The sequence below is a fragment of the Stylophora pistillata genome, chromosome 11 (genome assembly GCF_964205215.1).
Source record: "Stylophora pistillata chromosome 11, jaStyPist1.2, whole genome shotgun sequence".
NCBI classification, from domain to species: Eukaryota; Metazoa; Cnidaria; class Anthozoa; order Scleractinia; family Pocilloporidae; genus Stylophora; species Stylophora pistillata.
In genome coordinates this window covers 8,195,289-8,326,916 of record NC_142529.1, presented here as the reverse complement: position 1 = coordinate 8,326,916, position 131,628 = coordinate 8,195,289, and the positions used below count along the sequence as shown (strand labels likewise).

Genomic DNA, 131,628 nt, shown 5'->3' with positions numbered 1-131,628 from the left:
AGTTCTGTCCACTCCATCTACGAGTAAAACGTAAACTATATTTGAAAGATATCCCGACGATTTAAGCCTTATACCATTAAAGCTTATCTAATAATAGACACATCGCTCTTGAAATTATTATTGTGAAAAATTGCAAACTATGGAGCTTATATGAGTAATGTGAAAGCGATCAATTGCAATCGATTGTATACCCATTATTTTTGTCAGCTATTTTGATTCAAGTGTCGGAAAAAATACATGTTGCGAAGAACACAGTCATCTCGTGTGTACCAGGAGCGAGTATTTGTGGGCTTGTAAACTTTCTGATTTACACACTAAATAAAAAAATAATTTGAGTGGATTAAAAAAGTTTCTGTATTAAATGGAAGACCAAGAGGAAGGAACTAAAAGATGACTTAAATTTTAATTCAAGCTATAAAAATCTACCGCTTATAGACCTTATTCATAAATGGCCACCGCGAGAAAACGGCTTGGTTGCGAATACATGAAAGCGAGGCTTGGTAGGCCAATGTTCACAGATCAAAACAAAACCACAATGGCGTCTCACAGATCTTCTGATGGAACTTTGCGCGTGATACTCACAGAAGACGATATTCCTTAGCTGAAAAACGACGAGCTAAAGTTTTGGTTAAGATGTCGGGGCGATTTACTCAAGGGTCTTAAGACGAAAGCACAGCTCGTAAAACGGTGAGAGCTAAGTTCGTGAGTGATATCACGTACAGTTTAGAGTTTAAGTAAACGTGCAGTTGAGAATTATTGCTTTATTATTTTGCAGGGTCCAAGACTACGTTGAAAATGGAAGGCATAAATTGCTGATTGACCCTGATGCATATGAAATTTACACGAAAAGGAAGGCAAGGTTTTCGAGTTTACTACCAAATAATTATGTCTCTCCCGTCACCTCAAGTGTGAAATACCTGAGCGGTGGATGGGGAAAGTCGCTTGAAACGATGCCGTGTTTCACAAGAGCCGAAATAATCCAGCACGTGGCAAATTCTGGAAAGCGAGTCGCAAATGCCGAGCACCACTCAATTCCAACTAATTTAAAGAAGGCAAAAAAATTTCTGAAGGACGAATACCTAAAGGAAATCGAAGCGAACAGTGACCAAGGGTATTTTTATTTGAAAGCGAATTGCTATCACAGTTTCAGGAAAAGTGAAGCTCTACATGATCTTTGTTTTGCCATGTGCATTGTCTCAGGTCAAGTCATACATGCCAACTGTTCACGCAAAGCTGGCAAAGTGGGATATTGTAACCACTTTCTTGCTTTAATGTTTAAAGCGTGCAGGTTTAGTTTATTTGACAGCAAGAGCACAGAAGATTTGTGCCAGGAGGATGATGAACAACCAGATCTCGCCAGTACATCCCAGCTTCAAAGATGGCACAAGAAGGGTCGTGGGGACAAAATATCTGCTAAACCCGTGATGGAAGGTACCATTTCAAAAACACAGTTGGATGATACCAAAAGGAGAGAAGGATTGAAGTGCTTACTGTATGATGCAAGGTCAAACCCTGTGCATGACGTCCAAGCAGAAATTAACCTGAAAAAAGCCCTTCAAAATATAAATCCACAAATGGGTTTAGCAGTTCTGGCAAAAGATGATTCCACTCCCAAAAGTTGTGTTATGACCAAATTTGGTGAAAGCCAAATTGGCTAACTTTGCAGCTACCACTTGACTCCTACTGAAGCAAACTTTGTGGCTACATTTGACATTTCTTCTATTCCGAGAGCTGACATGGATGAAGCAGAGTTAACCTATCCCAGGTTCCCGTTAAACTCAGGCAGTGATTTTGTCAGGCCTGACAACCTGTGTCATTCTGAAGAGACACTTGCTACTTCCCTTGTTGTTGATGAAAACATGATGAACAAGATTGGAGGAGCCACAAGAGGTCAAACATTGTCAGAACAGTGGAAGAAAGAACGAAAGCTTAGGTTCACTGCTTCAAAGTTTGACCTCATTTCGAAAAGACAAAGGAATCATGATAAGTTTGCAATGGATTTCATCAATCCGAAAGCATTTACTTCAAGGTATGTGGAGCATGGTCTAAAATATGAACCGGTTGCTCTCCAGGAATATGAGAAAATCATGTTTGCACGAAAGACACCTGTTAAGGTTCTCAAGAGTGGTTTTGTTGTTTCCCTGGATAGGCCTTTTCTAGGGTGCTCATCAGATGGCAGGGTTGTAGATTTTGGATGCCATAATCATTTTGGACTTGCTGAAGTGAAGTGTCCTGAAACAAAATTTCAAGTCACTCCACTAGAAGCCTGTCAAGACCCCAAATTCTTTTGTGCAGCTGTCGATGGACAATGTAAACTGAAAAAGAATCATGCTTACTATACTCAAATGCAAGGCCAAATGGGTGTGAGTGGGGCAAGATGGTGTGACTTAATTGTGTACACGAAAAAGGGAACTTCAGTGGAAAGAATTCCCTTTGATGCTGCTTACTGGGAAACTCTGAAGCAAAAGCTGCACACATATTACTTTACCCATTTTATTAAAATTGCAGCAAGTGAGTTTGCAAGATGCTAAACTACCACTTATACCTCTTTCAGTGCTGTATATATAATGTAAATAGTTGGTTGCAATGGAAAGTTGAATAATTATGTCTTGATGTATTTCACATACACCTGACTTTGATACAATTTTTTCGGTGGAAGAATCGACAGCCTCCCTAACTTCAAGCGCTTTTTTTTTGTCACTGTTGTAGCCGTAAAGCGGGGTGTCGGTGGTGCTCGTTTACGAGGCGAACCTGGCTTTCATACGAATTGACTCGGCACAACTCCTGGTCTGGGGCTAACTTTTCCACTAAGACTTCTTTGCAAATCTTCTTTCCTGAAATGCCTGCAACAAACTCTAGTTCCCCCGTTTAAGGAAAAATTCGCTCCGATTCCGATGTCTCTTTTTGTAGCATGAAGCCATCACTTTTTTAGGTTTTCCTCCTCTGGAAAACGGAAAAAAAATTTAATTCACCCGTCTCCTTCTCCCGCTTGTCCTTCTTCGTACAGAGCGGGACAGGGACACAGCTATTTGTCGGCATCTCTAAGGCTCTTCACGCGGAAATCTTTCTTTAACTTAGGGATATCCCGTTTAGTGACTAAGAAATCTTTTTCCTGCCAATATCCTCAAAAGCTTTAGACTACTTGAACAATATTATTTACGTAATTATAGTCACAAATGTGCTCTCCAAGAATTTTTTGGCCTACCAAGTCTCGCTTTCATGCATTCGAAACCAGGCCGTTTCCGAGCGGCGGCCATTTATGAATAAGGTCTATACATTGAGAAAATCGGAAAAGACAACTAAGTATTCCGTTGAATGAAAGCAACCTCTTCCCTGGAAGGTAGTTCGGCATACGAAAACAGTTTTAAAATAAAAGAGCCTAATAATACTTGAAGAACATTATTTGAATCATAAAATCAGTCATTATGTAATTTTACCCAATTTCCAAATTGAATTAGTCGGAAAGTAAGCATAAAGGGATCAAGACAACGGAGTAAGTACTCACGTTCTCGTCACGACGTGAAACCCCACGTTCTCGCGTGCTCGACTTCGGGACAACGGCAAGGCACAACGTGTTGTACATGCGCAATGAGGACTCCAAAGAACTTTCACGTTTCCGTTTACCGTCCTGAGGCTGGCAACGTCTGTTGCTTAAGGTGCCTATTAATAGTTGGTAGAGGGGGACTAACTACGGTAGAAGCTTCTCGATGATATGATGTCAAACTAATTTTAACCGCGGCTGCAGCTGGTTTGTGAAAACTTTGTCTTCTTGTTTAAGAGTTGTTTCCGTAATTTTAGCCGGTGCCATATCCTAGAATTACATAATTTGAGACCAAATTCCATTCACCCGACCGGATCAAGCTGCAGAGAAGATCACGTTTTCATCATTGTGATCACTATCAATTACGATAGAAGGTTTTGTTATTCAGCTGTTGCTTACAAAAAGTCTTCTTACTACCGACTACATAACAGACCGCTCAACCCTAGTAGGTACTCAAACTAGAGAAAAGCACGGTTATTTAGCTCATGAAACACCAGTTCTTCCGAAACTAGTATGTACGATTTACAAACAAACGTAAAAATACATACGCAAACATTTGCAAACATTTCTCAAGAGGCGACAATGCCTTCTCTGACAAAACTAAGGGCGCGTGTCTCTGTTTCGGTGCTAAAATAGGTTAAAATAGGTTAAAATAGTAGATTTTTTTCAAGAATAAAACTTTGACTCTTCTTAAATTACTATTTTGCGCAATGAATAAAAATCCTTCGTATTAATTAACGATAACTCCAAAATCTTTGTGAAAGTTATCTTAACCTTATAAGAAAATATATCGGCATTATCCCTTTAGCCTGAGTTTTGTTTTGTCTTGCCTGGTTTTGTTTCGTTTCGCAAAAAAAAGTTTCAGCCGAAGAAAGTCCCTTGACGAACTTAATCCTCGTGGGGCTGAGTCTTTGTCATAACAGCCAATTTGTGGCATGATTTACGCCAGGCGGACTCACGCTATCGATTGCAGAACTAACCGCTATTTATTAAAAACTGGATCATAGGATAATGCAATTCAAGAGTTTTTATTGGCTTAGCCAGTATGGTATATGAGCCAATATACCATAATCTAGAGCAGGGATGGCGCAGTGGTGAGAGCACTTGCCTCCCACCACTGTGGCCCGGGTTCGATTCCCGGACCTGGCGTCTCATGTGGGTTGAGTTTGTTGTTGGTTCTCGTCCTTGCTCCGAGGGTTTTTCCCCGGGTCCTCCGGTTTTCCTCCCTCCGCAAAAGCCAACATTCCAAATTCCAATTCGATCTGGAACAGTGGACAAGAATAGCCACCCAGTGGATGTCCATTGCTAAATCATTATTTATTTATTTATTTATTATTATTACTATCTGTACATTGTAACCTCCGGTTTCTTCTTACAAAATAAGTCGAGAAGATTTGTCTGATATCTTGGGGGCGTTTTTTTTTAATAAAACAATTATTCCCCTCGCGCTTGTTGGATATGAGATGATTATAGCCAACTCGGCGCTACGCGCCTCGTTGGCTATCTATCATGTCATATCCAACGCGCGCTCGTGGAATAATTGTTAATTAGATATTCACACGGGAAAAAGGCACGGTTATTTAGCTCAGGAAACATCAGTTCTCAGAAAAAAGAGGACAATAAGTTTATCTCGTTTCTGTTGCGGTGGAAGTAAATGAGATTTTCTTCGATCAAAATATAGGCGAAAAGCTTGAGGAAGAGAAACAAATACTGATGTAGCGGCCGACACAAGCGAAGCCGGCAAAATTTCGACAACAACTATGAGTTTCGCAAATGAAGACACACTATGAAGCGAGGATATATTTTACGGACAAGCCTTGAATCGTTTTATTTAACGTAGTCGTGGTATCCAAGTACTTATCGTAAACTGGAATATGAATTTATAAGGAAGAAGCTAAGCTAAATGCGAATAGGCAAACCAACATTCCAAACATTCCGATATAAAGGCAAGATGCAAAGCTAGCTAAAAACTCAAACAAACTTACAAACGAACTATATATAAGCTCAAGGAAAGGAACATTAGCACTTACATAACAGTCCCGCTTGTAAGAATTGAACCAAAACGAACTTCAATATATATAAGGTAGGTATTTGGAAGCGAAACGGGAAATACAAACAGACACTTACTCTAACACAGAAAACTGTAGTCTTACGGCAAACGACAACAACCAAACGATAAACTAAAAAACTTCAACTACTCTTCTCTAAAAGTCGCACACGTCAACATTAAAAAGGATCCGCGTGATTTGCTTACGAGATTATTTCGTAAACTCAAAGCACGCGAGTCGCGCGCGCACAAGTTTGCTGTAAATCAAGCCAGGTGTGTACTTCAACTCACAAATTATTCAATATACAATAGCGTTGTTATTCTTTTTAACGTCTTCTTAAGGAGGCTCGAAAGGGTTTTTTTGACCGCGGGGAGAATGGATTCCAAGATACACGCAAGCTTATTACTCGCGAGAGAAATAAGCGATGGCGCGCGCGATCAGATCCGCGGGCGGGTTGTAAACAAACATGGCCGCCATGAGCGTTTCAAATCTGCCGGGTACCTCTAGCTCTATTGTTTCCAGCGGAAGTGGTTATTTGAGAAACAAAAATGGAAAGTTTACTTCTTGAAAGCAGGTAGTAAAATGTTCGGATGGCAGGGTTCTTGCCGAAAGTGGTCAAAAAAATTTTAATTAACAAGCTAAAGGAGGATGGTGAAGTCGACACCCCATCAATAAAGTCGTGTCGAGTGCATTCGGTAGGTCTTACTTTGTTCCACGAGAAATTTAAGTGGATACCTCTGAGTGCTACGATTTGTTTCGCATTGTATTTGACTCCTAATAAAATGAAATGACCGAGAACTTTCCTAAACAACTCACTGGAAGATGAAAAGGAAAATGAAATCATTGTTGGATCCAGGATTGTAAACATTGGAAAGTTTTATGAACAGAAATGGAGAAGTGTAAATGTTGCTATAAAAATAAACATAATTTTCAGTAAACAAGGGATCGTAAAAATGTAGATGAGACTTTAAATTAATTCTAATTCAACAACAGACGGTAAAATTAAAATAAAATATTCATCTTAAACTTGTGAGAAAGATTGTTGATATTTCCCTCGATACACTGTCAATTACAACTACGAAAAGGCAAACTCGCATTTGTTAAGAAAGGATTGCAAATTTTTTTTTTGTTTTCCATTTAAAACGGAATAATGAAAGTTCACGGTTATGGCAGTGGCAAAGAGAAAAAAAAAGAAAAATTAAGCCAAGTCTTGTTCATACCTCTAGTACCTCGAAAATTAAAGAAATTCGCGAAATCTGCGACGACCAACAAATTACTGACGTATACGAAACCCTAATTTCCACTGAGTTTGACGCTCGTGACAATCTGGAAGACGTTAATGCCAATTCTTTTCACTAGAAATTATTTTCACTCCTCCACTTCAAATTGCACATAAGCAATAATTATATCGGTCAATCATGGTAAATGCATGTGCATCGCTGAGTGAGGCCTTCGATCAAGCCATCTTCTCGGAACAACGACAAGATACCATCCAGACGTTCGATGGAAAGCTTCATCTTTCAACAAACATGGTCCAGAAGCTGGCAGATGCTGGTTTGTCTCATGTTACACTACAATCTGTGTACGAGAAACTCAACATTACCGGCCTCAATGGAGTACTGGCATTGGCGCCATCTGCAAAATCAACTTGTCATGATATATCGAATTCCGCTAGAGAATTCTCTCCGGAGTTCATTTCCAACTGTCGTAACTGTAAGCAGTCTGAGTCTCAAATGATGACTTATTTTTCAGGAAGGTGTAAAACTACAAAACAATGTGAATCCATCTTCAGGATGAACGATTTTTTCCGCTCTGAGGGCATCCATCGATTAATCGCGCGGACACGAACTCGTCCTCGCGAAAATGAGCCTGTGAGTCAGCGGTATAGTTAAAAACGCGTGACCGGATATAAAAGTGTAAGCTAGAATTGCAAAAACCGGAAATAAACCTTGTTAAGTTGATGAACTAATATCTCGAAAATTAGTTCGGTGACCTACCCTGATTTTTTGTATACAAATTATTTACATCATTACGCATTCCTGAAGAAAATTAAAAAAAAATTTATCGAGTGGAAATTTTGTTACATTTTAAAACAGCATTTTCCTAAATAATTCAAGTTCTACTAAGTAGTTTTTTTTTTATATCACGTATACAGGTAGAGAATGTGATGACGTTTAAGGAATTTGAAAAAAAAAACTAGGTCACCGACTTGGTTTTTGAGATATCTTTCAAAAACTGAGTTTTAGAGGGTCTTTTAGCACTACTGTATTGTTGCCATGGCAACAGATAATGCCTGACGAACCCCCTTAAAAAATTGCCCTAACATAGTGTTATGCATATGTCGAGTTATTATCCTGATGATAAGTTTGACAGTCCTGATATCTTTTACTGATTGGCGCTTGCTGTTAATTGTTGAAAACCCTTTCGAGCCTCCAGTAGGCAAAAGGCGTGGCAGCCGTTACATCTGACTTAGCCATAACGCATGTTCTAACGCCAACAAAGCCACGATTGTAACCTATTGACGGATTAGTCAACCATGGTTACTTGAGTATTCGCCCCACCTTTCAGACTAATCATGTATTAACCAGGTAAAAACCGTCCTCATATAAAGCTCTTTCGTACTCCGGACATAAGTTCGCGAAAGACTTGCAATCGCCCGCCCCACCCCACCCGAAAGAATTTAACAGATTGAGATTCTCTCTGCGGGGAAGGAGTTACATGTTCTCCATCAATTATTTTATTTCATTATTTTTTTTATTCCCCATCATTTCTGGCTATTTTACGAATGGTTTATTATGTGCTACAAGCCTAAAGAATGAGGCGGATATTATATAACGACCTATATAAACGAACTGAAATAGCTAGAACAGATTTTATTTTTAATACCTAATCGTAAAGTCAGTTAAATTCTTCCTGTCTGTCTGAAAACGAGAGTGTTTGCTGAATTAAGCAATCAATTTTGGTAGGGAAGGCAATGTAATGATTTTATGTAATGTAGCGCAGCTTTTAGGATTTATGGAAGTTTTTTTCCCATATCTGTCCAGTTGAATCGTACTGATTGGATTAGGCTAAACATAGGCATGTTACGCATGCAGGAGTTATTTTTTTCGGATACGTAGGTTGAAATGGGACACTATATAACTGCTGCTGGTGTCTGAATAATTGTTGGCAAAAATAAACTGCATTGGTACAACGCTCCCTGCAGTCCCCTCCACAGCCTTAATTTGAACTATTCACGCAACGCGCTCTCTCTCTCTCCAACATTGCATGACGAGACCAAACAACGACCTACTCGTAGGTTAAAATTGTGCCTATTGCCGTTCCTTCGTCAGAGACAAAGTCCTAGTTATTATTCTGACCATTAAGGGCGAGAATCAGAAATTCCGTTTGGTTTTTCCTGTGCAAGAAAATGCACAATAGCACGCAGTTTTTAATTGGCGTAAAGCAATGTGATGGACATACCCTGGGAACGAGGTTGAGTTTTGGCATCGAGTGTCAGTCAGATTTGAAGTACTGGCCGCGCATCAACGATAAGCTTGTCACAGTTTATACTCATCTTTCGAGTGAACTTAAATATATTTATTTAAAGTACAAATCTAATACCGTGAATCACTTCTATTGCTAACGTACTGATGAAAACAACAACCCTTGGGAACAGTAAAAGTTCTGGCTGATTGTTTAAATTCGATTAATTAATACAATCATCTTATGTAAACACAAGTTGGCGATTGAATCCATCCGTAAATTAATATTGCGGACAATATTTAATGAGTGATACCGCATTTCCTCTGGCGATTTTAGTATTTCCAAATTGTCATGGATGGCACCAACTTGTTCCGAAGTCTCAGTCTCCATAACTCTTCATGTTAACAAACCATGAAAAGCACTCGACAGCGATTTTGCTAAAACAACAAAGCCCTCAATTAGAACCAATTTAATTCAATCCGCTGATCCACAAATCCGGCCCAAACATAGGCTCCGTGTAGCCTCTTGCTCATTAACAGATGGTTGCCTCAAAAGATTCTTCCATATAATTTTGCAGTGTAAAGCTCTATTTCATCTCTTACGGCCTCTGGACAAATATATTTTCCGGCCTCTGTTTTTCGAACAAGTGAAAATGGATTGAACGAAGAGAAAGTATCATTTTTCAAAGCATAACAATGTGGGCTTCTTGATTGGTTGTTGCCTATCTGGACTTTGCCCTGTGCGTGCGAAATACGTGATAAAATGCTGGTTGTTGACAGGAAATTGACACGCAATTGGGGAAAATCCAGGTTAGCTAAAAGGGAATTTTATTGGCAGTGTTGTGGGGTTTTACCACTCGCTTGGCGAATTAACAAGAGGTACTAAGACTCTATACTATTCTTCTTTTATTCTCTTCTCTTCTATCGTTGCTACTACCTTCTACAACCACAGCTATTTCTCTTCTCCTTCTCTTCTGACTTCAGCGTGGAGTGCCCTCTCATTTAGTGTAAAAATCACAGACATGTTTGGGTTAGCTGACTGTGGGAATTTCCAAAACAGGACATTCAGTGTGGGTAAAACTCAAGGTCAGTTTTACCAACCCAAACATGACCACCTAGCAAACTAGTTATCCTCAACCATAACAAGCGATTAAAATGTCTAGCACGGTAAGAACTGAGCCAAGTTCAAGCACGCACTAAAAATAAATGATCAAAACTATAGATTCATCAAAATAACAACGTAAACGCAAAAAGGCGAGACTTAATAAAACAAAAGGTAAACCTAAAAATACTGGAAATATCAATCCTTGAAAATGCTCAACAACAGCAGAAAACGTCTAAGCACGTGAGAGCTGCGTACAAAATTAACCGACTGTACCATTCTGTCCCTTGGAAACTATTTTTCATTGAGGTAGATTTATACCATAAAATGTACGTTTTTAACTGGAAAATGGCATTTCATCTAAGAAAGCTTAATCCATACTGGTGAATAAAAAGTAAACACGCAATTGTAACGGGAAAGTATCGTTTACACAATATTTACTTCATGGAGAACTTTTAGAAACAAAGAAACGGATATGTAACGTGGCAGTCGACACAAAGTAAATGTAACTTGGTGGTCGTTTCAACCGTTGCTAAAAGAGCAACCATATGGCAAAAAAACAAAGATTATCAATCAAATATGATTTATGCAAATGTCTTGCGAAAGTTTTACCAGAGTCAGCAAAAGTAGCCCTTCCAAAACAACACGCTATAGCGCTAAATTCGTGTTAGGTCTTTGGCTGACGGTGTGTGCGTCGTAAGTGAAGGAGCGGTACACAAAACATGCACGTTTTAACTCGCTAATCGGTAGAAAAAGTTCCCTGACGACCTTTCAGATCCAGACAGATCATAACGATAAAATCCTCACGAAGGACATGAGCCATTACATTGAATAGATGATCTTACAACTCTTGTAGATGTCTTCTTACCTTGTTCCTTGAGCGAAATTCAAAATTGGAATCGCTGATTAACTCATATATAGCAATAAAATATCCTGAAGTTGCTCCTATCAACATCTGAAGTAATATTTTATTCAAAATTTTTCTCATGTTCCACTCAGTCTTCTTCAGAAGCGAGAATAAGCATAGTTGTACAACGATCATAACTCCACCGCTTTCCCAACACGACTGATACATTTCCTTAATTCGCGGACCGCTCTCTCTAACTCACGCGTTGATTCGCTGAAATTTGAAGACCTGTCAAACCATAAATTAGCAAGAATGCTCTGATTGGTGCGACATAGGAAAATACTACAATCTGATTGGTTTGTGATACACCAAAAAATTGGGCCAATCACATTGCGTTGAGATACACCAAAAAAAAGGTGCACCAATCAGATTGCTTAGAGATAAACTAAATTGCGCTGATCAGATTACACTACACTACAATACGCTAATCTATACGCTAACATATAGTTATTTTTTTTAAAAAAAAATAACTCAACAAAGGGTTGCACAATCTCCAGAGGTACTCCCAGGCCCTCACTGAAGCGGAAGATTTTAAAAACCTGACAGCAAGCGTGCTAAAAGGAACTTAAAAGAGATTTCTCTCCTTGCAACAAGTGGCGATTTCGTCAAAGATGGTTGTGTTTCAGCCAAGTGGTAAACACGTTCTCCATTCTTTAAAACCATGCGATCTCTCGTCTTGTACCAAGAGGTAATCTTTTTTCAAGTTTTCGTTTCGATCGATTATCCTTTATTATGCAACACGATCTTGTGCGCGGCAAAAGTTAAGTTTGGTTGCCGTTTTTGATGTCTTGTAGAGAGATCAAAGAATACTTCGAAAACACCTATGACCTGTACGAGACATTATTTACGAGTCTAAAAGGTAAGCAGTAGCCTGTGTTACTTGTAAAATGTTCGGTTTCTCTTTCCGACCACAGCAAGCAGATGGCGCGCGCCCTGCTTGAGTGCAGACGATGTCGGCAAGAGTACCATATAATCCCATACATTAATTATTTCAGACTAGTAGACTTTGTCTTTAAAGTTTTGTTGTGAAAGACAAAGAAGTGGAATGCATAATTAATGTATAGGGTTGTATGGTACTCTTTCCAACATTTTAAAATGCCATTTCCCATGTTTATAATTTTATCTACTTGTATTTATTTCAGCGTGATACAAATTTAGTTTGTTTGACTCGGGTATTCACAGAAAAGAATTAAATAATAACACGTGTGCTTTATGCAAATCTTGCAACCATTAATCCCCCTCAGGGAGACAGATAATGTTTTAAAATTTGTTCTCTGCGCTGCTAAAATGAATTGTAAGCGTCCAAGTTGGGTTTGGTCTCTGTCAGTTCTTGGAGGCTTCGTGAGACACATCCTCACCAAGCAGAAAATGTGGACAAAATTGAAGGTTGATGTTTTCGTACCCATCAGAGCAATATAGCACACTTCACTTTTTTTTAACATCCCTCTCGGCTTGTAGTTTTGACACGTACACAAGCAGATGTTCAATATTCAATTTGCAATTTTGTTTTTTTCAGTCTTTTCTGTATCACTGAGTTTACCATACAATGAAATGATCAAAAGATTTCATTTGTTTCTGTTGTCTCAAGTGCTTTCTTAAAGGCATTATCAAAGAGATTTTTAGTTATATTTAGTTCTTATTAACCGAGCAGGAGGTCTGTATGGGAGAATCTTGACCGAGGTCGCCAGTACAGACTGAACGGAGTGAGGTCTGTACTAGTGTCTGTAACCTAGCGCGGTTAATAAGATGTTTATTATATGGCTTAGTCTTATATGCCAATATTTTATATTCTTTGTACCTTTTTTTTCTAGACCGGTCTAGATGCTGGTCCAGATGGGAAAATCTAGACCGCTTTCAATATTGATTTCTGCCAATCAAATTCGTGAATTCGGTAGTTCCCAGTCCTTGTGAGACAGCCATATAATAAACATGCATATAGTTGTATCTCATCAGAGAGTTAGTGGGAACATGAAAGAGTTTTGAACATTTTTTGTGATGTCTGAAAAGGTCAAGCATTTTAACGTGACCGAGTTTTGCAAAGGGGTATAGGGGACCCTCACTTCTGACAACCGTTTCATGATGTTAGGTTGCTAAAAGGCAACTGTAAAATATTGAGCCTGAAACCTAATTAACAGAACTTAGTAACCAAACAACATTTACCATTTCTGATTAAAAGATTGCCAAAGGCATCAAAATTAAGCTGGTCAGTGCAGTAGTTAGAAATGTCCAATCTGTGCTCTAGATAAAGTGAAAATTTAAAGTTTATATCTGACCATTTGTACCAAACTGGCCAGCAGCATATATGCAATAACACTGTTGCTGTCCAAGTAACACTGCAATGGGAATTTTAACATTTCTCTTGGTTTTGTATTCTGTTTTAGATGAGTCAGCATTTTACAAATACCCAGATCGTCTACGTCTTCCTTTGCTATTTTACTTTGGCCATACAGCAGCTTTTTATGTCAATAAACTTGTGCTTTCAGGCCTTCTGAAGGTATGCATGTCACATTGTATTGAAATTAGATGTTAACTGTATATAAACCATGATTGTTAATTATTTTTAAAGACCAAGTATTAAATTTACAGATTTGGGGCAAATTCATCGACAAGCAAAGTTTCCAGTGGGTACCGTATTTGCCTGTGTATAATACATACTTTTTTTTCTACAAAAATAACCATGAAAATCGCGATGCGTTTTATACACGGATTCCATTGTTTGTCACGCACATCCTAATTTGCATACGTTAAATACACAACAAAAAAGGAAAACATTTAAAGCTTTGATTGAATAATTTATTTTCAATGAAAAATTATAGGACTGGCGCATATTAAGTTTTTACTCTAAAATCAAGAGGAAAGGCAAAAATTGCTAAATATTTTCACAAGTGTGGATCAGATTTCAAAGGGAAATCTGATCCACAAATTGCAAATCTGGCTGCATGTGAAGAGATCTCAGTTACATAGAATTTTTCAATGAGAAGCAAGAAGAAAGCAAGTGAGAAATATTTCAGGACAAAAGCTTTATTTAAAGCAGTTCTTGATTTGCTGTTGTAAACGAAAAACGTGCGAATTTCTTATGTGTACAAAGTGCATGCATTGGAATTCATTGTGGTTATATTGTTGTTTACTTGACTTTATGGCCAAAAAATTGCATAGCATTAGTTTGAAAATTTTAAAAATACGACGATATAACACAAAATCCTCAATATACTTTTCGGAGATATTGTTGCTCACTCATAATATTTACCGGGTCATGGAATTGTCAAATTAGGCCTCGCTTGAAGTCCTAAAGTTTGATTTCAATAATGTCATTTATAACTAAGTAGCAAAAGATATTGATGTTAACGATATACTAAATTTCTTATTCTTGTTGTCTTCATAAATAATTGTATGACTATTTAACCTGTCTTTTTTGCTGTGAAAAACTTTTTTTCTGATGAATTAGGTTAAAAACAAGGGTGTGCATTATACATGAATGCGTATTATACATGGGTAAATACTGGTAACTAAGTGGAGTGCAATTTGGGCTGAAATCATACGCGTGATTTCAAAATCGAACGAGCGTGCAGCATAATTTCGGTTTGAAATCACAAGTATGATTTCAGACCAAAATTGCACGACACGAGGTTCAATTACCACTTTATTACATCCATTTTGAAATTGCCCAAATACAGGACTTGGTCAATTCAAATATTTTACTGATGCAGTACTGAGCTGGTTTTTAGATAAAAAGGGGAACCGGAAACGCTTTTACATCTTATTTTGTATGCAAAACAGAAAGACTAACGCCATGTGTGAAAAACTCAGTCAAGCATAAAATGATGCGATTTATAAATCGTACCAATTAGAACCATTCAGATTACAGGGACCACCAGCGATTTCAAAATGGATGTAATAAATACGGTAATTTCACACTTTTTTGGGAGTGCATGGTTTTAATACGATTTTTTTCGCAGGGTGTTTTTTCATACTACTGTAATTTCCGGCTGATTACCCGCGGGTAATCTGTTGATTTTGCATGAAACACGCGCCACTGCAGGTGATAGGGAGGTGCGGGTTATGTGACAGTTTTAAAATCTGCTTGTTGTTGAATTGAAAAAAAATTCTAGTCTACCTGCGTTTCCACCTCTCAAATTAATTTCATTGTACTAAGAGTGCCACAAACCAGCATGAAAACATGACGCCGACTCGAGTTTATTTCACGCATAATTAGTTGCGTGTGAACAAATTTTTATCGGCACGCGTGTAAACAAAACCTTCACGGTGACAAGAATAATTCAAGAATTTCCGGCACATCAGTAATAAATTTCCATTTAACACCAGCTTGAGTTAAAGAGAATTTTTCCGTTTTAAGGGACTCTTTAGGCCCAGTAGAACCAGAGATATCGAGTTTTTTAAGAAATCACTGACAGTAGTTTGAAAGCCCTCATGCATCAATAGAATACTGAAAATAATGGGTTTGAAACTCAACTAATTTCATGGTGCTGAACGATCGCTCACACAAAATGTTAGTGTTTTTACTGTATCATTTTAAAAATAAAGTACATGCTAATATAGACACAGAATTGAACATGCGTCTGAATTTCTTTGGCCTTTAAACTTTCTTTCAACAAGTCAACATGGCGCTGAAACAAGGTGTGGGTTATCCACCGGTGCGGGTAATCTGTTGACTTTTTTTTTCGCCGCATGCAACAGTTGGCCGGTACTGGTAATCTGCCGTGCGGGTAATCGGCCGGAAATTAGGGTATATTTTAAACAATTATTGGATGAGGCTTTTGTGATATCCGGAATAATCAGGGTCGAGGTAAGTGTTATCAGCCGAAGCCGAAGGCTGAGACTGATAACATTAACGGAGACCTTGATCATTCTGGATATCACAAAATCTGAATCCAATAATTGTTTTATTATACATTGTGTTAAAGAAGATAACGCCAAATGCATTATCGCAGCGAATATAGTTTATTTTTGGACACTTAAAAATGTACAACTGTGTCGTAAACAAACTTTCACCACTTTTATAAAACAACCAGGTGCAGTAAGGTTAAATGCATTTCTAAAGTATTTTCCGTATTTTTATCTTCAAGTCATTTCTCAATTTCTCGCTAGGTCGATGAAGCGAATCAAGAAGCCATTCTTACTTCGCTGTCCGTGAACTTGACATTGCTCCACCAGAAATCATGCATTGCACACGCAACCTACAGACTATTCACTAATCTGTAGTATAGGTACAGATTAGCGAATAATCTGTAGGCTGCACTGTTTCCCAGAATTAACTGTGGGCGTTTAGCCAATGAGAAGACAGATGGGACTACAATGTATAATAATCTCAATTATTTGTAGTGTGATAAGATTTCTACAAGAATCACACTCAGCCACAATTTTAAGTGTGATTGCAAGTGTGATTGCAAGTGTGATTGCAAGTGTGATCACACTTTTACTGTGTGAAAAAGTGTGATTTCAAGAATCACACTTGATTCACACCTGCCAAATGTGATCATACATTTATTTTTCCATCGAAACTGATTGAATTTTGCTCTCCATTCTAGTTCCTTTTACATTTTCTTGTGAATGAGCCAAGAAGATTTATAGCTGTAGAGTTTATTCTCACCCTCCTTGACCAAACTATTCAACCAGGCATTTACCTGTAACCTTTTAACCCCCATAAGTACTTAATTAACTTGTTACATCTATTTACACTATTGATATATTATTCAGCAAACAGGTAATGAGATTAAAAAAACTTATAAGGTACAAGTTTCTATCTCACTTCAACACCAAATTCATGTTACTAATTTACAAGGTTAGGGAATGGATAGCAGCTTGATGGGAGACGTAGTAAAATTCAGATACAATGGAACCTTGACTTAACGAAGTGCCAAGGGACTGGGGAAATTGGTTCGTTATATTGAGGGTTCATTATGTTGAGGTTCTGTGGCATACATTTTGCTGAAACTGAAGTATCGTTTGTTATACCGAGGACTTCGTTCTATAGAAGTTCGTTGAATCGAGGTTCCACTGTATTGAGGATTAAAGGGTTGTAATGTCAAATAAAGGGCTAATGAAAAGAAGAAATGGTTTGAAGTCTTTGTTAATCGCAACTGGATAGGTTTGTGTTTGACTCATTTGCTTTATATATATTGATATATAAATTATATATATACCTGTATATTTTTTTTTTATTTCAGGAGAGGGTGGATTTTTATTTAGAAACACTCTTTGAGACTGGTGTAGATGAAATGTCATGGGATGACACGGTAAGAAAATATTTTTGATAGATTTTTTTTATGCATTGATGTGTATTTTTCACATTTATTTGTAAATGAAATAGCCTCTATGCTGCATATGCATGGATTTCCACCTCACAAAAAATTACAGATTTCCATTTCGCAAATTACAGATTTTTGTTTTGTTTTGTTTCTTTTTGCAAATTTCAGTACACTGATGGAAGATTATATTAAAATTAAACATACTCACCTAATCAAGTTTTCAAAGTTAAGTCCCATATTTATGGAATAACCACACTTGATTGAAGGATTCTTCACTGATATGTTTTATTGATAGCTATACTTCAAAGTCAGCTATGAGTGGTTCCAGCTAAAATAATTTTTCAGTAACAGTTCGATTTAAGGCAGAATTGGTTAAAAATTGTAAGATAAACCCAAAAGAACTGGTGGAATGGTTGATATGACAGGTGGACATTTAATTGCTGTCATCCACAGTTCATAATCATTGATATTGTAGTTGGGTTTAATTCAATAACGCAAAACATAACACGACAGAACAACAAGTTCTGGTTCTTCACATCGAGCACGAGTTCCATCTGTAATCCATGCGAAAGTAACGAAATGTCAATCACTCAACTAATAGAACAATTGAGTTAACTTCATTATTAATGTGAATCGTTAAGGTTTATAGTTTGCAAGATAGAGAATGTTAAGTGAATTTAAGGCTAAATGTATATTAGTTTACTTCTATCCAGAACCCTTTCTATCCCATCATCAGTATGCATATTCTCCACACTGTTCTCTATACATTCCCAAGATGCTGACAAGGAGAATTTGATTAAAAATCTTTAGTTAGTGATCATGTCCTTTATTCTTGTTAGTGATCTCAAATGTTTGATTAGGGGGTGTATTTGCAGGGAGAAATTAGTCAATGGTAACTCTGAGGGGTCAAAAAGTTAATGCAAAATTCATGATGAGAGATGGTTATATTATTCTCAGGAGAACTATAGGATGGGAGGCAGCTTTAAATGGCCAACAGTTTCTGAAGTGGCAGAATTCCGTATGAAAGCACGCCAAGTCATGTTGGATATCATTGAGAACACACCACTGGAACTGCCTGTTACTCAGGACAGCCAATGGGTAAAACTATCTCAGGGTCTTGTTTTAACCCTCTCACTTCTGCCGATCTAAATATTGCTTCATTCTTCTCACTGTCTTCCTATTTAAGCCCTGAGAATTTGGTATTTGATCTTCTTTGGTATTTGATTTTTTCCCGTCATCACATTTCTGTTTGACAATGTATTATTATTTTAACCCTTTACACCCTGACATCAGTATTCATATTCTCCTTACTGTTCTCTACACATTTCCTAAGGTGCTGACAAGGAGATCATTTGGTGATCATTTGATCATTGGTGATCATTTCCCTACCGTATTTACCCATGTATAATGTGCACTTTTTTTCTACAAAAATAACCATCAAAATCGCGGTGCGTATTATACACGGATTCCATTGTTTGTCACGTACATCTTAATTTACATATGTTAAAAACACAACAAAAAAAGTAACACATTCAAAGCTTTGATTAAATAACTTATTTTCAATGAAAAATTGTAGGTAAATTAAGTTTTTACTCTGAAATCAAGAGGAAGGACAAAAATCGTTAAATATTTTAGCAAGTGTGCAAATAGGCACATGGATCACATTTCAGAGTGAATATGCAAATTTGGCCGCATGTGAAGAGATCTAATGTTACATCGAATTTTTCAGTGAGAAGCAAGAATAAAGCAAGCGAGAAATATTTCAGGACAAAAGCTTTATTTAAAGCAGTTCTTGATTTGCTGTTAGTAGTTACAAGCGAAAAATGCACGAATTTCTTGTCTGTACAAAGCGCACGCAGTGGAATTCATCGAGGTTATATTGTTGTTTACTTGACTTTTATGGCCAGAAAATTGCATAGCGTTAGTTTGAAAATTCTAAAAATTGACACAATTAAAATCTTCAATACTTTTCAGACATATTGTTGCTCACTCATAATATTTTTCGGGCCATGGAATCGTCAAATAAGCTAGGCCTCGCTTGAAGTCCTAAAGTTTGATTTCAATAATGTCATAAATAACTAAGTAGCAAAAGATATTGATGTTAATGATATAGTAAATTTGTTATATATTCTTGTTGTCTTAATAGATAATTGTACGAGTGTTTAACTTGTCTTTTTTGCCTTGAAAAACTTTTTATTCCGATAAATTAGGTTAAAAACAAGGGTGTGCATTATACATAGGCGCGCGTATTATAATACGGGTAAATACGGTAATTATTGTGTTGTTTAAATGAGGGCTTATACTATTTTGCGAAACGAAACGAAACGAAATTGTACTATTTTGCGAAACGAAACGAAATGAAACGAAATTTTGCGAAATGGCTTTTTTTCGCCTTTATTTAGCAAATATATCCTCTTCGTCCGAAACAAAATGTGTCCACTAGTAAAATGATCAATATTTGTAAGAGCCTACTCACCTCTCATTTTATTAACCATAATAGTACTCGTTTCTCAAAGTAGTAATTTTGGCAGAATTACTATTTTTCGAAATGGCGTTTTTCGCCTTTATTTAGCAAATATGTCCTCTTCGTCCGAAACAAAATGTTTCCACTAATAAAATGATCAATATTTCTAAGAGCCTGGTCACCTCTCATTTTATTGACCATAGTAGAATTCGTTTCGCAAAGTAGTAATTTTGATAGAATTACTATTTTTGCGAAATGGCGTTTTTTCGCCTTTATTTTGCAAATATGTCCTATTCGTCCGAAACAAAATGTTTCCACCAATAAAATGATCAATATTTCTAAGAGCCTGGTCACCTCTCATTTTATTGACCATAGTAAAATTCGTTTCGCAAAGTAGTGGTTTTGACAGAATTACTATTTTGCGAAATGGCGTTTTTTCGCCTTTATTTAGCAAATATGTCCTCTTCGTCCGAAACAAAATGTTTCCACTAATAAAATGATCAATATTTCTAAGAGCCTGGTCACCTCTCATTTTATTGACCATAGTAGAATTCGTTTCGCAAAGTAGTAATTTTGATAGAATTACTATTTTTGCGAAATGGCGTTTTTTCGCCTTTATTTTGCAAATATGTCCTATTCGTCCGAAACAAAATGTTTCCACCAATAAAATGATCAATATTTCTAAGAGCCTGGTCACCTCTCATTTTATTGACCATAGTAAAATTCGTTTCGCAAAGTAGTGATTTTGACAGAATTACTATTTTGCGAAATGGCGTTTTTTCGCCTTTATTTAGCAAATATGTCCTCTTCGTCCGAAACAAAATGTGTCCACTAATAAAATGATCAGTCTTTCTAAGAGCCTGGTCACCCCTCAATTTATTGACCATAATAGAACTCGTTTCGCAAAGTAGTAATTTTTACAGAATTACTATTTTGCGAAATGGCGTTTTTTCACCTTTATTTAGCAAATATGTCCTCTTTGCCCGAAACAAAATGAAAGACAACTACTTGTTTTTGTTCTCGATTGCTCTTTATTGGCTCGGAGTTTACTCTTCATTGTTGTTATAATTCTGTTTTCTATTCTGCTCTGTATTCCTTGTAGTTTGTTCTGTTCTATTTATGGTTGCCGCAACTCGATTTTATAGCTGACCAACAAGCCACATGCGTGACTGGCAATTCCAGCCGAACTCAATTAACGCTCGATGTTTAGTCAAACTGCTAGGAAAATACGTTATAAGGTGACCAGAGGTGACCAGGCTCTTAGAAATATTGATCATTTTATTGGTAGAAACATTTTGTTTCGGACGAAGAGGACATATTTGCTAAATAAAGGTGAAAAAACGCCATTTCGCAAAATAGTAATTCTGTCAAAATTACTACTTTGCGAAACGAGTTCTATTATGGTCAATAATTTGACAGGTCACCATGCTCTTTGAAATATTGATCATTTTATTAGTGGAAACACTTTGTTTCGGACGAAGAGGACATATTTACAAAATAAAGGCGAAAAAACGCCATTTCGCAAAATAGTAATTCTGTCAAAACCACTACTTTGCGAAACGAATTTTACTATGGTCAATAAAATGAGAGGTGACCAGGCTCTTAGAAATATTGATCATTTTATTGGTGGAAACATTTTGTTTCGGACGAATAGGACATATTTGCTAAATAAAGGCGAAAAAACGCCATTTCGCAAAATTTCGTTTCATTTCGTTTCGTTTCGCAAAATAGTACAATTTCGTTTCGTTTCGTTTCGTTTCGCAAAACAGTATAAGCCTTAAATGAGTAATTCAGGGGTGATATTGTTGGGAACAATTAGATGTTAGTCACTCTTAGGGGTTAATTAGAGTTGAGAAGTTGTATATTGGTCATACCTGGTAAGGAAAGACCTTAGTTTTTATCACACCTTTGAATTTATGATTAAACGATTGTGTGCTGATCATATTATGTTTGGCAAAGGTGGTCTAATGGTGGGTGTCTTATCTTTATTTTAGTGGGCAGTTTTCATGGGATTTGAACATGAAAGGTGTGGCACTTAAGATTAAAGATGTATTTTTTATAGCATTTGCTCTGTTGATTTTGCAATATGCTAATTAACCTCTAATACCTGAAATTATTATAAGATGTATATTCCACCAGCTCCCTTTGAAAGAAGGAGAGCAAGCAACTAGGAAAGATCTTTAATACAATTGAATTTAACTGCCTGTATTCATTAAACTGACTGTAGAACGATAACGTACTCCTTCAGTCACAAGTTTTTAGACCTCCGTTGACTCCTCACCCTTTTACTTCCCACAAAACTATATTATACATGTATGTAAGAAGGCCATTTCACAGTTGTGTACTTAGCTGCCAAGCCTTTTATTTGGAGTGAATGTTTAATATCATAGCAAGGTCACCATTGGCCCCACTCCTGTTCAAAGGCTTGAAAATTAACCAAGCTAAGCAAGCTACCATAAAATGGAATAATTGCAGTTAACAATGTATAGTTGCTGTTAAGATAAATTACTTAATTTGGCCACTTTTGGGATTAAAAATTTAATTTTTTACTCCTGTAGAATTATATTTGCCTGCATGTATTTTGATAATACATGGATATTTATTGAAGTTTGCTTGCTATATATTAATTAATGATATGTTATATAACAATAAACATATTTTTGTTGCTTTTTGCAAGGATCCACTTTGAGACCTCCTCAGTGTTGATTCGTCAGATGCCACTGGATCTTGTCAAGAAGCCCAAGGGATGGAAAAATGGACCATTGACTGCAGGTAAAAATCATAGCTTGTACATAATTGTAAAATCATGTAAGGCATTCATATTTTTGCTAACTACGTATGATTACTAGAAAGGCAGACATCGTATTGTGGGAGGAAAAAAATATATGGGATAGTTTTATTTAGCCAGGCAGTGTGTATGGTTGTTAGGAAAGAGTTAGATTCAGTTTTCAGGTAGCCAAGGTTGCGTATTTTAGCATAGATTTAGTAGCAGAATACTGAAGAACTATTTGTGTATAATTAAGTTAGAAGTAAAGAATTAGAGGGTTACACTGGCATTTTTAATATATGTACAACTCATGATATTAGCTATTCCAATATAACAGTCACTTGATATACGTAAAATGTATTGCACCTTCTTGAGAGGATTGGATTACTTTAAACTTTATGTCATGAAAATGATAAGCTTTGTAAAATCTACTGCAAGATCGTAAATTGCTTCCAAAGCAGTTATTGTTTATGTGTTAGCAACTAAGTTGTCTGCTTAGTTGAAAACTTCACTGTGAACAAATTCATCTAAAACTGTTACAAATAAAAAGTATTATCTATACATTGCACTTAAATGAAAATTTTCTCCAAAATGATTTATGGCAGCTACAGAGTTTGTATGTTAATACAGGCCATTAACATTAAAAAGGTTTTTTTTATTATGGTTTCAATGCTTGGAAAATGACTGTTATATTGGAATAGTATGCAAACCCATAAGGTGTTCCTATAAAATATGAAACTCTATCAGTCTGTGGTGGGGCAAGGTAAGGGCCCCTTCATATCTGAACTGCAACCCTGTGGGCCCTAAAATGTGTTCATCTCTGATTCCCATGAAAATGGCCCGACCTTAGCCTTCTGTTATCCTGGAAACTGGTTTCGTAACAAGGTGCCTACAGATTTGTGCCCATGCATAGCTGGAACAGAACACTTACTTTGTCTCGACTACCAGTTGACTGTCTCACGGAATGAAATCCATCCTTCGTGAGGTATTTGTATCACAATGGTGGAATGACTCAAACATTCTCATCAAACGTAAAATGTTACACAAGTGCACAACTATAGCAAATACATACCACAACCCAAAGAGATTAGAGCTTGTAACTCAACTCTCACCGAAATTGTCCATTGTTCTTTTAGGATTATGCAAAATGCACCAAAAGCGTCCACGAGGAATATTATCACTCCAAGAAATTAGTGACCTTAAAACATCTAGGTGTAAATTAGGTGCTAATTTATTCTGAGCAAAAATTGAAAACAGACTGACTAATTTTAAATGGAGACTAAAACTTAACAATTGGAGCAAACAAGTTAGAATGATTGCTTTGTGACACAACTAAATACTCAAATTCAATTGGCCCTTAATTACTTTTCGAGTTTGACACATACTGATCATTGCTGCTAATGTAAACAAATGCCTGTCACAGCAAAATACATTGCACATGCATTCCTTGTTTTGAAATCTATTTCCATAAGGAAGTGACAACTGGCTGCTGCTTCAAATGTTTTTTGCAGTCATCACTGTTTTCATCGTTTGAAACTGAATGCTTAAAGAAAATCTTACTGGATTGTCTACCAAAAAACTGGTTGTAAAATGCACCCAAAGTTTTTGACAAAACAATAATAGATCGTCTAAAATGCAGAATTTACAAAACACCAGAGATTCTTGCCAGGGTTTTTTTTTCAAATTTGGGTGTGGGGAAAAATTAATAAACACAAAATTGATTGTGTGTAAAGTGGGTTGAATTGAAGGAATGGTTTGCAGAAAAAGTGGGATTTAAAGTGAGAAAAATCAATTTGAAAGAGTGGAATGTATGAGATAGCAGAAACAAGAGGGGAAGGGTGGGAGGAATTGGCTGGGAGGGGGATGAAGGGGATATCATGTGTACTGTACAAAGAGGAGAGCAGAGAGGAATGGTTGAGTGACTTAGAGGAGATTTATTGTCAAGGATAATTTATGTCCATCCCTTTACCTGTTTCATTGGATTTTAAGGTGGGTCCCGAGTATCTTAAACCTTCCTATGTCTCCATTTTAATATTTTTTGAAAACCTGGCAAGAATTTAAAAATTCAATAGGAAAAGATTTGTGGGTTTCATTTACCAAGAGGATCTTGAGCTCCATCTTCTCTCCCATGGGAATTCCACATTTCCGGTGTGTTATAAACGAAATAGTGTTTTGTAAAATCCTGTATGATACCAATTATCAGGCGATCCTGTGTCGTCCAATCCACTGATTGAAATAACAGAGCGGGCTGTAAGCATGGGCAAACCAGAAAACTTTCCATCATATGGCTGGGACAACGAATATGGCGAATGGAATGTCAAGTGAGTTAGCAGGGTCTGAGAAACGGTGTATGATCTGTTAGAATTGGCAGTCAAAGAGTGATCTTTCCACCTTTATTTCACTATCACAGTAACACCATGACAAAACTGACCCATCAGTTGTCTCTGACTGATCAGTTTTCATGAACCAGACTGAAAACACCCAAAGGACAGACAATTCCTCTCTTTACCTGAACTCCTTATGACAGCTAGTTATCCTATTGTAAGTCCTTCCTATGGACAAAAGTCCATTTCAGGACTTTTCTCACTCAAACAATCAGACTCGCGAACTAGACATCCGACAACTGACATCTGTACAGACAATTCTTGACTTGATTCTGCTGATGATAATAAGGTTATCCTTAAATATCATGCAGTCCTAATGCTATCGACAACAGTGTATCTCAGGACTTTGCTCACTTAGACAATCAGACTACAAGACCAAAAATTTGACTGCCCTCAAGTTGTTACTCTGGTAGAACTCGGTGACAGTTGAATAAATATCACAAACTACAGCTTTGAAAGAATTAACTTATTACGTGGAAGTTGATTATAAATATGTCTGTCCCATTAGCTGTGGATTAGTGAGTTTGAATCTTTGTTAAACAACACTTAATTGTCTGATGTTTTAAAATCCATTGTTGTGCTGTTTTTGTTGCTGTCCATTGTTTGTTTGTTGTCTGTGTTGCTATTGTGTGCACCAAGGTTGATTAAGCTGCAGCACATTTTAATAATTGCAAATATAAAATAATTTAATGGTAAGCTACTTTTTATCCCTAATTACAATGTTTCTTAATTTGTAATTGTAGGCACTGTCAGTAAACTTTGTTTTAATTGCCTTGCTATAATGATTAATTTAAACATATTTACTACTAAAATGAATGTAGTTAAAATTTTTAAGCCTGAAAATCATCAAAATTACCGTACAGCACCATCTTGCAAATCAGTTCCGTATGATCATTCATAGTAATTGGGCACTCAAAGTTTTTTTGATTGAAAACTACTTAAAAAATTAATCATGGAAAATACCATTGTTTAAGAGCGGTATTCAATACATATATAAAGCAGTTTCTGAGTTTACTGTATCAAAATTGTGAGTAAAATACTATTATAGCTAAACATAATCAAAGTTATTAATTCTAAGAAAAAGGTGCATGAGTGGATGCTTTTTCTTTCAAGTATGAAATATGTTTGGTTACCAGTTTGTTACTTTGGATGTCGATTGATAAGTCATAGATTTTATTTACCTTATTAATAATTATTTATTAGAAAAACTATCAGCCAAGTGTTAAAATATTGTAAATATTATTGGTAATTTGTGAACGTTTTCAATGGCAGTAACTTTGGTCGATTACTGTATATGATACTCAACGGTCAAAGTTTGGTTGTTCAAAAGGGGTTAATGTTAACCCAGGATTAGAAGTTAACCTTGGGTTTAATTTCCTATGTAAAAGAGTGCTTATAAGAGCGAAGGCTTTGTTCGTTCTTCTCTCGATATGACTTGAAACTATTAGGACAAAATACAAAAGAAAAATCCCTTTACAGAGCTATAAAACTAACTTAAAAGTAAAAATTCACACTAACCCTGGGTTAAGTCAACCGTGTTTTGAACAACTCGGCCCAGTATTTTACATGCTTTATATAATGATTATGCATATTTTAAATAACTATCTAATTTTTGGTAGCTTTTCAATATTGATGTGGAAGAGATGAAAAAGAATATAAAATCTAGGGGAATTTTATAAACATCTTGTTGTAAACATTATGTGTTTTGTGTTGGTGTCAATTAAATGACAACGTAATTACTATTTCTAATTTCTAAAAAAATTGTTCCATGCATGCGGCAAACTGACATCTATCATTCTTTCCCTAGGATTCCGCCTTTCAGCGCTTTCAAGTATCTAATCACCAACTGGGAGTATTTGGAGTTTGTGAATGATGGGGGCTATGAAGATTCCAAGTACTGGACTGACGAAGGTTGGAATTGTTTATTAGCTGTCTCATCAAGCCCTCTTTGTTCAATTGTAGACATATAACTTTGAAATGACATTCGCCTTTGATTTCCTCGATAATGACAGCTTGATTTCTGAGTAAATTTGTTGTCCTTTTAAGAGGAATAAAACCGTTGGATTTATCCCAAGATGGGAAGAAAAAATGTCAGAATTAAACATCTTAGTTTGAACTCAATTGTAGATTTAAAACAGACCTTTCTGTATGTGGCTTAATCCACAAAATTTGTGCTGTTTGAATCAAAATTGCTCATGTTTCGGTGTTTAACACCTACAACTCCCAAATCATAACTATTTAACCATTGAGAGGGAAGATCAGGATCCAATTTCCCTCAAAATATCACTTTTGAGTCAAATATTGAGGTCACAAAAATAATGAAAATGATCACCTTGGAAAAAAAGATCTTAACTTAATTCTTCTGAATGTAGATACAAGATATTTAGCGGAACAGAATGGATAATATACATATTTATTAAATGGCTGTGTCTCACAAGGACTGGGAACTACTGAATTCACGAATTTGATTGGCTGGAATCAATATTGAAAGCGGTCTAGATTTTCCCATATCTAGACCAGCATCTAGACTGGTCTAGAAAAAAAAGGTACAAAGAATATAAAAAATTGGCATATAAGACACAGCCCTATAATAAACATCTTATTAACCGAGCTAGGTCGGTCTGTATGGGAGAATCTTGACTCGGTCGGCTGGTACAGACCTCACTGCGTTCGGTCTGTACTGGCGATCTCGGTCAAGATTCTCCCATACAGACCTCCCGCTTGGTGAATAAGAACTAATGACGTTAGGATGTAAAGGGTTAATATTGTGGAATATGGTTGCGGCTGTTCATTGTATTGAACTCACTCGTGGTGAAGAAAACAAATACTTAAGACAGACACCGTGGTGTCTAAGGTGAACATTTTCCAGTACCTAGAGTTACATGTAACATTCAGATGGAGAGATCAATGAATTTCTTACTTTGTTTCAGGCTGGAAGTGGAAACAGTTCCGCAAATTGCAGCATCCTACTTTTTGGGTTTGTGGACAGAAGTGCAAATCTGGTTGTGGTGGAGAACTAGCAACTTACTCTCACTGTAACTTAGAAAGTGATGTCAATCATAACATGAAGGGGCATCATAATGGTGTTGCCAATGGTTTTGCCATTGGTGTTGCCAATGGTGTTGCCAATGGTGTTGCCAATGGACTTGCTAATGGTGTTGCTAATGGTGCCATTAAAGAGTTTACCAATGGTGTCTTGAATGGTGATCATCAGAACAACTTGACACATGCAAATGGTGGCTCAGAGGAGATGGAAAGTCCTTACAAGTGAGTCAGAGAAGTTTTGATGTGAGAATATTTGACGTCTCTGACTCACACCAACTGTTTCAGGATGCTACTTCTTGTTTTGTGGGAAGCTAGGGACACCTGTTGTACCCAACAGGTGTCAAACTTTGTCCTCTCTTCACTCTTTGCAGCTATCATGCTGTGTTTATTTGGTGAATACCTGGCAGAAGCCAAAGTTCATTTTTTATATGATTTAGGTGAATGCACTGTAACCTTTGACAAGAACCCTTACACGTAAAGCTGATCAGTCTCCTTTTTTAGTGGCTTTAAAAATAATTATGTCTTCTTTTGTATCTTTTTGCTCGAACAAACAGGTACCGTGCAATGTTCGAGGTGATGGACATGCCCATGGACTGGCCTGCAGAAGTGAACTACCATGAAGCTAAAGCGTTCTGTGCTTGGAAGGGTCCAGACTACCGTCTGCCCACAGAAGCTGAACATCATGCCATGCGTGGACCCCAGGTTAGGCTGTGCCAGTCTTGTCAGCAAAACTCAGTTTCAAAGTCGCTGTTCCTTTGCACCAACGCTGTTGCGTTCATAGTCCAGGGATTTAGTTGTCCTACACTGAAATTAAAAAAAATCCTTTTTTATTTTCCAGAAATCTCCCTCAGAGGGTACTACTTGCGACATTATCTACCAAGATAATATTAAAGCCAACATCAATATGGCTTTTGGCTCATCCACCGTAAGTCTTTTTGATTATTACGTTCGACTAATTCCGTGACATTTGTAATGGAAGTACAGTCGATTACATAAGTTATTTGAAGATAGATTGTTTATTCCCTTTACTTCGTCTAACTTATATGATATATACACCTTATTATAGGAAATTAACAATGCACTTTATTAACGCGATTTTACAAAATTCGCGTTAATTTAAGGTATCTTAATTAATGAATAAAGGCTGATAGTTTCGAAAGAAACTGTTTGGGGCTGCGTCGGTGGGAGTAACGAAATAATTTGGATATATCAACAAAGTTGAAATGGTAAATTGGCCACCGTAATGATTACAAAAGCTGACGTTTCGAGCGTTAGCCCTTCGTCGGAGCAAAACTTAGTTAGCTCCGACGAAGGGCTAACGCTCGAAACGTCAGCTTTTGTAATCATTACGGTGGCCAATTTACCATTTCAACTTTGTTGATATATCCAAATTATCTTAATTAATGTCGTTGTAAATTTAATGCACGCTATTTTATAACATTGTTATTTTAAAGCACCTTTATCTGCTAAAAAACTAACTACTGTAAATGCTTCATTTTCTCCATGAGACATGTGTATGTTGAGATTTTGCCAGTGCAACAAGTTTGTGATACTGCATCAGACTGCGGTTTGGTTTCCGTCAATCAAACGAGTGAGCAGCTCTTGGTGATTTCACGGAGGCTTTGAAAGATCTTTTGAATTGATAGGGTCTAGTTAAGCTTCAAAACCAAATTTTCGGCTTTAACGAAAACTTGGAAGCATCCGTGGACTTGTCTTGGAAGGTTTTATCGACAGAGGCCAAAAAGCAGTTTGGCGTTCAGAAATGTAAAGTGCAAGTTTGCAGAATTATGAAAATTGCAGTAAATAAAGCAAGATGCTTATCAAAAGATTCGCGTTAATTTAGTGTAACGTTAATTTTCTTCGCATTGTCAACGTGCATTGTTAATTTACTATAATAAGGTATATATTATATATACTCTTTTATTTTTTTTGGTTTAAGCCTGTTAACATGTTCCCGCCTTCCAAAGCTGGATTTTGCGATGTCTCTGGAAATGTATGGGAGTGGTGTGAAGACCATTTTAACGGACTAAAAGATTTCAAGCCTCACATACTTTATGATGACTTTTCCACGCCATGTTTTGATGGAAGACACAACATGATCATGGTAAGTAACGTTTCGCCACATCCCACCTCCGTGCCTTCTAAGGACCAATAGAATGATCGGGGAATTCAATCCCAAGAGACTCCAATTTCCCTCCTCCCCTTTTTTCAGTTCGGTTTGTTAGTTTAAACACTTGACTTAAACGCTTCCTTTGATGTGCTGTTTTTTAGACTTTCGAATTTTTTTTCCGTCAGGGTGGCAGCTGGGCTACCACGGGAGGTGAGGCATCACGATTTTCTCGCAACGCTTTCCGCCGTCATTTCTTCCAACATCTTGGTTTCAGACTTGTGCAGTCCATTGGGGATAGTCCACCAGTACGTTTGGTCGGGACTCCTGTGTTTGTGCTTGGAGTTGGTGTAGAAGGTGGGTATAAAGTGGTTGTAATACTATTCTCCCTCACTGGTACTCGGACCTATGTCAGGACCAGTGCAACTACGTACTTACCCCTCCCCTAACCCAACGATACTTAACTGATAATATGTTAGAGCTGATGATGGTTTAGTGGAGGGGTGAGTGCGCAGTTTGTCATATATTAACAGTGACCATGCTACTGTGCAAACCCCTAGCTATGCTATTAGTGGTACTCGATTTTAAAACTAAAGCAAGGACGCAGTGGATCCACGTGAAGATGAGTGGGTTGGGATGGCTGTGGCCATATAATCGAAGATATCCACCACAAAAGGATTGCATCTCGTCAGAAGAACTTTTGAAAAATTTTGCTCTTTGATCTGACTGTTTGTTGAATTTTCCTTACATTTGTAATACGATGTCAAGCTTTTAGGTGATGAAGAATGAGAAAATGATATGAAAGGTGATGTTATCCTGATACAACATGAAATTCTCATAAGCAACCAAAATGAAGGCTAAAGTTCAGAATACCCGGCCACTCAGAATACCGTCTATGGTGTTATGCATCGTTCTACAAAGCCTCCCGACACATGTAAATGAGGTGGACGGGTATTCTGAAGTTGCTCCAAAATGGAAATTTTCGGGCTCCGGCTAGGAAAGTTAGCTGTTTTTTCTTCGCAGCTTGGGTTAGCATATAAGAAGTTCGTTCAGTTATAATATTCAGGGATTTAAACCTTTATACCCTGACATCGGAACGCATATTCTACATACTGTTCTCGATATAAATTCCCTGTGAGACTAACAAGAAGAATTAGTTTAACAATCGAGAGCCTCTTTACATTCTTGTGACCCTCATGTTTCATTCGGGGTGGTACTGTGGGGAGAAATTGGATGCTATTCGCTCTTTTGGATGTAAGGGTTAAATTTTCTTGCACTGTCCAGGAACACTCTGGGCCACTGAGTGCATGGAGGTATCCATTTTCCAAGGTTGTCTTTTTTGTTCATTCGCATCTTCTGTAATTCACCTCAGACAATCCTTCGACTGTGCCTGGCATTGACAGCAGTGCGTATTACTGCACCACCAATCCACAATACCATGATGATGCGGAAGAGTTTCTGCTGAGCGAGATCTCGTCACACTATGGGGATCTTTTGGTGAGTCCTACATACATGACACGTGCACTATGTTCTCAGGCCAATATAAAATGGTTTCCAGGCTTCACAAGACTCGTTGGTCTGTGCCTAAAATCAAGAATATTTAGCAAACCATGATCAACGATGGCATACCCCAGGGGAAGGAGCGGAGAGAGACAGCCCGTGTTCTCTCTCTTTGAGAGATAAACAACAACAGACACGTTCAGCAACATACAAGCCATAAAATTCAGGTGGTAAAACGCGCGAACGCATAGAAATGCATTGCAAAAAAACCTTTCTTTAGTGCTATCTGATCATTCGCCGATCTTTTCTTCAGTGAAACAAGCCGCTTCACTTTGGATGTGTGGAAATTCGTAACCATTTCCCCCTCCTTTTAAAGATCCTATGTCTCGGACATGTACTTCAATTCTCCATGCAGTGTAAATACCGCACCAAACAGGCGTAACTGAAAAGTAAATAACAAATACTGTACACGACAAAATTCAAGACTTTCCCTCCCTTCTTTGGAGTCGTTTGCAATTCCTCGGTATTCGAGTATGATGTCTGCTTGCGTTTCGGCCTAGTTGTGTGTCCTCAGATGGCTTACAAGGCCAATCCGCGAACGGCATATCTTCTGGCAGTGAGGACAAATGTGTTGAGTAGCAGCGTCTGTTGTGTTGTCCGTAGTGCTTTGACCAGCTTTCCGGGCTGCTCTTTTCTCGTCACGTTTGTTTCTTTTCTGTTCTTCAAACAGATTGACTCCCCGGTGAATAGCCCCCCATTCTCCAGCTGTTCCTGTCCTTAGCTTGGTGTTCCCAGTTGTTAGTCCCAATGTTGCACTTTTTGAGGCTGTTACGCAGTGTCTTTATAGCGCTTCTTCTGTCCACCCTGACTGCGTTTGCCATCCTCTATCTCTGAGTACATGATCTGCTTTGGCAACCTATCGTCTTCCATTCGGACAACATGCCCTACCCACCTCAGCTGGTTCTTTATTATCATTGCCTCCATGCTGGTGGTGCTGGCTTCATCAAAGACGCTGTTTGTAGTTCGCAGGTCTTGCCACTTGATACCAAGGATCCTTCTGACGCTCCGGTCATGGAATTTTTCGAAAGCCTTCAGGTTGTGGGAGTAGGTAACCTAGGTTTCAGAGCCGTAGAGGAGAGTTGGTAGGACAACAGCTTTATACACCCTCATTTTGGTATTCTTGAAGATGTCTTTGTAGTTAAAGACGCAAGTCACAAGCTTTCCAATAGCGGTTCCGGCTGCTTGTATTCTTCGGGTGATTTCAGCATCAATATTGGCTTTGGATGACAGCCTACTTCCCGGGTAGTTGAAAGCCTCCACGTTTTCCAAAGTCTGTCCATTGACCTTCCTGGAGGCGTCTGGTTTCTGGTTGAGTTGGGCCAGAGGTTGTTGCTGATAGAGGACTTGTGTTTTCTTGGCATTGAGCTTAAGGCCTAGTGCAGTGTAGGCACTGTTAAATGCATTCATTGCGTGTTGAAGATCTTCTTCCGTGTGGGCTACAATGGCGTTATCGTCTGCGTACTGCAGTTCACACACTGATGTGACGGAAGTCTTGGTTTTGGCTTTAAGTCGATGCAGGTTGAAGATGTCACCAAACCTGTACTTGAGTCTTATTCCCGCTGGCATATCCTCCCTGGCAAAGTGTAAGACTGCAGTAAGAAAGACCGAGAACAAGGTAGGTGCCAAGACACATCCTTTTTTGACTCCAGTTTTCACCTCAAAGTCTTGTGTGTATTCTCCATCAACTAGTACAGAGGCTCTCATGCCGTCATGAAGGATACGCACTATGTTGATGATCTTCTCTGGGCACCCCACCTTGCGCAGGACATTCCACAGAGTTGGTCTGTGTACGGTGTCGAAAGCCTTCGTAGGTCAATGAATGCCATGTAGAGGTCTCTATGTTGTTCTTGGCATTTTTCTTGGATTTGTCGTGCAGCAAGGATCATATCTACTGTTCCACGACTTGGCCTAAACCCATACTGAGTCTGTGGTAGACATCCCTCTGTCAGTGAACTCAATCGGTAGCTTACTATCCTGGCTAGTAATTTCCCAGCTATGGAGAGCAGAGATATCCCCCGATAGTTTCCACACTCAGCCTTGTTCCCCTTCTTAAAGATGGTAACGATGTTAGCATCTCTGAGATCAGCAGGGAGTGTTTCGCTCTCCCATATCTCTTGGAATAGATCCAGAAGTTTTTGAGTTAGTTCATCTCCCCCGTGTTTGAAAATCTCAGCAGGTATTCCATCACGGCCAGCCACCTTCCCTTGCTTGGCCGCCTTAATTGCTCTCCAAAGTTCATCTATGGTTGGTGGTAAAGCTAGACTTTCATTTGTCTGGAGTTGGGGAATTTTATCCAGAACATTTTCATTAACTGGGGTTTCTTGGTTGAGTAGTTCGCAGAGGTGCTCACACCATCTGGCTTTTATCTGTTCCTTTTCCTTACAGATGGTGCCATCTTTTGCAGCTATGGGTCGTGCTCCGCTGGAAGAAGTTCCATGTAGCTTCCGAGTGGCAGCAAAGAATTCTCGGGTACAGTTCTTGTCAGCCAGGGTTTGGATCTCCTCTGATTTCCTGACCCACCAGTCATTCTTCAGTTTCCTGACCTCGCTCTGGACTTTAGATCTGATATCATGGTATTGACTTCTTTTCTGTTTGTTTCTGTAGTCAGACTGCCAAACTCTGAAAGCTGAGCGCTTTGCATCCATCAGGGCTCTTATCTCTTCATCGTTATCATCGAACCAATTATCGCTGTGTCTTGCCAGCTTGCCTAGCTCGGTGCTGCACGTCTCGGTTATGGCCTCTCGAAGTTCAGTACAGCTGTTATCCACAGATTCACTATTAATGTGCCTGATCTCCTCTGCAATCTCCTTCTGGAATTTCTCCTTTACTTCAGTTTGGCTCAGTCGACTAGTGTTATATCTGGTTGGTTTTTTCTCACATGTATTACGGTGTTTCCTTTGTATGTTGAAGTTCATCAGGGACAAGATTAGTCGGTGGTCGGTCCAGCAAGCATCCGATGATTCCATACCGCGGGTGAGGCACACGTCTACGGCATCCGCTTGTCTTACAATAATGAAGTCTATGAGGTGCCAGTGGCCAGATCTTGGATGTCTCCATGACGTCTTCAGACGCTCTTTCTGTCTAAACAGGGTGTTCGTGACGGTCAGATTGTGCTCGGCACATTTTGTTAGAAACATCTCACCGTTACTGTTTGCCTTTCCAGTCCCATCCTTGTCGATAACTTTTTTCCATACAAGGTGTGCTTTTCCAACGAGGGCGTTGAAGTCCCCTAGCAGCACGAGTTTATTCCTCTGAGGGACTCGTGAGAGAAGAACGTCCAGGTCGGAATAACATACTTCCTTGTCATGCTGGTCAGAAAGGAGGGTAGGAGCATATGCAGAGATGAGAGTCGCTTTCCTGTTGTCACCTAGGTTCAGCTGCAAAGTCATTAAGCGCTCATTTACGCCAACCGGTAGATGGTCTTGATGGCAAATCCCACACCATATGCATACATCCTTTTCGATGCAGTAGGTAGACCTTTCCAGAAGAAGGTATATCCTTCTCCGACTTCTGTGAGTTGTCCTTCGTCCGGGAGTCGTGTCTCTTGAAGCGCCGCTATATCAATGTCATGTCCTCGGAGTTCGCGAGCTATGAAGGCTGTGCGTCTCTCCGGTCTGTCAGATTTATCATTGTCCATCATCGTTCTTAAATTCCAAGTTGCAATTTTCATTAGTGTTTTCCTACCGCCTATTAGGTGAACCCGCTGGACGCAGCCTTCCAGCCAGGTTGGATTGGAGACAGACTATGTTTGGAGCACCTTTTCTAGCCCCTTCCTCAATAGAGGTAAGCAGAGTGGATCCTAAATAGGCCTGCTTAGTCATGGAGGCAACTACCGAACAACTTTACTGTCTCCGGTCCTAAGTTGAGCGACTGATAAAACCTCCACCGCCTACGTACTGGTTTGTGACTAGGAACTTCCAGGCTTCACTTCCCTGTTCCCGACGCCAACCTCCAGTCGCCGCAGGGCTTTCTTGTAGTGATGCAAGCAGAAGCTGTGCGTGATGATGAGAAAAGTCGCACAAACAGAGCTCCGTAGTCTTCACCAGGTCTGTCTTAGTCCGATGGCAAGGGGACCTCGACGACCGGAGGCACACCTAGTTGCAGTGAACAGCCGTTGATCCTGTAGGATTCGTTCGCCTTTCCAGTTTCCTGACGGGTGTCCACGTCCCGCTGCGTTTGAGTCAGGGTCGACTCCTTTAGCCTTTATGTCAAGACATTGTCCACAAAGCAGTGGATTGTGTTTGGTAGATGGATATAAGACCCCAGTACGGGTACATGTATCCCTGTAGACAGGTCTTTTGTGTATCCTATCAGGGTGTCTACCAACTCCCCTCACTGACCTATAATGGCAGTGGGGTTACCAGTTTATTCGCCGGTGACACGACCATGGAACAGGTAGTACTAGTTTACATGTTACCAGTAGCAGGCCTCAAAACAGACCTGGCCTGACTATGGCATGTGTCGTGGACCCGGCTTTATTAAAATCATTTTATGTTTGATCCACAATTTGTATGTTTGTTTTCAGGGAATGGAAAACAACGTCCAAGAGCGCGAGGAGCTTGTGCAGATGTGCGTGGAAGCCATACAAAAGTGCGATTACCCCGTGAAGAACGCTCTAGAAATCATGTGCTCTGTAGGGCGACTCTCGTATGAACTGAGCAGGCACTTTGATCAGGTGAGTCTAGAATTTTCGATTTAGCTAGTATAGAGCAATTTCCAATTCAGCATCGAAAGAAATCTGAGAGTGCTTTGGTTTTGATTTACTTCGCTCTGTAATTGGTCCAGAAAACTCGTGCCACTCTCTCAACCAATCAGATGCCCGCGTTTTCCTGCGCTTAAGACAGTTTCGTTGTTTTTACTTTGACTAGTTATTGGCTCCCAAGGGTATATTTGTTTCTTCTGACTGGGCGTTACGAACACTTTAGTTTGGGTTTTACGACACTCAGTCGAGAAGCGCTTTAAGACATTAACCTGCTTTTAAACTTGCGCTCAAAAGGGTTTTAGGATCAAGGGTTGTAAAACCAAAGGACTACTACTACTCAGAACAAAGAGAAATATCCGAAGGAAACAATGAAATCTCACAGTTAACACACCGAACCGAAGCCGGTAAATAACTCCTTTATTTTATTTTCGATAAAAGGGGAATAAAAACTTACGAAAGCGTTACTGTGAGGTAGAATCCCCGCTGTACTGTGAACCAAACTGACTGCAGGACGGGCTTACGCCTGAAACGGCAGCTTTGGAAACTCCACAGTGACCAATTTAGACTGTCGACTCAGTTGATAAAACCAAGTTATCTTGTAAAACTCCCCAGCGACGCAGCACCACAGTTTCTTTAGAAACTTAGCTCCCTTATTCATTTGAGTCGAGGGATGTCTTTACTATTCCCTCTCGGAAGAAAGTAATTGTTTTTCATCCCTTGCAGGTGATTGCCATCGATCATAGTGGGCGTCTGCTCGATGCAGCCCTTAAGATTCAGCAAGGTAAATCGTTGGAGATCACCAGCGCCCTGGACAAACATTTATCCGGTATTCCTCTGAACAAGATCGTAGCTAATACTGAGAAAGTGATGTTCCAACAGGTTAGCAGTACTTAATTGCAAGACCTCCGCGGCTCTGTTTGTTAGAATTTGTGCAGATGTTACTCTGGTGATATTGCGTGACGTATTTTTTATTCGGATGCTACGGAGGTGATGGTCTCTTGCGCAGTCGTTTGAACTTGTCAGAAAAGAGCAGACTGTGTGACGTGACCAAACAAAGGCTGCAAAGGAGATTATTGAAGTAAAAGTCGTCCTTTCTTTTAACCTGGAAAACGGCTGAAAGCCATTTCCGAGTTGGTGTTCGTTGTTACTTTGAGTCACTAAAGGAAAGTACGTTCTGGTAAGATAATGTATTGTTCGTTTGTTTGTTTTATTTGTTTGTTTAATTTCAAATTCAAATATTTTCGTCCATAGTTCACCTGGCTGCCAAATGAGATTGGAACTTATGACGTCATTGTCATGTCTTGTCTTCACCGTCTGGCGAATGTTAAAGGTAAATGAACCTTATCCTGGCAGAATAAATCTTAATGTCTGCGAATTTAGCAGTTACTGGGATTCAACTTGACATACCTTTTTTAGTTTTTAAACTCTTTAACTCCCAGAAGTGATTAAAATCCAAGTTTTCCCTTTGATATTCATACAATATCCAGTAAAGAGAATATACGAACTTATCAGGTAGAAATTGTCATCTTGATCTAACACCAAATTCTCGTAACTAGGTTATAAGGAAATGTGTAGCTAGCAGAGGGGAGAATTAACAATCAGATCTTGGAAGTAAAAGGTTAAGAGTCTCTATACAGATATAAACCATTTTCGCAAAATATATCTGCGCTGAATTCTGGAACTGTATTCTGCATCACGTATAGTTCCAAAGCGGTTTTTTTTAATCGCGATATGCTTTTACCAAGGATCAACAAAAACCGGGCCAGTCAAATCAGCCAATCACAATTAAAAGCGCTCCAAGCTTGGTCATGAAACTCCTGCCATGCTCCCAACCAATCGGATGCAAGACTTAAACCAATCGCCACTTGGCCACTCGCGCTTTTCCCGCGCTTCAGGACTGTTATATAACATAACGTATTTATTCAAGATGAAGAAACAAAAGTTATTAAAGGAAAACTGGAATAAAAGATAAAAACAGGCATAAGCTATGTACAATATAAAACATTTAAGAACTATTTACAATTTGCATATTTGTTTGGTTCATTTTGATTTCGCAATGCCTTTCTGAGACTTTTACCTTACTTCTGATTTGCTGTCATGAAAATGTCAGTTTTAGTGTTGTTACATTGGGTTGAAAAGGGTTCTAACGATAAGTGTATTTTTTCTGTGTTTACGTAGCGTGGTTGATCCGCCTTTGGGACATCATTAGTCCAAAAGGTCTTTTGATCATCAAGACTAACATCACATGGGATCTTGAATCACTGAAAGCTGTGCTCGGAAACAAGTAATGGCTGTCTTAATTGTTTATCCGATGTCCTCCTATTAGTGTTACATTGTAGCGTTAATTTTTCATTGGGGGAGGGGGGTGGAGATGAGGAGGGCTAACGCTCGTGCGGCAATTTTTTCGGCCCCCTCTTTGTTCTTATCCGCCACGAAGTTTGTACTTAATCAGCTTACACGTATCTGCTTGTAGCGCTCCAATCTCGCTCGCGAAAAAATTTTTATGAATGTCACCAGGCTTCTCCTAGTGGAAAGCAATTACCTAATTGCATTGCATGAACGTGGAAGACTTTACTTATCGCTCTTCCCTTCTTACCCTCAGATTTTCTCTTTTGGAGCTGCGCCTGGTGAAAAGCAAGCGAGAAGGACTGTGCAAGTCTGACATGTGCCACTCAAGTGTCACCATCTGGAGGAACAAGTAGTAAATTCCGGATGTTAAACGTTGTGGAGAACAAATGCATTGTTACGTTGAGAAGACACTGAAAAAATCACTTATGTATTGCCAATAACCCGGTTTTTTCCTCTTCAATGGTTCTTTCGGTTGGCTGCTTTTGTACGATTCAGTATGGAGTTAGACTTTATTGGTGATTTTGAATCCTGTTTAATCAACCTTCAATCCTAGAGTCACTTTTTTCTCGTTGTCAGATAGGCACCTAGCAGTTTTTGTTTTTTGTGGCATGCAGCTTAAATGAATAATTCTTCGGAAATTTCGTCTGTTTTTCACAGCAACAGTAATTTTTTTTTTTCTATGAGGTTATTTTCTTGTTAGTGTTGTCTCCGTGAAATAGCATTATTCCCATAACGGGTGTTAGAGTCTCACACACTCCATCCAGTCATAACTGCAAATATTAAGATGGGTTTTAGTATTTTAGCAATTTAAAGTACCAGTGAGTTTTTTGATTTATAATCCTTCGATTTAAACGTGTGGTTTTGAACTATAGATAAAAACCATATACAGAAGAAATGCGTAACTTTCGTTCAATTTTGAACTTTTACTAGGCTAGAGGGCTTTTTGTTTTGAGTGTCGTAAAACCAAAACCAAAGTAATCACAATGGCCAATCAAAAGAAAGGAAATATCTTTGAGAGCCAATCAGAACTCAAAGTAAAACAGACCAAACTGCCGAAAGTCGTAATTGGTTTTAGATTTGCATCTGATTGGTTGAAAGATTGGCGCGAGTTTTCTGGACCAATCACAGAGCTTCGTCTAGCAAAAACAAAGCAAGTCCGGATTACTTTGGACGCTCAAATGAAAATTTCTCTTTATAACTGCTTTGCTACTAAGTAGGTTAAAACAATGTTTATTGCCATCAGTAAGTTGTGTTTATCTCTGTTTTGTGGAGTTAAAAGACTGACTTGTATTCTGTTAACGAAGTTATCCGTGAAACCAAATTTCCGAGGTAGTAGGTCGACTATTTAACAAATGGTAAACACCACAGCGTACACTACTGTGTTATGGATGCACGCGGGAGGTTGCTAAGCACGAAAAAAGCGTAAGACTCTAGCTTCTTGAGTGCTTAGCAAACCTCCCAAGTGCATCCATAACTCAATAGTGTAAGCTGTGGTGTTTACCATTTGTTTTATAACATAACATTCTTTGATACATTGTAGCTAAAGAGTTACCGTTTATTTAACAAATCTTACGGGACCAGAAAAAACAAGCGTGCGCAGAAAAATAGTCTTCGCATTTGCTCACGTCAGCAGCGTACACCCATGGGCAAATGGGGGACGCTAAATTGACCAATCAGAGCGTGCGCTTTCCTTTGGTTCTGTTATAAAACTAATTATACTTTGCCCCGGCGAAAATAGAAAATTTATCTTTAAGAATCAATCTAGTTTGCACGAAATAGTTTACATATTGTGTTTTCAAAGTTATCCTATGGTGCTATGTAGTTCAGCTTTCATTGCTGAAGTTAAGCCCAATATTTTGATGTTCGTATTAATGACTCGAGAAGATGAAGCTTCACGAAACAGAAATAAATTGCGTTTACTATAATTGAAATCTATTGTTCTTCTTGAATGAATCGCTGGATCCCCAGTTTACCACCTAAACCTTTAAGGGTGACTAGCATCCAATTTCTCCTTACGGAATCACCCCTGAATCAAACATTAAGGCGATCAGAATAAAGCAAATGATTTCCAACTTAAGAAGCTCTTGATTGTTAAACAAATTCTCCTTGTTAGCACCTTAGGAAATGTATAGAGAACAATTAGGAGAAAATGCAAACTGATGTAAGGGTGTAAAAAGCTGAGTCTATCCTCATTGTATGCGTTACAGGACACGCATTTTTCGCTCCCTGTGAAGATTTAAGACGAATCGGTGAGATATTTCGTCGGGGATCTGGCAATAGCCCTCTTACAGACTCCGCTGGCGTTGCTTAAGGTCTTATTATTTCCCGCCTCGTGCCAAGTGCCAAAAATGGGGACCTGCGTCTCCGCGTACAGAAACTTAAAGCACGGATCGGAGTTGACCAGTCACGGCTGAAGAACACTACTTGACTTTGAAGCCAAAACGATCAAACTAACCAATGCGCTTTCAATGACTCAGAATCAAACCATTTCATTGACTCTGGTCTCTGCTTGTATGATGATGGTTTTCACTTACATTGTCGAAACCCTCTTGAGAGTTTGGCGGCCATATTGCCAAGTAAACCCGCGCGTGCGCCGTCGCGATGTTGGGAATTCCTGGCCATGTTCCCAAACTCAGTATGTGGTTGTTGTTTATCTTTATGTGATTTTTGAGAAATTTGAGTAGTTTCTTTCCTTCAGGGTAGTATGTTTGTAAATACTAACATACGAAAAGTGTACCAGGGCTACACCCGTTTCCCAAAAATTGAGCGAAACAGAGGAAACATTTAAAATTTGCGAGATGAAGAACGAGTTTCTGAACCATATGTTACTAATTACTTAGTGAATTCTGTAATGAAGAGGTAACGTTGGGTCGTCCGATCCATGTTTGAGAAATATTGTTAGAACACAACGGAGAGGCTATTTGTCTATAAAATTGCCCACTCCAGTTCAGCGCGCGCACAAGGATTGCAAAAAACAAACACGCCGTCAAAAGATCTTCGCGAAATTCTGATTGCCGTAGCTAAGAAAGTATTACTCACCATTATATTGAAAAGCCTTTTCCGGGAAAACCTCATAAACACTTACTTTCCACGCACATAAACATCAGCTTACTACAAAACTAGTTTCGTCTACAGACCTCTTCAGTTGTATGCGATGTATCACATCGTCCCGGGTTCAAGTCCTCCACCCTGCCACTCACTGGATTTGTTCTCGGTTGCCCCTAGTTCAACTCCTCGGCTGCGCTCTGTAAATAGCCCACTGGTCTGCCTCCTGTCAGTGGGGATTTTTAAGCTCTTAGTTAGTCTACCTCGTGGCTGAAAAGCCCCTAAGGGGGAGCTTCAATTAACGTCTATTATATATTATTATTATTTATTATCGCATAAAGCCACCTGGCTTTGGGCATTGAGTGACTACCAAAAAAATCGGTCGTCGAATCAGTATTCTACAGGATTCAGATCTTCTCACCTTGTCACTCTCTTTGCATGTGGGGCATGACGCTGCTGTCATTTCCTTATTGAATTTTGTTTCTTGAAGTCCTTTTATGTTACCTTGCCCAATGCATCAAACGTGACCGCAATCTTACGTGACGTTGTTGTGTAAACATATGGACCTCTTTCCTCGAGCCTTAAAATAATGAGAAAATAATTCTCTTCCTCAAATGCGACACTGTTGTAAAGCGGACAGGTAGGAGGGTAATTGTCTCTCTGCCCTACGTTTTTAACCAAGTCATCTCACTCTTTCACCCCTTCCCTAACTCTTAAAGAATAAAAATATTCTTTAAAACGAGGAAAAGAATTCCTCCATCACCTCTCTTGCCCCCAACATCTCTACCTACCCACGTACATCTTTGCCTCAATTTCTCACTGCTGCCTAACTTTTTTGGGCCTTTCTTCTTATGCTTTTCCGTGCTTTACCCCTTTTAGAGAGAGGGTCTCTCCAAGTAACTTTATTACGGGAGACATTAAGGGAACCATTCTTTCCGTTGGCGTAATGCATATTCAAGAAGAAAATGAGAAATTGCCTCTACCCATATGCATCGTAATTTCAGGAAATCAAGTCAGTGACGTTAGTAGAAACCACGATAACCAGTAATACCATTTTCAGGCCATATAGGGACTTCTCCTGACATGGGTTGTAACTTTTCATTTAGCTGCAATTTTTCATGTAATTTATTCATTTCCCACAAGGATGCAGTGTTGTCGAGTGGTTGGGGTTCTGGGCTTGTAATCTGGTGGTCTTGGGATCACGCCCTCCATCATGCTACTCACTGGATTGATTCTTGATTGCCCCGACTTCAACTGCTTGGCTGAGCTTTGTGAAAAGCCAACTGGTATACCTCCTTCCAGTTCATGTTTTTATACACCACGTTTATTCACAATGTTTCAATTTGTTCCTATTGGGCCTGAAAAGCCCCGTTGGGGGAGAGGTCCATTAAGTATACATGCATACACACACATTCTTTGATTAATGATATTTAAGTGGGAGAATGATAATTTGGAGTTGTGAAGAGTCAAAAATTCTTGTTATACTGAACCTCGGGTATTTCTCGGCGACATAGAAACCCTTCCTTGTTCTTGATGTGCCAGTAGTGGATTTTGTGGTAGCCTTCGAGATGTTGATCTGTGATTTGATGAAAACAATTGATTTATATCTTTAGTTTTCTTTTTAATTCAATTTTGAACTACGCTTGGACAGTGTGCTTATGTCAAGCAAGTCAGTGATCGAGAGATGTCAAATGAATGATAAGCTTTGAGTTAAATGCACTGAGTCAACTTTGTGCAAATTATCCGATTACCACCCCTCCAAACTCGCCGAAGTTAAATATACCTAAAGCTAAGACTGTTACGTTTCAGAATAGTTTCTACTCTAGAGCCTCAAGAACATTTAACACACTTCCAGAATACTTGAGGGTCAATACGCAATCTATTAATGTTTTTAAAACTAATTTGAAAAAATATTACTTGGATCTAACTTCAACTGTGTATGATCCTGCATTTCCACAAACTTTCAAAAGTGTCTGCATAAAATGTCATATGAGCAAACCACTAACAGCATTACTAGCCAAACTCTGTTGCTAATTAACTATTTCTAATCACATAATTCCTACCACTCGATTGTAATTTGTAATTGTAATTTGTAATTGTTTTTTTTGTTTTGTTTTTTTTTGTTTTATTGTGTAGGAGTCTCGTTAATGGAACGTTAGCTCTGTGAGATCTCTCCTGCCAAATTGTTTTTTGGCGAAGCTTATAAATAAAAAATAAATAAAGTTCACAAAGACGAAGTTAGGATTCTTACAATATTCTTTGCACCGGCTAGTGAGAACTGACCATGTTTCTCCGAAATCGTCAGTATTAGTGTTATCAGCCGTAGTTTTTCGTTAAATGAGCTTCCGGCCATTTCTGATATCTGGGATGTTTTGCAGTGCCAATGCACAGATCTTCCAATAGTTTGGCCTGTAAAGTACGTGGTACGGAACTGTGAAACATCAGTCCAAGCGCCAAGACAATTAGGCTCACCAGGACCAACACGATTCCAATTACACGCTTGTTTCTCCAAGGCATGATTGTCTCTGTTTAAATAGAAAACAGCTATACAGAAGAATCATGATTTATTACAGCAATTTCTTGGTGTACCATTACTGACTTAATGTTTTCGTTCACTTTCCTTTTAATTCATTTTCATATCAAACTTTGAAATGTTTGATGGAGAAAAGAAAAACTAAAACACTTAATTTCATGTTCAGCGAGACAAAGCTGCTGATAAGTTCAAGTAATTGGACTGCGCTGCTTTACATTTGAACCGTTGAAAAACAAAATAACTTGATCCTTTTTTTGACATAGATTACATAAAATTCCAATATATTGAACCAAAGAGGACACGATCAATGACATGGGTGTGAATCGTTTGCTGTTATTATCCTTTCAGAGTACTAAATATTTCCTCGCAAGTTTATTCTGCGACCTCTTCAGCAGTATTTTTCTCATAGTAGCATCTGCTTCTCAATACATGTATTTAGAAAGGTGAAATGTAGGATCTCTCGAATTTAAGATTGAAACTCCTACGAGCTTAGTATCAATCTACCTTTCTCGTTCCTGAGTTTTTAGACTTAAGATTTGTTTTTCGAGGTAATTTGATATTTAGTGATCAGAACTGATGCCAGCATAATTATCTCTTTAACCTCTGCTAACGAGTGCAAGAAACCCTTATGCAGCTGCACTAAATCTAAGTTAAAAGATCTGCTTTTGTAAAGAAGTGTTAAGAAACCATCTCTTCCCGGAAAAGTTATTCAAACTTAACACAATAAGAGTATTTTTCAAGTCTAATATTGTGTTGAGGGGTTTTACCACTCGCTTGGCAAATTAACAAGAAGTACTGAGACTCTGTAATTTTCTTCTTTATTCTCTCTCTTGTTCCACTGCTTATTTCTACTACTTTCAGCAAGGAGTGCTCCAGTATTAAATACAAAAATCACTGACATGTTTGGGTTAGCTAACCGTGGGAACTTCCAAACAGGATGTTTCAGTGTGGGTAAAACTCAAGGTCAGTTTTACCAACTCAAACATGACCACCTAGCAAACTAGTTATCTTCAACCATAACAAGGGATTAAAATGTCTAGCACGGTAAGTGCTGAGCCAAGTTCAAGCACACACTAAAAATAAATGATCAAAACTATAGATTCATCAAAATAGCACGTAGGGGCGAAAAGGCGAGACTTAATAAAACAAAAGGTAAACCTAAAAATGCTTGAAATATCGAGCCTTGAAAACGCTCTACAACACAATAAGAGTATTTTTCAAGTCTAATATTGTAGAGAAATGTTTTTGACAAAGCTACATTGCAGAAAGTAAGTCTGTTTTGGTGAGAATATGTCCAGACCATCTATTTTGTGGAATATATTTCGTCCAAGACAAAAGGGAAAACGAATACGAAAAAGAAGGGGTGCCGGTAAATTGATTTGACAAAGCGAAAAAGAGTCTAATAATTGAACTCATGGAAATATTTAATCTTGGATAGAAAAACTGCACAAATCTTTGTATTCCACGGAAGACATTTCTTTCCCCTCGAAATATGTTATTCAATTTTGCCTCTTTCATTAACGAATTTTGGCATCTGTTGGTGTTATGGAAATTTCTTAATATTTAACTTTTCTGGGAAAAGATGACCAAACATCAATCTCACATGATAAGATGAGAGACCTGTCTCTTGTTCACTTTGGCCAAATATTATTCATTTACTTTGAGCTTTGTTGAAACCAGATAGGGATAGCTACTTTTGATCCCAATCTCCTATAACGGATCTCCCCTAGACACTATCATTAGAAATATTCACCTTTTGAATAGAAAACTTTTGAACAGAAGTTCTGCAAAATGGTTCTTTTCATCCAGTTTTTTTCAAACACGAACAGCAACTGATAGCATGTGTAAAAAAAAAAAAAACAATCGAGATTTCCCAAATCCATTTTTCGCACAGCATATTGCAGAAACAGGTTATTTAGTTTCTATGATATTTTCTCGTTTACGCTGAAATTTACTTGCTTTTCGATACATCCCAACGTAGAGAGCATGCTTATTTTTTATAACTCATTCGCTATAGAAACGGTTTTATTACATTGAAGAAAGCAATAAGCAGGGAAATATACTCCCACGGCATTCAAGGCAGTTCGGGTTTGGGAACTTGATTGGGAGTGAAGTACCTTATGAAGTGATAAGAAGAAGAAGTAAATTTCAGCGTAAACGAGAAAATATCATAGAAACTAAATAACCTGTTTCTGCAATATGCCGTGCGAAAAATGGATTTGGGAAATCTCGATTGTTTTTTTTTTTTACACATGCTATCAGTTGCAGTTCGTGTTTGAAAAAAACTGGATGAAAAGAACCATTTTGCAGAACTTCTGTTCAAAAGTTTTCTATTCAAAAGGTGAATATTTCTAATGATAGTGTCTAGGGGAGATCCGTTATAGGAGATTGTAAAAAGTATTTAAATAGTTATCACTCCAAGGGGTTGATGGGTTAAGAAATATGTCAAAGACTCCCTTTGAAGTGAAAGAAGAACTGAACCTAATGCTTGCTGACTTCTCTCGCTCTTCTTGTACTTTTGAAGTATGTTCAACATATTGTAAGCTTTAAACGTTTTGCCAACTCTTCCCAGACGATGCACAGTATAAGTCGTGTTTACGGTTCAATTACAATGAGGCATCTATAGTCTTCGATAATTTATGCGGTAAAATTATTTCAAGATGTGTAACTAGGAATCATGAAGATCAATTTAGCGGTTGGTAATGCCATTAAAAATCAGTCCAGTTTTTAAAGACTACTAAATCTCAGTAAATGGGCGTATAATTGTGGAAAAATATAATTAAAAAGAGTATGACACTTCCTTCAAATTACAAATAGACAATTTTTCTGGTACTACTCTTTACTCTCGCACTGCACAGAGTCACAAGTTCCCTTACCTATATCACACTTTTACTCTTCTTCTAAAGGCAAAAAAATCACTGTTTTAGGTGATGGTCTTAAATTTTAACCACCAGTCATAAAAATATTTAACGATAAACATTTTTCTGTTAAACACAACTCAAAGAAGTTACATAACTGTGAGCCGTCACCCCTTTGAGCCCCTCTTAATCGGGGGATAACCGTGGAAAGATACAATCTAAAGAAAGACCACAACACTCGCTGCGAGATACAAATAAGACAATTTTTTTTAGTATTCTCTACTCACGCACTGTGGTGAATCTTAAATATCCTTAACTATATTTCTCGTTTAACTTTCTTCTAAAGGCAAAATTTTCTGCCTTAATGGAATAGTTGCATATTTATACAAAAACAAGAACTCTCTGGTAGCAGTTGTTCAAACAAAGTATGTATGATATGGTGACAAAGTATCCCAAATATCTATCCAACTTTTAAGCTGCCATCCTCGAAATTACATTGAAATCAAATTTCCTTGTACTTTAGCTGTTAAACCGAAAAAAATTAAAGAGCGAAACGCATTCGAAAGAAGACGGAGCTCTTTGATACCTACCAGTTTTAAGTTTCTCTGTAGAGTGGCTCTGCTAATATTTGATTTTACTGAGCTTCGACGGGCAAATAAATATAAAAATGCTGGACGCTATAAGGAAAAAAGCTCAGAAGTACAGCTGTTTGAGAGGAGGTTTCTTTTTTTTTTTTCAAAACAATTGCGTACGACCATTTTCGATCAATCTGCTCGGTTTGTTATGGTTGCTTGGAAACGTGTAACACCATCTTAGTTTGTCATTGTTATTTTGCATTGATACTTTTCTAACGAGAATATTTGGAAGCTCATTATTTATCCCTTCTTTTGTCCAGGATTTCTTTTGCTAGCCGCCTTTATTAGACCTGTACTCACCAGTAAATTTGATTGGCTACTGCGTCGTGAAATATCCCCTTAAAGTGAGAAGTGGTGTGCGCTTTCGATTCATAATGTGGAGAAAATCATTAACTGTTCAGTTAACATGGATGTCTGGTATGACGTGTATTAAATACGAGATTCCTAATCAGTTTCTTTGCGCATATACAGGGACATTGTAACACGACAAAATCTCGTGATTTCAGTCTGGCGATTGAATGGGCTAAGAATCCTAAGTTAGTCAATCTTATCTTCAGCTAAAATCAAATCTCATTAGTACACTCTAACATCAGTTTACATATTCTCCATAATGTTCTCTATACATTTCCTAAGATGCTGACCAGGAGAACTTGTTTAACTATTAATAATAATAATAATTATAATAGTTAGTTAGCTTAGAACTCTCGCACATGCCCGCCAGCCAGCTACTTAAGGACTCATATAGGTTTTTATGATGTTTAATTTATTTAGATTATTTATTTTATGTGACTTTTCCTTTTGTAGTAGATTAGCAATTTCATGTAATTTTAGTATGTAAATAAGACTTAGGCTAGCCACGGTCAACGCCTTGCCTGAGTGAGTAGGATTGGCACCCAGATGTGTATATACTGCCATAATAGCAATAAAAATAATAATTTATCTACTTATATTGCGCGTGTTACATATGCAGATGCTTACACGTGCATTACAGCGTAATAAACTTACAGTACAGTCTTTACAATCATTACAATCTTTACAATCCCGATTATTGAAAGTATAGTATTTACAATCTTAACAATCTTTCTGATCATTAAAATCTCAACAAACATGATCTTATTATAACTATGGTATTTATAATCATTATAATCTTTATAATTATTAAAATCTTAACTACCATGATATTATTGGACCAATGGTCTTTAAAGCAGACAGGCTTTCCTAAACAGGTGAGTTTTGAGAACATTTTAAGAACTTTTTAAGTTTTTGATCATTTCCTTTATTCTCGTGACCGTAATTGTGATCCGAGAGTAATATTGTAAGGAGAAATTAGATGCTGATCACTCCTAGGGGTCAAAGGTTCAAAGGCTCTGTCCACACTTATCAATTCAGGCGTGTAATATTTCCTTTCATGCGAGTTTTGAGGTGGCTTACAGATCGTTTATCAGACAAAAATCGAGAACGAGTTGTGTTACCGTAATGGATATGGAATAATTAACCGACTGCTGCAAACCAAGTGCTGATTTTTTAAAAACAATCACCTGAACAGTTTTTCTGTCCTAAATATAACATGTGGTAATTATACAACCTACCCTGACCCGTCGTTGCTTTCCATCTGCTTAAGTGGTACCGCTTAATTTCAGAATCCGCTTTACCGCTTGTCGTATGTCAGATTGACGCCAAAAATACATGAAGGGGTTGAGGGTAGAATTGAGAAAAACAATTGTACTAGGGACTGAGTAATACTTAGCGAAGCCTTTACGTATGAAAAGACCAGCGACAACTGTCGCAAAATAGGGAAGGTAACAAACTAGTAAAAGACAATAGAAATAAAATGTGTTCAAGGCAGATCTTCTGAGTTGTTTGAAGCGCATCCCGTTGTCTGCATTGACTGACACGGCTTGCATCTGGGAGTGAATTTGTGCCTGATGTCGAATAACTATTTTATAAACTTCAAAGTACGCATAGAAGTTGGAAAAAAGACAAAAAATAATGGTAAAAGCAAGGTATGGATACAGAACTGTGTCTTGCCACACTTTCGTACTGGAGAAGATGCCAGACACCATCCATATCACAGCAATTGCAAGGGCTGTTTTGTTCATCGTGACAAGACTGTAGTACCGTAGGTGAAATTTGAGAGCAATCATTCTATCCAGGCTAATGAATGTGACGGTGAAGAAGGACACACCACATAGACAGTAGCCTACGACGTTGTATAAAGGCATAGTAATGGGATAGAATCTATCAAAGGTAACCACCAGCTTCCTTAAGGCGTGGAACATGTACAGGGGCTGGATCAGTAATCCAACTGCTAAGTCGGAGATAGCGAGGTTGCACAATAGCATGGAGGAAGGAGTATGCAAAGAGGTTGTTTTCCAGATGGCGATTAAAACCACGCTATTTGTAACAACTGTCAGAAGACTGAGAGGAGCGTTTAGTACAATCAATGCAATGTTCCAGGCGGGAATGCTGTTATCACTCGGTTGGTCCGTATGATTGGACCTTAAACTTGTATTCATGTTCTTTCCCACACGCTCATAAAGTAGCGAAACTCAAGCGCTCATCGCCACGCCGCGAGGATCGTTTTAATAATGCGACCTTAGGACTTTGGACTGAGTACTTTATAGAATTGTTTCTCAAAGTGCTGCTGAATATTAGTCAAGAGATTAATCTTATTGTTCTCTCTGCAATCAGTTTTAATTAAACCGGAAACTTCTTAGGTGGTTTATATTTGACATTGTGATTGGGACAAATTGTAACAAATTGTAATATCAAAATTGTAATATCCAAAACGGAAATGCTGTTGTCTTTTGATCAGTCCGTAAAATTGTACCGGCTTAGGCTTGCATTCCTGTCCATAATGTTGTTCTTCACGCTCATAAAGTGACGAAACTCAAGCACTTATCGCCACGCCGCGAGGGTCGCTTTAATAATGCGACTTTTAGAACTTTGGACTAAGCACTTGATGGGATTTTCTCTTAAATGTGATATCAGTCGAGACATTGATCATGTTGCTCCCCTTGTAATAAGTTTTAATTAAACCTGAAAATCCTCTGGCGGTTCACTTGAAATTATTATTGGGACTCTTATTATAAAAAATAGTAATAACAAGATCTCCTGGGGTTACTCTAAACAACGGACTGCACATAGAGGATCTGCAGTGCTGGGATAGATTTTTTCAGACCGGCATTATTTCAAAGAGAGGGGATTTCTCTAGTCGATTTAGATACATGTAGGTTAAGAAAACTGTCTTTCAGATGTTAAAGATAGGGGAAGTTTATAAACAAGTGAATCTCTGGTTTAGCGTCTTTTTCATAAGTCCCTGTCTGTAAGATTAGTAACATGCGTTCAGATATGAAATTTGTTTGCGTTCTTCCTGCTCCACTTTCCGCAGAAAGCTATTTATTATTAACAATTCGTCGCATGGACCGAAATAATATGTTGTGACTATCAGAACTGTACTAGTTCCGAAGTTGAAGAGGGTTATTTCTTAAAGAAACTTTAATACTGCGTCGTTGGGGGTTATTACGAGGTAATTTTATTGGTTTTATCAACTGAGAGTGATGATGTAAATTGACCATTGCAGCGCCGGAGTTTCAAAAGCTGAAGTTTCGAGCATTACTCTTTCGTCAGACCGAAAGATTCCACCGATTCTACTAATTCTATCAAGCGATACACTTCGACTAAGGTGTTGTGTTGAACAACAGATTTAAGTCCAATGAATGATTCATAGAATCGAATCATACAAAAAAACCTAAAGGGAAGACCTCCAGCAGAGCTTACTAATTGGTAAGAATCGAAACAAACAAAAACCCAAAGTGAAAACCTCCTGCAGAGCTTACTTATTTGCTATGATCATTCTTAGCTTTTCGGGAAAATACTTGAAAGGTTACCGTACCTGTCACAGTTCTAAGTTAAATGAAAATACATTTTTATTCTTAAGAATTTGAAAGAAAAGCGTTAGTTGTTCCGAAACGATGTCGATTTGAAGGCACCTGCCTTCTCTTCTGTGTACGACAGCGGATTCTTTATTGTATGTCCCATTGAAAACAGGGAGAACCAGTCGCATAGATAGGATGGTTCTATTTGATAACCTCTCATTTCTTGAAGAATGATTTCAACGTTATCATTTTTGCATTTAAAGCTCCTGCTGAAACAGAAACATGTCCAATCCAAAGAAAATTGGTGTCTTTCAAGTATCGGGAGATGAGTTTATAGCAAATGGAAGAACTACACTGAGAAAAAACTAAGGGCTAAAACCAATTATTAGTCAAAACTATTACTTATAATTATATGTATTTATTTTAGTTTCTCAACGGAATTAAATAGGCAAAAAGGAAAGTATTTCCATGTTAGATGTTAATGCTGGAGAAGAGAAAAACAGTCATAGTAATAATGAAAATAATAATGTTGAAAATATTGATAATAATGATTGTAAAAACTTCTTTTTTAAGAACGATCTCCGACTAAAACGATTCAAAAATTACGAGCTTTCCACCGCCTGAACTGCAGTCTTCGAAGGGTGAAATATCGAAGACTGCAGATCGTTTCAGCCAGATATCGTTGAACTTCTTAGATAATTTTTTTTACCAAGTTTTTATCCTTGCTGCGGCACTCAATACTTTCAAAGATAATAAAAATAATATCGTGATGATAAATATGGTAAACGATATATATATTTTGGCCAGCTGGCTCATTGATGAGTACAGAGTACAGTAATGATTTTGCTCTTGCAACATAATAGGAAAGTACGATATCGATTGATTAATCTGACCTTGGGTCTTGAGCAAATTTATCAAAGAAGCCTAAAGAATAAGTCTCCTTGAAATTATTGGTTTTCGACTAAGTAAGAGCGGTAAAACACTGAGATTTCATCTTGTTTGGTCCAAAGGTTCGGTGTTCCATACCTCTTAGTGGTAAATAATAATTCATTCAGCATCATTATAAATTTATTCTAGGATAACTTTTGAGCTACCACGTTTTATTATAATCTTTTATGTAAAATTATGGGAACTTCTGCTGGGAAATCTTCGCCAAATCTCTTCCGGACAACTCGTAACTTCACGATTCTCTTCGTAGCCACTGTTTGGGCCGACTAGCGGCCGAATAAACGAATTGCGAACTGGTAGTGATTAGGTCATGTGGCTCAGTAGCACATGGTTGTGGTTTAAGAGTATTTTCGTGTCAGGGACCGTAAATGCTATGCTTGCTGCAGTTTTTGTTTTTTCCCTACCGTTAATTGCACAGAAAATGTAAGTAATAATAATTAATAATAATTAATAATTTATTTACTTATATAGCGCCCTTTAATATTATCGGATGATCAAGTATCAGGTTTATAATTTCCTTCTACACCGATCAGTTCTTAATTCAAGTTTTTCCTTCGTTCAGCTTTTACCTTATGCGTAGATAATTCAAAACAACACAAAATGTCACAAATGGTGGAAATGTTTGTCCTTGGAGGTCGTCGGGCCCGAGGTTGACTCTAAAGCGGTGACCACTACGTTTTCCCAATTCATTTGATTCTGGGCCTTTATTTTCTGGTCTGTTTAAACAATGCAGGGCCATTGAATCGTTGTAAATTGGACTGCGACTAGGATATCGCCTATTTTGGTTGACCCTCTTCCTCTCATGATCTCCTTTGGACGCTCCGCTGTTCCCATCATGTACTTGAGCTTGGCCTGATCCGTTGCCAAATGTCCTAGTTATCTGGTCTTGAGATGCAACTGCGTCTGTGTCCTCATCCACAACGATTAAATCCTGTTGGGAGGCTGAAAACGGACCAACACAAGGGCTTACTTTTGGAAGAATAGGAGACACTAGGTGAAAATTTTCATCCTCATGTTCACCTTTTGTCTGTCTCATTAAGGCCAGGGTTGAACCTATCAGCCATTTTTACATTCGACTGTTGTGTGAAGCATCAGGAAAATCTCCTGAGACGAAGTTCTTTTATATTTTCCAGGTTTAAAATCTTCTCCTGTGTAGGAGACATGACTGGATCCACCCCTTCTCAATCCTAGTCCAAAAGCACTTGTTGCTTGAAGGAAAGATAACCCACAATGTATATTTTATTGGGAATGACGACTAATTTTTTGGTTGCTGAAGGCATCTCCTCGTCTGTAAATAATCGTAAATTATTTTTCAATATATCCTCACGCAATGTTTCCTCGTATTTTTTGTAATTGTCGTGTGGCAATGCATAGAATCATGAAGGACCCCGCCCCTTCTATTCCTCTGGACGTTTTAAGAACCATTTCCGTAAGCGATCTCACGCAATCAACGGAGCCGGGTAATTCTGGTGAAAAACATGAGCACATATGCAGAATATGACCGTTTTAACACAACCGATAAGGATGGAAGTATTTAAAGGGGTTTATCTTCAAAAACCAGGAAGGAATTCAAAGGCCATTGTTTACCTGTGTCATGCAGTGAAGATTATTCACAATCTCTCCACGCCAATGCTTTCCTTTCGGTCATCATAGGGACAAAAAATAACGTTGTTCACTCGACGACTTAAGCGAAAAAAGCGTTATCTAAGTTTAGTTGGAAACAAAAACGACACTGGTGTACGACACTGGACACTGATGTACGTGTCCAAAGGGTTAGAATGTAGACCACTAAATAAACGTCTTGAAGTGGTTAACTGTCAGCTGTGAAACGAAACTGCATAAAAATTTAGGCGTAGAGGCTGGCAAATTTAAATCGGAAGCTGTGAAAAAGTAAGCCGTGAAAATATTTCCTATCCTCGATGTGTCATTGAAAGTGTCAAAATCTTAAATTAGTATGTGCCTTGTCTTTTAGCCACTGTGGGAAAACAGAAGAATATTCTGTATAAACTCATCAGCAGCTTGATCTGGAATGACCCTCCTTGCTTGACTTTTACTGTAGAGGCGAGTGAGTAAATATGTTTTAGAACACAAAACTTTAATTAGTTCCTTTTTCAAATGATTGAAATTAATTTTTTAACATCTCTGTCAACCGTAATAGAAAGAAACTAACCGTTACCGGTAAAATGGCCAAAATTTTTTAACCGTTAACCGTAAAAGCAATCATCTTTCTAAATTTGCGACATCGAAATTTGAATGTTAAATGGGTGAGTCAACTTCCGTTTTAACTATTAGACTGGGCGCAGCCTCCAAGGCTTCAGTGATTTCTTAATGTCTTGCACATGATGTGATTCTATGTTTCCCTATTAAAATGTTAAATGGGTGCACTAACTTCCGGTATGGCGACAGTAATTTCTCCGTTTGTTTTCCATAAGGTGATTCTTAGATTCATTATTTGTAGATCCAGTCGATATGCTGACCCAGCGCTATGTTTTTTTAAGGTACAGGTGTGCGGAATGATGCGTATTGCGAACACTCAGAGAGATTTCGATCAGAAATCAAGCATATGACTCGGACCAGGTTGCGCTCCACTCACTTTAATTACAACTCCATAAGATCTATGATGAATTCCTTAAATTCTCAGGATTTTAGTCAGTTGATTTATGTTCATTTTATTCAGTGGTCGGTTTGTCTTAAAAATAGAACTGGAAAAAGAGATAAAACCACAGCAACTTCAGCTTACAATTATGTACAAAGACTGATGATCACTTCACCGAATTCGTCATGAATAATTTTATGAACCTCGACGGCTGGACTCTTACTTGACAGTAAGTTGCACCCTCTACCCCTTTGAAAAGAGAGACTCTCTGAGAGTATTCCTGAACAATACAACAGAATGATCCAGCCATGACTCGGGCCAGGACATTTCGGAGTAATGGAGTCAAGCTTGTCAATCATTAATTCACTTTGTCTCACACACAGTTTGGTATAACATGGCAAAACTACAAGGCAGTGATTTAGGGTTTCCCTGAGTCCTTCTTTATCTTAGTGTGCCACGCAAGGGGAGTGCGTAAGGTCTTTTTCAAAGATGTACGTCTTTGGAGAAGACAAACTAGAGAAACTGTAGAACACTTAGATCAAAGCATAATCACAGCTATATTTTTATTGACAATCAAAAATCAGCGACATTAAGAAAAAACTGGAAATAATGATAACAAAAGTGCGATAGACTCAGTTTTCATCGATCAACAAAATCCCTAGTGAGTGTTTATAGACAGCCCAAACAAAGCGTAAAATCCTACACCGAAATTAGATGGAATGCATTTGTTTTCTGCTAACATAATTGCATAAACAATGAGAAGAAATTCTTGTAAGTTTTGTCTTCTTCGTCGTAGCATCTATACCCAGTATTCTTAGTGTTTTCTGTTCAACGAGTAATTGTTTTCACTTGGGAAGGTATCACGATCTTCAAAACTAGTGCTGGTGCATTTTCGCCATCGCAACCAGTTATACGTAACGTGCAAAGAATCCGGATAAGGCGCCGTTACACCAGCCTCGCTCACCCTCTAAAATCTAACGGAAGAGAAATAACTAGGGTTAGTAGGTGGAGCAAAAGAAACCCCAATGTTTTCGGTAGAGCAGCTATGTCAGCTATAGGCTGTAAAGGCTTCACATCGCTATAGCTTCACCATTTCAAAATAAACGTCTAAACTAGATTTAAAAATCATATTGCCGGGTATGCAAATGACTTAAGTAATTTGCGATTACAAAAATTCTTTCTCAGAGGGTAAGCCTAGGTAAAGCTAGTTTATGAGCTAAGAAGCGCATTCGTTGGAACTTGTTCCGACTTCCTGACAACCCCTTCCACCTCCTTCCTCCCTTGAGGCATTTGGTTGGTTCACCGGTACCCATTTTCATTATTTAACTGTGCTTCGCAAAGTACAAATAACGCCTAAGACGAGTACAAATATCACGCAATATTTGTACTCTAGAAGTATCCGCGAAATTCGCCTGCACTGAATTAACAATTTGGCGTGTTGGATAATAAATTTCTTATTAGACAATTTGTTGTTTAGTATCCCTGAGCATTTTTACTTGTTATTTGTATTCTGACTCGCCCTTCGGCCTCGTCAAAATACGGCGCAACTCGTAAAAATACTCAGCGATATTACACAAAAAAGCGTTTAATAAGATGTATATACTCCTGGGTTGAAGAGGCACCGTGAAAGAAGTGTTCTCACCAAGAACACAATGCAGTGACCTGGCCCATTTGGCCCTTTTGATCTTAAAGTCCAGCTCGTCAACCATGAGGCCATCTCGCCTCCAATCGTGTCAAAAGGAACCACACAATCATTGTAGTGTCAAAACTGACATTTAGCATAATTATGCACCCTTAGTCAAAAAACGCTGAGTAGTAGCTTTGTTTCTTTTGCCTCCTAACCCTCTGACATAGAGTAACTAGACATAAACATGCTTGGCCCCGCTTTTAGTTGTACGATGATCAGCTACAACAGATTTGACGCTAATGCTGCCTTACCACATGTTGTAGAACATATTCGACTTACCTAGCGCTGTAGCTTCTATCACGATGCCTTCTCGACATCTGGCTCTGCTAGTGTTACTAATCGAATTCACCGAATGGTGAATCATCATTCCTCATATCCAACGCAGGTTTGTGTCTCAGCCAGTCGGTTTTCATGGAGTAAAAAGGGTTAAAACTCCTGGTAAGATGGGGAGAAGCAGCCCTGAACATTTAAGCCTTGCATCACCACGAACCTCCATGTTCGATTTATGGCAGCCCAAAGACATCATTCTGTATCACTCAGTTCCATCCTGAATGAAAGATATTCCGAAGAAAGTAGTGAGATTATTATTGAGAATGTAACTGGGTTAAGTTGTTCGGTAAGGACGGTAAACCCAAGATCTCTTAGCCTTCAAATCATATTACGAAGCACTGTTCTGAAATATTCCATCATAGTCTACTATTATGACCGTGAAACTGTGAAGATGGGCTATACTGAAATGTGTGGCGATAGCATACGCGTTCTTTAACGCTTTAGGGAAACTAAAATGAACTAAAAGCTAACCACTAAATGTATGAACCTGATTTTTGTTTGTAAACTTGTACAGAGAGTCTTTTAATTTTCCAAATGGGAGGATGAGCTTTCTTCATAAAATCTTTGAAATAGTTTGTTAATCCGTTGGACCATTGATCAAAAAGTTAGGGCTCCACAGCCCTGGCAGAGTCATTATGTTTCGTCTTTGGGCGAGACGCAACATTCTCACAGTGCCCTCTTCACTCAGCATGATAAAGGAGTACCCGCAAACCTTCAGGTAAACCTGACAAAATTCTTGGGTTAACCTTAAATGGACTGGCTTTTTATCCAGGGGAAGCGGCAGTACTGCTAGCTGTTTCATTTTACTAAAACCAGGATAAACTCTAACAGGATAGGCCCTTTGCTCCATTGTTAACTTTACCTTTACCATTTCCTAGAGACTAACTAGTTACCTTGGTCACGAGTTCCCCCTGCTGAATGGTAGCGCTTGGAAACAGTTAACAGGTAGATTGCTGTTTAGACGTACGCTTCTGCTTCACATTCCTCTCCTTCCGCTTACCCTTTGTCCTCTTCCTCTCTAAACTTTGTTGTTCTTCGTCTCTTGCTGTTGTTGTTTTTGTTTCCCATTTTCGCATTATTTTCTTTCTGGTGGTTGTCTTCCTCTTCTCCTTCCTCTTCTTTTTCCATTTCTTCTCCTTCCTCTTCTTCTTCTTCTTCTTCTTCTTGTTCTTGTTCTCGTTCTTCTATCCCCCTCTTCTTTCCCTTCTCTTCACTTACGTTGTTCTTGATCTTGGTCTCGTTATTTTTCTTGTTTTCGTTCTTCTTTTTCTTCGTTTTCTTGTCGTTGTTGTTGTACTTCTCCTTCTTACCTCTTTTCTTTTTCGCACTCTTACTATTCTTCTAGTTTTGCTTCTTCTTTCTTTTTTCTCCCTCTTTTTATAATACTCCTTATTCTTCATTTTTTGGCTCTACGTCTTTATTATCTTCTATTATTTTTTCTTCTTCTTCTTGTTCTTCTTCTTCTTGCCTTCGTTATTCTTGGTCTCGAACTTATTTTCGTCCTTTCTTTTCTTCGTGTTCTCCTCTTGCTTCTTACTCTTTTTTTTTTCTTTACTCTTCTTCATCCTCTTTTTCTTAGTGATCTACTGCAAGCCTCCTCTTTTTTTCCGACTTTCTCTCCATCATCTTCATTTTGCCTTCTTGTTTTTCCCCCTCATCTTCTTTCGTTGACACTCTTCTTTATCCTCTTTTTCCTTTTTCCCTCTTCCCCTTCTTCTTCTTCTACCCTATTCTTGTTATTTAATTTTTCTTATTATCACTTTCATTAATTCCATTATTAGGATAATTTAGTATAGTCTAAATGGTCTCATTCTTAAAACTGCTTAAAACCTAAGCCTCGTGTGATCTATAGACCACTTTCATAAATGGCTGCCGGATTAAAATTCTTTTGTTTACATCAAGAGCCATTATGGCTCTTGTTTACATATAAATTTGCCTGGGTGGTCTCGTTCTCCAGTACAAAATTCAAAAGAATGCATTATCTCAAGCAAAGCCACTCGGGAAAATTTAAATTTAAACAAAAGAATATTAATCCGGCAGCCATTTATGAAAGTGGTCTATTACAAACGTAACGCGGAAGTGAAATTTCTAGAATACTTCTTGAATAATGCTACTAGTAATGATATGCATATGGCCTCCCAAAGAAACTGGATCAACCGTCTGAGTTGTCCTATCTGGATTCTAAAGTTCTTAAACGCCGTCTTGAGCTTGTCAGATATGTATTTTTAACGTGAGCAATATGTTGACTCGCGAAATTCTTAACTCAGACACCCTAAAGCTTCTGATTCATTAACACCCGTAAAACACAGGCACTATGCTACTAAGCACCAACGGTGGGCTGGTGATACTTATAAGGTAATTGAAAAAAATTGGACTCCCTAGGTGCTCAATGGGTCACACTTACTAAAATTTAATTCACTGTTGACCAAATGAAAAAAATTAAAAAGAAATTCCGAAATATTTGCTATTAGAACTCGCGCTACTTAACTGAACCAGAGCTATTAAATTTTTTTTTTTTAATTAACTGCAAAATTTGTCATCCTCTTACTTTATACTTTCAAACGGTTACGTTTTTTGATACTCTGTGTTATGATATAAACTCTGGTCACAAAACATCTTAATATAGTCTAATATATAGAATAATCCAGCAACTTGTTGTCTAACAGAAAGGCTACTCCAGCGTATTTAGATTGGGTTTCTTCTTTTGTTACATACATTAGTTAGTTTTTTTAAAAAACAATTCTCTGTGAACCACTAAATTTATTTTGTAGGATCTATTGTGTTTCTTCTTAGAGTGCTCAAAATTACAACTTTCCTAAGTTCGTAATAAGAGTTAATCACTCTTAACTTTATTTACCTAGTAATTTCTATGAAAACTGGTCAATGTGCGTAACTATGTGAAAATGTGTCGAATAATTTGAACCTTTTAGACTTTCAAACCTTACACTGTGAACTAATGACTATTAAGACCAACTTCAAGTAAGAGTATAACACGACCATTCCTCAGAATTGCCAGTGCGTTTGAAATTTTACCCTTCCTAGACTACTACTACTGCTACTCAAGGACACACCTTTAAAATATAAACGTTGATTTTACCTGTACTATTACACAGCAAGGCAAAGTGGAACATTCCAGCCACAGGAAGAAAAGTGTACCCAACTTAGCACTCAGTAGATAAAATAAGACAGACTTTCAAAGTAAACTTTGATGATAACCACACTTAGTCCGGTGAAAAAAGACTCAAGCAGTCGGTGCAACAGAGGTGGCATTAGCTATACGTATTTCTACTTAATTCATGTTCAAATCACAGATTGCAACTTATTTTACATTAAAGCACATCCCAAATCACTTTTTTTAGATATTGCCTTCGCCTCCTTTTGCTTTTCTTCCAGCGGAATAAGCTCATCTAGTAACTTTGGAATTTCTTGTTCTTCCTTTATTTTGGTGAACATTTGAGCTTTCTTCTTGAAATCTTCGAAGGCTTTCACCCGATCTCTCCAGCCAGGTCGTGCTTCTCTCTTCTCGTTCTTGATCAGAAGTTCAATGTACTGTACTTCTGTGAGAGGATTAGGTTTTAACGCAATTTCATCTAAGCGTTTGAGGGACATCCTTACTTTGTACATGTCGGATAGCACGTCGATCCTTAATTGTTGCAGACACCTTTCCAATTGGATGAGCATGCCTTCTACTTTGGACTTCCCTGAAACGGCTTTGTCGTACTTTTCCTTCAAGTCGCGAGACGTTCTTTTCTCTTTGACCGTATGGTATTTAATCAAGTATGGCACATTCTTATGCTTTACCCAGCTACACTTTCCAGAGCATACTCTACAGTTCCCACTCAAGTTCATAGCGACACACTGTGCCTTCCTCTCATTGTCTGCAATTTTGCAATCTTCGTGGCAGGTAGTATTGCATGTCAGGCAGGTAGAGGTGTGTCTTCCAGTATCTTTGAGGGGGATTTCTTCTGCTTTCAGGACTGGAACATAAAACTCAAACTCCTTGCTATGTTCAATTTCTGCTTCATGTTGCTGCAAAAATAGCTTCTCTTGTCTCATTGTTTCAATTTTTCCGAGTCCCTGCTTTATTTGGGGGTTGAGACCTTCTATAAGGACCTCCAAACGTTCTCTTTCTTTCAAAACCTCATTTGTAAGCTGGAGACTGACGCTTTCGGCCTTCGCGAACTTTTCAAAGAAATTCTTGAATGATTCACGACCCATTTCCCAGAACATTTCGTCGAAGTTGTTTGCATTTGTATTCTTGGCGAAGAGAGCTGAATTATTGAATTTAAAGTAGCCCTGATAGGATATCTTAGCTTCTCTGATAGCATCTAAAACAGGAGGGCTTTTTCCATCTGCAAAAGTGCACATCATGAAAAAATTGTTTTGAACATCCTTTCCAAAGATGGACAGAATAGAATCAAAAATGTATTTCTGTGTTGGAGTAAGGCGCGCTTGCGAAGCCTGTGTAACGAACCCAATCCCATCTAGATGATCAATTCCATTAGGAGGCTTCAAAGAAAAAAATTCTCGGACTTGGTTAGTGATGCTTACATCTCGGTTCAATCCTCTGGTGTCGCCAAAACCAGGAGTGTCGATGATTGTAAAAGTGTAAGGGATGTTAGAACCTTCTAATGGATGGATAGTGTAGGCAGTAATTTCTTTTGTTACACTTTCATGTTGAGAAGTAACCTTCTCGGTTATTAACTTGAATCGAAAGTCGTCCTTCCATTGAACTCCCATGATGAAGTTGATCATGCCATTGATTAGAGTGCTCTTCCCAGCTCCAGTAGCTCCCATCACCAAAAGTACTTTTTCTCGTCGGTCCTTCAGAGTATACATTGATTCACAGTCCTGATCGTCTTTAAGGCATTTTCGGACAATCATTTCCTTGTCTAGCCTCAAAGTCTCGTCCATTGAAAGCTTGTACACAGGAACAAATTCGTCCTTTTCAAGAGCGATCTCTTCACAATGATGTCGCATTTTCTGTGCTAATGTAAGAGCAGGTAATTTGGGCAGTTCCTCTTGATCTTTAGATTGATCTTCAATCGAACGCATTGCATTGCTTGACTGATTATCAGAAGAAACATTTTTGATCGAAGTTAGATCCTTGTGCCTCTCGCGACAAAACCCATCTTTCGCAAAAGAATGATATCCAGCGGAGTGAGCCGCGAGTTTTTGTGAAGAGATAGACTGATCTTCACTTCCTGCCTCATATGCGATAAATCGAATTGATTCATGCGGCCCAGATGGTATTTGTTTCACTTTGGTTCTGACGTTTCTCCTCTCATTGTTGGTTCTTGCAAATACCCCTTGATTTGTTTCTTGTAAGTTTAGATTCAGTTGCCTCGCTGGGGAAAGCGCATCTGTATCTGTGTATGAGCCACCACACCTTGTATCATCAAATTGGGTACTGCTGTTCTGCTTGGATGTCGTTATTTTTGGGCGGATAGACTCAGCACTATCACTTAGTGTTAATGTGTGCAGTAGGATAGTCTCAGGCTTGAATTCGACTTCTTGACCGTCCTGAAACATCTTGATAACTGCAATCTTGTCATCTTTTCCTTGACTACTGATGTTAGTTACTACAAAGTTAGTACTGCTGTCACTTTTTGAGGACTTTGCAAGGCTACTGAAAGTTCTGGCTTGGGTCTTGAGCTCTTTTAGTGACTCGCCAATTTCAAACCAGCTTTTTTGACCAAGAGGCTTCTTGTTCCACTTACCAGTGCGAAGGTAAGTTCCCATCTCTTGAATTTGTTCGTCTTGAAAGTCGTCTATCATAAACGAGAAGCACACAACTCTATCATAATCAAGGGAATTGACGACACTATCGAGCTGGTCTGGTTCGAAGGCAAATTTAAAATCTTTGAAACTCTCAAGGTACATTGTTAGCAAGTTAAGCTCTCTCTTGGTTTTATCAACCCATGAAGACAGATAGACTTCATTAAATGGCGTTGCAACTGTTTTCTCTAACATCGCTGTAATCTGTTTCATCTCGGCATCTCCGCTTCTGACATTAAGGAGTAAATTAGAGAGATCCTTCTTGAGTGCACTCGTGTATTGAGATACCATTGCATGGAACTTTGAAATCTTCTTTTGGATGCTTGAAAATTGTGAAAATGCTTTATTCGTGGTAAAGCCATTGACTCGACCGTTGATGTCTGCAAAGTTCTCCAAAATCTCTTGCACTTGAGAAAGTATTCCTGATTCAGTTTCTGTTACATGTCGTGCAGCTTCAATATCTACAGCACTCAGTGGGAGTAAGCATGCCTCGATGGGTACCACGGACTCATGGTGCTTTCTTAGTTTCTTTAAGTGCATGAAGGCTTCTCCAAGACTAATAGGGCTTTCTTGAAGGAAGGTATCGCCATACATCGTACAAGTAAGCTTTTCAGCTTCTTCTTTATCCATTTCTGGTATTTCGTCCAAGTTTGGCAAAGATTCAATGAATTCCTGCATATCTCTCATCACATAACCATAATTCTCGTAACGTTTTACCTCCCGATCGAAAATGAAGAAGTCTTTAGAGCCATATAGAAGTCTCGAAACAAAGTGTGTGGCATTGTTTACTTCATCGCCATTCTTTAGGGGAACGCTTTTTAAAAGTTCAGTATCAACTTCTTCGACCTTAGATGTTTTCTCGCATATCAGTGTTATTCTTGCTATACCTTGCTGCTCTTTTGGTAATATATTTTCAAAAAAACTGGCGGCGTAGTTTGAAATATTGGCGAGGCCTGTAAGAACACTTAATTTGAAATTACCTTCAGCTTTCATCATTTCCATTTTAACATGAAGGCTCCCCCCTTTGAAAACTTTATATCGAGATCCTGATTGATCACGGCAGATCAGGGCGTTGGTTAGAATGTCTGAATCCAACATGGTTGTGTCTGGAATAAGGCAGTCACGTCTACAGTCGTAGAACATAGCAAGTTGGAATGGCCGTCCAAGACAAGGTATTTCCAGAACCCCATTTGTACCCATGTTTCTATGTATAAAGTTAACATATATTTTAGCAATGAATCACTAAAAATACTTTCCGATGAGGCCTTCAACATTGACAAACTACCCCAGGATTGAAGATTCTTTAGATCTTGAAAAGCACAAAAAAAATTCTCAGGTGACATTAATATGGTTACGTAGTCAGAACGGCATCCGGCCCTTCCGTTGAGTTATATGATATTACAGGGCAACGTACAAAGATATATACTACCATGTTGAAGATCTCCCTCATTCAATTTAGGTCCGTAAATGATAAGATTTGGGTCAATCAGAGCGCCTCTCGGCTTTCCATTTTTTGTTTGTATATTTTTGTTTATGTTTGCTAAATTTTGTGCTTGTCTTTTGCTTTTGTTGATGCTGCTCTGTTTTGTTATAAGTATGAACCAAGCTTATACCATTGCTTCTCCTTATGGATGGAAAAAGAAAACCCGCCAAACCAATTATTGCTTACAGCTTTGAGGCGATTCATTTTTTAATTTGACTGGTGGGGCAAATTAAATGCGTAGTGATGGAATAATACTATTATGATACTAATATGATGCTTATTGAAACCTTTTGCAGAGAGCTGAATTACAGGTTTGTTACAATAAGATGTTGTTAAGGTTGAGAACAGACGTCGGCATTTTCTCAGGCGCTTCTGGCTGCCGCTTCAGTCCATATCGATCTCACCTTCCCACCCATCCCACGCCAGGGGAGGACATCCATCACACAGTAATCTCATGTGTGGGAAATTAACGTCTCCTACCCCAACCCTATCCGAGAAGACTAGAATATCTAACCATTTCTTGATGTTATAGAAAGGTAGTAAATTCTTCTCAATTATTTTAAGACCTTGAGTGTTGGTCCGGCCGGGACTCGAACCCTCGACCTCCCGCACAACAGTCCAGCGCACTATCCATTGATCTAACTGGGCGGCGGTTTGATAATAAGCGCGAGTTATTTTTTCAAAGGCAAACGAAATTACAGGAGTCCTTAGGACAACTATTCATCAAAGTAATACACATGTACATGATTTAGTTTTAAGCTGAAATACCCCGGATATGGATCAGTTGGCCAAAAATAATGTTATTCACCGTAATTCAAGCTGACTTAAGCTTAATTAAGCTCAATTGGCCTTCGTAACGATTACAAAAGCTGACGTTTCGAGCGTTCGCCCTTCGTCGGAGCGAATGGAGGAATTGTGGGTTGCGTGTGCTTTTAAAGGCAGAAAATGGAGCGACTTACTTTTCTTTAGAAAGTAGAGACGTAAGAGAGTCGCTCCTCTGTGATATCCGCGTCAGATGTCCAACCTGACATGAACAAAGAAATGAAAGAGTCATTGGAGTCAATGACAATAACATAAATTAAATCAGATAATCTTCGTTGATGGATAGCACACCAAAATAAACAATTTACCGGTACATACACGACATCAACTCCCAGCGGTGTCATGAAAAGTGAATATCAGCGAGTCACGATCATTAAACTGTAACGTTCGTGATTTGAATCCTTAGTATTTCAAAAAGTGTCGTGAAGATACTGAAAAAATTATAATTGCAATATACAAAATAATATAAATTTTTTTTGGATAGGAGTCATGAAAAATTTGCGCACCTTTAAATCTCCTTGTTCATGTTATTGAAAACTGTGAACCTTCCAAACATTAGCGACAGGACTGAGTGTTATATCTAGATTACAATTACAAGTTAATTGGTGAAATGAGCTTCAAATCACTCAAAAAGATAAGAAAATATATTTTGCAGCTCTCTGCTCACAAAGTTTAATCATCTGATCCTGTTCAATGACACAACAAGATCAACTTTCTTAAAGTTATAATCTTCAGTAACTATACTAATAAATTATCAGCTGGTCAATCTCTGTAAACAGTATATAGCTTGTTTCGTCATTTCAAGTCTGCTAAAGATCAGCAAAAATCAGTTAACGTGAACGGAAGAAAATACAACGTTGACGTAATGGAATTTGCGATGCGCACTGGCCGTATCAGTTTGAAACAAACTGATTTTAGGTTAACAATTTAGGGCGCTGTTATTTGTTGTTGGTTAGCTTTAATAACCTTTTGTAAATACTTTTAACGGGTTATGCACAAAGATTTCAGAATTTGCGTTCATTCTTGCATAATATTGATACGTTTTCTCTCTTTAGGTATTCAGTTTTAAATTTTGGCTCATTATAAAGGATAAAGGAGGTTCGGCTGCCCTTTTTTTACAGATCCACTCCCAGTAACACGACCTCTTCTACGAGATTTGAGCAATGTGTTTGTTATACGCCTAGAAATTTGTCATCTGGTGTTAAACTTTGTTGTGACGCGAGTTATTCCCAGAAATTTGGCTAAGCGTGACAGCTGTCAACATTTCTCGGAAACTGAATTTTTTTCATTCTCGTTTCTCGAATTCCTTTTATCGTTTTTGATTGCAAACACCGTATCAATATTCATCTTTTCGGAAACTTTCTTTCGAAAGAGTATGTTCCAAGTCATCTTAATGTTATTCGCGGTTTCTTGTTAACACAAGAGAATGCACAGAACAGAGCACAATCAAGGCTTCCTTGACTTATCGACGCTTTCATTTTCAACACATCCATGTAAAGCGGGCGTCCATGATTATCAGTACCCTCTCAAAAAAAAAAAAAAAAAAAAGACAGAAAAATTAATCACAAATTAAATTTTGACTAACGAGTCAGCAGTTGCCAATCGCATAATGAACTTCAGGGAAACTTACGGTTTCGATCCAAGAACGATTGCTCAAAAAAGTTTTTTGTTTTAGAATTGCGGAATTAAGTTCTCATATTCAGTGCAATCCGCCCTAGTTGCGTGTCGACAAAACGCTTACTTTTCTAACCTTTTCGCACTGACTATACAAGGAAATCAAAGCTTGCTGATGAAAGAGCGATGCGTCGGATTCAATTTGAAAGGAACAACAGTTTTATTGATTTATCTGACCACTGCTATTGGAACTCTACAGAGCTCTACCCACCGTATAAACTGCTATCTAACAATTGAAGTGTTGCCGCGAAGTAACACGCATTCCAGCGCAGAGAAATTGACCCGCTTTAAAAATATATCTGCCTTTCGAACCTAGAGGACCTGGTTGGTCCAAGAATTTTTACCCTGACGAATTATTTCTGATCATGAGTGTTGAGAACCTCGAACCAACATGAAAAATGATCGCTGACGAAGATTATTTGCGATGGATGAATCAAGTTCACCGATGATCCCTCGAATTTGTTTTTCAAATGAAAATCTTCCGTCTAACTTTCAAGTCTTTCAAATACAACTCTTGCTTTCTCTTTTAAGTTCATGTCTGTCTATGATTAACTGAGCCCCAACTTCTTCATCTAGCTTATCTAAATGTTTTTTTCTCCGCATCAAACCCTTGTTGCTTAAGCTCGTTCCACTTGGTTAAATGGAATCGGAAAAGATTGCTACGGAGGCTACTGGAATTGCTTTAGTATGTGTGCGTTGGCAATGAAAGCTGGTTCGACGATTCAATTCGAACACATAATTATGAATCAGTTTTAACTTGAAATATTCAGCATATCGATTAGACGGGCAAACAAAATATCATTAACCGTAATTCAAGCTGACCAGCTGAAGACTTACCTTTTAATTGTAAAGCAAAGAATTAAGAAAGTTGTTCATCAGCTATATCCGCGTCAGATGTTCAACTTGAAATGAAAAAAAACATTGGAATCAACTTAAGTGAGTAAATTCAATCAAAAGAGTTCTCTTTGATGTATTTCACTGACAGAAACTAGGTGGATTCCAAACGGCCTGAAGGAGAAGAAAATGTAAGCGAGTCACCTTCATTAAATGTGTGATGTTCGTGATTTGAATGCTGAACATTACAATATGTTTTGCGAACTCTACATTTAAGGTACTGAAACAACTATAATAGGGACTTAAAGCAGTCAGGACGGCAACGCCACGGAAGACGTCGATTAAAAATTGAGTTTCTACTTTTAGTTAGAATTTCGAAAATGGCTGCATGTGTTTACCGTCTCATAGTGCGCCGGATCTCAAACTCAACATAACGCATAAAAGTAGCATTGAGTTCCAAATAAAAATTAAAATAATTTGCCGCCGCGGTTTCGGTTCGTAGACGACACGAAATTGGGTGATTTGACGTTGTAGTTTTGCAAAGGACGGCTAAGAAATGTACAAAGTTTTAAAACGCACATGTTGGGCTATTGTTCTGTCAATTAGATCTATTGTTTTTCCACGTTCTCGTTGCCGTAGCCTTAGTGGTTTGCTTAAAGTCCCTAATATCAATGACCCTCAGCAAGTCAACCACATCATGTTAAATTTGCGTACCTTCAAATCGCCTTGTTCATGTTATCGAAAAATACCAACCGTCCAAACATCAGCGGCAGAGAAAAGCAAGCTTCTTTAATGTACCCACGCCTGCGATTAGTATCATGTGCCAAACGGCTGACCTTATTGGACTTTCGACTAACCAATCAAGGCATATAGTCTTTACAACAGAACTGACACAAAAAAGAGTATGAAGGAGCATGGACTGGCTTAACACAGACTACCTCGCACTTTTATTTGTCTAAGTCAGGCAGTAACCTATTTCAAGCTACCGGACTAAAGATCAGCGCAAATCATTACAAATACCATTTTCGGTAACATAACCTCCACTTTGGGAAATTGCATGGAGTTTTGTTAATAAATACTTATTGTGACGCGAGCTATTCCGAGAAATTTGAACGAGCGTGTTCTCAGAAACCGAGTGTTTTGACAATTTTCCGTCGCTCGAGTTCGTTGACTCCCTCTCATTTTTCGGATTGCAACCACCATATCATTATTTACCTTTACATAAAGTTTACTGTGAAGTTTGTTCTTAGTTATCTTAAGATATCACAGAAGGAAAATTTTCGTTTTCATTCAAACTGAGATAGCGTGAATACAAGGTATATCGATTTGTGATCAGATGCAAGCAGGAGAAAAGCTTGTAAACAAAGATCATCGCGTAGCAATTCAAATATTTATTGAGCAACTGTGAGGCGAAACGTGACAAAGGAATGGGAAATAAGGGAATTTAGCTCGCGTAGGCAAAGAAAGATTTGAATGGTAGCGTCTTTAAATTCCATGAAATTTGCAAACGGAAATTTGATAAACGCAGGATATCATTTTGCACTGTTTATGTAGATCGCCTGAGGTATGCGTTTATTGTACTGCGGATTTGGATGGTTTCCATCATTCTAGATTTATCCGTGGAAGCTTTTGAGTAAAGTCACGAAGTGAGACTGAAAGAAAATCGAGACTCTAGGAGTTCTATCATTCACCTCAATCGGCTTAACAACGCAAGTTTTTGATAAAAATAATTGATCTTGTCCTATATGTCTTAAAAGATTTTGAGTCCCTAGGAACCGACTAACTGACCTAAATTTTGGTTTATCTTGTTAAAAACACGGCCGATTGACCCCAAGCCCTTTCAAAGGACTTATGGTCAATAATTGGGCTAAAGATTCAATACTAATAGCACTCCTCCGACGTCTCCTTTGAAGAAAGAAGATTGTATCTCTTTTGGTTGTGATACAAGCTAGCTACTTCCCGACATGTATGTTCCCTAGAACGCAGAAGAGTCCATAAACTTAATCATTTTTGAAATCTCCTCACGTGTGTGATTTTGATATATGCGCAACAAATCATTGGCCTTACGAGATTAGAGCCACCTTGCATTGCGTTCTGTTCAATTACGCCAGTGCTTTTCCTTCGCTTTTACCTAATTAAACGGGTGTTTAATCCTCGCTTTGTTTTCTATTCAAGAACTGCAACTCAAGTCAAAATTGCATTTGACGAAATCAGACCTTTTCCTGGGGAACACTTGCAAGTCAGGACGATTCATAATTTGTAATAATCTTTGGGACAACAACTCGCAGAGAAATTGATTCCTTTATAGGTTTTATTTCCAGGACTATACCCAGATTACAGTCAAGATGTAATCAGTACTAATAAAGATATAACCCCCCAAAAAATAAGACTGAAGCTTGTTCTAAAATATCAGTTGATTACGTTCTAAAATAACAATTTCCAATAAGAAGAGTTAGGTTTTTTTACCAAGGCTACACCTGGATTACATTCAAGATCTAACCAATACTATAAAAGATATAACCCCAAAAAATTTTAAAAAAGCACTTGCACTAATCAAGACCCAAGGTACTGAAGCGGAGGAGATTACATCATACTCGAGGAAGTCGTGATTATACGATACAGCAATTATTTCTATATAACATACTATCGGATAAATAAGACTGAAGCTTGTTTTAAAATATCAGTTGATTGCGTTCTACAATAACAATTTCCAATTAGAAGAGTTAGGTTTTTTACCAAGACTACACCTGGATTACATTCAAGATGTAACCAATACGATAAAAGATATAACCCCAAAAAATTTTTAAAAAAGCGCTTGCACTAATTAAGATCTGAGCTTCTGACGCGGAGCAGATTACATCATACTTAAGGAAGTCGTGATTACACGATACAACAACTATTTCTAACATACTATCGGATAAATAAGACTGAAGCTTGTTCTAAAACATCAGTTGATTACGTTCAAAAATATTAATTTCCAGTAAGGAGGGTTACAACGTTGATGCACATCAGTTTGAAGTGGTGATGGTGCAAAATTGTTTACATCTCAAGGAAAAACGTATCTTGGTCTTCTTCGGGAGCTTTTTCCTCTGGTTTTTTGCCTTCTTCGCCTTCTTCTTTGTTTTCATCTCTGTCATCGTCTTGTTCTTCAATGTCGTTCATTTTGTCTTCGTCATCTTCAAACTCTCCTCCTCCTGAGTGTTCGTTTTCCTCTTCACCTGTTTTTAAGGGAGAAAATATTTTCACACTAACCATTGACCACTTTCAAAAATGGCTGCCGGATTGATATTCTTTTGTTTAAATTTAAATTAGCCTTTCTGGCCTCGTTCTCCAGTTCAAAATTCAAAAGAATGGATTATCTCAAGCGAGGCTAGTGAGGCTAATATGAATTTAAACAAAAGAATATCATATGTATGATGCACGATCCTCGCAGAATATCAATCCGGCAGCCATTTATGAAAGTGGTGTATGCCTCTTTTAACTATTTTAAATGTATGCTGCATTCCCAGAAAGCCTTGCGAGCCGTACATAAGGGAAGGCGGCAGTTAGCGTCTTAAGGTTGATGTTAACTTTTTTTGTCATTGGAGCAACATAAGGAAACTACACTTAGATACTGTCCATTTTCGACAGTGCCTGTCTTGACTGTTTTTAATGTATGTTGCATTCGCAAACATAAATAGTTGGAACAGAACGACACTTTCATGTAATCTATCAGAAAGCATTGAGAGCCAGGAAATAAGGCAGTAAGTGTCTCAACAAATGTTTCTGGGAATGCGAATCCTCGGGTGATATTACTAATAAGAAGTTTCAAACTAAGAGCTTGTTAAGTAATGGGCTCGTAAAGTTGTGGGTATTGAACCATATATCAATCAAAGATGATCATCTTTTAAACTTTCTTTCAGTCTATTTTAAAGTTTTCATCGAAATGTTATATATACCTTGACAACGGTTGCAACTCTTTCGGCAGTTCTTAGACATGTAGTTAGCATACTTTCCGCGGCAATAACCAGCTGATGCCCATTGTTTACAACTATTGTTGCCATCCTGGCAATCTAAAAAAGAAGAAGAAAGAATTGCAAACACAGGCTGTTTAGATCTCAATTTATTGGATCTTTGTAACTCCAGACCTGTTTAGGAAAAATCTATTTGAGTTAAAAAAAAAGACCTTTTTTACCTTGTTCTCCTCCTCCTTCTGTTTCTTCTCCACCTGTTTCAAGTAGAAGAAAAAGATTATTGCATTAGAATTGCCCAGGGATAACACACTTTGAATTATTGATTTTGCGTTTTGAAAGGGAACTTGTGACCTGGTGACTTAGTTTTATTCTTTAAGTTTCATGATGACAATAACTTTTTCAGAGATTCTCAGAGCATGTTAATAGAGGCATATATTTAATGAACATCCACTTAAGAACTATTTGATTGATTAAGAGTGTGTATAAAAAGTTTTCTACTGCCAGACCGCAGTACCAAGTATGAGTAAGGTGGGTCCTGGAGTGGAGTCCCCCCTTGGCAGAAATATTTTACCCTTTAACTGAAAGCCTGTGATGAGCTCTGCGAGATGAGGTATGTGGTCACGGCGCCTAACCTTCGTTTACAAATTTACGCTTTTTGTACATTCTTTTCCGTTTTCAGTTGTTCCGTGTATATTTGTTATTTTATCAAGTTCGCCAGTCATTTTTGGTCACGTCACATTTCATATTTTCGGCGTGTTCATTTTATGCATTTTTTTTATTGTTTGGCATGGCTTCTTCTACTGTAGTTTTCTTGTCGCCGTTGTCACTGTGTTTTAGTCGTCGTAGTCGCCACATAATCTTGCAAGTATCGTGATTTTGTCCGTCATTTTGCCTGTTTTATTTGTATTTCGTTTTGCTCTCCTGTTCTGTATATTTAACTCATTTACGTACATTTGCCTTTAGCGAATCGCTAGTAAAGGTTCGAATATCTTGGTTTGTGGATTTCGACTACAAGGTATCCTTTATGGATAATGAAAATGCTAGAGAAGCATGATGGTAGCCAAGATTGCAGTAATCAAAGATGAATCATATTTTTTAACTTTCCTTCAGTCTATTTTAAAGTTTTCATTGAAATGTTATATATATACCTTGACAACGGTTGCAGCTCTTTCGGCAGTTCTTAGACATGTAGTTAGCATACTTTCCGCGGCAATAACCAGCTGATGCCCATTGTTTACAACTATTGTTTTCATCCTGGCAATCTAAAAAAAGAAGAAGAGAGAATTGCAAACACAGGCTGTTTAGATCTCAATTTATTGGATCTTTGTAACTCCAGACCTGTTAAGGAAAAATCTTTTTGAGTTAAAAAAAAAGACCTTTTTTACCTTGTTCTCCTCCTCCTTCTGTTTCTTCTCCACCTGTTTCAAGTAGAAGAAAAAGATTATTGCATTAGAATTGCCCAGGGATAACACACTTTGAATTGTTGATTTTGCGTTTTGAAAGGGAACTTGTGACCTGGTGACTTAGTTTTATTCTTTAAGTTTCATGATGACAATAACTTTTTCAGAGATTCTCAGAGCATGTTAATAGAGGCATATATTTAATGAACATCCCCTTAAGAACTATTTGATTGATTAAGAGTGTGTATAAAAAGTTTTCTACTGCTAGACCGCAGTACCAAGTATGAGTAAGGTGGGTCCTGGAGTGGAGTCCTCCCTTGGCAGAAATATTTTACCCTTTAACCGAAAGCCTGTGATAAGCTCTGCGAGATGAGATTTGTGGTCACGGCGCCTCACCTTCGTTTACAAATTTACGCTTTTTGTACATTCTTTTCCGTTTTCAGTTGTTCCGTGTATATTTGTTATTTAATCAGGTTCGCCAGTCATTTTTGGTCACGTCACATTTCATATTTTCTGCGTGTTCATTTTTATGCATTGTTTTTATTGTTTGGCATGGCTTCTTCTACCGTAGTTTTCTTGTCGCCGTTGTCACTGTGTTTTAGTCGTCGTATTCGCCACATAATCTTGCAAGTATCGTTTTTTTGTCCGTCATTTTGCCTGTTTTATTTGTATTTCGTTTTGCTTTCCTGTTTTGTATATTTAACTCATTTACGTACATTTTCCTTTAGCGAATCGCTAGTAAAGGTGCGAATATCTTGGTTTGTGGATTTCGACTACAAGGTATCCGTTATGGATAATGAAAATGCTAGAGAAGCATGATGGAAGCCAAGATTGCAGCAATCAAAGATGAATCATATTTTTTAACTTTCCTTCAGTCTATTTTAAAGTTTTCATTGAAATGTCATATATACCTTGACAACGGTTGCAACTCTTTCGGCAGTTCTTAGACATGTAGTTAGCATACTTTCCGCGGCAATAACCAGCTGATGCCCATTGTTTACAATCATTGTTGCCATCCTGACAATCTAGAAAAGATGAAAAAAGAATTGCAAACACAGGTTGTTTAGAGCTCAATTTATTGGATGTTTTTTAAATTATCCAGTCCTGTATAGGAAAAATATTCTTGAGTTAAAAAAGGCCTTTTTTACCTTGTTCTCCTCCTCCTTCTGTTTCTTCTCCACCTGTTTCAAATAGGAGGAAGAAATTATGGCATTAGAGTTGCCTAGTGATAACACACTTTTAGGTATTGATCTTGCTTTCCTTGTTGCTCCACCATGAGGCAGCAATCAGGTACATCGAAATTCAAAGAAATAATCTTTACGTTTTGGCTACGCACAGAGAACTATGAAGAAGGTCTCGATGGGGTGATGTCTTTCATGGCGACTTATTAGGGACCTTAAGCAGTCAGGACGTCAACGCCAAGGAAGACTCTGATTAAAAAATGAATTTATACGTTTAGTTAGAATTTCAAACATGGCTGCAGGAGCTTACTGTCTCATATGGCGCCACAGCTCAACTTCAGCATGACGTATAAAGGTATCGTTGAGTTCCAAATGGAAATTAAAACAATTTGCCGTCGCGGATTCGGTTCGCAGACGACGCAAATTTTGGCGATTTCACGTTGTTGTTTTGCATAGGACGGCTAAGAAATGTACAAAGTTTCAAAACGCACGTGCAGGGCTATTGTTCTGCCAATTAAATCTCTTGTTTTTCCACCTCCTCGTTGCCATTACCGTCGTGGTTGCTTTAGGTCCCTATTAAAACTTTTGGCCATTTTACGAGAAACGGTTATTTCCGTTACTATTAACAAAATAATTTATAAGGCTAATATTTTTTACGACTTATTGTCAACATTTGTCAATTTCTACGCCTAACGGCTTATATTCTATTGCCATTTCACGGCTAACGGTTCACTCCATTTGGACCCTCCATGAATGGAAACTGCTCATCAATGCTGTTGAGATATCTTTTTTTTTCGATATGTGCAAAACTTTTGAGTTTCTGATTTGTTTAAATAAAATACATTCTTCACTCTTAATTTTTTAAGTTTGCTTAGGGGGTCACAAGTAATTACGAATCAAATGCAACAAATTCTTACAGCCTCAAAGGACTACGACTATTGTAGCGATCAAAGAGGATCAGATTTTTTGAACTTTCTTCTATTCTATTTTAAAGTTTTCATTGAAGGATTATACATACCTTGACAACGGTTGCAACTTTTTCGGCAGTTCTTAGACATGTAGTTAGCATACTTTCCGCTGCAATAACCAACTGATGACCAGTATTGACAATTATCGTTGCCATCCTGACAATCTGAAAAAACGAAGGAAGAATTGCAAACACAGGCTGTTTAAAACTTAATTTATTGGATGTCTCTAAATTATCCAGTCCTGTAAAGGGCAAATTTTTTATAGTTAAAAAAAGACCCTTTTACCTTGTTCTCCTCCCTCTTCTGTTTCTTCTCCACCTGTTTCAAATAGGAGGAAGAAATTATTGCATTAGAATTGCGTAGTGACAACGCACTTTTAGGTATTGATTTTGCCTTCCTTGTTGGTCCACCATCAGGCAGCATACATGTACATCGAACTTCAAACAAATGTTTTTTACCTTTGGACTACGTACAGAGAACTATGAAGAAGGTCTCAATGGGATGATGTCTCATTTTTATGGCGACTTGTTAAAATTTTTGTCAATTTCTACGCCTAACGGCTTATCTTTTTTTTGCCATTTCACGGCTAACGGCTCGCTACTCAGGAAACTACTCATCGATGTTATTAAGCTATTTTTTTCGATTTGTGTAAAACTATTCAGTTTCTGATTTGTTTAAAGGAAAAATATATTTTAGTTGAAAAAAGACCCTTTTTTACCTTGTTCTCCTCCTCCTCCTTCCGTTTCTTCTCCACCTGTTTCAAATATGAGGAAGAAATTATTTCATTATAATTAGAATTCCCTAGTGATAACACACTCTGAAGTATTGATTTTGCCTTCTTTCCCTTTTTTTTATTGATTAATTAGTTTTATTAGTTGTAGGTATTGAACCATATATCGATCAAATACTGCAGCAATCAAAGATGATCATATTTTTTACACTTTCCTTTAGTCTACTTTAAAGTTTTCATTGAAGAGTTATATATACCCTGACAACGGTTGCAACTCTTTCGGCAGTTCTTAGACATGTAGTTAGCATACTTTCCGCTGCAATAACCAACTGATGCCCAATATTTAATGGATAGTTACTGAGGCATATGGCATTATGAGAAATATTGCAGCCAGCTGAGGCCTACGGCCTCAGCTGGCTGCAATATTTCTCATAATGCCATGTGCCGAAGTAATTATCTATTATAATCATTGATCCCCATGAAATCCTATTGTTCTGTGTCTGTGTTGGATCTTCGGTTTTAGTCGCACCTATTTGTGATAATTGTGATGCTCATTGCTATTGTTCTTTGTTGTGATGAATATATCTTAGATTTTAATTGTGCCGAGGGTTGTTATTGTAGCTCGTTGTTATAGTTGTTCAAAACAGTTCTAATGATGGAATTAATTCGTGCAAGGCGTGTGACACTGCTATTTTTCATACTCTATAAGCCAGAGAATTCAGTCATTTTACTCAGTGCGAACGTGGGTTTAGAAAGAGGATGGATTCGTCGGAAGACGAAGGATTATTTATTACACAGTGCTCTACGGGGAAAATTATACTGCACGAGAAGTTAAAGTAGTAAGTCCGGAAAAATGTGATCAAGAGGGTAGTAATCAGTCAGTAGTTGTTAGCACTAATTCCACAGAATTGTTATTTCCTATAAATAAACTGATGAATATAATACTTCTTAATGCAATAGATTGTGTTCCATACTATCAGTCTCCTTGATTGTATTTACTTTCAGTGTTTGAAAGTTTTAGTTGATTGAAGTAGCACTTCGAAACAAAAAATTAAGTTGCAATGAACGAGAGTTAAACGCAAACGGTAATGTTGACAATGGGATAAGCTATCAGTTTTGGTGCGCTTTATACATTAAATTTCCTAAAACAAGCTGAATATTTTTAATAATTGTAACCTGCACACTGCAATACTTTTAATATTGCAGCCTGGACACTGCAATATTTTTAATATTGCAGCATGCTTATTTAGCGCGTTTAATTATATTACCCCTGATAATTTCCCTGCTAACAAAAAGGACCGCCTCCGTTTTCCTCATACAGTTATGTTTTGTCATCTTAAAGACTACAATCGTTGATTTAATGAAGAGAGAGAACAATAGAATTTCATGGGGATCGGTAATTATTTACAATTATCGTTGTCATCCTGACAATTTAAAAAAGGAGAAGGAAGAATTGCAAACACAGACTGTTTAATTTTAGAGCTCAATTTATTGGATGTTTATAAATTATCCAGTCCTATATAGGAAAATCTTTTTGTGTTTACCTTCTTCTCCTCCTTCTTCTGTTTCTTCTCCTCCTTCTGTTTCTTCTCCACCTGTTTCAACTACGAGATAGAAATTATTGCATTAGAATTGCCTAATGGCAGTTCTTAGACTTTCTTGCGATGACCAACTGATGCCCAATATTTGGAATGCTCAGTGGTTGCCATCCAGACAATCTTAAGTCAAAAGAAATGAAGTGTAACAAAGTCTTATTCTGGCTCAATTTTTTGTACGTTTGTAAATGCTCCATTCCTGTTTAAAAAGTACATTTTTGAGTTAGTTCACCTTAGAGCATTAATAATTTCAGTTTCAGGGTTGCCTTCTGAATTATCTGCAGACTGCATTCGTTCAGTTTGTCAAATCCCGAAAATAAATTGTTATTATCTTTTTAGGAAACTCTTGGATTGGTCACCTTGATATACTGTTTCTGGCTTGACATACTGGTCTCTATTGCTGTATTATTCGCCCTTGGACAGTCTACCGAATTTTAGTGGCTGCACGCAAATGATTACAAATTTAATCAATCCTTTTATTTCCAGAAGTGATTGAAATTAAATGTAATTTCTTCCCATAATATCTATACATTATCCAGCCGACATGTAATGAGAATACTCAAACTTATCAGGTAGAAATGGGTAGTCTTGATCTAACTCCGAAATCTCGTGACTTATTTACAAGGAAATGTCTAGAAGCTAGAAGGGAGAATTAACAATCAGATCTTGGGAGTTAGAGGGTTAACAAAACTCCTATAAGGATCACGACTCTATAATTGGTTATAAACTAGCCTCAAAGATAGCGATTCGCTCAGTGGGATTTTGGGAATAGCGATGCTTGATGACATTCATGTTTGGAAACGTCGCGTTTTTTTCTGTAGTTTCGCTCGTTCACTGGTATGTTGACATTATTAACAATGACAAATTACTTTTCTTCCATCTGCTCTACGCTCTATCTGAGATCTGGGTCACATAAATGAAACCGGAAGCGACTTTCTGACCACTGGAAGAATGGATTCCAAATTACGCACGAGAAGATCACGCAAGTGTAATGCCCGATTTCGCGCGCGACGGAAAATATAGGCGAGTTAAGATCAGACTTTTCGATTTTCTATGAAGCTCAGAATGATTCAAAATAATGTGAAGTAGCTTCTTTTACTGGGTTTCGGTCAATTCAACACAGGAAGTTACACCCAGACATACCTGAGACAGAAAAAGAACGTTTTGTGGGTCCCTCTCTTAACCAGTACCATATATAGGATGGCTGACGCTCCATACGGTCACCACTGATCCAAGGTGCTGGATGGAAGTTCTTATCATCGCCTAAGAAGATGAATGATTCAAAGATAATTCAAAGATAATCACTGCATGATCAACGTCTGGAATGGATCAAGCAAGGCACTTAAATCACTGGAAGACATAAACAACGCTATTCGCAGATGACAGCGAAAGGAAAAATAGGAATAGTGACTGCTTTTTTTCAACCCTGAATCAACTATTATATGGTTATTCATGACGACAAGTCTCCAGTCGTTTGGTTCAAGATTACTGTAATTAGAAGGCCAACGAGGGATGATGTAAAAATATTTTAAAGGAGAGATTTAAGGATGGATCCTGAAAATAGAAGAAGAGATATTTTACACTAAGGCAGAATTGTGTAATCTATAAGCTTTCTGTTTAAGAAAATTGTGACAAGTTTTTTTCTGTCCTTTTTTTTCTTTGCAAAGTCGAGAAAATAAGTGTCACAAAACATGACATGAAAATTAGAATATGATAGACGTAAGTTACAAGATTTCTTGAATTCGTTCGAGGCCTAACCATACACATTTTGCAGTAAATGGTTTGAACCCGGGGGTAACATGTGAAGGTGTAGTCTGATCGTACGGGTGAGTGTAGTCCTGAGAAGGACTGTTGTCGGTGGCAGTGACTGACGTTTCGACAACCTGTGCGGAAGTCATCATCAGAGTCAAGTGAGTGATTGTTGTCAGTAGAATGTTCTTATTCCAGTTCGTGTGAAATGATCGGTTGGTTTTGCCGTGATGTTATTGGCTGTAAGACTCAAGTGACGTAAGTCGTTCGTGATTGGTCTGTTTCGGTCTGTCGGTAAAGCTAGGTTGTTCTTTTTCGGTCGTTTGTGATGTTTATGTCGTGAATGAGTCGTTTGTATGGGGCGGGTAGTTGTTGACATCTGTTTAGGGGAGTCTGTTCTAAGTTAGTAAACCAGCTTTCCAGAGTCAGTCGTTGAAAATAGTCAGTGCTGTAGGTTAGGCATTGCGCAGAGTCCCAGTCAATGTTGTGGTTGGTAAGTCGATGGTGTTCAGCAATGTGATTGCTGACATCACCTTTCCTCGTCGCCCGTCTGTGTTCAGTCAGTCTTGTTGTGAGGTTTCTGCCAGTCTCACCGATGTAGGAGGCTTGGCAGTCGGAACAATTGATCTTATAAATCGTTCCCTGTCTGTTCCTCGGTTCGTCTTTGTCTTTAACGTTGGTTAGTAACTGACGTAGTGTGGTGATGGGTTTGTGGGCGACGCGGATATTGAAGGGTAGTAAGATGCGCGAGATGTTTTCAGACATACCTTTTATGTACGGTATGGTTGCTGTAGTCGTAGGGGTTACGGTGTCGTTTGTTTCGGTAGTGGTAGTGGGTCGGTGAGTGTTTCGTCGGATGAAGTCGTTGTTGTAGTTGTTCTTCGTAAAAACACGGTGAAGGTATTTGTTCTCGTCGGATAAGCTGTCTGTCGAGTCACATACTAGTTGTGCGCGTCGTGTTAGAGTTCTGATAGTTGTGGCTTTGTGTGATGTAGGGTTGTAGGATGACTCGTCTAGTAATCTGTCGGTGTGTGTCGGTTTCCTGTAAACTGTCGTTCGTAATGAGTTGTCGTTGTGGCTTACCAGGCAGTCTAGAAAAGGAAGTTTGCCATTTTCTTCGACTTCTCTGGTAAACTGTATGTCAGTGTTTTGTTCGTTAAGGTGGTTGTGGAATGCGTCAATTTCGTCGTGTCGAACGGCGGTGAATGTGTCGTCAACGTAACGTAACCAAAGCGGTATCGTTTGTCGGCAAGTCGAAAGGGCGCGTTCCTCGATGTTCTGCATCACAATTTCTGCCATAACAACAGAAACTGGAGACCCCATGGCAGTGCCGTGTAACTGTTTGTAGTGTTTACCGTTGTACTGAAAGTAAGTAGACGTTAGGCAAATGTTTAGCAAGTCCATGATGTCGTCTGTCGGTAGCGGTAGTGGTTCGGTAGATTTTCGGATTGCAGTCTCAGTGCATTGTAATGCTAATTGAAGTGGAATACTTGTGAACAGTGATTTCACATCAAATGACACTAGTTTGTAGTCGTCAGGTATCTGAATAGTCTGTAGTTTGTAGTCGTCAGGTATCTGAAGGTGATGTCAGCAATCACATTGCTGAACACCATCGACTTACCAACCACAACATTGACTGGGACTCCGCGCAATGCCTAACCTACAGCACTGACTATTTTCAACGACTGACTCTGGAAAGCTGGTTTACTAACTTAGAACAGACTCCCCTAAACAGATGTCAACAACTACCCGCCCCATACAAACGACTCATTCACGACATAAACATCACAAACGACCGAAAAAGAACAACCTAGCTTTACCGACAGACCGAAACAGACCAATCACGAACGACTTACGTCACTTGAGTCTTACAGCCAATAACATCACGGCAAAACCAACCGATCATTTCACACGAACTGGAATAAGAACATTCTACTGACAACAATCACTCACTTGACTCTGATGATGACTTCCGCACAGGTTGTCGAAACGTCAGTCACTGCCACCGACAACAGTCCTTCTCAGGACTACACTCACCCGGACGATCAGACTACACCTTCACACATACACATTTTATTCCGTGCTATTTTCCTCCAAGTTTTTTTTCATTTTCTGTGACTTCCGCGCCGCGATGTCTTAAAGCCGGCGCGCACTTGAAAGAAATTTTTCTAGAGGGCATCTAAATATTTGGTATAAACTGACTGCCTCCTAGCAAAGATGTTTACTTGTTATTGTCCCCCACGGATCCCGACGAGCATCACCGGAAGTGGTTAACCTGGCTCCAGAAATCCATGGCATTCTTTGTTCAATGCCCCAGTTTGAATATTTCCAATTGTCAAACCTCTTGATCAGTTCAACTTTCGTTTGTTTGTTGTTGTTTGCTGTAAAAGTGTATCCCTTTGGAGCCTTCCAAATGCCTCCCCAGCGCCCTGCAAAAACAACATAGCACACCCTTCTTTTGAAAAGAAACTTTCGACCTGGTAACTAAGTTTTTTTCTCTGAATTTCATGATGATAAAAGTTTTTCAGAGATTCTCAGAGCATGTAAATAGAGGCATATATTTATTGAATATCCTCATAAGAATGATTTGATTCATTAAGAGTATGTAAAGAAAGTTTTCCGCTGCCAGACTACAATACCAAGTATAAGAAAGGTGGGTCCTGGAATGGATTTCCATCTCGGCAGAAATATTCTACCCTTTGACTGAAAGTCTGTGATGAGCTCTGCAAGTTGAGGTATTCATCATGGATAATGGAAATGTTACAGAGGCATGACCATGGTAGCCAAGATGACCGCTCTCAATATGTGGGCAATAATAGTGTAGCAATGATTCCTAATGCAAATATTAACTACTTGTGTCAACGTCCTTCTTCTTCTTCTTCTTCTTCTTCTTCTTCTTCTTCTTCTTCTTTTTCTTCTTCTTCTTCTTCTTCTTCTTCAATTTTATATTCCAAACGTCGTGTTGGGACGTTAAGGTGAAGATAGCTTGAGCAAACTCGCTGAACAAAAGGTACCAGGAGTGTTGGATCACAAAAGCTTCTTCTCTAGCATACCTCTACCTTGCTGTTACAACGTTTACTAACTGTTATCCACCCCCCCTCCCCTCCCTCAGATAAACTTTATTACCTCTGCTTTGTGCTTCTAGGCGATACTCAAACGTAGCTCCGGTCACTTCGTTATTATTCTTGATCCTGTCCGCGTACTGCAGGATAGAGAAGTCATCAGTCAACTTTGGGTCGTTTGTGTTTCTGGATTTAACATTATATGCCTTCCAGGTGTTAGTATGGCTAGTAACCAACAGCGTCCATCCTCCACCGTCACGTGTCATATCGCAGTATGTCTTGACCGACTGGGACCTTGTGGGGTAAATCTCGTAGACTCCATCAGGGTAGAAAAGTTTATTTTCTCTGGCGAGTCGTTGCAAGTGACGGCACGAAATCGCCCCTGAAACACACAGCACAAAGACAAACATATAATGAGATTAAGGGACCAAACACTATTTGGCGTTAGGGGGGGGGGGAGGTGGAGGATTTTCGGGGGAATCACATGATTTTCAGGGGGAACAGTCGTCGCCAACAGAATACAAAGGGTTAACTGCCAATGAAAGGGGGGTGAGGGAGTGAAATGACCATTCGAACGAATAATGGACAGTGAGAAAGACACTTGGTTTTTTCGAAACTGTTTCTTAAATCAAAGCTTTTCAGTCATTACTACTGGGATCATTTGATCATTTCAAAGCTCAAGCTGTTTTTCATTTCGCAGCTGTCTTCACCACTTCTCATATACCCTTCAAATTGCGTCCCAAATTTCCAGTAAAATAGAGCACCCTCATTCTTTTAAAGTTTTCGTCAGTAAACACACTGATCAATCGAACAAGAGCTGTTTCTTGGTATAAATCTTTCACTCACTTGGGCATTTCCGTGTGTTACAACTCCTCGTCTGAAGCCGGTTTCCAGAGCAGTCAGCTCCTCCATGCATAGGGAAAGGTTTATTACAGAACCGATGTCTTCTTTTTTTCCCGCCACCACAGCCTTTGTCACACTTTGTCCATGAGGACCATGCACCCCATTTTCCGTCACGCGGCCACAATTCTGCATAGGGAAGTTCGAAGTGTAAAGGATGTTAGCAGATAGCTCTCACAGAGAGAAGACAATCTGAATATCAAAGAAAAAAACTTTGGCTCTTACTTGACTTGCAACCGTCTTTGGGATTAAATGCTCCCTCGCAATGGCAAACCTTCTTATTGGTGCAGACCTAGAAACAGTTTGGAATTATTAAAATTTAAGTGGAAATTCTCAAAACTTCAGTGAGTTCTCGTGATTCAAGTCACGCATCCTACCCTTAAATAAACATTGCACTTCTTTCCCCTCAATTGCATTGAGCTCACCTCCCAAAGAGACGCCTGAGTATCTTATGTCAAAAGCTGAACTAAGCAAGCTCTTAATTACAGAGTTTTATCGCTGATTTCCAAAGCCAGAAGCAACTGAAAAAAATTCTGCCATTGATACCCGAGCAAGCAAATACCGGCTCGCTGAGAATCGAATTTGCAACACCAGATATACTTTGAACAGTGTGGCAATTTGAGTTAAAAAAAAATGGATCACTGGCCGTTTTTATCACATTAGTAGAATTATCTTTTCTGAAAGCTGTTTACTCCTTACAATTTACATACAGTTAACTGCGAAAAAAGGGGTTTCGCTGGTATGACGGTGAAACACTTTGACTGCATAGTATTTCCCAGAAAAACCTGGACATTTCTATTTGTTTTATCGAGTTTACTACTCCATAGAACTCATTGTTAAGAATTACTTACCCCTCTTCCTGCGCACTCTTTGTTACCGTACACTGGACACTTGCCAACCAGGTTAAGATAACTGAGTGACTGGCACTTGTTATTGACGCACATCTTAACATAAGCATAAGACATAAGCAAGGTTGATAAACCCTTGGACCAAGGTAAACGTGTTCACTCGGAGAGAGGGTTCACAGTATATATATATATATATATTGAAACAGGGCGTACCGTGGAGAAGCGGAATTGTGTAGAGACTGGATGGACACGAGAGAACAGACTCCTATTTGTTCTTAGAAGGACACCGAAAGCACTCTATTAACCCAGAGCTTTTATTTCTAAAACTGTTTTCTCCATGTTCAAAGCAATTCTTTCAACATCAGTAGAACTCTTGTAACCCAATGGTCGCTGTTCTTCCATACTTTTTTAACGATAAACTGATTTTATAGAAAAATGTTTCCTCCTGTGTGATAAAGCGGGGCAAACACAGAGTATGAAAGGGGTCGGCTTTTTTCCCAAACGGCTTTATAAATATGAAACAGGAACTTTGTTAGTGTTTGAGATTGTGTTTGGATATCAGTAGCCTGGGTGACAGGCTGGACTAGTCCGGAAAGGCCTAAAAAAGCGGGAAAGGTTATCATACCTTATGGGGTCCACATTTGGTTCCATCTCTTACCATTCCCCGTCCAACACTGTCACCATGTTTCAGCTTTACAGCACTGTGGGAAGTAAAAAAATTGCGCTTGACTGCGTGTTTTTGCATTTCTTTAAGAAAATGCGACCCAATAGTGATAAAACTTTTTTTTTATCGTTAGTTTTAACAGTTACGTTAAAGATAGGAGAGGAAATTTAATAGAAGGCATCCAAAAGTAAGTTTTAATACGGATTTATACAAAGAAAGACATTCCTCAAAGTCAATACAAAGATAAAGTCAAGGCCCACGAGTCTTATGTTCAGAAACTCGTCCTCGTTAGCTAGCTTACGGTAGGCATTTTTCATGTTGACCCCCTTTTTCTCAGAGGAACAAAAAGAAAATAATTCTAACCTGCATTTTTTCTTACTCCCGCGGTACAATTCTATCTTGGTGTATACCTGTCCATAGTCAACAACCGGTTTTTTTCTGCTGTTGTCTTCACATTGAAGCTGGCCGCATAAAACATCCCTTAGAGAAAATATCTTATAAGTTGTTCCCAAGCTAACACTGAACGTTAGACACCTCCTTACACACAACACAAGAAACTTGATCAACTAAATGAAAGGACTTCACCAAAATCAAATCTTACAAAGGTCAAGTTTGAAGACTCTTAATGGTTAAATCAGACATTTTATTTTCTTATCACTTTTTTAAATTGTTTTACTTGTTCTCTAAGTGTAACATAAGCGTCTTTTTTCTCTTAGAACGAAATCGCTTTTTTATTAATACATTCAAAAGTTTTAGTATGTACAACAAAGAGTTACGTCACCTACTTTTGGTTGTTTATCGAGAGCTCTTTTGGTAGTAAGTAGAGTAAACTTGATAAGTTGATATATTTCCTTAAGTATGGTACTCCGCTCGCCAACTGAAGGGAATGTCATTTACCTTGCAGCACATCTTTTCATGGTGTTTGCATCACATGTACCGTATCCTTGAGCCCCAGTGTTCAGTTTGTCGTAGCATCCTTTTTCAGCGTTTACAGCGGCTAAAATAGGTTAAGTTAGTATCAAATGAATAATGGAATTATTTTCTAGAGACACTGTGATGCTGCGTCAGAGGGAGGTATGACAAGATAATATTCTTTTATCTTCTAAGTTGATAATGTAAATTGGCCATCGTAAAGAGTTTTTAAAGCTGACGTCAATTAATTCCAATAGAACCGAGAGGCTTTTAGCATCCAAAGAGTCTAACTGGAGGGTTTTAGATCATATTCCTGTCGGGTGAACTCGTAATATCGTCTATTTTAGTATTCTACCAGGAAAAAAACATCATGTTCGAAATAATTCATGAAACTTGTGGAAGTAAGACACCTTTATTTAGGAAAAAAAGACATCTAAAAAGGACTGTAGATAACATGCAAATCTTAAGAAAGAAGCAAAAAAATGGCCACATTTACTTACTGGCTCCCCATAAGTCCTTGCACTGAGTGTTATGAGTTTCGGTGCACTTTCCAAGGTAACAATAGGACTGACAAAAGAGAGAAAACGAGAAAGGTTCTTAGGAATAGACAACTGACTGTGAGTAATTAAAATATCCTCTGCTTACATCAGAGTTTTGGTCGTCACCGCTCTCTGCGTAAGTTTTCCACCGCTGACCATCGTCACTGTAGTGTAAGAAGAAGCCAGTAACCCAGTCGTACCAGTTTCCACGTCCTTGTATCAGGATCTTACTAACAGTTTTAACCTAAAATTGCAAAAGGATGAAAATGGCAATAGAGAAAAGTGCATATATTAGGGTAACAACTAAGTTGAACTGCATGAAGATGGTCAGTTACGTGTGGCTCTGTTGGCGAAAGATATATTCGTTCGTAAGACATAACTCTGAAACAATCATGTCTCAAATATAATGACTCCATCATATGACCCATTACAACTGTCATAGCATTGCGTGCATCTTTTTTTTTTCGGATGATTAACTGGGTTGACGACAGACAACACTGTAAAACTTTCGGCTTTCGATTCTACTTAGTAGCGCTTGAATGACGCTTGACCTTTCCGGATAAGTCGAGGAATAGGGATTCATTCCAAAGCATTCTATCATTCTCTCTGCTTTACCTTAACCTATCTTGCAAGTAGGAGTGAAACAGTTTGGTTAGGTGGTGACATTTAGACCTTTTTCATGCTGTTCACAATTCTTTGGTCGCTGTTCTTTCACCCTCACACCTTTGCATTTGTCCGCGTACTTTGTATAAGAAACCAGGGTGCTTTTTTATTGTTCACAAACCATTCGACTATTCTAGTTTACAATGAAAACCTACCTTTCCAAGGTCAACTTGAAGATATTCCGTTTTGCTTTTGGTTCTGGCACACCAGAATTTCTTGCCGTGGAGCCTTGCATAATGAGGGAGTTCCTGACCTCTTACTGAGGAAGCAGTAATCTGGCGATCTTTGATTTGACCGTTCTGCATTCCAAGTGGCTCCAGACAATCTATAAGTATACATTTCATTACTATGCAGTGTATTGAAAAGAATATATGCACAAATTTTCTCGGAATGGATTTAAGTCCATCTCTGGGTACTTACTTCCCGCTCCACACAAATCCTCATCGCACGCATTTGGTAAATTTTCACCGAAAGGTTGTGGCTACTTAACATATCGACAGTGATTTAGCATGGTCTGTCTTTTTTATCGACAGCGATATTCGTCATCACAGTGGTCAAAATGTTGTGGACTAACGAGGTGCAGCCGAGAGAGTCCGCAAATGAAAAGATTCTTTCAATGCGTGACACGTTGTGTGACACGTTGACGCGTGAAACGTCGTCGGTACTCTTATCGACCATGGCAGATTGGCCAATCAGATTGCAACATTACTGCCGATTGTGTTTGGATATTTTACACTCCTGGTTAGGAATAGGCGCAAGAAAGGAACAGTGTCTCAAGCACATAGCAAAATTGAGCCCGCTCAGGGCTTGAAAAGGATCTTTTTCATGTGGGAACCATCGCGTAAACCCCGAGGCCATCGCTTTTCCTACAACTTATCGTTTAAAAGTGTAATATCTGGTAAAGGGTGTACCTTGTTTCCCAAACCACAGCTGTAGCCTTTGCTGATCGCATCCAGACCATAATACTACATGTCGTCCGTTGCCTGGCCAGTATCCTGTAGGGTGAACACATCTTCCAGACTTGACGTGCTTTAAAGATCGCCCTATTAAACAAACACAAAAACAAAAAATAGCCACCAAAAATCAAAAATGGAATACAATTAACTAGAAATGTCTCTGAGTTCTGTAACTCTATATTAGAGAACTCTTCGTAGAACTGTTTGAAAACTTTTTTGTAAAAAAACTGGCACCCGATAAAACTTTTCGTTGGGAGTCCCCTGCCCCCCTCCCCTCCAAGAGACACGATCATAGAGGTTTTGCACAGCAGCCATGTTGGATGGCAGGAACAATAGATTATTTTACCCACGGGAAAAATTTTTCTTCCTTATGCAAAATATTTTCATTGTTCCTGCCATCCAACATGGCTGCTGTGCAAAACCTCTATTGACGGAAACCACGTTACCTTACAGAACAAATATCTCTTTTGAAATTAGCTAACAAGGTGAATATATGTACCCCTCTGTTGTATATCTCAGTTTAAGAGGTGACTACTACTATGCATTTCTTTAGACCTACCGTTGGTTCGCACAAATTTCGAGTCTGCAACTTTACAATTCCTGCTAACAACAATTTTTGCGCCATTATGTGTTCCGCCATTTTCGGGACAGACCAATTTCCCACTGCAAGCGTGGCGTAACAATCCGTCTCTACCATGTGTGAATTGAAATTGTCTCTCTGAGCAAATGGTACCGGATGCAAATATGATGAGGTCATTGTCACGTGGGGAACAACTCTTGCTAGATGGAGTCAGACACAAGTCAAAGTTCATTGACTTCAGTGGTGTCGGGGCAGTTGGACTTACTATCAAAACGAATATAGAAAAAACATGTTAAAACAGAATGGTTATTTGACGTTCGGGCCCACTTTTCTGTATCTTCAGTATTCCTCTTTCAACTCACAATACATTGCACTGTTGATCCTAACGCTTTGAAGAACACGTTATGGCACAATGACTCAATTGTCTAGTATATATACGACAACTATGGATAGCATTGTAGCATGCCATTACCTTCATGCGCAGAACATCCCATAAAGTCAGTTCTTAGACAGGGCCAGCCATGCCAGTATTGAGGATTGATACGAAGATATCGAGCGTTGATTTTAGGGTTCAAGTCCCTTGCGACCACACTGTTGAAATTAGTGTTTCCCTGTACAACCTTCAATACATTACAAAAAATTAAATATTGGCAAAAGAAATAAAGTATAACTTTCAATTCATCAAAAAATAGTTTTTAAATGACTATATTGACCTTCAGAAACCCTATTGTTGGAAGGGATCAACAGATTTATAGTGCTTTCCAGCCTTCAGTGACGCGAGTTAGATGTAAACGGATTAAGATAAAAATTGCGTGTAGAACGTGTGATTATTTTTTTTCTCAGTTCGTGAGCTTGCGTATGATATAAATCTTGCGATCTGAATCGCTCCGAGGGCGACTGTATTCTTCCATCCGGCCCCCTCTCAGCGGGCGATGTCTGTTTCGTGTTAAGTCGCTTTGTGGAACATGTCTAGCCACAGGCAGCCCAAGCTCACTACTAGAAAAGCAGTTTAGCAGTTCAGTTGAACACCAACATAGCGCTAACTCGCCGAAAACGCTTCAAAATGGCCTGAGACGTTAGGAATCAACAAAGAAAACAACAAGGCAATAAGGTAAGCCCATTTTATTTCAAAACAAGACATCTTTTTCTCTCTTTTAAGGCAAACCGATAACATCCCATACAAACCTTTATAAATATAAAACGTTACGCAACACGGTAAGAGTCGCTTCCGCTTTTCTAGCAGTGAGCTTGGGCTGCCTGTGGTCTACCTTCATTGCAATTTTTCATAAAAATAAAACTTGTTTTTCCGGCTGGGCAGCATTTTCAGTAAAGACACGACCTTGAGCCGATAACTAATGCTAACTATCTCTCTTCTCTCTCTCTTAAATCCCTTTGGTTTTTCAGCAAAAACTGATTTCTAAATAAATTCTGTTCTGTTAAATTTGCTTGGAAGCCTTTAAGTTACCTTTACCAGTACGTAATTAAAAATATTTCGGTGAATAACATCTGTTTTCTTTATTAGCTACTTGCTAGCTTGGTGGTACTACAGTAGAAGTCAAATAGCGTTTTCAGCTAACTGAGAAACATACCGTTTTTGCCTGGCTGCATGGATATCCATTGATGATGTAGCTATCTGTAGGACACTGAAAAAAATCAGAGAGATCAGCAGCTTATAAAGATTAGCATACTATAGGTTTCTCTCGGATAATTCGAAGTAACAATTTCCGTTAGAGCCCTTTTTCGATTGGGTATCGTGCTACCAACTGAAATCCAAAGTAATTGCAGCGGCCAATCAGAAGAAAGGAAAAGAACCTGCAGAGAGAGTGAGAACTTAAAGTGTTAACGAGCAAACCACCTCAAAGCTCGAGAGTGGTGCGAGTTTCTCAAGACAAATCACACAACAAAGTTAACCAAATTCAATGCAATCCTAGACTACATACAACACTCAATTGAAAAAGGCTCTATCAAGATTTAAACCCAAATTGTGCTAGACATGAGTGATTCGCTAAGACACTGACCCCTACACAGCATGTATTGTGATTTACAAAATTTATACATATGACTAGTGGCAACGTAGGCAGTGAATTGATAGATTAATACACATAAATATCGCAGCTGATATTCGGACCATTCCTGGCGGCGCTGCTTGCTCATTTAAGTTGGTTCAAACAGATTGTATACAGTAAAAAAGCAACTATAGATTCAAACTAACCCACGCTCTCACACGATGGTTGTCAATGATTACACCATAATTTCCGAGTTGGATTCTTAACGTTACTTACGTCTCTTGAACCACCAGTGCAGTATTCTGGAACATCACAATCAGTTCTGACCCCACGACATAACGTTCCTTGTTTCTTAAACTAAACAAGAATAAATCGCAATGATAATAAGTAAAGCACCAGAAACAATCAGTTTCAACAACCAAACATCCTAAAAGTTCTGTTTCATTTTATTTCGAATCACAACCTTCGCATTTCATTTGATAAAATTTACCTATTAGCCAGCAAAAAATATTTATTTATTCATATGTGATGCCTTTTTTCTACTTTTGCAGGAAAATATACCTTAAAATTCAGATAATTTTAATGAATGAATGCATAAAAAATGCTGAACCTGTTGACACCTTTAAACGCTTATTGAAAACTTATCTTTTCAAAAATTAAGCCACCAGATTTTTTTATATCGTACGTTGTCAAATATATGTATAACACGTAATACTTAGTTTAGATAGAGTAGCGATAATTGCATGTATAGGACTTTTTTTGAAATTTTGTTAATTGTAATTGTAAAGCGCATAGAGTTCAATTTGAATGCGCTATATAAGAACTTATTAGTAAATTGAATTAAATCGAAAATATTTTTTTCTATCTGGCTGTACATTTTTGCCTGTGTTTTCGTGTTCTACATTTACGATCACATAGAAGAAACGTTCTAGAGTTTTGATTAATTATCAAGTAAAAAAAGAGAGCCCTAAAGGCGAGTTGCATGGAAAAAGGAGAGAAAGTAGCACCGAAAAATTAAGGTCAATATTTTATTTTTAATGAGAACTTTCTTACATTGCTGGTGGAATCAGTTAAACTTCTATAATTCCTGATAAAAATCGGTCTATTCTTTAATCAACACTTCTATCATGATATTAGAGCTCTGTTACCACGCAGTTCTTGCAGCAGGAGTGATGTAGGTCACTGCACTGTGCTTCCATTTTAAGAACACATTTGCTGGGTTCACAGCAAGGATCTTTGGCCTGACACATCTGAGGAGATTAAAACCTTTTTCATTATTCCTGATCGTATCAGAAAAATGAATGCTGTCATAAGTAATCAGTTATTTTAAGTGTTAGACAACCAAAACTGGTCTTTCAAAGTTGACAGAGCCATCATGACAAATTACATTTAAAGCTGATTAAACAAACACAAATTAATTTATCGTAAATGTTTTCATGATAAAATTCTAAACCCTGAAATTTCTAAAAATGAATGTTTCACCACTAAAGTGGGTTATGGCGCCAGATTGTACAGTTTTCAGTAAAGCACTAATCCTTTTAAAACAATTCGTGATAAAGTATATAACTAGGGTATTGTTGCTATGGTGAATAGATATAGTATCTTGATATGAAACCTTTAGCTATTTTAATAGCTAAATGTTGAAACATTTAGAAAAAAAGGCCCTCCTGTTCTTGTGACATTGGTGTCACTGTGGTATCCTTGATAAAGATCACTACTACTGCTTACCTCAGGAGTACCACAGTCGCATTCCTCCCCTTCCTCGCGTATTCCATTTCCACAATAGCTGTTGTAGGACTGAAGGAAAATCAAAAGAACCAACAGTCTCAAGATGTTATTCTCGCTGCTGGGGCGCACGTTTTGACCGAAATCAAAACCGAAGCGGTGTTCAAAAATTAAAATGTTGGGATTTTCAATTGTCAGGCATCACCTGAACGCTGTCCAAATTTTAACTGGAAAGTGAGCTCGTTGTAGGCAAGCACTCCGTTACATAGGGAATACCTTCATTTTGGCGAGATTTTAAGGGCTGCTCAATAATCAAAATTGCAGCACTGTTTTTGAGAGTTTCCTAGTGTACTTTATAAATTTCCAGGGCTATTTTACAAAGTTCCTCAAAGGTGTTCCTTTTTAAGGAACCCCATAAAAGCGGGATAATCCTTATACAAATGATCACGTGAAATATTCCCCCTTTTTACGGTTACCTTGTAGGTTGGTACGTTGTACATGCATGCATCATTGACCTTTTGAAGCGACTTAAGGCTGCAATCCGAAAATCCTGGAAGTCTAGTCCTGAAATTGATATTGGCAAAATTTCTCGTCAGATTTTATATAATGCAAAGATAGAAGATATGTACACATCACCCACTCAGGAAAAATCCTCCAGGAACATATAACTGCGATGCATTTTGTCTTGCTTTTTTAATGCTGCTCTGTTTTTGTCCAAATTTTTTGTCTTCAATATTGTCTGCGTTTCTATATAATGTTTTGTTGAATAGCTCAACATTGGAAAGCCATGAACGAAAGAGTGGTTTACCTTAACTCGGATAAAAATACTCCAAAAAAAAACAGATCACAAAATAAAGAAGGAGGTTAGCTCAATGGATAGAGCGCTGGACTGTTGTGCGGGAGGTCAAGGGTTCGAGCCCCGGCCGGACCAACACTCAAGGTCTTAAAATAATTGAGAAGAATTTGCTGCCTTTCTATAACATCAAGAAATGGTTAGATACTCTAGTCTTCTCAGATAGGGACGAATAAATGGAGGTCCCGTCTCCTGCAGGGTAGGGGCAGGAGACGTTAATTTCCCACGCACGAGATTACTGTGTGATGGATATCCTCCCCTGGGGTGGGATGGTTGGGAGGGTGGACTAGCACGAATGGAAATGGACTAAATTAAAATAAATTAAAGTGTAACTGAGTAGTGTCGGTGTATCTCATTGTCAAGTGTTTTGAGAATTACTTACTTGTGACCTCCCATGATGCAGCCTCGTGGAGTTAAGCACTTGCAGGCCGCTTTATGGAGACGAAGATTTCAGTAAGAAAAATGAGAGAAACAAAAATGGTTAGGATGCACACTTTAACAAAATTAGAAGTTTAAAATTGTGAAATAACTTTAAAAAACTCTAAGACTAGGTTTACACTAGAGGAGAGTTTTTCGGATTCGTAAATGTTTCCGGATTCATCAATTTTGGAGTATTCGGATTCGTAGGCGTTTACACTGAAAGGATATTCGGATTCCTGACCGTTTACACACAACGACAACTCCGGGAACATTCCAAATGGAATGGTTACCAAGACCAGTGTTGTTTCGTCGTTCGATCGACAAAGTGAAAATGCCTCCCCCAAAAAAGGCTAGAGTAGATCCAGATGCCACTGAGGCAAATTTGAGTTGGACAGATGCCAAGCAGTCTACGTCGTCGGCGATTAAGTGTGGCTAACGTTAAACTTCCTTGCAATAATAATTTGCGTTTCTTCAGAAATACTGCGGTACACATGATAAAATTTATCGCCTGAACCTGCCACAAGATTAGGCAACCGGAGACCGCCAGCAATGTTAGCACCAGATCCATTTTGGTTTCACCGCAAACTCAAAAGATTGCAGGTGGAAATAATATCCGGATTCGAGAAAAAAAGCGGTTACACGACAAAAATTTCCGGATTCAAAAGTTATCGGATTCAAAGTTCCCACTTTAAATTCCGGATTCAAAATCTCCGGAGACACGGCCAAACCGGGAAGTTTTTATTTCGAATTCGTCCACTTTCGTGTAAACGGCAGAATGAATCCCGTCTGTGTGTCTGTGTGTCTTTATTGTTCAAAAGATAAAATTACATATCTTATGTTACTTCTAATACAGGAAGTACACTTTCACAAAGCTACATTATACTTAAAAACAATTCTATTAAAAAATGTATTCTTAAAACGGTTTGTGCGAATAGCGGGCATGACAGGGGATTTATTTCTCAAATTATACTTCGTGATCTTGGTCTCAGGGAAGTAGGCTCTAAGAGGATGGCTCAGGATAGTTGAAACCTTGCGACAAATTTTGTGATCTTGCGTTTTAAGTAAGTCACCTATCACTAATTTCTTAGATATGTATTTACGTTTAAAACAACGATCTAAAAACTGCTGGGCTATAGTTAGCTCTGACTCAGAGGCCCCATGCACAGATAGAGCATAAGTGATATTAGGTAGGACAATGGAATTAAATAAAACATCTACTTCTGCTTGGCTACATCCTTCCTTGCGGAGGCATCTGATAACGTATAACCCTTTATTAGCTTTACCTAACTTTTCTTTTAGGTGAGTACTGAGTACTGAGTACTCAGTACTCACCTAAAAGTACTCCCGTACTAAAACGTACTCCAGTACTCCCGTACTAAAACGTTTCGGATTCATCATGAATCCGGAACAATTTCCTCTAGTGTAAACCTAGTCTAAGACTTCTGAGTCAAAATTTATTTCGATAATGGGAGAATAATAATTAATTAATAATAATTATAAAAATAATTATGAAATATTAATTAATACGTTCGGTCTTATTAGATTTGTGTAATAATTATGAATTCAAGCAAATTTTAAGCTAAAGTTTCAAAGTTATGTTTCTGCATCCTCATCTATGTGATCAAACCTTGTAGGTATCGTGTGCATTTTCATGTTGTCCTAATATTTATCTTACGTAACTCTTAGCCAAGATCATCTCTACAATTATTTTACAATCAGAAAAAGCTTTCTGTTGTCATGACACCGATAAAACATGACTTTGATTTAGAAATTTTCACTATTCTTACCTGAATCGTGACCGAACGCAAAGTTGTGACCTAGTTCATGAGCTACAACTACATAAGGGCCAATGATACTGCCGTAATCCCACTACAAAAAAAAAAAATACATAAATAATAATGATACAGGCGATGTTTTTCTTCCCTAGTGTATGGACATCATCTCCCCTAATATTTTTAAGGAAAATTCACTATTAACTATGCGTCGACTATTAAATTCTAGAAAGAGAAAGAAATTTCCCAGTAGTAGGAGCGAGAATGCGCCCACCAGCTTCATTTCGGCGGATTAAAATGCAAAAGCCCACGCCACATAAGAAAGTATTTCGATTGAGAGCCGTAAATCCAAACAGAGGTAATTACAACAGCCAATCAGAAGGGCACAGGATACAGTAAAGCAAAAACATTGCAATTCTGGGCCGGGTTGTTCAAAAGTGAGTTGAATTAGCCCAGGGTTAATGTGAAATTTGATTTCGGATCTGAAAGCTTTGAAAGAAAATTCAGCTTAAATCCATTATTCTACAATTCGATGATTAAATTAATTGGGAAAATTATCCCAAAACGGCTTTTGGTCAGAGAAATATAGAAACCTGGATTAAAATTTGGCCCTGGGTTAGCGCTAATCGGCTTCCGAACAACTGGGCGCTGGATTACGTTCGATAGGCAATGGAGGCCTCCTCTATCGCGAGTTTTGGCTAAGATGGTTTAGTGGCAGAGATACGTGACCCTCGTATGTCAGAAATTTCACCAATTTCCATCTGGTAAGGACTCAATTACCTCGAATGAAAATAGACGAACAAGAATTTATCGAGTAGTTTATGTTAACTGAGCCTACATCGTTTACTTGCCTACCTGCGGAAGTTCCTCAATAAGTCAAAAAGAAATCCGATTACTGGTGGTAAGCGGACACTTCTTCAGTTTTAAAGTTACTTCTTCGAATAACTTACGGCGTTAATAGATGCTGAATTGCCTCCACACATTGCATTGACCCATGCTAGACCTGCAGTAAAATATTTCCCTCCTTTGTCCCATGCTCTGTGACTGAAAAAAAAAATGGAGCAAGATAAATATGGAAAACATATATTTTCCTCGACGACCAAGGTTTAAAACCAAATCCACGAGACCAGCTAACGACAAAAAACGAACGTTTGTTGTCTACTGTCGACCAGTTTCCCCAATAAGTCGTCCTAATTCAGTACGCCTGGATATTTTGCGGGTTTCACGGCTTTTTTCTGTAAGCTACGTAGAGAAGTATAGTATGTGCATAGTATTTACATCGATCTCCGATGAGTCTCATCACAAATGAATGATCTAACACACAGCTGGTAAGACACGGAATTTTTTGGTCCTTTTGGCAACCAAGCGAGATTGGATGATAGAGGGTTACCGGAGAAGAGTACATTTTTTTTTTGCCGCAAAGGACACTATGTTCTAGATTATATGTTGAACTCTAAATGCTCCTCATCGATCTTTTAAGAAGATTTTACCCTCATGAAAAGAGTTCTTCTACAATCGGAAAACGTAATCGAGCTAAGAGGTGTGAAAAAATATTTCATTCAAATGAAAAATTCTACCTTAGTAAAAAAGCGTTGTCATGAGGGAACCTTGTCACCAAACGATTATTTCGATAGGCCCTGAAATTGCCTAATTCAGGTCCTGACTTTGGCCCTCTCCGGAAAGGATCTCCTTTTGTCCAGATTTCCAAGTACTTTAGAACTATCCTGATATTGATTCGCTGATAGATCTAAACAAGAGACGGAAAGAATCAAAGAGGAATAATTTATGAATTCTTCATTAACTGCTGCTATGCTGAGCAATAAGAAGAACTGCGTAATGATTGTATACTTATTGACAGCAAAATCAAGTCAGATCAAGTCACCAGAGCCTTTTTCCGTTTTGGGAAATTTCTGGGATTGAAAGAAGTAACCTATACAAAAAGGGGCGAACCTAGGGGAGGGGTGCAGGGGGAACGCAGCCCCCTTTCCCTGACCCCTGAGATGACTTGTGGCTTTCTAATATAAGTTCACGGTTATACAAAATCTGCTTCATCGTTTGCTTTGTATTCTCAGTGCTTCAGATTACGTTGTTGCCTAATCATAAGCTTTCCTCTTTGCTGTTCGCTTTAAAATTTGTACACGTAACTCGTAAGTCATGTAATTCATTGGCAAAGCGCCCCCTTCTAAGAAGAATCGTGGATGCGCCCCTGCAAAGATCTATTGGATGAAAAAACGACCTCCCTCCCCCCCCCAAAAAAAAGGACACCTTCAATGTACGATTTGAGCCGGTGATATCATCACCCGAGTAATAATCATGATCCTATCGCAATGTAAATGTTTGAGACATTTTGATAATTCCAATACAGGGTATTCAGAGTCCCCATTCGGTACACCATTAGTATAAATTGTTTTAGGTGAGAGAGATGATCGTAGGATGTCCAACAATAGCTGGACCTCTCAGCTCTTGAATTCTCAGAAGTGAAAAAGACAGAATTTCTCCTTACAATATCAATACAATATCAAGCAGACAAGTGATGAGAATAAAGAAAAATATCAATGACGAGATAATTAATTAATCCAACACTAATCCAATACCAATCCAATGCATCATAAGCATTGTACAGCAGACTGGGAAGGGAATTACTGATGCGATATTGGGAGGGAGACGTTAAGCACCAGTCTTTATTCTCGTCATTGAAACCGTTGTAATCTGTTTTAAGCTCGGTGTAACACCTTTCAAAAAATTATACTTTGATTTCAGTGCCAACACTATTCTCTAATGTGATAATTTACGTGTCTTTGTAGACATTTTTTAATAAGTAGTTTTTTAGAAAAGCTTTTCAAGATAAAAATTAGTGATATTAATTTTCAACGACGTTTCGACCTCGCTGAGGTCATTTTCAAGCTTATGAAAAGGAAAATTTTTACATATATGTACTAAAATTCAAGACGTGGGAATGATAAAGGCGATAAAATATGGAAATATGTAAACGCTAGGCGTAAAATGGGAGTGATAACATTACAAAGGAGACGATACGAATAAATTAATATGAGAGCTGACGAAAGTAAAACTATAAATTATACGAAGATACCGTAAATTATTATAAAAATAGCTTTGCGCGGATTGAGTCTGACTGTTTGTTCAAGCTTGACTTAATTTCTTTTATAAAAGCATCTCGTAAATTAGGCAGTCCAGTTTACTTTTGCATTTCTTCAGGATTTTGAAACTGTGAGCAATAAGTAGACACTTCTTCATAAAAATCTTATTTTTTGACTGAAGTACGCATTTTGTGTAAAACATCGAGCACCCATCTAAATAAAATATTCCATTGACGTTCAAACAATTAATATACTTATTTTTCTTATATTTTAATCGAACCTAGTTCACAACCTTTTTTCTTTTTATTTTAGTGAAAGACAAATGTGTGAACAATATGAGGGAAGGAAAGCTAGATAGGGTAAAGCTGTAAATATAACTTACCGCATCAACAGCGTTTACTAATGTTATGACTCTATCTTGGACGACATTTTTATCCCTGTTATATTTCTGGTACTGTTGAAAGCATACAGCATGATTATTTTGGTGAAATTCAAGAATAAGGAAAATTTTCAAAACATTTCAAAGGTTAGCCAGATCTCAGGAATAATCCTTTGGTGATAAAAACTGTCAGCCTGGCCATTGTGCGTTTTTAAGATGAACTTAAAGAATAACATTAGAAAATTACCTCCTTAATCCCACCCCACTCCTCCCTAAACCCCCCCCCCACCCCCCATATAGGAACATAAGAAATTAATGCGACTTTAACGAGAGAAACAAAGCCAGTAGTGGAAGCAGGGGATGAGGCATTTAATCCAAGTTTTAATGCTTAGCGGGTGAGTGAGTGAGTAGTTGAATTTTGGCTTCTAGCTAAACCTCATAGTATTATTGATGTTATGCCATGAAGTAAAAGTGAAGGTAAATGCACTTGTTCTGATAATCACCTTGGGAAGCAAAGCATTTATCTTTTGAGTACTCACCATTTCATAGTCAACACAAACAAAAACCTCGAGGTATCGCGTCTCATCTGTTGTCAGATATTTCTTGTAGAACTCATCAATATGGCCGGATATGCCTCGACTCTCCTAAATGGAAAACAAAACGATCAAACATGTTTGTTCAGAATACAAACGTGAGTCTTGCCTATTTATCCACTTATTTGTCTTTTTGTTTCTTTACATATATATCTCTCTAAAAATTAAGCACCTACCCTAACAATTGGCCCAAAAGTTTCGTCCAAGGAAGGGGAGTCTGCTTGAGTTTCTTTGACTCCTGAAGAAAGAAGAATGTTGATCAATATTATTACTGAAACATACCAACCGCTATGTACGCGACATCATGAATAAGCACTAGAATTTAAGGCAATTTCCCCGTGGGGGTAAATTTCTTCAAATGCCAACAGCAACAATTCAAAACATAAAGGCTGAAAGTTTGGCGCAGCTCCGCTTTCTACATATAAAATAACATACAACCCACAATTCCTCCATTCGCTCTGACGAAGGGCTAACGCTCGAAACGTCAGCTTTTTTATTCGTTACGGTGGCCAATTTACTATTTCAACTTAGTTGATATAACCAACTACAACTCAAAACAGTTTTAAATTTTTTGAAGAAAAGTAAAAAGACAAACGGATTAAAAGTTATGTTTTCGCAAAGTAGTTTAAACTTTTCAGTGACTTACCACACTTAGGGAGAATGTCTCGAGAATCGTCTTGGGCTCTTCTGACACTGTGAGTTTCATTTTCCTGCAATTTGAAACAATAGTTGTTTTTAATAAGCAAAAAAAATACAGAAGCAAATTTTGAGCTTAAAGTATTATATGACGAAAACCTAGCTACCACAAAAGTCAGGAGTGAAGAGTAAATTTAAACAACGGCCTCAAATAATATACATGAAAAAGCAAATTTTGAAATATTCTGTATAGCAAAGTTCAGACAAGAAATGTTTCTTATAGTTCGTCGTAGTTATACCATGTAATTACAATTCTTTCGGTCAGAAACACTTGCCTCATGTCCAGTAACTGGTACGATGTAAAAGCTTTCATGACCATCACCTATTAACCCTCTAAGAACAAAAAGTGAAATTTCTTATTTACATATCAAGACACGTTCAATGATACGCAAGCAATCTAGCATTTTCTTTAATTTCCTTTTCTAAACTGTGCGATTAGTACAGAAAACCAGCACCCACTAACCAGTCAATCAAGTGGAGATCTTCAATCAATTACGATTGGATCAGTCACATTTTCCCGCGCCTAAAACAGTTTACTCATTTGAACTTTGTATTTTCGTTGGGTCACTGTAATATTAACTTTTATCGTCGTTGTGCTCTACTGACTCTGTGAGTTCCTTTTTCCTACAATTTCCTACAATAGTGGTTTTAAATCAAACAAAGAACAACAGAAGCAAATTTTGACACTTGCCTAGTGTCTGTTGACCTCTTTCGTCGCCGGGTTCCACTGACTCTGTGCGTTCCATCTCCCTGCAATTTGAAACAATAGTGGTTTTGGATGAAACAAAGAAAAATAGAAGCAAACATTGAGCTGAAAGTTTTATATGACTAAGAACTACCTACCGTAGAGGTCAATAGTGCAGAATAAAATTGAAAAGTTGTTTCAAATAATATATATAAAAAGCAAATATTGAAAATATTGTGTTTTGGAAAGTTTAGGCATGAAATTTCTTTTTTCAATACTTAATTTCGTCGTAATTCTACGATGTAAGTACACTTGTTTCAGTTAAACACTTGCCTCATGTCCAGTCTCTGGTAGAATGTAAAAGGTTTCATCGCCATCATCCATTAAGCCTCTAAAAACAAAAATTGACATTTGTTATTTATATATCTAGACACTTTTAATAGATACGGAAGCAATCCAGCATTTTCTTGAATTCCCTTCTTTATGCTGTGCGATTGGTAAAGAAAACCAGCACCAACTAACCAATCAACCAATTAAATGGAGAAATTTAATCTAGAACGATTGGTTCGCTCACGTTTTCCCGCAACTAAAACAGTTTACTTATTTGTACTTTGGATTCTTTATGGGTTACTGTAATATTGACCTTTTTCGTTGTTGGTCTCTACTGACTCTGTGAGTTCCATTTTCCTGCAATTTAATACAATGGCAGTTTTGAATAAATCAAAGAAAAATGGAAGCAAAGTTTGAGCGTAAAATTTTATATGGCTAAAAACTAGCGACTATAGAGGTGAATCGTGAAAAGTAACATTTAACAATGGCGTTAAATAATATATATAAAAGCAAATATTGAAAATATTGTGCATAGGAAGGTTCAGGCATGAATATTTTTTGTGTGCTCGTCGTAATTCTATGATGTAATTACACTTATTTCAGGTAAACACTTGCCTCCTGTCCCGTCTCTGGTACAATGTGAAAGGTTTCATTGCCATCATCTATTAACCCTCTAAGAGCAAAAATTGATATTTGTCATTTACATTTCAAGACAATTTAAATATATACGGAAGCAATCCAGCATTTTCTTGAATTTCCTTTTCTACAATGTACCGCCGATTGGTACAGAAAACCGTCACCAACTAACCAGTCAACCAATCAAATGGAGAACTAAAATCAATTACGATTGGTCTACTCACGTTTTCCCGCTGCTAAAACAGTTTACGTATTTCTACTTAGGGTTCTCGTTGGCCTACTTTGATGTTGACTTTTTTTAGCTGTTCTAATTGCCTTGGTGTTGGTTTTTAAGACATGCAATTGAAAAGTTCCTTGTGTATTAATTCAGAAGAAACATGAAAACGTCAAACCTTTGCTTCTATCTGCAAGCCATAAACAAAACAAATATCAAGATGCAAAGACATGCGTATTCTGTACCCTTCTAATAAAACATAAATGCTATGTAAATATCCTGGTTATCATAACGAGCTCTTTTTCTTCACATGTGTAAGATGTAAATAGCATCTAATTTACCGAGTGCAGATGTAAATTTTGAAACACTAAATACAGTTATACACCAGCAGGGTTATCTTACCTCAACCCTGAACAGGTATTCAGGACAACGCGAGAATCCTTCATGCCTCGTATGATTCCTTGATAGTGACAATGATCGTAAACACCCTGAGAGAGAAGTGCATTGGATGAGCATGATGTTGGAGGACCTTGGTTCTCCCCCCTTCTCTTCCCTTTATCATTCAAACTTTGCAGAAATTTGCATTTTTCCAAAAATACTAATTTGTTTCATATACTAAGAAATACTCACCTTTAAGTTTACAGAACACTATTGTAAGTTAAGTAAATTTGCAAATGTAGATATAACTCGATGTTATCGATTTTATCAATTGTAGCGATAGTATGAATCGATCGATATTTTCAGATGTTCAACCATCAATGAAGACAAAGACGCAAATCTTTATAGGAAGGGTCGTCACAAGAAATGTATTTTTGTATTTTTCTTGGTAGTAAAAGCTTTCGTCCATGAAAGCTTCTGGTACGAGTCGCGCTTGGAAGCAAATGTTTACGACTGCATGATCAACCTTGTGTTTTCTAATATGTTCTATAACTTATATCTACCTTTTTTATGACCTCCGATCCATCATCTTCAAACGTACGAACGGTAAACGATGAAGGAATTAGCTCTCTAAAGGAGAAGCAAGTTAGATATATTTGAAATAAAGCAGAGAGGACAAGTGTCAAGTCCACACGTAGAAACATATTAGACAGTAAATGAATGAAAAGAGAGAAGAAATGAATAAATAGATTCGATAAAATAAAAAATTATCAAAATAACGAGTCAAAGGATGACATAAGGAAGGAAGGAGGAGAGGAGCAAAGTAAAGTGACAGTGAATGAACAAGTACACGAATAATCGTATGAATTTTAGAGATCTTGAAATCAGAGATCATGTCGGTAGAAATAATAAGCCAAAGAATGACATAGGGAATGAATTGAAGGACAACGGAAAGTAACAAATTACAAACAAATACACGAATAATCGCATAAATTTTAACGATCTCGTAATCAGAGATCTTGTTGGCAGAATACACGATGAAATAAAACAATCAATGACTAATCGTCTCCTTCTCATTAATTCTTTTCAAGATTCTGAGTCAGCAACAACGATTTAACACATGTTGGTCAACAAACTTACTTGTTCCGTTTTACATCTAGGGTCCAGTCCTTGTCAAAAGCAGTCAGTCGAAAAGAGGCATCAGCCACGTGACCGTGACCTCCCTTGTACAACGTAACAGGGAATTATTACTCATCAATATACCTCAATAAAGATCATTTGTCCAATGTTATTGCCATGGTAATGCAAAGCAAAAAATTGTTTGTTGAAATAGTGCTTAAACCATCACTTGGATCACAATTACAAGTGCATCCAGATTATAAGGACCAAGCCAAAGAAATAACGTAAAATTAAACGAAAGTAACCTTTTTCGAAGTTGAGAGATCTTGTTTTTTCCGTTTAGCACCTAAACGTTCAGGGCGGGTGAGGTGATGGTTTATATCCTTTGCCCCACCTGAAAATGAAAGCAATATCTGTTACGAGTTGAGATTTAAAAGTACTAAAGGCCGAAAGAAAATTCAAATTTCACATTTATGTCTTCAATAGTGTACATAAAGCGTATTTTGATCGAAAGTCACAGCGCCAAACCCAAATCGGTGAATCACCGGAAAGGAAAATATCACGGGGATCTACTGGGAATTCAAAGTGAAGACACACAAACTAACTGAAGCAGGAAAATGAGAGATGCCAAGTAACGACTGCTTTAAGTATTGGATAAATCACACAGTAAAACAAGCAAAACCAGTGAAATCCACGATTACACGTTTAAACTTGCTCTAGACCTTAAAGAGAGGCCTACCTGCTTGCAATACGCTGGCGTTATGTAATAACAGCCACAACGCCCAAGCGAATAGTGATCCAGCCACCGTCTGTTTGAACATACTCTCTTCTTGTCTTTCTATGGAAAAAAATAGTGACAAGTTATCCAGAGTGTAAGATGAATGCCTAGCATTAGCGCAAAGCTTTTAGTTAAACCGAAAGATGAGAACTTCAAACAGGTTGCATAACAAGAGGAATGACGAAACTTCGTACGTACCTCTATCGCGGCGAAAATCTCAAAAATCGAAGGAAAATCGTGTTATACCCCACAGCGGGTATCTCCTTCAGTGGTAAATTCCCTTTTGAAATAAAGAAAACCACATTAAGTAATTTAAAGACACAGGATTAACTAACAGATGGTGTCACAATAACTGAGTAAAATTTAACGCGTTTCATGAATGGGGATGTTCAGGCTTTCCTTGCCATTCCAAAATTCACTTCCTTTGCTGCAGGTTCAGCTTGCCAAAACTAAACAGATCCATCCATTCAGGCTGAACTTCCAAAGAGAGAAATAAAATACGTGTTGCATAAGTCGTGTAATATCTGCGTACCTTAAAATTTACTTGATCCCACAATCAAGCTTAAGCTGTGAACCTTTCGAGATCAGCGCAAGGGAGAAATGACCTTCACCAAGGAACCTCCGCCCAGAAAACCCCCTTTCGGATCACGTGACTAAGTGGGCTGCTGAGACTTCTAACAGATAGTGACGCATTCCACAGCCCAGCGAGAGGTCAAATTAATATATTCAATCAGCTGTCTGTAGAACTTGAAAAATCAGTATCATGGTATTTTATAGTGGATCACAGAGAAAGGATTGTTTATATCATTAAAAGGGAGGGGTAAGTCTATCAGTGCTTATTGAGAGCGTCAAGCGGCCATTACCAGAAACATTCGAGTTCTCGAGTTATGGTAATTCTATTGTTCTGATTCGTAACAAAGGTATTGTATTATCGTCAATTGAATTAACTCGAGTAAATGTGATCAATAGATCAATAGTTCTATTTGAGTGCTTAATGAAGTTGCTTTTTAATTTGAAACAGAAAAATGAAAAGTAAAAACTGAACCTCGTGCAATGATATAGGCGTATGTGCAATATTTTCCACGAGGAGCAGTTTGTAACGAGTTGAAACTGCTTACTTTTGCCATTTTAGGGGGGTTTAAAAAGGGTAATTATACACTGATTTGATACGGTCCAAGGAATTTGTTTATCAACGGTTTTATTCTGGAGACAATCCTTTAGACTCGCTAACTCCCACACAAAGACGATTGTGACAAAGTTAGAACTGGACCCACGTCACTTTAGACATAATTCCTTTCATATTTGAACCAAAATAGATCAGTATGATATCCAATGGATTTCTTTCGCTTTGCATAACGATAAAGGAACAATTAACAAACGAATGTTGTTCTATCATCTGTGATTTAAGCATCGGTGGGGCATCAATCCAACAACGATAAAAAAGGCTTATTTCTGTCAGTCCTTGGGTTTTAAAGTATCAATTATGAGTGTAATTAAGATTGAAGTCAAAATTTTTCGAAAGAAGAAACGAGCGGATGTGACACGGTTGGGAGAGTTTGTTTATTAAAACTGACACCCCCAGGCTATTTAGGTGGGAAGAGGTTATTCTCGAAGCCTTTCGCGAAAAATACTGACTCCCACTCATCTATATGTCGCATTAGACTTACAAAAAATTTACGTCATTTGTACTGAACTACTTTTATTTTTGATAACCACTAAAAGAAAGCAATTTGGATGACAAATAAAATGATTTTGAACTCAATGCAGGGAAAAATTAACAAAAAGGCTTATTAAATTTAATCAATTCGTGTCTACGCGCAATTACATGGATGACGTTACACTTTTACCCGTTGACGTATGAGTCAAGATTCGGCGTTTTGTGTAAGAAAAAGTTGTTGAGAACGCTTTTAGTTAGTTACGACTTATACAGCGCACGAGGCGACTTCTATAAGCGGCACCAAAGTTCTGTTTGTGGCTCAAGAAAGAAGCAAATTCGCAGTGCAGGAAAGCAAGTGTCACCTATTGCGCGGGGTCCTCGCGCGCGTGTTCGTGCAGGCTCGCAAAAAAATTGGATTTCGTAGGAAAAGAGAAAGTTGCCAATCTTCAAACTCTGGAGAAGGAATTTTCTACGGAGAAAAAATCGTCAAAACCCTAGATAATTTAAGGAAGAAACTGAGCAAGGATTCTTAGATTTTCAAGAGGAAAACAGGAGTTGAAGACAAGCAGCTATAATCGCAGATACAAGCGAATGCGTATTTCATCAGCCGAGCTCGTAGAAATGGTACAGTTCGCATCTGATGTAAGTTACGGATTTTTTTTCCTCCTATGAATTGCATCAGTACTTGAATTTCTGTAAAATTTTCCATTTCTTGAGCTATTATTCGTTAAGTGCCTTAAATTGACGTTACCCTGGAGCATGTATTCTTCCGCGTTGCGTCAAGGTGTTTCTTCGCGCTTGAGAAAATTCGAATCCTTGACCAAATCAAGTCTCTTTAAACTTAAGTTGAAGCCTTCGGAATACTTGCGACCTTGTTACAACTAAGGTAAAACAAAAATTGAAAGACAAACCTAAGCAAATCCCTAATAAAAGTTTTTACCAACTAAGTAAGACGGTTCTCGTGATTTGCTTGCCATCACTGCTAGCGCAAAGTTTTTCTTCAGGAAAAACTGTACCCTAAAAACTCATCTTATAATTAAGGCAAGCTAACAAAAACGGTTGAAAAGGAATACTGTCTCTCTTTGAGATCAATGCAGCAAGTTTCGACTCGCTTCAAAAGAAAGAAGTTTTAAAATATTTTTTCTACAACTGGTCTGTACAACGATATTTCTCAGTGTTAAAATCGGATCAGAATTTTGAGAATAAGGGTAGAATGATGATTCGTTCCCATCGGTAACACATAATGGATATTTCATTAGTGCTTGTAATTTCACAGTTAATTTCTGCAGACGATATGCATTTGGCTTGGAGTTCTGCTAACCCAAGGTTCCAAGACAAAAGCCATAACAGTTAGAGTCAGTTTTTACGATTTACAGGCTAAATAACGGTTACTCTTCGTCACAGTTCTAAACTCGGAAACATAAACTTAAGTTCGAGATGAAAAGCTCTTTGAGACACCCCGGGTTTCAGCTGTAGGTAGGTTGTTGATTAGAGTCATACAGTTTATAAGATTTACGGACTTTTTACTTGGCTACCGCTTTTTGTTTTAACTGATACATGGGTACGATCTCATCTTAGCAAAGGTAAACAAATGATGACCAGTTTCCTTAGAAGCTACATCAAAACGTCAAGAAAATAGTGTTCAAGGAGTTGTATTAGTCAAGTCACCGGCAGAAAAAAATTGCAAAAAGGAAGAGGTCCATATTGCAATTTCACGACACCGTTTTTATAGCTTAGGCTTCCCTAGCCATCTCGACCTATAGCTCGCCACAACTATAACTAAATAATTTGGAAAAAATACTCCTCATTCCTAATCTCTGAAAGTGAAATTGGAAGGGAGAAAGCACTTAAAAAAATTGCGAAAAGGTAAATGCCAAGGGCAAATGTTTTCCATGTCAATCTGTTTAAAATATTCCTGTAAGGCTGCAGCGAGAGAAACCGTAATTACGATACCAATTTGGAAAACAATTCTAAGAGGTGAAAGGATTCTCTGAATTCTTCCTACCACGTATGCCCGCTCTGGTTAGTGATCAATCACGCCCTGATCATTTTTCTGTGTTCAAGAAATGAAACTAAGCTATTTCCCCAAAGAGTTCCTTCTTGAGAGAATCTATGATGACCGAACTCAAGAGAACAGTGGAAATTCGGCTATGCTTAAGCAAAAAGCCCTTGAAAGGTGATCTTGCATTTTTTTCGATTGTTTATTTTCACTGCGTTCACTTCGTGAGGTAGAAAAAAAAAAAGAATCGGATTATGCTTAAGCAAAAAAATCCTTTAAACGTGATCTTGCATCTCTTTTTAGATTGCTTATTTTCACTGCGTTTACTTCGTGACGTAGAAAAGATAAAGTTAACACATTGTTCATGATAAACAATCGAAGCCTCATAATCACGAATCGTTGGTTGGCAAGTACTCTCTAAAAATTACCTCCTTTCTTCCTGTTATGATATCATAACATCTTTATGTGGTGTTTACTCATGTTTCTGTAGAGCCAGACACAAAATCACTGCAAATTGCTAGCATCTATAACTTCGAAAGAAAAAAAAAACTCAACACTCCGTGGCGATTTCATTCTCGGCGTTATTTCAGTCTGTTCGATAAGTCCAGACGGTCTAGTTTTTATACTTGATTGGATCCCTGGTGTATCTCCAAGTGAATGTTGCGTGGTTGAGATTTTACAAGTCAGAAAGGATTCGATATTTTGGTATCTTCTTCGCGTCATTCTATCGGGTCAATTATTCCAAAAGGTCTAATGTTTCCAATGTGGTACTTGATTGGATCTCTGGTGTATCTCCACGTGAATGTTGCGTGGTTGAGAGTTTACAAGTCAGAAAGAATTTATATCTTTTATTTTTTATGGCCAATCCGATTTCCAAATAATGAAACGTTGTCTTTCTGTTAATGGTGGCTTAAAGTATTCGGGAGTCGGTATTCCAGGTGTGTTTTTCCTATCTCCCTCACCTGAAGGAGAAAAGAGAAACGTTTTGAATTGGTATTTTTAAAGGACTCTTGTCAAGTTCAAGATAGCCAACCTTCATCCGGGAAATCTGAGATTTTCAGGTCAGAGCAAAACTTTTCGATGCTCAGTTTATCCAAAACTTGAATTGATCGTTGAATGTAGTAAAATCATTCTCTTCCCCTTTTTACTGAACAAAGCTGTTGGTATCGGAGCGAATTCTCTATAGATTGTATCTCTTAGCACAAAACATAATAAAAGACTTAATGGCTGACGATTAAAGTGAAAGGAAAGGGTAGTTGCTTTTAATGAGCGGAACTGTGTATTTTCCATAGACCATTTTCATAAATGGCTGCCGGATTAATATTCTTTTGTTTAAATTTAAGTTAGCCCTACTGGCCTCGTTCTCCAGTACAAAATTCAAAATAATACATTATCTCCAGCGAGGCCAGAAGGGCTACTGAAATTTAAACAAAAGAATATTTATATGGCAGCCATTTATAAAACTGGTCCATAAGCTCGTCCTTTCAAGACATTTAAACACTTATTTGAAACTATTGACCGTTTTGAGGCATCACAATACAGTAACGAAACTTTTAATAGTTACCGCGAGTATACGGCAAAATGATAAGTTTTTCAAGTGTGAGGATTGCTTAAGGGTATCGGTCATTTGCTCATTAAATTTTTAGATGCAAAAAAATAGAACTGGATGATGTATCGTGACCATGGTCAACTAACGCCCTTGTTGCCCAAAATATTTCAAAGGGCTACGCGAAGGTTTCGATAATAGCTATTTACAGGCGGTCCCAAACCAAGAAACCGTAAATGAGGTTAATTTCAATATCGTTTGAAACACTTGACTGAAGAGCAACAGGACATCTTCATTTGCGATGTTTACGCCATCGAGTGCAATTTACAATTTCTCAGAAACAGGAAAAGGTTAAACTTGATATTGTATTTACGATTGTTCAACTACATCGTGAATTTCCACAAACTCAAGTTATTTGAACGTTCTCCTCATACCCGGAAAGGGCACAAAGTGTGGTAATTTATTGGATGGCTTAGATCTTTAGTGCATTTTACAAGCCAGCTTCACGTAATTGTAGTTTAACGCTTCCGCTTATGACCTCAAAATCAGTCGAAATATTCATTTGAGAAAGACAAATTTTCGATGCGAGTCTTACGAACTCAGTTAAAACCCGTTACTAAAAAATTCAAACTAATAGCAAATCGTCTAACATGCTTAGCACCATAAATTTCAGGGGTCCTTGCTCCTCATTCTTTATTTTCGCCGTCGTGTCAAGCAGGGCAAACAGACCTTTGAGGATATCCAGCACTCTATCCAATGAGCTAACCGCCTCCCGGTTAGCTCAATGGATAGAGTGCTGGACTGTTGTGCGGGAGGTCGAGGGTTCGAGCCCCGGCCGGACCAACAACACTCAGGGTCTTAAAATAATTGAGAAGAATATGCTCCCTTTCTATAACATCAAGAAATGGTTAGATATTCTATTCTTCTCGGATAGGGACGAATAAATGGAGATCCCGTCTCCTGCAGGGTTAGGGGCAGGAGACGTTAATTTCCCACGCACGAGATTACTGTGTGATGGATGTCCTCCCCTGGGCTGGGATGGGTGGTTAACAGGACCCCCGTTGATACCAGTGTTTACTACACTGAAGGGGCTATCCTGTATAAATATAGATGTCTACTAGATATCAAGGACCATTTCTTCTATAAAGTGAATCCAAGATACTCGGGTAAAAAGACAAAGGTTTGTGACAAAAGCTATGAACCTTACAACCACTTGTACTGTTAGCGCCAATCGGTGAAGGCGTAGACGGTGCAGTCACATATAATCGATTCCTAACCTTTTACAATAAGAAAGCCCTCTTCTCAACATTACTTAGATGATAAACTACCCTCCACAAAACATATTGAAAGCACTTGCAGCGGGCGATAGATTTAAAAAAAGAAAGCAAAGTTCCTCTTTGAGATCAGAGCTGTGCACTGTTGATATATACAAAAGTTAAATGCATAGTGATTTCGAAAATACACTTGCTCTGTTTTATGAACTTTTATTGTGGACGATGAAAGGAATTAAAAGAATTTTATCATCCTTTCATTAGAAAATAATTCATGGACTGCAAACCTTTTGAGTCAACTCCTATTTCAATATTCTTACACTGCAAGCATTAATGAAGTCAAAGCTGCTTCAGTTGTTGCTCCTCGAAAATAAATGTGCATTGTTTTTGCAACATTTACGTGCAACTAGGTAAATGCCTTACACCGAAAATTATAACCATCTAATTATAACTATCCGATCAGTGCAGGCCATGCTAGGGCTCTCAATATTCTACTTGGTCTTGTCAAGATTTAAATCTTGGCTTTCATAAAGATTGAGGTTGGTGCTTAATTCCCAATAAAGTGTAGCAGATCTTAGAGCCAATGTCTATCAAGGACCATAAAATGAAATTGATTTCAAGACTCTAAACATCAGTAAAACGTTAGAAAACTTTAATGACGAGGTCATGTGGTGCGAATGTACAATTTCTCAGAAATACCGGAAGCTTAAACATGAATTGTCTTGCTTAAGTAGATCTTGCACTTCAAGAAACATGATGGATTTGGATTTTCGGCGTATGCCTGACTTGGTCGAGGAATGCAGAACTTGTTTTCTCAAAATACACCTAGTCTTCGGTAATATTACAAGAATTTTGATATTAGACAGTGGAGGATAAATTTCAAACGTCGTATTAGTTAACTTTACAAAATCAGCTTATGAATTGTGAATGTGTGCACCAAATTGGTATTTTACAGTACTTTAAACAAAGACATTCAAACCTACATCTAGCATTTCTGTACTTTTTTCTTCCAAATTGAAACAATGCAGTTTCTAATTTAAAACCATCGAAGGAACTGATTATTCTCCAGCCAATAAAAGTTGTCTGAAAATAAACCGGATTGTGAGACGTTGTGTCAAAAATATATGATGGCTGATTACTTCGAGAACTGAAAGACAATGAACTGATAGTTGATGAAGGTCATTTTAAAAGAATGTTAGAAACCACTGAAGATGTTATATCGCGAGAATGCATCATTTCCTAGAAATACAGGAGGCTAAAACTTGAAATGTCATTGCACAAGTACATCTCATATTTTAAATATTTTAAATAATCCGAATAGTCAGCGCATGTCTGACTTGGTTGTTGTGGACCCTGACCTGGTGCCCACTGATTGGATGGTTATTATTTCCGTTGTAATTCAGTTATCAGCTTCACGTGAATATTGCATGCTCTGACAGCCGTCCTTGGGACTATCACGAGGATCCATATTATGGTCAGACGGTAAATATAGCTTTTTTGTGACCAATCAGATTTCAAAAGTCAAGCTCTGTCGTCACTGATAGGCGGATATTTTTAACTTCACTTATTGATATTTTGCTTTTCTTGCCTTTTCAAGTACACACACTATTGACGAGTCCGGGCAAGTGGTTATCCATCTAGGAAAAGCACAGATATTGAGGTAGGAAAGATCCATTGTTTGAAAAGAAAGCATTTTACAACTTTGCTCAGTTTGGGTTCGTATAAAGTCCTCAACAGTGCAGTCAAACCGACAAAAACTGCAGAATAGCTTTCAGTATTCGTAAATGAAAACCCTTGCTGCTTTTGATCAGTTTATACGCTCCTAGAACTCTCTGCACGCAATCTCTTGTTGGCATTAAGTGATGGTGGTTTGTTTAATAAGGAAGAGGAGCTGAGTTTTGCAAGTGGAAGCGATATTTTAAGACCTTAAGCAAACTTTCGGTCACGAGCATCAAGCAGTCAAACATATTCTGCCACGCAAAACGAAGGTTTATTTTTGATATTGAAATCATAAGCTCTACGTTTTAAAAAATACAAAACCTGATATCCTATTATCCATCTGCCCTGCTGCAATATTCCAAGTCTTACACAGTTCAGATAAAGCGAAGGATAAATTCCAAACTTTCATCTTCGTTTACTTTAACATTAGCCTCTGAACTGTAAATGCGTAATGAAAGATGTGTTCTAAAAAATATATCACTGTTGGTTACTGTAAGAGCTGAAGTTGGTGAAGGTCACTTATAGGGAAAGTGAAAAAAATGACAATGTTTTATCGCTAGAATGCATGATTTCTGAGAAATACATGGAGTTTACACTTGAAATATCATTGTTCAAGTGTATCTCTTATTCCAAAAATTATAATTAACCTGGTTAAACCACGTATGCGTGACTTGATCGTTGTGGACCCTGACCTGGTGCCCACTGATTGGATGGTTATTATTTCCGGTGTATTTTAGTTGTCAGTCTCACGTGAATATTACGTGCTCTGAGAGCTGTCCTTATGACTGTCACGGGGATCCATATTGTGGTCAGATGATAAATATAGCTTTTTTACGACCAATCAGGTTTCAAAAGTCAAGCTCTGTCGTCTCTGATTGGCGGATAATTTTAACTTCGCCTAGTGATATTTCGCTTCTTTTACCATTTCAAGGACACACCCATGCTGACGAGTCCGGACAAATGGTTATCCATCCAGGAAAGTCAGAGATATTCAGGTAAGAAATATTCATGTTTGATGAGAGAGAAAGCATTTTATAGCTTGTTTCTGTTTAGGTTCGTGTAAAGTCCTCGACGGTGCGGTCAAATTGATTCTTTATCTTTTAGTACTGCAGAGTAGCTTTCAGCGTTCTGAATTGAGGACCCTTACATCCTTTAATGAGTTTACGTGTTACTAGATCTCTCTGCACACAACTTTTCTCGGCATTAAGGGATGGTATTTTGCTTGAAAAAGTAGAGAAGCCGAGTTTTGCAAATGGACTAGCAGTCGAACAAATTCCACCACGCAAAACAATAGTTTATTCTTGAGAGTGAAAACGCGAGTTGTTCATTTACAAGGATGCAGAAATTTGATACATCTAAATACACCTAGTCTTCTGCAGTATGACAAGAATTTTAGATTAAAACAAAAAGAGGATAAATTTTAAACTTCATATACTTTACAAAACAGCTAAATGAACTGTAATTTTGTGCTCTAAATTGTTCTTTTAGAATACTATGGAGCGCTGGATCACAACAATTTAGTGTGACATAGATATTCAAACCTACAAATAGCGTTTTTTCTCAATTTTGTTGTCCAAATAGAAACTATGCAGTTTCTTATTAAGTCCAGCGCAGAAACTGATTCTTCTCCAGTCAGTAAAAGTGGCGTAAAAGTAAATAAGATCGTAAGATGTTGTGTCAACTGATGTATCGTAGCTCATTACTTCGGAAGCTGTTGGATTCCTTTAGTTGACGTAGGTCTTTCACAGAGAAGGTTAGAAATCTCCTCTGAAGATGTATCGTCAGAATGCATAATTTCCCAGAAATACAGGAGGCTAAAACTTGAAAATTCATCGCCCAAGTACATTTGACATTCCAAAACTCACAATAAATCCGGAAAGTCAGCGTATGCCTGACTTGGTCGTTGTGGACCTTGATATGGCGCCCACTGATTGGATGGTTATTATTTCAGGTGCGTTTCACTTATCAGCTTCACGTGAATATTGCGTGCTCTGAGAGCTGTCCTTGTGGTTGTCACGACGTTCCATATTGTGATTAGACAGTAATTATAGCTTTTATAAGACCAAAATTTATTAATTTCTCGGTTGTCTTGCCTTTTTCAAGGGCTTGACACACCCTGCTGACGAGTCCGAGCTAGCCATCGAGGAAAGCCAGGGATATTTAGGTAGGAGAGATACATCTTTGATAAGAAAAGAAAGCATTTTAAAACTATGTTCTGTTTGGGCTCGTGTTAAGAGCAGATCCGTGCAAGAATCAAACAAAATCGCAAATCTTCGGCAAAGCTGAAAACAATCAAATTCACTCGTCTTTTGCATATTGATAGCTTTTCGTAAGTATATGAATACCATGTAGTTTTTTCCTTTGATCTGTTAAATCCTGAGGAAAACGATGGATGAGTTCTACAACCATTAGCGTGACATAGACATTCGAACCTACGGAATAATTTCTCTTTCCTGTTTTTTTTTTTTGTTTTTTGTTTTTTTTTTCCAAACCGAAAAAATACAGTTTCTAATTCAAAACCCTCGGAGTAACTGATTATTATTTTCCAGCCCATAAAAGAAGTCCGAAATTAAACCGGATTGTAGGAAGTTGTGTCCAAAATACATCATGGCTGATCGGCATCATGATTACCTAATTCGGGAACTGATAGACACCCTCAGTTGATGAAGGTCATTTATAGGGATGGAAGGCTACAAATCTCCGCTGACGATGTTTCATCGTGAAATGCATTATTTTCCAGAAACAGAGGAAGCTAAAACTTGAAATGTCTTTGCTCAATTACCTCTCCCATGCTAAAAACTACAATTAATCTGAATAATCAGCGTATGCTTGACTTGGTCGTTGTGGTGCCAGCTAATTGGATGGTTATTATTTCCGGTGTATTTTATTCATCAGCTTCACGTAAATATGGCTCTGGGAGCGTCCTTGTGACTGTCGCGAGCTTCTATGTTGTTCAGTGTCAGACGGTACTTATAGCATTTTTGCGACCAATCAAATTTCAAAAGTCAAGCTATGTCCTCACTGATTGGTGGATAATCTTAACCTTGCCTACGAATGTTTTGCTTCTCATTCCCTTTAAAGCCTACACACCCCGTATTCCATTTTGTCTTATTTTGACCTTACCTTTCAATTGATAACATAGGGTATTTGTACACTTCATCAGGCGGAGTACAACTATAGAAATCAAATCAGTGCTTTTGTAATGGTACCATAGAACTTTTAAGAATTGAAATATTGAGATAAGCGATTCTTTCTAGAGAGTTTTTAAAAAGTAACTTTTTCAGAATTTTTTATTGCCTTGAAGCAAGATATATAGGAACTATCACTTTCCTTATTTATTGGATATTTCAACAAAGTTTAAATGGTAAATTTGCCACCGTAACCATTACAAAAGCTGACGTTTCGAGCGTTAACCCTTCGTCGGAGCAAATAGAGGAATTGTGGGTTGTGTGTGCTTTTAAAGGCAGAAAAAGCACACACAACCCACAATTCCTCTATTCGCTCCGACGAAGGGCTAACGCTCGAAACGTCAGCTTTAGTAATCGTTACGATGGCCAATTTACCATTTAAACTTTGTTGATATATCCAAATTATTACCTTATTTATTGTTATATTTGTATTTGTAATAGTACCTTAAAACTTGGGCATTGAGATATTGAGACAGGCGTTTTTTCCAGAGAGAATTTAAAGAGAGTAACCTTTTTGGAGAAATTTTTAATGTCTTGGACCAAGATTTATAAGAGTTATCGTTTATCTTAGACTAATTTCGCATTATTTTCTATAAGAATAAAGGCGTTACAATCTAAAAGAATTATTCACTTCATTTCAGTGCATCGGCATTCATGTCGTAAGATAGAACGCAAGATAGGTACACAGAAAAAAAAAAAAAAAAAAAAAAGAAACTTTAACCAGAATCGATGGGTCGCCATACTGTATCTAAGGGCCACCATCTTGTATTGTTTGAACAGAGATTTCAGAAGAACCTTTTAAAAGACGTACCATTTTCCTTAGTACCAGTAATTACCTTCAAAAAGTCACTGTCTCTAAGTAATAGATTTATTCGATGAAAAAATCGTGATTGACATTAATTCTGTACGTTGATTTAAGGGGTTAGTATTTTTTTTTTTTTTTTTTTGAGAGGAACTGATCATTTACCGTATGTTCGTCATTTGCACGACTCTTGATTAGAACACTTACTCGAAACTGTTGATTATTATGTGGCATTTCGGTACAGTAAATTAAGAATTCCGACACACTTAACATGTTATCACAATGATAAAGAGTTGATATCATACAGACTGCTTGAGGATATGATTTGATCATTTATACAAGCGAAAAGATGCAGAACTTGATACAATGATCTGATTATCATAATAATTTTTGGCTACGAAAGCCGTTGTTGCTGAATATTTCACAAAAGGCTATGACATTTGTTGCCTATAATATGAATTGCAAGCTATCCTTTTTATTAAATGCGAGTTCATCCAGTGAAAGATGATCAATGGCTGGACTTCTCCACCCCCTCCTTCGACCCAATGTTAACGCTTTTACCTCAGTTCAGCCCTGCCCTTTCCCACTGGAAAATTCGCTTCGCTTGTCTACCGAAATGATTTAAACACCGAGACCATCTTCATTTTAAGTCGGCTTGATCTCCCCAAGATTCAATTTAACCGCTAATTATATTTCTCTTTCCCTCAGCTCGTATGGACGTTCTAGTTATTTTCTTCTGAAAATATATATATTCTTATAAATAAAGGCTGATAGATTCTTATAAATAATTCGTCTCTTCTCCAATTTATTAATAAATAATCCTGCCCTTTCAAATATCGAAGCATTAACAAATGAAAGCAGTTGCGCCTAACGTAGTTGTTTCTAAGTCTGGGCACAAAATGTGGTGAAATGATATAGCTTGTGTAAGGACACTGGGAATATTCTCTGAGATGAAACGCCAGCTACACAAACTTCCACTTTAGTAGCTCGACTTTTTTATGCAATGGATACACCCGTTTTTTTTCTCTGTTAAACAGGGAATTATCGTGGCATATTTTGCGAGATTCGTTGTACTTGTTCTTTTCATCCTCTAACTTAAAATTGGTCCTGTGAATTTTTCTTACTTATTGACAATTGGAAGGGTATAAATATGTTAAAGCTCGCACTTTATTGGCATCCAGATCTCTCACCGTCAAAAACCAAACTCCACCAAAAATTTAACGAGCCCTTAAGTAGTCGCAAAGATCGCCTGTCACTTCTGATTTGTTTTGCAGCACAACTGCCCGCCTTGGACGGAAGGTAAACGTGGAAACGCAACGCAGGAAATACGTCAAGTAATCCATCCCCACTTCAAAATATGCGTCAAGGGTCTGACAGTTTTTCTAAGGGATCTCCATCAGATGAGGAAAGAAAGACGACTGCAGGCCATCGACTCCGCTTAGCTGACAGGTTGCTCCATAAATCAGTAAAGATATCAGACGGGCCCCCATTAGTTTATCAGCTTTCAGCAGAACTGAAATTGATGCGAGATAGGCCTAAGATTATTAAGAAAAGCATCGGCAGCCCTAGCGATGTCGGTCGTGGAGGAACTGAGAAAGTGCTCATGGTTGTTGGCGCAAAGGGAGTCGGAAAGACAACGCTTATCAACGGCATGGTCAACTACATCCTGGGCGTAGAGTGGGCAGATGAGTTCCGTTACAAAATCGTCGTAGAAGATTGCAAGGCATCACAAGCTCACAGTCAAACAAAGGAAATCACCGCCTACACGTTCCACCCATTGAAAGGCTCCGCTATTCCTTATACGTTCACCATTATTGACGCCCCAGGCTTTGGAGACACAAAGGGAATTAAAAGAGACAAAGAAACCACAGACCTGATAAAGGAGTTTTTTTCAATTCTTCCTCCAGATGGTATCTATCACCTCGATGGCATTGGTTTTGTCACTCAAGCTTCCTTGGCCCGCCTGACTCCCGCACAAGAGTATATCTTCGACTCCATCCTGTCCATGTTTGGAAAAGATGTGGCTAAAAATAATTTTATGCTGGTTACGTTTGCCGAAGGTCAAGCTCCCCTAGTGATGGAAGCCATAAAGAAAGCCAATATCCCAGCGCACAGGTTTTAAAAATTCAACAATTCAGCCCTTTTCGCAAATAATGCTCGAAAGGCCCAAAACACCGTAGACGAAGACGAAGAGGATGATGATGAATTGGACTCGATGATTTGAAAGATGGGGACTACTTCCTTCAAAACATTCTTCTCCAGTTTCGAAAAGTCGCAGTGTCAGCCTCCAGCTCACTCAAGAGGTACTAAATTAAAGGAACGCGAACAGCTACAATGCACGGTTGAAGGGCTGACCCCGCTGATCCACAAGGGCCTCAGCAAAACTGAATAAATGCGACATGAAGAGAATTTATTGAGACAACATGAAACGGAGATGGAACAGAACAAAGAATTTACGTTCAAAGTTGAAATTGCCAAGGTAAAAATGATTGACCTCGCTGGGACGGGAAGATAATCTATCATATGTCTTCGCTGCAACTTTACGTGTTACCGTGATTTTTCATTTGCAAATGACAATGACATAAGATCTTGTGCCGTCGTGGACCGGTGAACTGGTTACTGCACAGTGTGCACACCAAAATGCTTCTAGAACGACCACAAGAGTGTTCCTTACATTTATGAGTACGAGACGGTCACTGAGACCAGAACCTGCGAAGATCTCAAAAAGAAGTACGAAGTGGCTAAGTCAAGGAAGAGCGAAAAACAAGCAATGATTGAGCAACTAGAAGAGGATCTTGTGAAAACGCATAACGAAATCCTTTCAATGATGTTCAAAGCTTAGCAAAGCCTCAAACGCCTCGATGAAATTTCCCTCAAACCCAACCCCCTGACCAAGACAGAGCATTTGGAGCTACTCATTGAGTCCGAGAAGAATCATTGAAGCCAAGCCGGGATGGAAAGAGCGCGTTCAATACTACGAACAAACCAAACGTCAAGCTGAAATTCTGTCCAAAACAAAAGATCTTGAAGAAGCTGTAAAGCAGATTAAAGAGGAGGCATCTAAAGGAGACGAATGGTATTCCCGATTTAAGTTCTGGTAGTGACAGCCACTCTTACGGCCCCTCTAAGGGCAGATAAGCTGAATGCTACGCTTATTTTAATTAGGATATATCAACAAACTTGAAATGGTAAATTGGCCACCGTAACGATTACAAAAGCTGACGTTTCGAGCGTTAGCCCTTCGTTAGCCCTTTCGCTCCGACGAAGAGCTAACGCTCGAAACGTCAGCTTTTGTAATCGTTACGGTGGCCAATTTACCATTTCAACTTTACGTATGATGTACGTTCCTCGCAGTAGATAGCGCTATTTAAGCAATAGCGAAAATCAGACCTGAAAAAAATCAGGCCTGTACGGGACTCGAACCACTGACCTCTGCGATACTAGTGCAGCGCTCTACCAATTGAGCTAACAAGCCAACTGGGAGCAGGCCGTTAAGTTGATTCGTAATAAACCCGTGAAAGTGTATCTCATTTCAACTTTGTTGATATATCCAAATTATTTCGTTACCCCTACCGACGCAGCCCCAAACAGTTTCTTTAGAAACTATCAGCCTTAATTTTAATTTGTGCTCACTAATGATCTACTGGAGGCCAGATGCACGGATGGCTTTACCATTAACAACATTTTTTATCATATGAAACAATAATGACAATAGCGCCCCTATTTTATCCTTACCACATTTTCTTTGTTGTCTGGCCGTCTAAAATGCTTAGTCGATTTAGATTTAGCGCGCGTCACGCACGAAAGTCCCGGATGATGTCACCTCATTCTGCGCGATAATCATCTGGGATCGATTATTTACCAGACGTACGGCAAAATGAAGTATTTTTATATAGCAGAATTTATTGCCCCAAAGCACGAGGTATCAGTTGCAGTCGAGTAGTTTGAATTTTATGAAGACATACAGCAGTGAGATTGCAGATCTAATTGATTATCAACAGCGATAAATATTAAGCTAATTAACTTATGGTTTGTCATCAGCTTCAACATTGTTCGTAGGGGCACAGAAGAATTTTAAGTTACTTCGTAAAATTTCATGATAGTTAAAACAAAATACGAAGCGAAGAATAACTTGATCGGGTGATCGTTTCATTGACACTAACTCGTCAATCATAAGCCATGAAATATAGAAGAGACTTAGAAAGTCCCAGAGATTTGCAGTTTCGATAGAGTGTAAAATTGTATTGATGGATATTTAAAAAATCGATCGTTATATTGCTGATTTAAAAAAACTTCCATATTGTCTCAATATTTTGATCTTACCTTTGATAACATAATGTATTTGTACATTTTATCAGGCGAAGTACGACTATAGAAACAGAATTGTTGCTTTTGTAACGGTACCTTACAACTTTTAAGCATGGAAATATCAAAATAAGCGATTATTTCAAGAGAAGTTTAAAAAGTAACTTTTTTGGAGAGTTTTTATACCCTAGATTCAAGATTTATAGGAGCTATCATTTATCTTATTCATTGCTAATTTTGTATTTGTAATAGTACCTCAAAACTAAGGCATCGGAATATTGAGACAGACGATTTTTCCCAGAGAGATTTTTAGAGAGCATTTTTTGGAGAAATTTTCAATTTCTTGAACCAAGAATTATAGGAGTTATCGTTTACCTCATTCATTGCTAATTTCGCATTTTTTTCTTTAAGAATAAAGGCGTTAAAATCTAATAGCATCATTTACTTCATTTCAGTGCATTAGTTTTGATGCCGTAAGATAGAACGTAAGATAAGAAGAAGGAAAAAACAGAAACCTTAACCAGAATCTATGGTTCGCCATACAGTATCAAAGGGTCGCCATCTTGTATTGTTTGAAAGAAATTTCTTAAGTGTCTTGGAACGTACCTTTTTCCTTAGTTCTTGTCATTTCCACCATCTAGTAAGATTTGGCGCGGAATTCCAAATTTCTTTGCTCAAATACTTTCCCGGAAACTCTTCACTTAACAAATAAAGAAGACTGTGATCGAATCTTCTCCAGACTCTGAGGCGCTTAAATAGATTAAAAGTATCACAGATAAGTTTAGAATTTCTCTTCGCTTCTGACAATATAACATGTTTGGGATAGCTCCAAGCAACGATTCGACAGAAAGAAATTTTAAAAAATTTAGTCTCTTCTCCTCTAAATAGCTTCAAAAAAGTGCATTATGCTATGAAAATAGCATAGCTCTCTGGATCCTGGTTCCAGAAATAGATATCACTCCATTCCTCTTTATCTCATATATGGTTAAATATTTACCTCTTTTCGGATAAAAATAGACTCATAGCTACGTGGCCTTGGTAAAGAAATAACAAATTCCCCGGTTCCAGTCAAGTGGAACGTTAAACTGCTTTTAAGCAGCTAATATAATAAGATCAAGTAAGCTTATATCATAAATTTCTCTAACCTTCCTTTGAGGAGTTTCAAATTTCAAAAGCACAGTATGAGCTAAAAGAGAGGGGCTTTGGGATTTTCGGTTTTGCAGTTTTGACTGTTTTTTGGATCGGTTTTTCGGTTTTTCATTTGGGCCAAAAAGGTTCGGTTTTTCGGTTTTGATGTTCAGAGCGGTTTGCGGATTTTACGTGTTTTTGCATTCGGTTTTCGGTTTTCACGAAAACTCCAATGCGGTTTTCGGTTTTTCCTTTTTGACTCATTTAAAGGTGAAAATGTAGTGGTTTTGTAAGGTTTGCATGCGGTTTTCGTTTTGCTGGCTTTTTTCGTCGATTTTTCGGTTTTGGAGGTTTTTTTCTCCGGTTTTGCGGTTTCCCAGGGGCCCCAATGCCCCCTTCCTAAAAGTATAATGTCACAAATCGTTTCCTGAATTCTCGGAAAACAAGAAGAGACAGAGACATTATTCATTAATTGATTATGGTTTTAAGAGATAAATTATCTTGTTCAAGACCAGCCTGTGAAATCCTAGTTGCTCGTCTGTATATAAGTTTGTTAAATTGAGTGAAATCATATGAATCAATCAGTGTGCTTTGTGTGCCATTGTTATTGTTATTATCCGGGAACTCGGAAATTTTCTCACAAACCGAAACGGCAAAGAATGCCAAAACGGCATTAGGTTTTGCCATTTTTTAATACTCATTTGAAGTCACTAAACCAGGAGAGATCGACCCGATGGGGACTTCAAGGTATACTACCACATGTCTTCGCTGCAACTATGCATGTCATGAGGATTGCAAGTGCACACCTGACACAACCCTAATCTCGCGTGTCCTGCAATCATTATAAGTGATGATCTTCAGCAAAACGCATGGTTTTCTAACCGCATGTGATCTGAACGTGGCTTTTTTCTTTCATTTTACCCCAAAAAGTTTTGGTATGTCCTAGAATCAAGCTGTCATACTTACTTTCGTGCTTATGACTTAAGCTTAAAAGATTTGACGGGGTGGAATTGTTTAAACTGAAATTGAATCACCAACGACCCATTTAAGAGTGTCCAAGAAGCGCACTTAAGCTTGTTATGGAAATTTTCCGCTTGTAAATTGATCATTCCAGGAGAGAGCATTTGTAATCTTATACAGCACGTTAATGACTTCCAACACAAGAAATGACATATTAACTTCCATAAAGTGTGTAGCTAGTAATTTTTCACAAAAATTAGCCGCCAAAGTTGGTTACCAGATAGTGTTACCTGCAGCGCCCATGCGCCCAAACTTTAAGAGAAGACGCCAAAAAAAAAATCCCCGTCAGGAGTCTTATCGTATCACTAAGCTGGGGTGGGTGCTTGGTCTCAAATTAAGATATCAAGAGTCGTAATGAATATATGAAAAATGTTTAAGACGTAGCGTCAGGCATGTGAGTGAGATATAAACCACTTTGCACAATCGACTATGAGGAGTCCTACCTTTAGGGAGAAAAATTTGTCGGGCAATCACATCCAATCGTTTAGCAACCATTTGAGTTATAACAGGACGCAATTAAGACGCATATATCAAGCAAACAGAAAAGTGTAGTTCTCTCTTTTCATGCCGAATATCTGCCTTGTTTAGAAGCTTTTTGTCTTTTATTCCTCAAACGATTTTCATAAGGGCTGTTTCGTAAACTTGCGAAAAACAAAGAGGAATTAGAACATAGCTAGCAGAACCGCGCAATCAAATTCAGTATACGTAAGCGTGCTCAAAATACCGATAGTGCACGCTGATATAGCGTGAGCAAATCACTTCGCCACAATTTTTTTTTTTCGCGCGAGCGGCCATTGTTAGCTCGGGAAAAAATAATATCTCGCGACAATAATGGATACAAACAGAGACTCGGCCTACTAGTACCAAAACGAAGACAATTTTTCGACCTTTTCCTCTGGGCTAGAGTTCTTAAATGAGGCAGAAAAAGAGAAAAACAACGGAAAAGGAGACTCGGCATCAGCGCCGTCACGATTCGCTTCAATTGATATTGTTGTCCGTTTTTCGCGTCGGATTTGATGCACAATTCCACCGGCTATGTTCTAAAACAATTGGTTCATGCTTTCAGCTGTGCACTATCGAGTTATGGAACACGTAGGAAGTTTGGAGAGCACTCAAGAAGCTAGAGTTGCCCTCGCCTATTACCTCGGGCAACTCTTACGCTTCTTTCGTGTACTCCAAACTTCGCACGTGCTCCATAACTCGATAGTGCACGTTAAATATACTGCATGCTGTTGCCATGTGCCCTGCTGACGTAGATTGGACCGAAACATGTGATTGGTGCCCAAATATCAGTTCGCCAGTCAGAACCAATCAGAAGTGCCAGACTTACTAAAGTCATCTTGCATGGTGAATTTTTTATCTTTTCGGTATCTGTGCAAGGGAAGTTGAACAATCGATAGGAGTGTCTGTGTTCGTATTACTGCAAAAGAAATAATCCTCTAAGGAATTTTTCCGCACACACAGGTAAACAGTTTAACTTTACGAAGAATAATGTCCGAAGACCAGTAGATTTATTTTCCGTTGACACTGCTGCGAAATAGGGCAAAAAAAGTGTGCGCAACCGACAGAAGAGGGTAATCGCAATGAAGAAATAGTAACACGGCAGATTTAGACCAAGTGGAAGTCGATGATCTATACTTCGCTATCTTAAGCTAAAGAGAATACAGCTATTACCTTAGAATATCTTGCATCATTAGTTCAAACAAGCATTCTATCTGCTTTTGTTTACCCGCACGTCGATTTAAAACGGCTGCGTTGGTGCCTCGACCGATCGAATCCTGTTTCATCTTTAAGGCATGAACACATCTTCGCGAAATAAGCTCTAGGGTTTTCTAGTTTGATATTTATGATGCAAAGCAGTATTGGCCGCTTCCAGCTACGTTTTACTTTATTGTTGACCCCTTCGTTTGAATAAGTGGGTAAACTTGACAGGACAACACAGTATAAGCTCAATGGAAAGCTGTTCTCAGAAATCCACTCAAGTGTGTCGCCATTTCTAGGAATTTAGGTACTATTTTAAGCCCGTTTAACCGAGCCAAATTGACCAAGCTTTCAATCTGCTATTTTAATTCCGTAAGCTTGTCTGCTCAGAGGTAAGAGTTATATTACGCTTAAATACTTGGCCAAGCAAAAGGGAACCTTTTCCTTTTAATTTATGTACCATTCACATTTTACAGTTGATTATGGAATACTAATTTGATTAACTTCAGAAGCGAACGACCTATTTCATTCACCTCAGTATACTATCTTAAATGTTTTGTCCTAGTCAACCTCGACGACATGACAAATTTCTTTCAGCTAAGCTATCGGAGAAACTCTTTCCTCGACCAAGGAATCTTGGATCGTTGTATGTTTTTGAAAGGAAAACAGTACATCCATGCTTCGATCGAATAACTCTTGCTCAATACGTCTACCACAAACACAGCTTATCAAGATAAGCACGCTCATGATAATGCTAGTTTGGCAGTTATGATCAGAAAAGCATTAGACGCTTCCACCCGAGTATCATTCGATTATCACCCCCTTCAGCTGATTATAAACTTGAAAATTATATAATTGGGCCGCTAACGAGGTAAAGAAGAGCATAAAATAGCCGGAAGTGCTTTGGGAAAGTGTTCTCGGAAGTACACCCAACCGTATTGTCATTTCTGAGAAATCCCGTATTCTCTTGTCCTCTAACGAACCAAACTGAAGGCTTTAACTTTACTTTTTAGTTCATTTGGTCAGTTTGTTCCAAGCTGAGAGTTGTGTTAAGCTTAAGTAGTGTAGTCGATCATGGATTTTGATTTGAATACATCCACTGGAAGTTATCTTAATTAAAATGTCAATAATTAACCTCGAGTGTATGATTACATTTAAGATATCGGAAGAATGATTCCCTCGATCATTGACTTACATAAAGTTCTTGGAGCGTCTTAGCTCTTCGTCAAGTTGATGAGCGCCCTAGTGCTCTATACGGCACTCAATTTCTTTCGTAGCAAAGCGTCGCTAAGTTTAAAGAGGCAACGCGTAGCTCCTTCTTCACTAACGTAATAGCAATCTTTTGCAAGCAAGTGTTGCATTACCCTTTGGCTTATTTGTCTCGTAGGGCTTTATTAAGAAAAACACAGCAGACTCCCTTTTTTTCGGATGTTTGTTTGAATAAACGGTCACTTAACTCCCTCTCCTTACCGAAACAAGCCCTTTTATTTTTTCAACAGAGAACTAAACGAAAGCTGGTAGATTGGTGCTGGTAAAGATGTTCCCATTATCGAAATCTAAGTTAAGACAGCAGCTAAAGGCAAGCGCAATGGGCCCTGATGCCCCACCCCGTCTTGCAGAAGCTTTATTATACACGTCAGATGAGCTTGAAAATGGTTCCCCGTCAGTCTACAAGCTTCATATGAGGGAAGAAATGAGACGACCAAAAGACATGATTGCAAGACAGAGTATCGGAAAACCGTGCCGTGTCGGTCGTGGAGAAGCAGGAAAGGTGTTCATGGTGGTGGGAGCAACAGGTGCTGGAAAATCGACCTTGATTAATGGAATGGCCAACTACCTTCTTGGTGTAGAATGGAAAGATGAATTCCGTTTCAAGCTCATAACGGATGAGTCCAAAGTGTCACAAGCACACAGCCAAACGCAAGGCATAACTGCTTATACGTTCCACCCCATGAGAGGTTCACTTGTGCCATATGCTTTCACTATAATCGACACTCCTAGCTTTGGTGGTACTGAAGGATTAAAGAGAGACAAGAAAATCACTGAGCAAATAAAGGAATTCTTCTCTATTCCTCCACCTGATGGTATTGACTACCTTGATGGTATTGGATTTGTTATCCAGTCCTCCCAGGCACGTCTGACTCAAACACAGAAGTACATCTTTGATTCCATTCTGTCGATATTTGGAAATGACGTTTCGAGGAACATATTCATGATGATAACTTTCGCCGATGGCCAACGTCCGCCTGTCTTAGAGGCAGTTAAGGAAGCTAACATTCCAAACTACAGCGAGAAATTTTTCAAGTTCAACAACTCAGCTCTCTTTGCTGAAAACAACGAATCAGGCGAAGTGGGCTTCGACGAAATGTTTTGGAAAATGGGTTCCATCTCATTCAGAAAATTCTTCCTAGAATTTCCCAAAGCCTTAGTCTAACCAAAGAAGTTCTAAAAGAGCGATAAGAGCTCCATGTGTTGGTGGAGGGCCTGAACATCCAAATTACTGTGGGTCTAAACAAACTTGAAGAGATACGTCAGGAAGAAATCGTGATCCAACAACGTGAAAAGGAGATCGAAACAAACAAGGATTTCACGTACACTGTTGATTTAGTTTACTTTATGTTTTGTCAGCTGTGAATGATATACAAATCTGTTTCAAAGCTCACTGTATCCTTAGTACAGCATCTTGCTTAACTCTTCACAACATTGTTAGGAAACCATCCGCACACGTGTACTCTATCATCTCATGGTTTAATTTAAAGTAAGCAAGTTTCATCAAAATCATACTTTACAAAATATATTCGTATGGCAAATTTTAAGAGAGTTTTATATCTTGTCCAAAGGGTGGCCTCAGAAAGAAATTTAATTAAGTGGAGTTAATGGCACCCAATATAGCTGAATTTTTCCCATCAAAGTCCGCCGGTAGATAACGTCAAAAACTTTGTCTGCTGAACAAATATCAATATTTCGACTCTGAATCCAGATAGAGTCAGCACCCAATTTATTGAACGTTCAATTTCATTTTATAATTGCTCAACATTCATAAAACTTTTAATAAAAGCGCAAGATTCTATTACTTTCAAGCAGCTAACAAAATAAGGTCATCCTTAACTCATTTCTGAATTGTTATTAACCTTCCATTGAGGAGTCTCAAGTTTCAAGAGCACAACCTCAGCGAAAATAGCTTGTCAGTTGACAGTTTCTACGTAACGGTTCCTGAATTCTCGGAAAACAGGACGCGACAAATTCGAAATCTTTTTCGAAAATATAAAGTAATCGTTGATTTAATCGGCTGTATTCTTGTTTAAGCTCTCTTTCTATTATAGCATAATATTTTGCCACAAGCTAATGTTTGCCTCATTTTCTTTCTGCTTAGCAATTACAGCTTAAATTGTTGTGAACTTGAGTAAACAGTTTTTCGACAAACTTCCTTCCGGGGTAGAAACCGGAAAATCACTATGCACTGATGACTTACAAGGCATAGCTGGCAGGTTTTGATTGGTTAAACGGAGGTTAAATCGCGAATGAACCAATTGGAAGTATTCCTAAAGAATACGTCAACTTGTCATGAGATTAACTGCTTTCTCGCTCATGATTCCGAGAAATGGCAACGCAAATTTGAGTATATTCAGCGACTTCCAAACCAAGTAACTCCTAGTGATCTTCAAGGAATTTAAAGGTAAGCAACAGTCCGTCCATTAGAAGGTAGTTCAAACGTTTTTTTGTCGAGACTACTTACACCAATTATAAGTGCACTAGCTCTAAAAGTAACTTACAACCGGCCGGGAATGTATGTTGTCGTTTGATTGGGTGGTGGCGCTGGGCCATTCTTATTTTTCTACATAACTTTGGTATCATTAGAGATGCAGGTAATAGCTAACAATTTGGGCAACGTTAATTCAGAATAGCAGCAAGCAAAAAAAATTGAATCTATACGTCTTTTAGAGAAAGAAAGCAAGAGAGCTCGAAGGCCTCTTCGCTTTCTAACGCTAAAATAGGAATTTTAGTGCCTGTGACATCGGTCTACGATAGATAACCATGAATGCATCTCAAAAAGAAACGATTTATTTCGCCAAAAAATCGCATCTTTTTATTTATCGCTTTAAACTTCTAGTACCCTACGAGTTGCTGAGTAAAATATCGGAATTGCGTTACGAGTTATTCCCGGAAATTTGGCCGAGCGTAACGTCATTTCTAGGAATTCACTTTTGATTCTCTCTCCTGATTAATTCGATCAATATGTTGTGTAAATGCTCTCTATTTTTATTTAAATAAAATATGAAAGTGTGTTCTTATTAGAAGTGGCATACTATGAGTCACAGTAACTGATAACGCGGTGTTGAGAAACTTAAAAACCGTCTCTTAAGCGTATTTACATCTTACTGCTGCATTCTCCTTCTCTTAGACGTTCTAGAACCCACTGATTTTAAGTTTGGAGTGTCAGAATGAAAAAGAAATGATTATTAAATTATTTAACCAGAAGGTTTAAAACTCAACCAACCTTTACATCACTAAAGTCGCCAGTGCATTACACGAGTCAATGATTTTAATAAATTTTTGGAGATAGGCCGAGCTTGTATTTACTCATTAAGGTGAGTTAGTATGGATATATTTCGCTCCTTTGAGTGGATTTTGTCTCTGCGACGTAAGGTAAAATCGAGTTTTCATCATCATTTGTGGTGGTGAAAGTGCTTCAATGATAGCTTGAAACGAATGATTTAATCTCAACTATTTGGTCAAGTGTAAACACAGTGATTGAAATAAACCAACCTTCCTAGTGTGACACAACAAAACACTTCATAAATTACAAAATCAGATATAAAGGATAAATAAATGATCTTTGTTTTGTATTTTTCGGCATTAATTCATTTAATAGTGAAACAACATGAGCGACAGCACTGGCGTTCTTGAGGTGCATTCTTTCGGGCAGCCATTTCAATTGGGAATGCTGTACGACTATCGTAGTCACCACCTTGTAACAGGGCCAACATTGTGGGAATCTGACATCGTTAAGAATATCTCTTCCTCGCGCATTTCCCCACAGTCTACGTACGAAGTCTTTGTAAGTGGCAACGTGGAAGAGATGGCAAAGGTTTTCGGCATCGATTCTAACTTTAGATTGAGTTTGATGACAGGATTGATCAACCCATCCGGAATTGGAAAGTTTATCATTGATGGAGACACCTCAAAGAAGCACAATCTGGTTCGCATTATTGTCAAGTATGAAACTACATCGAAATTTGAAGAACTTAACATGGATCAAACAAAGAAAGAGCCTTACAGAGACCTAAGTCCAGAGATGACAGCTACACATTTTGTATCGCGAATAGAATATGGCAGAGAAGCAATCTTCGTATTCGACAGAATATTGGACGAAAACGAAACATTTACCGATGTTGAAGCCGACCTAGAGTTCGCTGTCGACTCCCTATTCCAAGCTGTGGAGGGAAGCAATACATCTGCACGTGCAACAGAGCTGATGGACAAGGAAGAACTGAGTAAATTGGTTTTTACCTTTTATGGAGATAGAGACCAGGCCAGTTCTACCATTGGTATGAGTTATGAAGATGCCCTGCGGACCTACTCTGAACTCCAGAAAAACGAAGAAAGCCATATGCATGATTTTCCTAAAAGGGTTTGGCTACAATCACTGAGCACTTTGGAACCGCAATTGGTACGGCGAGTGCGTGAGGTTAGCCCTCAAGTGACTGAAGCTCTGCAAAATGCCTTGGCAAATTTCAACGAGTTTCAAACGCGTTTATCTGGTCTCGTCGATGATAACACATGTTCCACCTTCCCTATCATCAAACAGCGGATCTCCAGATGTGGAAAAGCGGTTTCCAGGTACAAAAAGAACATTCTGAAGACATTTTCCGATTTGTTGCCAGTGGTGCGAGGAGGTGAAGAAGAAGAGCAAGTCCTCACCGACGTCCTCAACACACTTGTGTCTTCTCCGTTTCATCACGACCGCCTCACGTCTTGGATTAGTGGCATAGAGAAGGAGATGAAACTTTTGTCCACATACCTGGAATTCTTTAGGGGAATCCAGCTGGTAACGTCTTTGAAAGATCTTGACAGTGTGATCAATTCCTTGGAGTATGACCAGGTTGTTTGCTTTTCCCTGATGACGGCTGGGAATCAAGATGCACTGGTTGAACAAATGCATACATTCCTGCGAACTGGCAGTTGGACACCAGAAAATCTCTCAGCACAGTCCTGGTATGAGAATCCTGAAATAGTTAATGAAGGAAAGGCTAAGGCGAGAAATTTCAGAGATTTTGTCCGTGAAAATGAAAATGACGGGCGTACAAAGTTCATCGTCACAAACGTTCAGAAGTGCACAGGCGAAGGAGTTCTTACAGTCCGTTTGTATGATGGTGGTCATTCTATGGATTTTGAACTTCCGGGTGTACCCGGAAAGCCTTCTGCAACTGTGACAAGTGCCTCCAGTATCACCCTACGTTGGGAACAGTCTCCACATGGAAAAGAAATAGTCCAGAATTACACAGTTCATTTTAGACCTTCTGTCGGCGATTGGAAGTCATTGTCGACTGCGGGACCAGAAAATACGATTATGGTAGATGGATTGGAGGCAAACACTGCCTACCTGTTTAAGGTGAACAGCGAATGCAAAGCTGGGAGAAGTGCTGTAAGTGCCACCAGTGACAGTGTTATTACTGAGGATCTCGCGACTGAATCCGAATCAGACCTCCTCCACAAGAAGAAGAGTGAGTCATCCTCAGGTAAACAGAGCCACAATCCAAATGGAGCAAGGGCTAAGGATTCATCGTCTCTCAAGTCCAGAAACAACGCCGAAGGAACGAAAGGTAGTGAAGCAATCGGCGGAAAGAACCAAGAAAATCCTATAAGCAAGCCAGATTGTAAACGGACCAGTGGTATCGCGCAAAACAGTAAAACCTCCGATGACAAGGCCACAAAGTTCTTTGTTCCTTATAAACCAGCAGAGTTCTTGCTTTCCTCCTCGAAGAAGATTAAAGATGGCTCTCCAACAATTTACAAGCTCTCAATGAAAACAAGAATGAGACGACAAAACAGCATGATTGCCAGACAAAGTATCGGAAAGCCCCCCAAAAGAGTTAAAGGAC

At 38.2% G+C, this 131,628-nt stretch overlaps 7 protein-coding genes, 1 long non-coding RNA gene and 1 pseudogene across 11 annotated transcripts in view; 5 read left to right on the top strand and 4 right to left on the bottom strand.

Annotated features, from left to right (window-relative positions):
• Positions 1–535: 535 nt before the first annotated feature.
• Positions 536–2,899, top strand: LOC148719875 (uncharacterized; annotated as a pseudogene).
• Positions 2,900–5,343: 2,444 nt separating this feature from the next.
• On the bottom strand, positions 5,344–5,816 carry LOC148719874 (uncharacterized). The gene is made up of 2 exons (XR_015993455.1): positions 5,572–5,816; positions 5,344–5,408 (listed from the first exon to the last, which is right to left on the bottom strand). It is a non-coding gene; the product is annotated as an uncharacterized LOC148719874 (long non-coding RNA).
• Positions 5,817–11,592: 5,776 nt separating this feature from the next.
• On the top strand, positions 11,593–40,637 carry LOC148719873 (uncharacterized). The gene is made up of 20 exons (XM_088738997.1): positions 11,593–11,750; positions 11,857–11,921; positions 13,444–13,556; positions 17,248–17,316; positions 18,286–18,426; positions 21,787–21,818; positions 22,470–22,564; positions 24,763–24,880; positions 26,751–26,854; positions 27,874–28,210; positions 28,543–28,690; positions 28,827–28,913; positions 29,928–30,092; positions 30,284–30,452; positions 31,468–31,592; positions 36,181–36,330; positions 37,081–37,236; positions 37,609–37,687; positions 38,536–38,641; positions 38,960–40,637. Exons 1-20 carry the CDS (start codon positions 11,674–11,676, stop codon positions 39,057–39,059), a joined length of 2,436 nt encoding a protein of 811 aa, XP_088595123.1. The 5' UTR covers positions 11,593–11,673; the 3' UTR covers positions 39,060–40,637.
• Positions 40,638–48,694: 8,057 nt separating this feature from the next.
• LOC111327667 (melanocyte-stimulating hormone receptor-like) lies at positions 48,695–50,366 on the bottom strand. The gene has a single exon (XM_022931899.2). The coding sequence runs from the start codon at positions 50,291–50,293 to the stop codon at positions 49,394–49,396; it is 900 nt and encodes a 299-aa protein (XP_022787634.2). The 5' UTR covers positions 50,294–50,366; the 3' UTR covers positions 48,695–49,393.
• Positions 50,367–55,737: 5,371 nt separating this feature from the next.
• Positions 55,738–68,641, bottom strand: LOC111327645 (uncharacterized). 4 transcript variants are annotated; one of them, XM_088739616.1, is made up of 6 exons: positions 68,522–68,641; positions 67,811–67,875; positions 65,437–65,501; positions 58,110–64,198; positions 57,166–57,433; positions 55,738–56,173 (listed from the first exon to the last, which is right to left on the bottom strand). In XM_088739616.1, the coding sequence occupies exon 4, from the start codon at positions 64,192–64,194 to the stop codon at positions 60,541–60,543; it is 3,654 nt and encodes a 1,217-aa protein (XP_088595742.1). In that variant the 5' UTR covers positions 64,195–64,198; positions 65,437–65,501; positions 67,811–67,875; positions 68,522–68,641; the 3' UTR covers positions 55,738–56,173; positions 57,166–57,433; positions 58,110–60,540. The 4 variants fall into 4 exon arrangements, with proteins under 4 accessions (XP_088595742.1, XP_088595743.1, XP_088595741.1 ...); XM_088739617.1 differs by lacking the exons at positions 67,811–67,875; positions 68,522–68,641 and adding an exon at positions 65,806–66,958; XM_088739615.1 differs by lacking the exons at positions 67,811–67,875; positions 68,522–68,641 and having other exon boundaries at positions 65,437–65,749.
• Positions 68,642–70,100: 1,459 nt separating this feature from the next.
• On the bottom strand, positions 70,101–104,255 carry LOC111327669 (uncharacterized). The gene is made up of 48 exons (XM_088739176.1): positions 104,151–104,255; positions 103,717–103,805; positions 103,433–103,515; positions 102,856–102,922; positions 102,317–102,402; positions 101,680–101,737; positions 101,366–101,421; positions 101,068–101,125; positions 100,741–100,799; positions 100,325–100,382; positions 100,000–100,063; positions 99,530–99,591; positions 99,300–99,404; positions 98,764–98,835; positions 96,861–97,030; positions 96,234–96,327; positions 95,299–95,380; positions 93,474–93,522; positions 92,715–92,802; positions 92,242–92,310; positions 91,662–91,763; positions 90,790–90,870; positions 90,097–90,150; positions 88,980–89,127; positions 88,487–88,771; positions 87,883–88,014; positions 87,127–87,296; positions 86,415–86,552; positions 86,270–86,336; positions 85,755–85,854; positions 85,221–85,337; positions 84,819–84,894; positions 84,197–84,289; positions 83,571–83,637; positions 83,292–83,474; positions 82,510–82,827; positions 81,609–81,812; positions 78,778–78,897; positions 77,584–77,643; positions 76,028–76,063; positions 75,360–75,473; positions 74,309–74,341; positions 74,072–74,185; positions 73,146–73,178; positions 72,909–73,022; positions 71,982–72,014; positions 71,746–71,859; positions 70,101–71,025 (listed from the first exon to the last, which is right to left on the bottom strand). Exons 1-48 carry the CDS (start codon positions 104,230–104,232, stop codon positions 70,847–70,849), a joined length of 4,836 nt encoding a protein of 1,611 aa, XP_088595302.1. The 5' UTR covers positions 104,233–104,255; the 3' UTR covers positions 70,101–70,846.
• Positions 104,256–110,801: 6,546 nt separating this feature from the next.
• On the top strand, positions 110,802–121,113 carry LOC111334497 (uncharacterized). The gene is made up of 3 exons (XM_088739619.1): positions 110,802–112,322; positions 113,313–113,376; positions 117,646–121,113. Exon 3 carries the CDS (start codon positions 117,729–117,731, stop codon positions 118,491–118,493), a length of 765 nt encoding a protein of 254 aa, XP_088595745.1. The 5' UTR covers positions 110,802–112,322; positions 113,313–113,376; positions 117,646–117,728; the 3' UTR covers positions 118,494–121,113.
• A 5,000-nt stretch (positions 121,114–126,113) lies between these two features.
• On the top strand, positions 126,114–126,959 carry LOC111334513 (uncharacterized). Its single transcript, XM_022940270.2, has one exon. It carries the CDS (start codon positions 126,114–126,116, stop codon positions 126,957–126,959), a length of 846 nt encoding a protein of 281 aa, XP_022796005.2.
• The window catches only part of LOC111334522 (uncharacterized), a 7,234-nt gene continuing 2,561 nt past the window's right edge, over positions 126,956–131,628 (top strand). Inside the window, exons 1-2 of the mRNA XM_088739618.1 lie at positions 126,956–128,201; positions 129,399–131,628. The exon at positions 129,399–131,628 is cut by the window's right edge and continues 1,484 nt beyond it. Of these exons, the coding sequence (XP_088595744.1) occupies positions 129,408–131,628 (2,221 nt within the window). The 5' untranslated portion in view covers positions 126,956–128,201; positions 129,399–129,407. The remainder of the gene's footprint in view (positions 128,202–129,398) is intronic.

Coding starts and splice junctions, on each gene's coding strand:
- LOC111334513 (XM_022940270.2), top strand. CDS start 126,114: ATGGGCCCTGATGCCCCACCCCGTCTTGCAGAAGCTTTATTATACACG.
- LOC148719873 (XM_088738997.1), top strand. CDS start 11,674: ATGGTTGTGTTTCAGCCAAGTGGTAAACACGTTCTCCATTCTTTAAAA. Junction 11,922..13,443: donor ATTATTTACGAGTCTAAAAG/GTAAGCAGTAGC, acceptor ATTCTGTTTTAG/ATGAGTCAGCATTTTACAAA. Junction 37,688..38,535: donor CCGTCTGGCGAATGTTAAAG/GTAAATGAACCT, acceptor GTGTTTACGTAG/CGTGGTTGATCCGCCTTTGG.
- LOC111327667 (XM_022931899.2), bottom strand. CDS start 50,293: ATGAATACAAGTTTAAGGTCCAATCATACGGACCAACCGAGTGATAAC.
- LOC111327669 (XM_088739176.1), bottom strand. CDS start 104,232: ATGTTCAAACAGACGGTGGCTGGATCACTATTCGCTTGGGCGTTGTGG. Junction 102,403..102,855: donor GATCGGAGGTCATAAAAAAG/GTAGATATAAGT, acceptor CTTCTCTCTCAG/GGTGTTTACGATCATTGTCA. Junction 92,803..93,473: donor TGCATCATGGGAGGTCACAA/GTAAGTAATTCT, acceptor TATCAATTTCAG/GACTAGACTTCCAGGATTTT.
- LOC111334497 (XM_088739619.1), top strand. CDS start 117,729: ATGCGTCAAGGGTCTGACAGTTTTTCTAAGGGATCTCCATCAGATGAG.
- LOC111327645 (XM_088739615.1), bottom strand. CDS start 65,552: ATGTTATTGTCATTGACTCCAATGACTCTTTCATTTCTTTGTTCATGT. Junction 64,199..65,436: donor TCTCTACTTTCTAAAGAAAA/GTAAGTCGCTCC, acceptor CTTTATACATAG/AAACATGGGTACAAATGGGG.